The sequence below is a fragment of the Adiantum capillus-veneris genome, chromosome 8 (assembly GCF_014529385.1).
Source record: "Adiantum capillus-veneris isolate H3 chromosome 8, ASM1452938v2, whole genome shotgun sequence".
Lineage (NCBI taxonomy): Eukaryota > Viridiplantae > Streptophyta > Polypodiopsida > Polypodiales > Pteridaceae > Adiantum > Adiantum capillus-veneris.
Window position 1 is genome coordinate 123,715,231 of NC_140938.1, and position 144,179 is coordinate 123,859,409.

Below are 144,179 nucleotides of genomic sequence, written 5' to 3' on the forward strand. Positions count from 1 at the left end.
TGTTGGCATTCAAAGAGGCTTTTTATACAGGATTCTTCACATGGCGGACAAAGATATTGAGACCAGTGATCAACAAATGACATCTGTCTATTCTGCCATAGAGCTTAAAAACAAAGTCACTATTCAATTTTTGCAAGTCCCTCATAAAGAACGACGCATCATATATGAGAAATCTCTACACGCACTTAAAGACCGTCTCGCCATCCATCAACCCAAAGACTATTTTAGTCCATGAAACTTTGCCAAGGAAAAACACAATCAAGGAGGGGGGAAATGTTAGCAGGCAACAAGATAATCCATGTAACATTTTTTGGGAGCTTTATTGTAAAAACACCTATTCTTTTGATAAAACAAAAATATGTAACTCCTATTTTCCAAGTGGATATTATAATCGATGAGCCGGGGATATAAGCTTCCATATTGTATCAATTTATCCTAAGTTAGAGCTCCCAGATCCTTAGCTTTTGACCAAAGAAACCTTAGCTAAGGTATAAAGCCAATTTTTGTAAGTTATTGTTAAGTTTTTTATAATAGAATACACAGCGTGAGCTAACCGCACTCACTTATCTCCTTCTCGCATTTCCTACGCCTTCCTAATTGTCACATTGCAGTGCCGTCTGTTGCGTTGCAGCCGCAGGTAACAGCTCTACGCATTGACGTAAACATATCATGATAGTCCATAGCTTTTGACGTCGCCAACCTGGGGCCTAATTTCATCATAAGTAGGAATTTAAGCTAGGAAATCACAAAGTAAGCATAGGCGGGTATTGGGACATCATTGCTAAGCATTTAGATGCATTCGGGGTCAAAAACAACTAGGTCAAAATCTCACTACTGTTAATAATCGTGTTTTTTTCATCTTATTGAAAGTGATATTTGAGACCATAAGCATGTGTGCTTAGGTCTTATATACATGTCCTCGAAGTTTCGTAACATTCGGGTGTAGTTTGATGCTATAACGGTTATGATTTGTTTACCGATTAGCGATTAGCTTTTAATGACTTAGGTCATTTGAGTGTAGCTTGTGTTAGATGCAAGTTGTTTATTGTTTTCCAAGAGATTGACACCCTCTTGTAGCCTGTATGCACTAGTCAATTCAGCTTCGTCCCATGGATTGACAATTATGTTCGTGGTTCTCCTTATTTCTATAATAAGATAGGAGTGAGTTTAGAAACCCATCCCACATGTTGGGAGTTGAAGACAGGGATAGTAGACTTTGCAAAGCTATTTGGGATAAGAAGAAAAGTGGAGAATCTCGGACTACGGGAAGGATTTCCAAAAGTTCCAGATTTTGCAAATTTATCATGCTCCCCCCCTGCTCGAGTGCTAGAGACAAATTGATTAGAAATAACTATGCTCATTGAAATCTGATCATGAGACTATGATTATCAAGGAAAGGCTTATGGAACATTCACAATGGCTTGGAGCCTCATCCCAAGAGGGATCCCACAACAAATACACCTGCCTTCAAGATGAAGAATATCTCAAATCGTGTGTCGATTGGGATGCATCTAATGCAAAGGCAATGTCGGCAATTGTGGAATATCTTACAAAGGACCTTTGACCATCTATTTAGACTTTAACAATTGTCAAAGATATGTTGTTCAAGCTCGTAGGAATTTCTAATTGGGATTCTATGATGCGACCAATCACCGTTCTTGGACAATTATTTGCAATTGAATTTCCATGAGGAAGTTCCATGAAATTATTTCTTATGAAGGCTAAAGCTATTCATGATCAACTATTGGCTATGAAAAGTGCATTGAGAAGTACTCAATTAGCTGCTTTGATTCTCATGAAGCTGCCTAAGGAGTATAAAAAGGTTTCTACGACACTTTGTATACAAGTCACGAAGGAAAAGCTGAAACTTGATGATATCTTCTCTTTTCTCATTGAGGAGGAAGCAGAGTTGATAACTCAAGTCAAAATTCAGATTTTTGAGATAGATGGGGAAGCACATGGGAAATCCATGGCTACTTTGGACTCTGGAAAGAGGTTATTACAATTGTGGAAAGCGTGGTCATTTCGTCCAAGGATTGTAGAGCTTCTCTGATTCTACAAAGGAAAATGGTAAAAGCAAGCATCAAGAGGAAAACATTGATATTGACTCGGGGAAGAATAGCAAAGCAGTTGCTGGTGTAGTGGAGTCTACATTGGCAAGGGCTCTTGCCTTCTAGTCACATGGAGATCAGTCCCGCCATCATCTTCAACCCGAGAAAGGCTTGTGAGTGGCAGTAAGGGGCAAACAAGGCTCCCTATAATAAATATGGACCCTTGTGTTGGAGTTCAAGTTATCAGTGTTGGAAACCTATAGGTGGGAGTTATGCATTTGGCATGGAGTCAATCAGACGTATCTAGAATACTATTAATGATTGCACCAATCCATGGTTCTCGGTCGATTCGTGGACACGATGTGTCCCATAGTTCATTATCTATGAGTAGTATATTTTAGACGTGATGTGTTCATAGTTCACGAATGGGGATTCTCGGATGTAGTGTGGTTTACAATTCAAAATCTCTACAAAGGCAACAAATGCGCAAGATAGAACTTTAAGGTACAAAATTGAGGGTATCAATTTTGAGGTGTATCCAACATTACTGGTGTTGCTGGGGTGTCCATCGTAGCTTCTTCTTTGACTTGGTTGCACTAGATCATATGTCCACTATGAGATGCAGGGAGGGTGTTAGAGTTTTGGAATCTCAAGTGAACTTCCCAATGTGATCCCATTATTTATTTTGGCTTTTAGGTATTAATTTTACTTATTTGTCTAAGTTTGGCTAGGACAAATTTATTGAGGTTGCAATATAAGCGACCCCTTTCCTCCATTGTATACACATTCAATTATTCATTGCCAAGGTTGATCAATCTGCCTTGCATGGCTATGCATACTCTCTCTCTCTCTCTCTCTCTCTCTCTCTCTCTCTCTCTCTCTCTCTCTCTCTCTCTCTCTCTCTCTCTCTCTCTCTCTCTCTCTCTCTCTCTCTCTCTCTCTCTCGTGTTGATTCTCCTTGGTTTCTATGCTTCCACATTGTCGAATTTGGCATGTTATATGTTCAACTCTTAGAACTTGTATGAAGCTTGCTAAATGATCATATGGATCCCCTAACCCGTTGTATTTATTGAACCATTTCTTTAAATCTACTGTTTTGATGCTGCGATGATATTTTGCACCCGTTCTCCTAGATGGTGTTTCTCCCATTAGGCCTTCAAACCAATAGTTTGTAGTTGTGACTTGTGTGGACGTCTACCTATCCTAGTGTCACTCACTCTTCCCATGTTAAAGGTGGTTTCCACACTTCTACCCTAGCTTCCATCATTCAGATGACTACCTCGGGCCATACTTCCCTACTGATCAGCCATGCTACCAAATGCTCTCTCGTTTGGCCCCAAGTTCTGTTCTGTTTCAAGTATTGTTCCCATAATGAATTTTTGAATTGAGGATGCTTGATATTTGACTATTCAATCTCCTTTGGAGTCATCATAACAAAAAAATTGTTAAAGAAATCCCTAAAGAGGTGCTCAAGAAGTTCAACTAAACCCTTCTCCCTTATCTTGAAAATATACATGATTTTCAAGGATGGCAGTTATGCTAGTTTGGCATGAGCAATCCAAAATCAAGTATGCGACATTATTGTCCTCCCAAACATAGACTCCAAGCCTTGGGTTGTTGTTAAGTATGCACTTTAGAGATTTGGTATCTATTAGATCATATCCTTCTAACTCCAACACTGCCGATCCTTCCTTCACAATCATGTCTAGAATCAAAGTGAACCTCCAATCCTCATCGGTCTACAGTGTCAAGATTTTGTATTTTGACGTATTGCACTTTGTTTTGGTCCATGCAAAAGGTATCTTGCTTTTTCTCTCTAGCCTCCTCTTCAAATTTGATAGTATGGTCATCTACCCTCATGACATATTCCTCGTTAGGATATAGATAAATATGAGCCCCGTGCTTGTTATTCTTATAAAAGGTCAAAATGTGCTTAAACCCGAGGAGGTTCCAGCCCCTGATTGGGTGGAAAAGGAAGAAATTTTGGAACCTAAGTCGAAGTAAGTGTCTAACACTTCTTCCGCTATTGTCTCTAGAGGTATCCCTTTGGCAATTTATTATGTGGATACTCTATTGTTAAGTTTTTTTGTTATATCCTTGATTTACAAAAAAACCACTTGACCTTAGCTACATAAAGACTTGAACTTATGAATGAAAATGTATACCTAGCTTCCCGTACCAATACCATACGTTTCAGATGCAGTCAATTCAGATTGGTATTTTTCCAACTTCTTTATGATCTCCCTGTGGAACCAAAAGTGTATAGGTTAGTTCGAGGATCACATAGAGATACAGGAACTCTTGCTGCAAACTTTTGATTCAATCCTGTCAAAACAGTCAACCATTTCAATCAGCAACCTTCAATTGTATAAAAATTAATGTCAAGTAGCAAACACTGTCCAACTGACTCCAAATTTTTCACACTACTTGTATGATGGGTTTAATAATGTTGGTGACAAAAAAATGTTAAAATTTACTTTTTTTGGCTAGCAGGTTATCTACTCGATCAAAAAAACCAATATTTTCCACCTTTGTTGGCTCTCTTTGGTTAAGTGTATCTGCAATATTCTCTACGTCAAATTTTCACAAATTTGGACAAGTTTAATGTGATTTGCAAAAATAGAGATCACACAATTGCCAATCTTAGTCAATATCAATCCAAATCACTTGAAACTTGACACAAACACTCTACTACTATCAGAGATCAAATTTCATTTGAAAATTTTCCAAAAAGAGGATTTTCAATAGTGAGAAACAATATTTACAATTATTATCTCTGAGGTCAAAATCAAGGATTTGTCCCACTTTTTGAACCTGGACCAAATGTATACCACTTAAACAATTCTTCTGCCAAGTTTCATGAAGTTTGTTTTGGTTTAGTTTGGTCTATTTTTGAACTTCAGTGAAATCTAGGTCTGACCGGCAACTTATAAGGCCAAATGGCTTCAAACTTAAATCGGTGTCACCTTGCACTATGTTCTAGACTCATCTATGGTCAATGGATGAATTTTTTGCACTTTCAAGGTAAAAGATAATAGTCGCGATTATTATCTTCTTGGCCACAATCACAATTCTTTCTGATTTTTGTGACACAAAATTGCAATACAAAAAGCTCTAAAGCTTCTCTAAAGGTCTTGTCAAGTTTGGATTCAGTTTGAGTCACTCACCTATTGATTTTTTGTTGTCGAGGTAGAGATGTTGTCATTATAAAAATTCACACTCAAATGAAATCCAAGTCCTCAGATTCCTTGCAAAAAAATTTTGTCTTTACGTGATAGGATGTTGGTAGAGCTGAAGTAACTTCCTTGGGTCAAAGATAATAATCCCGATTATTATCTACTAGATTGCACATACAACTTTTTTATCTTAATTTTGACATCATTCAGATTTCATTTAGAGTATTTCAAAAGCTTTTGGCTAGAAAAATTTAAATTCATAAGCATTAATCACCAAGGAGATAATAATATATGTTTTGGTCAAACTTTTAAAGCCTCTCATAAAGCTGGTTCTTGGCTCAACAAAGCTTTCCCATAGGCTTCCCCATACTAGCTCTGATTTGAAATGCTGTTTTTTTGGCTTAGCTATAAGGGTTGGGACTTGAAATCTTTGAAATTTCGTTAGATAAATCGAGGATGAAACCTCATGTGGTGAGATAGGTCAAAAACACACCTTGATATCTACTTACCCTACTCCTAGTCAAATCAGCCACAATGGTACTGGAAAGTGTCCACCAACACTAGTTTTTTCTTGCTTTCGTAATAAAATGAGCATCAACCCTTAGAATTTGACATAGCCTAATGCATGAACCACTCGCAGAAACCCTACCCAAAAGTTCCTTGGAGAGCATGACTACTCCCAAGACACCTCTACACATCTAAAGTAGACACACCTCAACAACACGATTTCTAAATGATGGTTTTCTACTCTAGATAAACCTAGAGGAAGCCTCTGGACAATGTTACTAGAACTCTGAGGTTTTCTCTAGTCTAGATTACCTCGTCCCTGGCAATGGCACCAAAATGTTGGGCCCTCTGCTTGCCAAACCTAACTATCTTATTGTAGAGATAGTGAGAACCATGAACACATATGCCATTTTGTGAGGCGAAGTCAATGCCAGTAGTGCGTGAAGGCTACAAGAGATTGTCACTCTGTTGGAAAACATGTTCGATATAAAAAGCATTACCATAAATAAGTCGAGATGGTATGGTAAGTATCGTGATTATATTGGGCTATCACGGTGTTGTCTACTTTACGTACGGCTCATTGATTACTTAGATACCACTTTGTTGATCTAGTTGCTCTAAGAAAATTAGATGGCTTTGGCCACAATTGATGTCCAAAATCAAGGCCATGCTTATAGTAGCACAAGTCCCAAAAAGCTAGGAGCTAAATTTCAGGCCAAAAGGGGGTGCCTAGTTTTGCCTTCGGAAGCATCCCATCTTGCAAAACTTGCTTATGAAGGGCTTTGATACTGAATTTTGGATGTTGAAGGTTGCATAGAATACAATGAAATACTACGTACGTATTATACGGAGGTGGTGGAAGCTCTTCATCGTCGTCTATATAAGAATCATTTTCTCATTTACGAGAAGAACAACAACGGCCATCTCTCTCACTATACTCTCTTCCATTTCATCGTGTATGCGCTCTACATTGTTAGCATGAAAACAAGAAGGAAAATGAGAACAGACATAGCCTTGCACACACCACACCGTCGGAAGGAAACACCATAAAGCTGCAGAAAACACCTAAGTCGAACACCTATAAAGTCGGGTAGGAAATAGCCCTAACCTGAACCATGATTAAAATTGATGAAAACCAAGACCATAAGATGAACCTCGTGTCATGTAGACCTCCGTAGAGTACCCGTATGCTTGATTCCGACAACAAATGAGAGAGTTACAAGCTTTCGAAGTTGGGGTATCTCTTAAAAGCTCGAAAAAAGCTAGTCTCTCTTAGCAAAAAGGCTGTGCACAGAATTGCGTCTATTAAAAAGGGGAAATTTTTTTCTCTTATCCTAAGGAAATTTCTCTCTCCTCTTAGCCGACATGGTTCTCTCTTTGAGCACCTTTTAATTGGTCCAATTTTGGCCTTTTTTGGATGAAAAAAGACATGTCAGTGACCCTTTGACCAAGGAATGGAGTGGGGCAAGTGTCCGGGGACCAAAAAAGAGGCCAGGCGCTTAGGCGGCTAGTGTGGACTAAAAATTTCACCACCCTTCCCCATGAGCCCACGAGCCCCCATAGCCAAGCCTTGAGAGAGCTCCTCTCACCTTTGATACACCATAATGGATTTTCAAAGTGCCCTATGTACCCTCCACTTTCCCCTTTCCTCTTCCCATGTGGGATTACTTCCATGCCACATGGCAACTCTTCCCAAGCTCCCCAACTTCCCCAAAATGCACAGCTTCCCCCAAAGCGTGAGAGGACTTCTTGGAAAATTTTCCTCGAGGCATACCTTGCTGCTCCGGTCACCGAATGACACACCGTTACACACGACTCGAAGCCCATCACCTCGGTTATCTCCATAAATATAAAACTTCAGCATTTCTAATCTTAGACCCCCAAGTTGGCCTATTTTCCCTTCTTGCATGCACCTGCAATCACCTTCTAAGTTGAAACCGCCCGCTTCGGATGTTGATCATAACTCATGATGTACAAGTCCGATTCACAAGCTATAAAGCACGGCTGAAAATACTTATTAAAAACTATATTTTGGAGTTTCGAACAACCCAAAACATCAGCATTCAAGCTTGACAAAATCACACCTTTGTACATGAATTTTTTCAAAGCCACTTCCAAAACTCGTAGGGTTACGTACACATATATACATGAGGATAGTGGACAAGCTTTTTAGCATGAATCAGTGACTTCATGCTTATCCACAGAATGCCTGACAACGTCAACTTTATGCCAGAATCGCTTATGTAGATCTCATCATCGCTCTCTTGTGGCGAAGCACGAAGTCTTTCAATCACTGATAGTCACTTCTTGTTCACGTTAATCATATTATAAACCTTAAATTTTTTCCCATAGCTTTCTCGTCTTAATGAAAGAAGCTTTGAAAGACCAAAATTTTCTTCTTTTTCAGTATTTTCAAGATTTTGGTTCTTTTATTATGATAAAAATATGGTCTAAGAACTAAATGATGAAACTTGAGTTCTTGTTATAACAAGCTTTTTCCTATCCCAAAACCGTGAAATCTATGAAATTCTTTATTTTTTGATGCGAAATTATATTCAATTTATTAAAATTTTGTTAAAACTACGCTAAATTTTTATAAATTTTTTATGTTAAAATTTATGGCCATAATCTTAATATATGATTAATTTTGAAAAAATAAAAATTTGACTATATTTTTCACTTCATAACTGAATTAAATTAAGGCATAAATATGACCTATAATTAAGACAAGATGTTGAAAAAACAAGACACTTTAACGTCTCAAGATACTTGAGTTGAACTAGTGTTAGTGTTAGTGTTAGTGACATTACCTAAATAGGAAGCAAAATAAAAAGTGGGCTACCCTAGAAAAGTGGGAGAAAAGTAATGAATTCTCAAACATTGCGCACGTGTAGTCTCTACAAAACGGTATATTGTATATCGGGAGCTATGCCCCTGCGTTCAATTTATTTTTTAAGTTTAAGAATTTTACTAATTTTTTAAATTTATTTTTTCTTTTTTTAAAAAAAATTAGCAAAGCTCACAATTGTGAGTGAATTTTACTAGTTCTTATGAAGAGCGGATCTGCACACAGCGTTTTTGGAGAGCGGCTATTGTCTAACATTTCGCAGTCAGCCTGCTGTGTATCCTATGTCGTTTAGACCCAGCTCTAAACGTTTATCCGCCATGACAGCTACAGTACGCACCAAGAGATTGTGAAGAATGGGAGAGAACATTGCTTTGATGCTACAAGGCTTGAAAAGCCCGTGTATAAAGAAGACCAATTGATCGGGCGGGAGCCTAGAATCGATACAACTTCTGAGACTTGCAGGCATAAGGGATCTCCCTTTGCTTTATTGCTGATCCGAACTGGAGCACAGCCAAGGTATCTTATCCTATGCCGCTTAGAATATGATACAAAGTGGAGTACTCTACAAATGCTTCCTATTAATTATGAACGCTTCTTCACAAGGCTTGATGCCTCCTGGCATCAAAAAGACCCTTGCAAAATAAGACTCTTAACCAGCACTCTTGATTGTAAGAAATGATGTGTCCTTTGACCACACTGAGCAGCTAGAAGATCAGTCGTCTCACCGGCCACTCATTGGAATAATGGCAAGGCCTCGGTGATTGCTATGACACGATTGTGGACGAGATAGACTGAGTAGGATGGAGGCAATTGCTGGTCGGGGAGGATTTTCATCGATTGCGATTTTGCCCTCGAGGTACAGCACTACCTCGCTCATGTGAGGCCTATTCATGGGATGGTCTTGAATGCACCACAGGGCCACAAATAAAGCTCTTCGAACGTGCTGCCACTCCTCCATGATGTTTGATAGAGGAAGCTTATCGTCAGCTGGCATGGTGATACCCAGTTTAACATCAATAATAGACTGTATATCACCATTGATTGCTGCTTCAAAAGCCTCTTCTGGAAAGCAGGAACCACTCTTAAAATTTTGGTGCCCACTGATCAGCTCCAGTAACACCATACCATAGCTGTACACATCAAACTTTGTACTCATCTGGCCCTCGCCTGCCATCCAAAATTCTGGTGCCATGTAGCCCGGCGTGCCTCTGGCTAAGGTTGCGGCTGGACACTCGTCTCTGGCCATCAGCTTGGCGAGCCCGAAGTCTGCAATCTTGGGACAAAATGGTCATCCAAAAGTATGTTTTGCGGTTTAATGTCACAATGTACGATCCGATGCCTGCATTCCTCGTGCAAGTAGCCTAGTCCCTTTGCGATGCCCAACGCAATGTCGTACCTTTGTTGCCATTGCAAGAACATCAATGGATCATTTTTGTGCTTGAACAGCCAGTTATCAAGAGAGCCATTGTTCACATATTCATAGACCAGAATCCTATGCTGTGCTTCCATGCAAAAGCCGAGCAACCTCACAACATGTACATGATGAATCCTTCCTATTGTAGTCACCTCATTTATAAAATGTTTCTTTCTGTGCTCTGAGGCCACCGCGACAACTTTGACAGCAATGTGCACGCCAGCCGTCAGAGATCCCTTGTATACGACGCCAAAGCCCCCTTCACCCAAAGTATTGATGAAGTTGTCTGTTGCAGATACGAGGGAGGAGTATGACATCTCAATTGGACGCTCTGTGAGATTGTCAAGATCCGGGTAGGGAAATGGATGCTTGGATGTGATAACGTCTTCCGGTTTCTTAAATAATTTTGCCTTGACAATCCAGCAGAGGGTAAGAATGATCAACACAGCAGTCGCTACTGTTAGTCCCACTGCAATCACAAGTCTATTGCACGAAAGCACACCCGAACAACCTACAATTCAGCCAAAAACTTTGAATTGTAATTCAACAAAAAATAGCACACAATTAAAAGATACCGAAATGATGAGTGTGTGCAAGCTGGGTCAGACTCTCTTCAGATATATGTTGTGATATTTGTTGTTGGCCCGTGTGCACAACTAAGAGAGAGTTGGACCAAACTAATTAAGCGTGCCGTTCAAGAGGAAGGCTGCTGATCCTTATGAAGGTGCAGGCGACTTTACACGAAGGGATCAACTCCAACCCCTTATCTTGGGGAGTGATCATACAACTGCTTCAATACTCGGGCCTCTATCTAATGGGGACTTCGCTCGACAAGAAGGAATGAATTAGAGGGCTAGACTTGACAAGAGCAGGAAAAAACATCTCAACATATGCACTACACCAAGTTGCTATCGCAACACAAGTGGCTACTCAAGGAAGGACAAGTTAAGTAGTTAAGGGCTACTTTAGAGCGACAAGGGATCATATGAGATTTTTGGGGCATGCATCTCTTATTTGCGATAAATCACAAGTCCCCCCGTTTCTCGTTCAGTCCAAGCGGCAAACCCCCCCCCCCCCCCCCCCCCCCCCCCCAAAAAAACCAAAAAAATAAAAAAGCATGATTTGGTCTCCTCCTACAAAACTTCTTATCTAAGCAAATTTTTTTGGTTACCTTTTGTTGAACAAAGCAACATCGTTTCTTTTTGAAACAGTGGACTCTTGTTGTGGGATGGGAGACATAGGCTATGCAAGGAAATGTAGGTGTATGAAGGTGAAACGTAGCATAAATCGGAGGGCTAGATCATGAAGGTGTAGAGCAATTGGAATGTGAAGGGCTACATGAAGTTACAATTTTACTGTAGCAGAGCTTGTTTTCGATCGGTAATGTAAAGAAGGGTGCAAAGTGGCAAAACAAAATGTCTCTTTGTAATTCTTTGATGAGGAAGGCAGCAAGCTAGGTGTGTTTGTTGGTAGCGAAGGGTGAGCACAAGTGTAGAAGGGTGAGGGAGGCCTTTGAGCATATTGGCAACATACGGGAGGGTAGTTGTAGCAACCCTCTATGTAGACAACATTCTCTCTCTCTCTCTCTCTCTCTCTCTCTCTCTCTCTCTCTCTCTCTGTGTGTGTGTGTGTGTGTGTGTGTGTGTGTGTGTGTGTGTGCCAAGCATGAACACCAAGTAATTACACCGTTTGTTTTTTCCAGATGATAACTAGAATTTGTATTATGGAATGCCATTGTTGCCCTAGAGGTTCCCTAAGAAAACAACAAAATCAAGAACCAAGCCGGCAAGTGTCCATCTCTTCGATCAATGTGGTGTGCCCAACAAAGAGAGAGTTGGAACAAACTAAGCGTTTAGTTCAAGAGTAAGGATGCCCTTAAAAGCTGAGTCATTCCAGGGAATAGTGGGAGAAGAAGATGCCTATTTTTGGCCAAAAAGAAAAAAATTCTTCAATGTTGAATCGGTGCTAGTGCCTCTGAAAAGATAGGTATTAAGCTATCTTCTTAGGGAGGATGATGTATATATAGAGGGGACCTGGGTGCCATATATAGAGAAGCCATAAATTGAGTAGCTTCACATATAAGCTCAACAGTAATCACCCGCCGATCGTGATTACGTTAATGAAATCCCTGACTCCAAGGATCTTTCCAATAGACAAGTGTATACCAACACCTACTAGCCCTCAACGTTTTAAAACACTGGGTCAATGTGTAGTGATGGGGGAGGAAATCTGTATGCAGTAGGAGTGTTTTCATTTTTTTTTTCTCCTTGTAGATAATAGATTTGAAAATTAGAATCTTTCCAAGCGGCTCCTGAAAACCCAAGTAAGTTTGTAACATTTAATGGTCTAAAAACTTATGTGTAGCGGAAATTAGCATGAACATAGTGGGCATTTCATTAGAATAGATTCCTAATGAGAATTACAAGAGTGCTTGGGTGGAGAGAGCAACAAAAACCATAACACCTAGTTAGATAGCATCAACAATACTTTCAAAAGAGAGAGAAATTAAGCTATTGACAACAATTGAGGACTGGATTTGCATGGAGCCGGTCCCCCCTCCAAAAGGCTTTGTATTATGTTTTCTCCCATCAAGAGAGACATTGTACAATACAATTCTTTGTGTTCCTTCAAGACTAGCTAGTGCAATGAAGATGAAAGCTTCATTCACCAAGCAAAATACTTAGCAAACACAACTTGAATTATCCCCGTTCTCAGACCCAAGACCTCACACACCTTCGAAGATGGTGAGAGCTAGCAGGGTATGAGAGTAGATTGAGAGGAAGAAGGAGTATCTTACGAGAAAGATGTACATCTCCTCACATAATCACTTATATTAGCATAGCTTTACCTTAGTAATTAGCTTGGTAGAGGAGATGAGCAAGCATTGAAGCTTGGCTCTTGGTTGGATTTGCATCCACAAGCCAAGAGTGTGTCGATGTAGGCTTCTATCTCATAAGCTTGGAGTAGGTGATGAGCTCTCCATCAAAGCTTGCGAAGAGATAGTCTTCTCTTTCTTCACACATGAGATTGTGTGTGAGTTTGTGTGTGATAATTCCTTCCAAAAATCATCCCCCTCTCTCTCTTGGGCGAGCCCCCTTGCTATTTGCTCTTGCAGGCTCCTTATTGGACAATGCCAAGCTCAGCCAATGGCTATTAAGCAGCATAAGTGATAGCCTTCTGACATGTTCCCCCTTTCCCCTTTTGTGAGAGCTTAATCAATTAAACCTTATTGATTTAAATGAATTAAATCCCCATTGGACCTTTCCCCATTCTGACCAATAGGAATTAAGTAGCCCATTGGCCTGCTCAATTCCTATTGGACCCCTTCTCAAGCTGTCCAATAATCATCCAGGAGACTTAATTTTCATTGGTTCTTTTTATTAAGTGTTTTAAAATTAATTAGGATAAAATTACTCTAGCCTAATTCTCATTGGTCCACTTCAAGGGTCATCCAATAGGAATTGGGCACACCTTGTGGGCATCTGGGCTAGGGAGCTGACATGTGTCCCTCATTCCCTTTGTGTAAAGGGGGCTTGTGTGTGTGTGTGTGTGTGTGGCTTTCTCTCTCATCCCCTAGAAGAAGAGCTTGCCCCCTCCCATGTAGGGATATGTGTTGACTTTGGAGAGCACACAAAGCATCCAATTCCCCCTAAGCTTTAACCCTTTGGACACAACCTTTGAATTTTGGAACCTTAGCATTTTAGAAGTCTTAATGGGCTGAACCTTAGGGTCTTTTTAGCCCATTGTTGTACATGGATCTTTTGCAGATGGCCCCCCCTTTGGATCCCTATTTTCCCTCCTTTGGATCCCTCCTGTGGCCGGTCTGCTAGCTTAACCAATATTCTAGCTCTTTCACCCCTGGCACTTCCCCACATAAAATGATCAGTTTAATATGAGAAAATCATTTAGTAGAATTAGATATTGATTATTATGACATTACCTCTCTCTTGAAATCATAGTCGTCCTCGACTATGGTGTAGAGAAGATAAAGCATATTCATGAGTCCTTTTCTTAGCGGGTAGAGGATCCCTATGTTACCCTACGCCATCATTCCACAATGGATGACTAGTCCATTTGGTGCTTGAGATCCTGAGGCTGTCGCAAGCATGTCTGCACATTAGTCCTATCAGTCTTCCATAGTAGAGTGACAAGCTCTACTTGGTGTTTGGGAGACATCGTCTCCGCAAACTTGATCTAAGCATGCATACTACTTCATTTTTGTGCACAATAAAGAAAAAGAGAGTCTTATAAGACAAAAAACTTTGTTCATTTTTAACAGATTGTACATTTGCTTACTCTTGGGAAGCATTGTAAGCATTGACAAGGTTTAGGTTATCCTTTAATTGTATGCCTTGCATCCATCTAGCATCTTCAAAATGATAATTCTTGAACTTAATAAGATATCGTTGGATAGTCTTACCGCCTCTTAATACCTTGTATTCATGTCGGAGAATGGACTCGCGGGCTGCAGCACTTCCTCTTGGTCCTCGATCTCCGGTGGGTCTTCAATAGTTGGTTCTTGAGGTGGCTCTCCTTTGTAAGGCTTCAATAGGCTCACATGGAAAGCATTGTGTATGAGCCAATGATTGGGCAACTTGAGTTGATAGGCCATCTCATTGATTGGCCTAAGAATCTGAAAGGGACCATAGTATCTTTTTGCTAGTTTAGCATAGTACTTTTGGTGGCCCGTAGGATTCTTGCCCGTCGTGTGTCTTAATCAAGCCTTGGGAAACTTTAACAAGACCCAATCGTTTTCTTTAAAGGCTTGGGCTCTTCTGTGCTTATCAGCAGCAGCCTTTTGCCTTTGCTGTGAGATAGAGATAGCATCCTTAATCTTTTGGAAAGATTCTTGTAGGTCTCGGCTATACTCATCTGCAGCGAAGATCTTCCCATGTACCTTAAGTAGCAAGGGACTTTTTGATCTTCCCTCAATTACCTCGAAAGGTGATTTTCCCGTGGAAGTATGTACAATGTTATTGTAAGCATACTCCACTAAGGGTAAGTACTTCTCCCATTGGGATCTTTGATCTACTTCCGTTACATAGGCTTTTAGTAGATCGAGAATGGTTAGGTTAGCTATTTCACTTTGGCCATCCGTTTGTGGATGATAGGCCGAAGAGAAGTTTAGCCTTGTCCCTAAATTCTCAAAGAGACCCTTCCAGAAATTACTCGTCATTCTAGGATCTCTATCCGACACTATGGACATTGGCAAGACATGGTACTTAAAAATTTGTGAAATGAAGAGGGTTGCCATTTGATGGGCTTTGATAGTCTTTTTGACAGGTATAAAATGAGCTTGTTTACTGAACTTGTCTACTATCGTCCAAATTCCCGTATTCCCATGGATAGACTTAGGTAATCCAAAGATAAAATCCATGGATATGCTCTCCCATGGCGAATTAGGGATTGGCAAGGGTTGAAGCAATCCAAGTTGCTTCCCTCTATCAAATTTTGTCTTTTGGCACACTACACATTTAGAAACGTACTCTTGTATGTTCACTTTCATGGTAAGCCAATAGAAATATGTTTCAATTCCCTTTAAGGTAGACTGAATCCCTCTATGCCCCGCATATGGTGGAGCATAAGATTCATACATTACTTTCTCACGTAGTGAGTTAGTAACACATAGTCTATTGCCATAGAGAAGATAACCATCTTGTAAAGTAAATGGTTCTTCTTTCTTCCCTAATGCAAGGGCTGAAATCACATCTCTAAAATCGGGATCAATAGCGTACTCATCTATCATTGAAGATAGATCATTGTGAGTGGCTATGGAAACCGCATTCACTCTCGGTCGTCTTGAGAGTGCATCAGCTACTTGATTATGCTTTCCAGCAATGTGAGCAATATGAAAATGAAATTGCGAAAGGAAATTTTCCCACCTCATTTGTTTGTCGGAGAGCTTAGTATGAGTCATGAATTACTTAAGACTTTGGTGATCCGTTCGCAGAATGAAAGGAGTCCCCAATAAATAGTGCTTCCATGAGTCTAAGGCATGTAGAACTGCAAGGAGTTCCTTTTCATATATGCCTAGAGCTTGCTCAACAGGGTCGAGCCTTCCACTCTCATAGCCTATGGCGCGCCCTTCTTGGAGCAAAAGAGCTCCAAGGAAATCACCACAAGCATCACATTGGACCTCAAATGGTTTTGAGAGATCCAGTAGTGTAAGCACAGGTTGAGAGATAAGCTTTTCTTTAAGCTTTTTGAAAGCATTGTTCTCCTTAGCAGACCATGTATACCTAACGATTTTCTTTGTTAGGTCATGTAATGGTCCCGCAATTTGTGAGAACTTTTCTATGAAGCATCTATAGTATGCACACATACCTATAGAGCTTCTTAGTTCATGGAGATTCCTTGGTTTAGGCCATCCTTTTATTACCTCTAATTTTGATGGATCCATTTGAATGCCATCTGGAGAGATAATGTGACCTAAATACTGAATCTCTTGCAAGAAAAATTCACTTTTCTTTCGATTAACATAAAGTTTATTCTCTCTCAAAACTTGAAATATTACTTGGAGGTGTTGCTTGTGTTCCTCCAATGAATTAGAGTAGATGATAATATCATCAAAGAACACTCCAGTGAAGGTTCGATGAGGCCTGAACACTTTCTCCATCAAGCGGTTGAATGTGGCTGGTGCATTGGTCAATCCAAAAGGCATGACAATGTATTCGTAAAGACCAAATGTGGTGCGAAATGCGGTCTTTACAATGTCTCGATCAACTATCCTTATTTGATGATAGCCACTTTTTAGGTCAATCCTATGGAAGTAGGTCGATCCTTTTAGCTTATCAAATAGGTCTTCTACCCGTGGAACGGGAAACCTATTCTTGATAGTGATCCTATTTAGTGCTCTATAGTCGACACACATACGATATGTGCCGTCTTTCTTTTGCACTAATAGCACAGGTGAGAAAAATGGAGATGAGCTTGGCCTAACCATACCCTTCTCAACTAGCTCATGCACTTGCCGCATAATCTCCTCTTGTTGAGCTTGAGAAACTCTATAAGGAGGTTTGTTAGGCGGTGAATTTCCTGGAAGAAGTTCAATTGCATGGTCATCATTACCTCGTTTAGGAGGTAGCTCACAAGGGATGTCGTCAATAAAAACATTTTGAAACCCCTTGAGAAAATTGGATAACTCTAATTCCTTTTGGTTTCTTTTATTTTCTTTTGCTAAAGCATTAGGTTCATTTTGAAAATCTTTAACAGAAATCATGTACACGGAAATAGAGCTCTTTATTGACTTGTTGAAAGCTGGTGTATGTACAATGGGGATAGTGTTACCCATTTCCTTAGCATCTATATACATGTCTTTTTCCCTGAACTTAAAGGAGATTCTCCTTTCAGGAAATTTTACATCGACAGCCAGGCAGTCAACCATGGTGCCCCTAGGATTACATCCTCATGCTTGAGAGGAGAGATAAAGACGTCCTCTTTGTCCACATAGCCTTGGACATGAAGCCTCAATTTCCCAATTAAGGGAGTGATTGAAGCTTCTTGCCCCTTGAAGGCACTGTCTGCGGGTAGGACATCTCCCATCTCGTAGGATTGTATGTCTAGCTTGGTGGCTAACTCCATAGATATAAAATTGTGAGTAGAACCAAGGTCAAACAGAATAAAAGCATCATGTTCTCTTACCTTTACCCAAGCATGGCATAGAGGAGATCCTTTGTGGTGAGTTTGGTGAGTCTCCTACTCTTGGATTTCAACCAAGGAAGCTCTAGGAGGATCTTGGCGGTTGTTCTTTTGGGGACAACCGCGGTACGCATGCCCTTGTTCGCCGCACTTGAAACACTGGTTATCCTTACGATAATGCTCAAGCTCTTTAGGAGAGAGTTTATTATTACCTTTGTAAAGTCCCTTCTCTTTAGCTTTGTTGGAGTTGCCCTAAGGAGACTTTTGGACATTGTCCTTTCTCTTAGGCTCATTGGAACCCTTGTTTTCCGGGGGCTTATTATTTCTTTTAGCCCCCGTTTGGAAATTGATTCGAGAGGCCACCATAGTATGGTGTATTACCGCTGATATGGTACGTGGCCTTTGGGAGTTGACATACTCCACCATTTCTTCGGTTAAGCCCGCACAAAATTGTTGCTTTTGCTCTCCAAAATCCAACTTTTTGAAGATAGTGGCTTTGAGTTGTAGGTCCCAAAACTTGTCTACATATTTGTGGATGGATTTATTGGGAGAGAGCTTTAAGCTTCGCCATTCGGTGGGTACCTTGTCTTTGGCATCGGTGGCCAAAAACTGCTTCATAATGGAAGCTCTTAAAGCTTTCCATGTTCGTGGAGCTTCACCGTTGGCTCGTAGGCTAGACCACCATTGTCTAGTAGACTTTTGAAAGTGCATAGCTACATGGCGTAGCTTAGTGAAGCCCTCATCTCCAAACGCCGCATCGAATTGCTGGATAAAGGCCAAGACTTTGTCCGTAGCACCAAAGGTGCCATCATAGGTAAGGAAAGAGATGCTCTTCCCTCCCTCTTTGAATTTCTTCAGCTTGGATAAACTCTTCCATGCGGCATAGGATTTCCTATGGCCTCTTCTTTTTGATGGTTCAAAGGTTGCACCATCACTTTCTTCAGAAGGTGAAGAATTTGAAGAAGGTGAAGAAGAGGGTAACCCCTTTCTTGCCTTTTTCTTGTATTGATCTTCGTCGTCTCTACCATAGCTTTCATAAGAGGAAGAGGATGAAGAAGATGGAGAAGAGGGTGTCCTCTTTCTCGACTTTTTCTTCTCTTGCTTTTTATCATCCCTCTTTGAATTATGGCGTGGAGAAGAGTGTGATGGTCTTCTCCGCTTTGGTGGTGATGGAGAGCGTTTAGCCCGCCGTCTTCGTGGAGCCATCTCCATCGAGGTGGCGGGAGACTCACTTCTTTCTCGTTCCTTCGGTGGAGGCTCTTGAGTTCTCCTTTGGGAAGGAGATGCATCTTCAAGAAGTAAATTCTTGAGCCCTTCGTATAAATTCTCTTCTTCTTCCCGAATCGGAGAGAGACCTCTTTTGGTAGTCTCACAAGGAGGCTTCCTAGGTGTTCTCTCGTCATGGTGATGAGCTTGGAGAATCCCGTGAGCACGGAGCTGCTGTTGCACTTCACTTTGGAGAGATGGATTTCCCATGGCTTGTTGAAGCCTAGAAACAAGATAGTTAACAAGCATTGAAGCATCATTAGTAGCTTGCTCATAAGCAAAATCAAAGTTATCAACATTAATTTCACTCTCTTTATTATTGTCATCCATTCTAACAACTTTTAGGTGTACTTTGGCACTTCATGCCCTAGTTGCTACTCCTCTTTAACCCTTTAGAAAAAGCACTCAAGCTACTGTACCCACGGCTAGAATACTATTAATTGCAAGGAATAGAAGAGAGGGTCTTTCGACACCAAAACATCACCGGATCCTGGCAAGCTTCTAATAGCTCAATAGTGCTTAAGCCGTAGGCAAGCCCCGTAGGACTCCACTATTAAGACCATAGCTCTCGACGGTGATGCCCCGTTAACTGCACAAAGGCAGGCGCACTGCAAGGCTGAAATATCCCTTTTCTACTTACTCGGGCAATTAATAATACCAACCATTTGTAGCTAGCTTGAGGACCTCCCTTATTGAGCAAGAAAAGAGGAACCTTGTGCTTTGATACCAATGTAACATTTAATGGTCTAAAAACTTGTGTAGCGGAAATTAGCATGAACATAGTGGGCATTTCATTAGAATAGATTCCTAATGAGAATTACAAGATCAAGAGTGCTTGGGTGGAGAGAGCAACAAAAAGCATAACACCTAGTTAGATAGCATCAACAATACTTTCAAAAGAGAGAGAAATTAAGCTATTGACAACAGTTGAGGACCGGATTTTCATGGAGCCAGTCCCCCCTCCAAAAGGCTTTGTATTATGTTTTCTCCCATCAAGAGAGACATTGTACAATACAATTCTTTGTGTTCCTTCAAGACTAGCTAGTGCAATGAAGATGAAAGCTTCATGCACTAAGCAAAACACTTAGCAAACACAACTTGAATTATCCCCATTCTCAAACCCAAGACCCGACACACCTTCGAAGATGGTGAGAGCTAGCAAGGTATGAGAGTAGATTGAGAGGAAGAAGGAGTATCTTACGAGAAAGATGTACATCTCCTCACATAATCACTTATATTAGCATAGCTTTACCTTAGTAATTAGCTTGGTAGAGGAGATGAGCAAGCATTGAAGCTTGGCTCTTGGTTGGATTTGCATCCACAAGCCAAGAGTGTGTCGATGTAGGCTTCTATCTCATAAGCTTGGAGTAGGTGATGAGCTCTCCATCAAAGCTTGGGAAGAGATAGTCTTCTCTTTCTTCACACATGAGATTGTGTGTGAGTTTGTGTGTGATAATTCCTTCCAAAAATCATCCCCCTCTCTCTCTTGGGCGAGCCCCCTTGCTATTTGCTCTTGCAGGCTCCTTATTGGACAATGCCAAGCTCAGCCAATGGCTATTAAGCAGCATAAGTGATAGCCTTCTGACATGTTCCCCCTTTCCCCTTTTGTGAGAGCTTAATCAATTAAACCTTATTGATTTAAATGAATTAAATCCCCATTGGACCTTTCCCCATTCTGACCAATAGGAATTAAGTAGCCCATTGGCCTGCTCAATTCCTATTGGACCCCTTCTCAAGCTGTCCAGTAATCATCCAGGAGACTTAATTTTCATTGGTTCTTTTTATTAAGTGTTTTAAAATTAGTTAGGCTAAATTTACTCTAGCCTAATTCTCATTGGTCCACTTCAAGGGTCATCCAATAGGAATTGGGCACACCTTGTGGGCATCTGGGCTAGGGAGCTGACATGTGTCCCTCATTCCCTTTGTGTAAAGGGGGCTTGTGTGTGTGTGTGTGTGTGTGTGGCTTTCTCTCTCATCCCCTAGAAGAAGGGATCGCCCCCTCCCATGTAGGGATATGTGTTGACTCTGGAGAGCACACAAAGCATCCAATTCCCCCTAAGCTTTAACCCTTTGGACACAACCTTTGAATTTTGGAACCTTAGCATTTTGGAAGTCTTAATGGGCTGAACCTTAGGGTCTTTTTAGCCCATTGTTGCACATGGCTCTTTTGCAGATGGCCCCCCCTTTGGATCCCTATTTTCCCTCCTTTGGTTCCCTATTGTGGCCGTTCTTCTAGCTTAACCAATATTCTAGCTTTTTCACCCCTGGCACTTCCCCACATTAAATGATCAGTTTAATATGAGAAAATAATTTAGGAGAATTAGACATTGATTATTATGGGAAAATAATTTAGGAGAATTAGACATTGATTATTATGAGAAAGTTACTATGTATAAATTGTTTATATCGCGTGCACTCAGGGGGTGCACTATGTATTCATGTTAATGTATAACATGAGTTTGAAAGGAGGGGTTTGAAAATACAAAAAAATGAGGCAATTTGATGGAGTTACATTAAAATAAGGGGTTTTTATATTCAATTTTAGAAACAAATTATAAAATAGATGATCATTTAAATCATTAAAAAATGTTAAAAGAGGGGTTATTTTAATACCCCACGAACACACGTTATATAGGGAGGCACTAAATAAGAACCCCTGGAGCACGTGCATTCTTGGATATTTTTAAAACTTCTTATCTGCGAATTTTGGACAAATAAAATACACTCTTTTCCTAAGTGATCATGACAAAATTTTTGTTAAAACAATCCCTAAAGAGGTGGACACAAAGTTCTACCAAACCCTTCTCCCTTACCTTTAAAATATACATGGTTCTCAAGGATGGCAGTTATCCTGGTTTGGCATGAGAAGTCCAAATCAAGTATGTCACATTGTTGTCCACCCAAAAATAGACTCCAAGCCTCAGGTTGTCGATAGATATGCACTTTAGAGGTTTAGTATCTATTCGATCATATCCTTCTAACTGAACACTGACGATCCTTCCTTCACAGTCATGTTTAGAATCAAAATGAACCTCCAATCCCCATCGGTCTACAATGTCAAGATTTTTTACACTCCGTTTTGGTCCATGCATAAGGTATCTTGCTTGTTCGCTCCAACATGCTCTTCAAATTCGACAGTAATGGTCATCTACCCTCATGACATATTCCTCTTTAGGATCTAGATAAATTTGAGCCTCGTGCTTGTTATTCTTATAAAAGGTAAAAATGTTTTGTAACTTGAGTGAGGTTACAGTCTTTGATTGGGTGGAAGACATTTTGAAACTTGAGTCGGAGTAAGTGCCTGGCAGTTATTTCGTTATTGTTTCTAAAGGTATCCCTTGGTTTGCACTTTATTATGTGGATTCTCTACTCTCAGGTTTTTTGTTATATCCTTGATTCACAACAAAATGGCCTGACCTTAGGTACATAAAAACTTGAACTTTTGATTCAATATGTATACCTGGCTTCCCATACGAATACCAATATGGGCTATCCTCATTTTTGGATGCATGCGGTCCAATGAAAATTCTTGAAATCTGCTTCATTCTTTCCATGAAATTCTCTGCAAATGTACAACCAAGTGCCATCACCTTGGCTTGCACATGAACTTTTACACTTGGGGCTTGTCTAGCCAAGCACCCACAGACCACGATATGTGTGTGTGTGTGTGTGTGTGTATGTCTCCATCTTCAAGTCCAATTAATTTGAACACTAGCTTCTATTTCGTACATTATTAGATTGATAGTTGATGGTGGTGGTTGGGGGGGGGGGGGGGGGGGGGGGTGTATGTTGTGACATTATAGCACCTCATAGTGCAGGAGAAACTCCTAGTCGAAGAGTCATGAGTAACATGTGTGTGCCACTAATAAAGTCAAGAAGTATGTCAACAAGAAGCTTGTGTGCGAGTTTTTCAAAAGCGAATTTGGTGAATACATAATGGAGTTTGTTTCCTTCGTGTAAATCCATACGATGTAGATTTTGGCACTCTCTTGAAATATTTCAGAGAAATTTTCAAAGAGCGTCAATACATTATTAACGTGATTGAACCAAAGTCGTGGTTTTGGCTGGACATCGACGTTATTTATGGGCGAGTTCAACATGAAAACAAGGATTCAAAGTGATTGGAACATTCAAGACATAATCACACCAAAGTTTCGCAGTCAAGACTACTTAGAATGGCTTGCTACCGCACATTGGTTTCTTGAAGGTATTTATTGATTTTTTGTTTTAGCAAACCCTCTATGATGGACCCTGTGTTTTAGTCTTTGGACATGGAGTTGCCCGAGAATCACCGTTCCGATTTTGAGATTTCTTCAAGAGAATTGACTCCTCCTCCCTAGAGTGTATTGGAAACTTTGGATGATACTAGCAATTTCGTGAAGAAAAGGAGTACGTCATGCGACGTGATCTCCAAAATTTGGAAGATCAATTTTACAAGCTAGTCGTTCGAGTTCAATTGCTGGCTACTCAGATCGAACAACTCACAGAGTTGGTCTTCTCATACTTATCACAGGATACAATCACTTCCCAAGGGGGAGAGGTTAAAAAAGTCCCAATCAACGTGGCCAAAATAAGATTTTTCGCTATAGAGTTTAAACGAGCAAAGTTGTCGTAATTATACTTCAATTGCATGGAAAAATATCAGAGCAAGTAGTCTTTCTATGTCGTTTAGTAGGTATATATTTGTTCTGTTTTTTGTATAGGATACAATAGATAGATATATATAGTGTATATAGCTTAGAAACTTTAAGGTGTTTTTTTTCTTTGACTCTTATTAAGGTTGATTGCTATATACTCACGGTGATGTTTCTTCTGTTATTCACATAAATAGCTATGAGCATAATAAATTCTTGCATTACTATTACGAAGCAAGGCTTCCAGGAGCATCGCTCCATATCTATGTGTAGAATTCAATCCATAATTAACAATTCCAGCTTGCTCACATACTGACAAAGAAATATTATACTACCACCTTCACACAAAAAAGTTGCTTTGTTCTAGTAGTGATTCAGAGTACGATGCAATTTCATAAAGTAATATTCCTAAAATATTTATTTCAAGATTGGGTAGTCTAAGGATTCTCAATACGATGTACATTTGGCAAGGCCAATTTTCTTCACGACAGCTCGACAAGGTCAAATCTTTTTTCTTTGACACATGCGTGTCAATAAGCACACCGGTTTTAAATAGGAGCACATGCTTTGAGTACCCAGGCTGTGTTTGTCTCATCTTTTTTATGAACTTAGGAGGAGCAAGGCTTCCCTCCAGGGCAAGATGCTTTCCAAATTTTAGATTATTCTATTAGCGTATGGAATTCGAGAAACTTCGCACTACGTCTAGCCAATTTTCTCTTGGAGGTCGGTATGCCCCAAGCCACAATGGCGTGCAGGGTACATCAGTGATAACCCTACATTTCTCAGGATCTGGTTATGAGCTAAATTTAAGCAATGGACATTCGTCTCAAAGGGGCGATAATGTTAGTAAATTTCAAGTTAAGTTTTTTTTCATAATTTAATCTTCATTTGAAAAAGATTTATCTATGGTGCAATGCAAAGTGCTTTGCCAGACTCCACACAAAGCAAGGCTTCTCTCAAGCTCCAAGCTATTATCCATTGACTTTAGATCAAGGATAATGGCACACATATTTGGAACTAAGTGAATATAAGCTCACAATTTTCGCAGTGATGCACTCTAATGTGGGCTAGGCCCAGGTAATTGTGCAAGGCACGTATAGTAGTAACTCAGAATGTTGAGACTATCATGGAATCCAAGGGCTTATCAATTTATCTTTGTAATATATGTTCATGGAATGCCAATATGATGGGTGTTTTCCACTAAAGTATTTCTTACGCTTCAACGATAGCATCAATTATTCTGTTCATGACAAATTGAGGCTGTTGGGCATGAACTTATGATCGTTGTAAATGTATAATGTGGTGAGTACTTTACATCATTGGCTCTATGCACAAGGTGTAGCCAATCCCAATGAAAAATTCTATGGATAGCAAGTAGGCATGGCCTAGCTATCAGCGTAACTCATGGAAAGCCATGAAAGATTAAGAGAGAGCCCTCCACGCAAGTAATATTTTGTGTTAAATACCTAAGAAAATCTAGTATGACTATTTTTCTTTAGAGGGTTTGAAGATATTCTCGATTCATGGTGGAAGAAGATTCTCTAATGACTTAGTTGTGAATAAGATTCCAACTGCAGAAGCTTTGTTGCTTGGATGCAACATTGACTATGTTTCTAGGGATGGTATTTCCAGGTGTATGGCCCATCTACTACACAATCACTACATAGGTGTTGAGGATCAAAATTTGCTCTCATCACAATTATACTTTGAAGGACTAAGTCCACAATCTACCAAGGGATAGTGGACAAATTCAACTTCTTAAGTTGATTTCCAATATTTTTACACACAGTAGACTGTGTTGGTCACTGTTACTTGCTAGTTGAACAGTTTCTAGGTAGGGTCTTCCTAAGGGGTTTGACTACGTAGATTCTTTCCAAGGGGTTTGGATTGCAAAGGAAACACCCAGGGTTCCTAGTGCAATATAGCTTGATTTTCACTAATCTTTTATTAATGTTACTACACCTTTTCAGGTGAGATAACTGGTCATATGCAATTGACTATAGGTAAGTAGACGTTATGTTCAACCTCTAGGTACACATCTGATTTGGTTTTATTTATTTTTTGCATATGTTTGTGTTTACTATTCAAATTAGGATGCATAAACTTCTACGTTTTCATCCATTCTACTCTTTCAAAGACATGACAAGGTCATGTATGAGCGAGTACCTCACTTGAAGGGTTTATTTGGCACATGTTGTCACATGGGATACAACATGGTCCAGGAACTCAAGGAGTTCAGCTTTTCTAGTGTTGAGCAAGGTTAATGAGGGTCCCTCTCACGCACACTACTACGTGTTTACAGCTACCTCCACACACAAGTACATCTCGTACATGAATGATGTTCTTTTTTTAGCCATCCTTGCTGGAGACATATTCCACATGAGGAGAAAATGAGTATCACGAACTAACACTAGCTCCTGATACTTCAATGATGTGTTGCGACAAAGTCCCTAGGTGCTAGTTAAATCGATCTACCAGACCATTAGGAACAATTTTAGTGGCCATAAAGTGTTGGATACCCAGTGAGACTTGTTAACGTAAAAGTATTGTTAAACAAATTTAATGGATGGTCATGTATATATGTATAAGTGATTGTTCTAGTAATAAACATGTTTCATTGGTACCTAGATGTGATTAATTTTCACATTTTATTTGTTGGGTATTCAAGCCCTGGTCCAGTTAGCGTGTCAAGCCCATGGGAAACTCCTCCTAATGCATGCAGATGAACTCCAATTCTCTTTTAGAAGTTTTCATGGAAAGTATTTGTTTATATGTGAAGGAATTTTTTAATTAATACAACACACATAGCGTTATTTGTTTTTACAATCGACTTTCTCTCTCGTTCTTTGCTTGTTAACGTAAAAGTCTTGTTAAAAAACTCTAGTGGATGGTTGTTTATATATGTTGAAAGTCTTTGTTCTAGTGATAAACATGTTTCATTGGTACGTAGATGTGAGTAATTTTCACATGCTATTTGTTGGGTATTCAAGCCTTGGTCTAGTTAGTCTGTCAAGCCCGTGGAAAACTCCTCCTAATGCATGCATATGAACTCCAATTCTCTTTTAGAAGCTTGCATGGAAAGTCTTCTTTTATACGTGAAGGATATTTTTTATTAATACAACACACATAGTGTTATTTTGTTTTTACAATCGACTTTCTCTCTCATTCTTTGCTTTTTTGCATGCTACACCTTGACATGGCTATCACCCTCCCTAGCACCATCTCCAACATCTGGTATCAGAGCATCAGGCTTTTAGATGACAGGTTTACACGCGGAGAAGAAGGTCATCCAAAGACTGCATCTAATAAGCATGCAGAACCAAGCGTCGTTGTCCTCCTCCTCCTAGGTGTGACTATATGCGTTCTAGAATGGAGAACGTTTTTGGTTGGCATAGAAAAGAAGGCAACACAATACGAAGGCATTTTGAAACACTCTTGTTGAAAATAGGGAAATTTTCGACAAGTTTGGCTAATACTTCTCTCTAGAAATCGTTTCAAAATGTTGTCTATGGTTGGTAGTTTCGATATCAGTCCCATTACGCCCCAAAATGCTACTCGCTGTTCTCACTGAGTTTCACAACACTGGCCCCCAACAATAGCATATCAAAATGCTGTTGTAGCAGATAGTCAACAAGCAAGATTCTCAAATTATCGTATGGTTTGAAGGCTTGGTCATCACCAAGATCTTCTTGAATTCTTCAAAGATGGCATCAAAAGTCAATAAATTTAATGGACCCGACTTCCACACCTGGAAAATCAAAGTGACGAGCTATCTAATGCGCAAGAATCTCTGGAGCATGGTCAAGCCTCTATCAACAGATGAAGCTGGCACATCCGTTGTAGCTATGAGAGTGCTATTTGCCGAGCAACAATGCAAGGACGAGCAAGGTATTATTTTGACATCTCTCAAAGATGACCTTATTCATTATTTGGATGATGTGCAATCTTCGAATGCTGCTTAGATGGAACTAGAAAATGTTTTTGGTCCTAAATCCAAGTACTCCAAAATGAGCTTAAAATGGAGCTCTATTCCCTTTCCATGCATGATGATGAGAATTTTGCAGCTTTAGGTAATAGATTGAAAAGCATCCACACTTAGTTAATTTATGTTGAAGCCCCTGTGCCAGATGAATATCTTATATTTGTTTTCCTTAGTAGCCTCCTGTATATTTTTGCAAAACTATAACTATTTGAAAAGAGAAGGATCCATTGCCTTCTTTGGACGGTATGTTAAGGGATTTCATTAACATGATCACAAAATGCATGAACACGTTAATAATGTTGAGTGATCACATTTCAAAATATGCAATCACATTAAATATTCACATGAATTTCCCTTAGCCCATAAAAATTGTCCAATTTCGGTAAGCCCATTGGGATATTTTCATTTCTTGGTGGGCTTGGTTTAGCATTATTGTAGTTCCTGGGTGGGCCCATCAATAAAAGCATATACCTTGATGGAGTTTAGGGGGGTTGCCACATCACCACTTATCAGAATTTTTTTGATGACGTTAATTGTGATTATGTGAATGTAATAATAAAAATTGTGATCAAAAGAAATTTCACGTGATAATGTGAATATTAAATCCCTATCGTTAATTAATTGCAAGAATAAGAGAAATCAGTACCACGTATTAGTTTTGCTATACCTATTGTATATGTATCTTGTGGTTGCATTTCAAATGCAACTTCAACCAGCACTAGACCTTGTGTAATTTGTGACCACAAAAATCATCAAACGAAGGACTGTTTCAACCAAAATCTTTGTTTCGACTGTGGAAAAACCGGCGAAGCACCGATGTGATGTTTTGTAGTTTTTCTTCCATTTTGTTTTTATGTTGTCTTTTTTATGTCAAGCCATTTGTCAATAAATTGTACGGGTAATAGACACTGCCACACATCAGTGGTAAGACCACCCATTTATGTTTGGTTCTGAGTTCTTGTTGTCTCACACTAATAGTTGTTTGAGGGAAGTGCACACACACATACCTATGTTGTTGTTAAGGGGGGGCTTCTACTCATAGTTTCAAGTGACTGAACTCTACCATGGTCTGTTTTGAGTCCATTGTCAGTGGTTTGGGCTTTGGGGGGGTATTCAAGCCTGGGTCCAATTAGTGTGTCCAGCCCATGGGAAACTCCTCCTAAGGCATGCATATGAACTCCAGTTTTCTTATGGTAGTTTTCATGACAAGTCTTCTTTTATATGTGAAGGAAGTTTCTTATTATTGATACAACATATATAGCGTATTTTTGTTTTTACAATCGAGACTCTTTCTCTTTTTGTCTTGTTCTCTGCTTTTCTGCACGCTACACCTCACAATGGCTACATCTCGCCATCACCCTCCCTAGCCCCATCTCCAACACTATTATGGTCCAATGTCAAGCCAAGGGCCACGATCAATGTGGATACGCTGGAGATCTGTTCTTGTTGAATGCATGCCCACTAGGTGTTATGAGCCCTAGTGTTTAGCAAAGGCTAATTTGGAACAACATACACATTCATGACATAGATCTAACAATCACCAATAGAGGTCATGTATCAATTGTTTGAGTGCTTGTAGATCTTTCAAGCTAACCAAGACGGTTATTCATAACATTGTTGATTTCTCAGCAATGTTATAAGAAACACTGATTTCTATTTACCAGTCATTTTAGAAGACTGTTTGTAAACTATGGGGAAACACACCTCAGTACTGTCAATATCCAGCAGATAGGCAGATTACAAAACCTCAATTTTGTATGTGTTTAAGGGGACGTACAGATTACAAATTGTAATTTTGTGCTAAAGGATATGCGAAGTGCATACATTAGCACCAAGCAATCCAATTAGAAAGCATTTATTACTTTAGTTGGAGTTTTCTATTTTTAAGTTAAAGCATGTTTTGTGACCCTAGGGTTAGTCTCTTCATGTATAAGTCAAGATCTCAATATTGAACACTAGTTATCACGAGGCTGTTTATTGATACAAGAAGATAAAGAGCCAATGAATTAAGTTTGAGTGATGAGTTGCGTCAGCATGTTACTTTCATGGAAAGTGAAAAGAGTTATTCTTTGGAGTAGATCTTTGCGATGATAACTCATTCAGCATGCTCATGTGCGTTCTAAATGGAGTCTACAAACTATGTTGGATATAGGCTGGTCATACAATATGGTTGCAAAGGGACAACAATGTGAAAAATCAAGTTGTTAGTCTTGGTTTCATTGAACCTCCTTCTAAAATGTATTCCGGGTCAAACGAGCAATTGAATCCATGAAGGATCCCACTGCAGAAAACATCAGTCTTCCTAGGAAGGTCTCACAACTTTTGTTTTCATGGACAAAAACGCTTCTCCAAGGAGGAAGTAATGCCAGGCCAAGGTCCAAAGAACTGAATGTCTCAGTGCGGCTAGGAGCTGAGGGCCATGCATAAGTTAAGGATACTACTTGCAAGTACCAAGGGCTATAAGTAGGGAGGTTGGGAGGATAGCAGTACGCCAATCCACCCTTTGGCCTTTCATACTAGCCCACAAACCACTACCTTATGCACATCCCAAGTAAAAATGTAGTAGGAGTACTTGCCATATACTTTGTTGGCACCTGGGTAATAACGTGGTCTTTGCTTTCCAAGAGTAGGCTAAATCCATTGTTATCTATATACTAAAGTTGGTAGTTTTATCTTATATATATGACACTTGTAAAATAAAGTGCAAACATAAACACAAAAAATTTGCAAAATACTAAAGACAAATTGAATGTGAGCATATAACAAACTAAACTGCAAGTTTACAAGAGTGAAAAAGAGACATTTCTTCCTATTTTATTACAAAAGTCATACACTATGGGGGGTTATGGAAGTAAAGTTACAAAACAAGTCATAGGATTCAATAGAATCAAGAAGAGCATCTTGATTTCCCACATTGTTGTCCCTTTGCAACCTTGTGTAACTGACCCATATCCGCCAACATAGCGTACAAACTCCAATTGAACTCACTTGCGTATGCTAAACGAGTTATTACAAGTAAGATGTTTCTAAAAAGAATGCTTCTTTTCACTTTCTATGAAAGTCATTAGGTGAAATTTGGACTCACAAAGGGACCCTTTAAGGAGTTTGACTTTACCCTCTCTCTACCAAAACGGACGCATGGATGAATTCTTGCAAACAAACTCCAAAGTTGGTGGAGGTTTGACAGTTAGAATGTCCTCTTCAAGCTCTATCTACTGATATATAGCATGCCATGAGATTCCTCATATTTTAGAAGATTATTTTTTTGATTCACTTAGATTCTGATAGAGTTGTCACATCATACGTGAATAAAAAAAAGAATCCTCTAAAATATGAGAAAACTCATGGCGTGCTATATATCAGTAGATAGAGCTTGAAGAGGACATTCTAACTGTCAAACCTCGGCCAACTTTGGAGTTTGTTTGCAAAAATTTATCCATGCGTCCGTTTTGGTAGAGAGAGGTAAAGTCAAACTCCTTAAAGGGACCCTTTGTGAGTCCAAATTTCACCTAATGAAATGGCTGACATAACTCATCAACAACGTATAAGGCCTTGAATTAATATCATTATTCATCAGTAAACCACCCTATCATAATCGGTGTTCAAGGTTGAGATGCTAAACTTAGTCGCAACCTGCTTTGTCTCATGATAAGCAAACTCCTATTAGAGAAATAATATTTCTAATTGGGTTGGTTTATGCTAATTTATGCACTCATCATATCCTTTAGCACAAGATCACTACTTATAAAATACCTATCCTCTCTGGATAACTGACAGTACGGAGGTGTGTTTCTCCACCGTTTATAGACAGTCCTCTAAAATGATTGGTAAACGAGAATCATGATTCCTTGCATGATTGTTGCTTAATTAATAATCTTAGGAATAAGCACCTGGGTGAACTATAATGAGTTCATCTACAAAAACCCAAACCAAGACATGATATTTATTGATGATTGATAGATTGATATTAATCTCATAGAGATAATGCACATAGTGTGCGACATGCTTTAGGAGGTGTTAATGTCATTAATGTACATGCCTCTCCAAATCAGCCTTTGCTTAACATTAGGGCCCATAAAACCTAGTGTGCATGCATTTAGCAAAAGCAGATCCAAACCTACATATTCATTACCTTACTTTCCAATTCCTATGGCTAATGTTATGCTCATGGATCTCGAAAGAAGAACTAAATATTTTTGACATGAAAACTCTGCTAACCAATTTGGACCATAATAGAATGTGAAAATCCATCACATCTAGGTGCCAGATAAACTAGTTTATTAATAGAACATAACTTTGCTACATGTCTAAACTACCATCTGCTAAATTTGTTTAACACTACTTGTAACCTTAACAAGTATTACTAAGGATTCATCAACCATTTTTGGCCACATAATTTGTTCCTAATACAATGTGCTCAAAGTGGTCTAATAAACGGATTTGACTAGCATCTGGGGAATTTTTTGCAACACATAATTGAAATAAGAGGATCTAGTTGTCAATCCCAAAGACTTATATTCTTCACATGTGGAATATGTCTCAAGTAAGGATATCTAGAAAAGAACATCCTACAAGCATGAGATGTACTTGTGTGTGGAGGTAACTGTAAACACTTTGCAACATGAGTGAGAGGGAGTCTAGTTATCCTTACTCCACACTGGCTAAATTGAACTCCTTGAGTTCTTAGACCATGTATCCCATGTGACCACCTTTGCCAAATCGAAGCCTACATGTAGGTCCATATCTACATGATGAATAAATGTAATTTGGACACTACGACTCAAAATACTTTGCTCCCACATGACCTTGTCATGTCTCAGAAGAGAAAAATGGATGAAAATATTTAATTGTATACATCCAACTTGGAAAAATAAACCAAAACATATTTGTTGGTTGGAATCTACATTGTAAAACCCCTTGGTTAGACTTTGCATGGAAACGGCTCAAACTAGGATCCAATGGTGACCAACACAATCTACCATGTCTAATAGTGATTGGAATCAACTTTGGAAGTTGAGCTTGTCCACTATCCCTTACGACCTTCCTTCCTTGAAAGAAAAATTTTGATGAGGTCAAGCCATGACATTCAACAATGATGAAGCGATTGTGTATTAGATGGGTCATATATCTAAAAATACCTCTCCTAGAGACATAATCAATGTCACTAAGCAACATCTCTTCTTGAGTTGGAATCTTATTCACAACATAATCATATATCTCCATGGATATAAGAGAATGATTCCTAACATCCCAAATAAGTAGAGAGACTAAATTTTCTTTGTTGCAGTAAAAGATTACCAACTCAGAGGCTCCATTAATCTATTCATCGTGTCTCATGAATTATGTGCTTGATAGCAAGGCCATGCCTACTTGCTACCCATACATAAATTCATTTGTAGTGATAGCATCTTTTACATAGAAATTGATCATCACTATAATCATATACAGCGATCACAAGCAATGATACTAGCCTCAACTCTTTTTAACTAGAGTAGATGATGTTATAGCAGAAGTGTAAACTATGTTTTAGTGGAATGAGTCTACAATATTGGCACTCCATGCATGCATAGCAAAAAACTAATGTGATGAGCCCTTGCCACCAATGAAGGTCTCCACAATGTGAGAAAATACCATATGTGCACCTTGCACGATGTGTATTGACATGGATAAATCATAGTTGGTCATTGCAAACCATAACCATGAGTGTATATTCTCATATTGTCCAGCATGTGTGCCATTAGATCCTTGATCCTAAGTCAATGAATGATATTGTGGCAAGGAATAGAAGTCTTGCTTTATAGTAAGTCTATCAAAGCACTTTATTTTGAATGTCAGATAAATTCTTTTCAAATGAAATGCTAAAGACATAAATACAAGTAGAACTTGAAAATGTCTATGCTTGTTGCCCCTTAAGAGGCAGTTTTCTTTGCTTGAATCGAGATCATAGACATATCTGCTGAGGAATTTAGTGCTATCGGATGTACCCTGCATGACATTGTTGCTTGGTTCATACCAATGTCCAAGAAAATATCAGATAGACATGTCAACAAGATTTCCCAAGATCGTATGCTAATATGATATCTCAATCTTTGAAAGATTACATGCAATATTCCCTGAAGTGAATCCTTGCTCACATAACTTCATCAAAAATGTGAGACAAAACAAGTGAGTGTTGCTTGTATCTATCAAGCTTGCTTGTTGACATGTCACAAATGTCACAGTAAGAGAGCGTCAACATTGTCGATCTTTTATAGAGAAACGGCCTTGATCAATCTTGTAACTATTTGAGGATCATGAAATTTCCCAATATTACAATAGATAGATGTCAAGCTTAGCTATCAAATATCATCAAACTTGAAAAGTTTTCATTAGGGAAAATTTGGACTCTCAAAGGGGCCCTATAAGGAGGTTTGACTTTGCCTCTCTTGTCCAAAGTGGGCAACCAAGTACATTAACGCTTGTCAAAACCCTATCAGCCAACATATCATTGGAAATATCTTAGAAAGTAGGTTCTAAATCCCCAAACTCCAACAAATTTGGAGTTGATTTGTAGAAGTTATAGCCTCCCCACTGAAGCTAAAATGTGGGGAGATTCCATTTATAAGACGGAGTTGTCACATCAAAAAATGGAATCTTCTAGAATATAAGGAATCTGATGGCATGCTATATATCAATGGATAGATCTCGATGAGTACATTTTAAATCCAAAAGACAACTTTTGATTTCATTTGTAAAAATTTTATTGTGCGTCCACTTTGGACACAAGAGACAAAGTCAAAGTCCTTATAGGGCCCATTTGAGAGTCCAAACTTTCCCTAATGCTTAATCAAAGCAACATTTGCTTCCTTGAATGAGAGGTTGAGTTCTTTGCGAGATGGATAGCACTTTGGCTATCACTGTACAAGACACGATTGCCTTTTTTGAATCCAAGCTCTTCTAAGAATCTGTGAAGCATTTCTTTGCTTGCCTCTGTCATTGCTACATACTCTACTTTCGTGGTAGAAAGCGAGACCACTTTTTGTAGCTTTGAAGCCCATCTTACTGCTATGCCTCCAACCGTGAATAGATAGCTAGTATTGCTCCTTCAAGTATCTTTGTCACTTGCCATATCTGCATCACCATACCCTTGCAAAAAAATATTAGTTCCTCCAAAATACAAAGAATTTGTTGTTGTCCCTTGCATATACCTAAGTATCCACTTCAAATCTTGCGAGTTCTCTTTAACTGGGTTGTCTAATGAACCTACATACAAGTCCCACTGCATGTGGAATGTCTGGCCTTATCGAGACCATAATAGCTTCTTCTTCCTACAGCTTGTACACCCATTTGCTCTGGAGTGCCCACTTACCTTTAGGCAACTCAACCAACTCCCATGTTTGGTTGCGATGTAATGACTACATCTTCACTTGCATGCTCTTTATCCATTCTTCTTTGGATTTTTGTTACATAGCTTGCTCGTATGATTCCGACTCTCTAGAATCTAAGATCAAAAGATAATTGAAGGAAATGAACCTTTATGATGTCTACTTGCTCTTGTAGGTCTTTGAGGAATAGGTTGAGGCTCCTCATTTGGTTGACATTGTTGTACATTGTCACCGTTTTCACTCCTTGAGTCTTCACCGTCCTCGAGATCCATGTACTCATCACCTGTTTCTTTTGTTTTTTTTCTTTCCAAATAATCTTTGAACATATTTTTTCATTGAAAATTACATCCCTACTTCTAAAAATTTTACCATCTTTAAGATTCCATAGGCGATACCCAAAGTCACCTTCTCCATAGCCAATGAAGAAACACTTTAGGATTCCATAAGCAATACCCAAAGTCACCTTCTCCATAGCCAACGAAGAAACCCTTCAGGATTCCATAGGCAATACCCAAATTCCCCTTCTCCATAGCCAATGAAAAAACACTTTTTGGACTTTGCATCTAGCTTTGATCTTAGGCTTCTATCTATGTGTATGAAAGTCTCACACCCAAACACTTTGAAAAATGAATAAGTCACCAATTTATCTCTCCATGCCTCCTCTGGAACTCCCCCATCCAATGTCATTGACGGTGATCGATTGATTGGAAATACACAGACATACTTACTACTTCCGCTCAAAGCTTAAACGGTAAGTTTGCATGTAGCCACATGATTCGTCCTCGCATCATGAATGTTCTAATCATCCTTTCAAAATTTCAACTCCATTGTTGGATTTGAGGCATTTAACCTTGGTACCTGCTTCATTGTCCACAAATATTTTCCACCTTTTTAATATGGAAGACACATCGGATTTATTATTCATGACATAAACCCATGTTTTTCTAGCTACATCATTTATGAATGTTACATGATACAATGAGACACCAAGGGATGGTGTACTTGCTGGAACCTAAACACATCGGATTTATTCTTCATGACATAAAACCCATGTTTTTCTAGTTGCATCAATTATGAATGTTACATAGTACAATGAGTCACCAAGGGATGGTGTACTTGAAGAATCAACCAATTCAAGTTTTTTTTAGTTTTTCTTTCATTTCCTGCTTTTAGGAATTTTACTCTCTTTTGTCTACCATAAACACAATCTTCACAGAACTAAGTTCACTCCTTTCAAACCTGGTAGAAGAGTCTTTGATTGAAGCATTTGCATTCCTTTGGCACTCACATGCCCAAGCCAATAGTGTTACACCGCACTATCGACTTTTATAGCTACTGCACAAGTTGAAGATTGCGTGCTGACTGTACATAAGTAAAGTGTACCAACTTTTGTCCCTTGGCAACCACCAAAGATCCCTTTGAGATCTTCCATCTTTTGTTTGGAAATGCAATGTTGTGACCTTCATCGTCCAATTATCCTGTAAAGATCATTTTTTTGCATGGAGAAGGAACATGCCTAACATCTTTGAGCTTCCATTCATTTCTGTTAGCAATTTTGACACAAACTTTACCTTTACCGACAGTTTCACAAGCTTCATCATCTCCCAAGTATACATACCCAAAATTACCTTTAGTGTAATCTTGAAAATGTTGCTTGTATGGTGTCGCATGGCATGAAGCCGTGGAATCTACTATCGAGGAATTAGACACATTGTCTACTGAGAGAATTAGAGCATCTTGCTCTACTTTACTTGCCACATTGACCTTCGATGTTGGCTTGTTGTCTTTAGACTCCAACTCTTTCATCTTCTTGGACCAGCAATCCTTCTTGACTTGGCCCTTCTTGTTGCGATTCCAACATTCATGAATTGAGTTTGTACGTGACTTGCTCTGCCTTGATCAATCATGACGTTTTGGTTTTTGAACCTCTCCTTACGCCTTCCTCTTGTTTCCACTGATAGTGCACCACTTGATGATTCTCCTGTGCCTCTCCTTCACATTTCCTTGCTTAGGAAAACACCCACAACTTCATCAAACTTAAGAGTATTTGTGGCAAAGATAGAATTACTTACAACCATCACAAGGTTGTCCCTACTATTTGGTAGAGATGATAGTATAAGGGAGCTTGCAGTTCATCATCAAAATTGATTTTCATCGATCAAAGTTGACTTATGTTGGTGTTAAATTCATTTAGGTGTTCTGCAATTGAACCATTCTCTACCATTTTCTAGATTGAACAAGCGCTTCATGAGAAATACCTTATTGGATGCCAATGGTTTCTCGTAGAGGCCTTCAATTGACTTCATCAAGTCCTCCATGGTCTTCATCTCCGAAACATTGAAGGCCACCATTAACGCCAAGCTTAGACAGATTGTTCCTAATGCCTTTCAGTTAAGGACAACCCATGCTTCATCTTCCATTGTTGCGGGCTTCTTTGCAAGAGCACCTAGTGCAAATAAAGGTCCTTCTGGTAGACATAGTCTTCAATATGCATCTTCGAGTGTTGGTAGTTCTTGACATTGAACTTCTCTATCTTGAGCTTCCCTTCCTCCTCCATTACTACCACCCAATTTAAGGAATCCTTTCCTTTAGATACTTTAGCTACGTGCAAACCTTGCTCTGATACCGGTTGTTAGGAAATAGGACGTAGCTAAGTAGATAATTGAGTAGTTTAAGTGTCATCGTTAGATACTCAGCTTCTCCATTAGCTCCCCTACTAGGTCTCTTGTAGAACCTGGTCCCCTATTAGAAATTATCTCAAGAGGAGTGCCAAAACGACAACAAATGGTTTCAAATACAAACTTAGTCACTTCCTTAGCTGTAATTTGGGTGGTAGCAATTGCTTTGGCCCACCTAGTCATCAAGTCCACCTATTCATGATTGGATTGTTGGAAAAGTCCCAGTAGCATCAGTTTCCCATTTCCCAAATGGTCCATAAGAGATAATAGCAGTTTGTGGCTCATATGTTAGTCTTCTATCACTAGCCTTCTGACACTCTTTGCATGTTTTGCACCAGTGATGCACATCTCTCTGCAAACTAGGACACACACACCCATCTTGTAGAACCTTTATACATGTGATTTCACGTGCAAAGTTCCCTCCAAAAACACCATCATGGAAACTTGAAATGATTTTGGTGATCTCTCTAGAGAGAGGTACACGCCTAAGAATTTGATCCCTATCCTTGCAGTAGAGGTCATCATTTTGATAAGGCGGTATTTTTTTTTCCTTGTGTAGAAGCCACTGCATTTGGCCCTTAGTAAGATCTTTCGGACACTCTCTTGTGCCCAAGAAACCCATGATGTCAGGCATAGCATCAGAGGAAGGTTCAACTTGATCGCACCCATTGGAACATCTTGTAGTTTCTCTCGAGGTAGAGCATGTGCTTCTTGATTTTATGCTCAAGGGACATCATGTAATTGTAATACTTGAAAATTCCCTACAATTTTCTTAACTTGGTGAGAATGGCCTAGCAATCTATGATTTTTACAAGCCCAAGTTCCTTGTGTTTGTTTTATTAAAAGCATGACATCACCAAATACATTGAACCGTTAAATACCTTCTGTTTCACACACCACTCTAACCGAGTTAAGGTTGCATATTTTTCCTCATTGTTCGAGTGGAAATCCAATGGATAATATCTTTTCCCCTTGCTCGTTGAAGACAGAAATGCCAATTGTAGCTTTGTCCAATGTCCTCTTATCAGCTCCATCAAAGAAAAGAGAGTGAGCCCTCGCTATCTGAGGGACTTCCAACTCAGGTGTTACTTCTTTGTCACTTGTCCTGATCTTCAACTTCTTTTCATACTGGCGATGAGTGAGAATGACTTTCAAACTATCTCTTGTGGAGCTTTCCACTTGCATTGTGTAATCAAACTCTTGCAACCTTGTGAGCCATTTGGAAATCCTAGAAGAAACATCCATGTGTTGCATTACATAAGGAAATACTTCTTCCATGGTTAATATTATGAATGGTCTAGACAATAAATAAGAGCAAAACTTGATAGTAGCAAATATTAATGCAAGTACCATGTGCTCCACTTCCGTGTATCCCTTTTTTTATGGAGTCATCATGAGACTTGAGAAGTAGATAGGACACGTGAAAGAAGTTTGAGGATCCTTTTGCATCAATACCTCCCTAAGTGTGTCATTGCCCACACTAGGGTTTACATAAAATGGCTCATCCCACTTTGGAGGTGCAATTGTGGGAAGTGAGGCTAGAATTTGTTTTACCTCATTCAACGCCTATTCATTTTCTTCACTCCACGTGAAGATCTCTTGATGGGTAACTTGTTGTAAATGGAGAACCATGTGAGAGAGAAGGTGAATGAACCTACTAAAATACCTCACCTTTTGACAAAAGAGACCAATTTCTTTGTTGTGGTGGGAGAGGGAGAAGCCACCATGGCTTGAACCTTGCTTCAGTCAGGTTCAATGACCTTGGTAGAGATCACATGGCCAAGAAGAGTAACCTTGCTTTTACCAATGTGTCATTTCTCCACGTTGAGTTGGGCACCCAAATCTTGCAGCCTAGCTAGACCTTCATAGCCTTTCTCCAAATAAATAGAGTGGAATCTATAGATACAAAAGTCATCAATGAAAACATCGATTAAAATAATGGTTGAGGGAAAAATGTCATATAGCGTTGAAAAGTGGCCGAGGAATTAGTGAGACCAAAAGCCATAACTTTCTAAGCAAAACATCCCCATGGTGTGATAAAGGTTGTCTTCTTTTGATATTATTTAGTGATGCTAATTTGGAAGTAGCCTGAGTAACCATCACATACCGTCTAGCGCTTATGTCCTGCTACCTCAGTGAGAATTTCATCTTGGAAAGAAAAGGAAAATGGTCCCTCTTTGTGGTTGCATTAAGGAGCTTGTAATAAATAGAAACCCTCCACTTACCATTCTTCTTTGGTGTGACTACCATTGGAGAAAACCACTTTGAGTATTCAATAGGATAGATGAAACTTGCGTCTAGCAATTTCCTTTCCTCCTTGAGCAAGGCCTCTTGTTGAGGTACTCCCAGCTGCCTGAGCTTCTACACTACAAGTTTACTTCCCTCCTTGATCTTAATGTGATTTTGAACTACTGTGTGTCATTGGTTTTATTGTATTCACCAATGAACAATGTGGTAAAATTATTTAGCATCAAAATATAATCTTCATGCTCTTTCCCACACAACTCACTAGAGAGCATTTAATGTAGCTTAGTTGCTTCTACTAGAGGTTTTATACATGGTGGCTCCCCTTGGTTTGATGATGATGTGTCACATTGCTCCATCTTCTTAAAGTCCTTGAGAATGACCCCCATCTGCTATTGTCTCTTTCTTCAGTCACTGTTGAATCCTCTTCTAAAGTGGTTGAAGAGGTTTCTAGATCCATGTCACGTTGCCGTCCTATCTTCATGTCATAAATTTATTGGCTTTCTGTTGGCATCCTTCATCTGGATTATGCCGGTATCCTAGTACTTCTTAGCTCTCATATCCATAAGCGAAGGCCTCCCTAGAATGATAGGATAGCCCTCCCCCTTATGTGGCATAACAAAGATATACCACATCCACCTTGGTGTTGAACGCTTTTAATTTACCCTACCTGAATTTATAATACCAACACATTGAAATTTTATATTATTTGCCATTTTGGCTTGGCATGGTGTCCGCCTACTCACCTATAAACCCAAATGGTGCATCATGTTTTCACTCGATCATGACACATATTTGTGTGCGACCATCAATGTAGATATTGGAGATGTGTTGCCCTTTGATGTGAGCATCCATCATCGATGGTAGTATGTCATCTAGATTCCTCCTAGAGATAGCCCCATCTATCTTTTGCTTTGGTCTTCTAGTGCTAACCATCTTTTTCCATTGTTTCCTCACCCTAGGTGCTAGGTGGAGTAGCTGAGGCCAGGTGATTTTTGGGCCCTGCATAGAAACATCTTGAGCAAAATCATACGGGTTAGAACACTCGCCCAAAGAGAAATCTGCAATGTCAATTTTACGTCATGACTTGGATAGATTTTTGCAAGTTTTTCCTTTAGTTTTCATCTTTTATTCCTTTTGGGAAGATTCACCATGCCTAGCGCGCTTTACACCCATGGCATCTACTCCTTCTACCTTGGTCTTACCTTTTGCCACTCCTTTAATATCCTTCTCCACTTTTGTCTCTCCCTTACCTTCAAGGCTGATGACACTTACTGCATGGTTGCGGCTGGTGGTGAGGGTAAGGGTGGAATGAGAGTTTTTTGTGGTGGTGGGTGTGGTTGACCCAATGGATGTAGAATTTTCACGGGTGGTGCTTGTTGGGGTGGTCTGGGTGGTGGTGGTCTTTCTCTTCAGTGATGAAATTTGGTTTTTCCTTGCTCCTCTTTTCAAATCCTACCTCCTTGGGTGTGGACAGTAATACATACCATAGCCATCTTCTCCAAAATTTAGCAGTGGTATTCCTCGTTTTGACTTTATTTTCATCTCCCTTGCTCTTCATTTCAATGTATGAACTTGTTGCACTAAATGAATAGAAAGATTCTCTAGCTGAGTAGTGATGTAGGTCAATAGGTCTTGATGCTCTTCCGATGCCTCTTGTGGTTGGGTCCTCTGAGCGGCTGTTTGTAGTAACTAGGGTTAGTCAGGCACGGATCTTGATTCCTCTGACTCATTGACTCTTTCTTGCATGTGTAGATTCTTGTCTTTAAGGTAGACTACTTCCACTGCCCTCATACGTTTCGCGGAATCTCCCCTTCACCTTCTTTTAAAGCGGCGACTAGAGGCCAACAATGAAATGGTCCTTCTTCAGGAAATTAGGTACTCCGTCACCTTCCTCCAATGAGGCAAACCGTTAGTCCCACAAATCCACAAACTTGAATTTGTAAGTGGGGCATACTCTGTCAAATGTCCCTGCTTTAACTCTGTCAGCAGTTGCCATAACTTTTCCAAGGTTATGCCTCTGCAAAGCCTCTTCACGAATGAAGCACATAGTAAGCCCCATGCATCCTTGGTAGCTTGGGCAAAGAATTGTGCCAAGATTGGGCCTCTACTTTCATCAATAGAGACAATATTTCTAGTCGTGAGACATCATCATCCTTGTTGGAAACCACACAAGCAATACCAAAGGTATTCAAAAAATAAGTGGTGATATTTTGTGAAAAAAGTGACACTTGCCATGGTAGTAAATCAATGAGAAAACAATTATAAATCTTTTATTTTGGGAATAACTTAGTGATTCATACAGTTTTATATAGGGCTGAGAAACTAGAGCTGGGCCAAGAAGAGAACAAGGCTAGAATAGAATAAATATGCTTACATCCAAAGAGTGGTAGCAAACAAGAATGGGCACGATGATGGGACATGGGGATCTAAGGATTTCATCAAGCATATCTCTTCAAATAAGAAAACAATCTTTTGCTGGTAGAATATCTTTCTATCAATATGCATGTGCTGCAAGGAACAAAAAGGAAAGACTTCTGACCTATTGGTATTATCCATTTTGGGAGTAGGGCAAGGCTTCAAAGACTATAATTGCATACCTTAAGTGTTGACAAGGTGACACCTTCACCACAAGACTCTACCTCTTGTTGAATCCCACATTATCCTCCATACTGGGCTCCAAATTGATTGGGTGAGAAGAGTCTACCTCAATCAACTTTCCATTTTGCATGCAGTGGTGACACTTGGGTGGTTGTACTTCACTTAAACTCTCTAGGCATAGACAGAGTGTAGGTCCACGTGCATCCACTCAATGCTTTATACTTTGTGGCTTGGATTTTGTGGTTGATGTAGTTAATGACTCTTCTTCAACAATTGGAGAGAAAACCCTTGGTGCTTCACAAAATCTAACTGATGTGAGAGTGCTGATGCGGTTATCAAAAGTAAAACTCGCCATCTTTTCTTCACCTTCTCTATTGGCACTCATTGACAAAATGCTTTGATTGACAGTAGTGATGACACCCCGTAGCCCTCCCTCTTAATGATCTTGATTTGCGATTAGCACAACCAATGCCACCTAGCTTGGAATGTAGTTAGGAAACATGGTAAGGGGGTCGACACATAACACAAGAATAATTTGAGAGAAGGAAAGAGAGGGAGAAGAAGAGATCATTAGAGCTTCTTTAACATGGGCTTCATAAACATCATACAAACATTCACGAGGGGAATTTCACATAATCAACATCTCACAAACTCGTGTGTGCATGGTAACTCAAACCTCTTGCCCATTAAGAAACATATACACATACACACACCAAAACAAACAACCATAGCCAATAATATGCCGTAGTAGAATTATTTGTGCACAAAGGTGCATACACAAGGATGTACATGTGAGAGAGTGAGTGCTAGAACTTGATTGTGTATGTGTCCATTTACAAAAGAGAAGGCATCCTTTTATAGGCTAAGAGTGTGATTAGGAAAGAGATTATGAGCAAGAGGGGTTATTAGAAACTAACCTAAATCAGCGGAATTTTCCCAATGAGAGAGCTCCATGTACCCTGCTTATTGACCAATTTTGTTATAATCGCCTTGATGATGACAAGCTTTGTCTCCATGCCACCTTCCATAGCTTGAGTCCAAGAGCTTTTTATAATATTTGAGAGAATCTTTATAAAATAAGAGAAAATCCATCAATAATGGAGAGAAACCTATAAGAATTATGTGTGTAGAAATGGATAATCATGACTTCTTCTCCATGTGGACATATAGGCTCTACCATTTTGGCCCTCCCAACTACTATCTCCAAAAATTATAAACAAATAGGGGCAAAAAGATCAACTCAATGCCTACAACTTTGCTGTTGGAAACTTTTTAATTTGAAATGAAAAAAATAGAAAAAAATCCCACAAAAATACATATATGTCTTTTCCTTCTCAAAAGTCTTCCAGGTGGTCCCTCTCGACTCCATGTGCAATCTTTGTGTCCACAAGTGAATTATGATTGCATTTGATAGTATTTTGTTGACTTCAACTCCATAATGCATAAGATTCTCCTCCCTTTCACTATTGACTCTTATTCTTCTCCTGTAGTGAGACGGTCAAGTATAATCGGCATCCAATGATTTTTCCATTCTCATAGGGTTCTCTCCTATCTCTCCTTATTTCCAAGATTTAAGAGTGTCAAAACCATAGCTATGTACAAAATATATACATAAAGTTTTTGTGATTCTCATGCATCAGGTCCCTCCACCCCCGTGAAGCCTTGAAGCCTTGCCATCAAGTGCATACCAAGAGAGAGGTGGATCAAAATAAATTTGAAAAGTGTCAGGCTCACTACATGGAATTATAAAGGGGCTGGTAAATTGGGATTTATTTGCTAAGTGTTTTTAGCATGGTTATGGGACTCAGACAAACATAGTAAATGCCTTTGTATAGCCCGATGACTCCACAACACCCCTATCCCTAGTTAATACTCACACCCAAACCTGATATGAAAGTCAACTACTGCATACGCTCAAACTTAGACAACCCATACTCCTACCATATCTTTGGTATGCACATGTTTTTTTTGAAAGCTTGTAGACTTGCACACACCAACATCCATATAAGGAGCATATACTCACTTAACCCACTAGGGACTCACACATACAAATTACCCACAAGCTTTGCTACCCCTCAAAAATATAATACTCACACACATATATGGAGGCAAGAAAATGGATACGAGAGCAAGAGAGGAAAAATATTCACATGAGCACCGAAAATATAAAGGCTGTGGTAACACTGATGCAATTGGCGTCATTTAGAGAGTGTACAATGATGATGCTCCAAGCAAGCTAAAGGCCTCCCACTTTCTATGCTCGCTCGACTCCATGCTTCCTTCACTCAATATGGCATCGCTCTTTGGCTTTCAAGGGCTAATTATCGTCTTGTCCACGGTGTTCTTTAGTTTCATGGAGCCTGCCTTCATCCTTTTCGTGTACACTCCCCTTATGGATTCATGCTTCCCTTGCTTGAGTTCATGGCAACTACCTTCTGCAGGTAACATCCTCCTTAAATGTACTTGAAATTCCCTTTTTTATTCCAATCAAGCACCCCTAGCTAGCCTCCACCTTCTCCTAGCGTGTAGTGTTTTCTCCATCCCCTGCAATAGTGCTCTCTTGAAGCTCCAAAGTTGTCCACGACCAGCAGTTCCTAGCCTAGTTCTCTCCTTGAACATGCAGGTGTCGCCCTCTTCTACACTCGCATGCTTTGAAGGCCTCTGTAGCGCTATCGTTTCCAACTACGAGTCGCATCCTGACCCGTTGCTCATCCCTCTCTCCCACATAGCTTTGAACGAGCCCTGTAGTCTGTTTTAAGCACTTTAAGCTCCTTCAGGGGTCACCCTTGCAATTGGCGAGCTCCCTGAGCAGCCTTGTGTGGCCCTCGGCCCTCAAATTAGGCCCACTTTCCTCTCTGTAGCTGACCTCTACCATCACCACCCTTGTGCAGTCGTCCACGCCTCCTGCTGACTACCCTTCTCACCCACTGGCGGCCATCCAATCCTCAGGAAACTGTCAATCTCTTCTCACAAGAGAGCTCCTCAGTACGGCCCTCTTCCTACATTTTTCAATCTTGTAGATGGCCGCTTGACTGCCCCTTGATAGTCACCCTTTCCTCTTGATCTCTTGTCCTGATGGTGGCTCCCTTTTACTACTTCTTCCCCAATGTTGTCCCGATTCCTCTTCCTTGCAGCTTCTCATCTCACCTTCTATAGGACAATCCGATACTCCAAATCAATACACCCCTTTGCTTGTGGCTACAAGTTGTTTACGAGGCCTCCTACTCCAACACTTTGAGATCCTCTTCCCTGAGCTAGTTGATGCTCTACCCCCTCCATAGTTCTTTTCTCTTGAGCCAAATCCTTTCATCTCTTTCTTGGTGCTACCCAAACTAGACCACTCCATGGGTTGCTCCTTAGTTTTGCGTAGTCCATTGTGTAATCATGTTAATGTATAACGTGAGTTCAATGGGGGGGGGGGGGGGAATGGGGGGGGTTTAAAATGAAAAAGATTTAGGTGAATAAGAGTTTTTTATATTCAAATTTTTTTAAAAAGGGGTCATTTTATGCATTCAAACATGTTAAAAGAGGGTTTTTTTAATACCTTGCGAATGTATGTTCTATAGGGGAGTACTGGACAGTGAACCACTTTAGTCCTCAGCTTTCTCCATTCTCCTTTGTACCTTGGCCCATCACCCTTCTACAACTCATGACCCATTCTTTTCTGTTTGTCATGGATGCCTTCTTCTCGGCCCTCTTTTTGTTTACTAAAATTCTATCTGGATAGCACCCCCTTCACTCCAACAAGCTCCCTCCTGACATCCCCTTATTAAGCATGCCCCTCTCCTATGTAGCCAGCTCCCCTTTTGATGAAGTTGACACCCTTTTGAATTCCCTACTCCCTTTATGAATCAACTTGGTTGCCCCGAGATGTTTCTCAGCATGTCAACCCATGCTCATCTCTCTCTCTCTCTCTCTCTCTCCCCCCTTCGCCATGGTCGGTAGCTCCACGTAAATCCCATACCCCTCAATCATTGCAAGAGACCAGCTCACTACAAATTGATAATTTCTTTTTTTAGCTCTTTAAATTATTTTAAAGAAGAGCTAATTCCCACCAAAATCCTCAAACAGCCTTTAAGCATTCTCCAATGCTCACTAAGATGCCTCAAATCCACAGTAGTGTGCAATAGCCCCTTGTATCCATCTTCTCATAAATTCCATCCCTGCCTCTTGCTCAACTCCAAATGATTCTTCATATATAAAATGTACAACACTATCCTCTCTTGGTCTTGGCCTTGCCTAATCGGAATGAAGGTCCAATATATGATGACCATCTTATCTGATGGCCTTTATTAGAGAATCATCTTCTCTATCACATGACTAGTCCTCTATTTACCATACACGAACTTTGCTACTTGCCCAAGGATCTACTTGGAAAGTTGTATCGCGCCACCATCTTGAAGGGCGGATTCTCTCTATGATTGCTAAACTATTTTATCTGCTTGATTGTCATCCTTTATATTCAAAGACCTTTCGACATGTAGCTTGTATCCACTCTTAACACTTGCAATGATATATCCCTCATGCTTCACAAAAGTATTTCCTGCATGTGGAGTGCTCTGGTTGAGAGAGATCCAAAATCCATCAACATCTCAAGCTAGAACATAGAGAGAGGAGGCGCTCACAATGTACAAGAGCTTGAAAGTTGATAATGATGTTAATCTTGATTAGAATAATTAATACTTGTTAATAGAACTTGATTACAAAACTAATAGTACAAGACAAAACTTCATAACAAGAAACACAAGACTAGAATTGAAAGAGGGCTTACATTGAGTAATCCTTACAAATGGCATTGGAAAGATTGAGGGGGGCGTGTTGTTGAAGATCTATCTTTATACTAAATCCTAAGGAGGTTGAGAACATTTTAGGTTCTTCCTTCTAGAACCTTCCAGCACTTCTAGAACTTTCTAAGCTCTTTCTTAAGGTTCTAGAATTTTCTAAATCCTTCTAGAATCTTCTTGACATATCTAGACGTTTCTAGAACCTTTTAGATTATAAATGTTTCTATAATGTTCCAAAACCTTTTGCAATCTTCTAGATTCTTCTTCAATTTGCTAGAATTATTATAGTACTATCTAGATTTCTTCTAAGAGCTTGCATATGTGACAATACCCCCTCCTCTAGTGATGAGTTGCACGAGGAGCGGCTAGCCCTCTTGATGTAAGGGTAGAATTCGATGCATTCTGCTGATAAAACTCACAAAATATGGTTGGTATGTGATGGAGGCTAGATACAATTTCCCATGTTTGCTCAACATCATAACCTTTCCACTGTACAAGGTACTAAAATCTTCCACGAGAGATTCTAGAGTCAAGGATATACTCAACTTCATATTATTTACAACCATCAACCTCTATGGGGTGGTGTCTAAGAGCATCTCCCAAGAATCTAGCATTGAAAACTCCAAAAGTGAAACATGGAAGACCGGATGGATCCTCATTTTGTCATGCCTCGGGTAAGACCTTGCAGTCCAATGGTCAGTACAGGCATGTGGTCAAGGGGATCTATGTTTGGACGGCCACAAGCCTATATAGATAGAGAGAGGTTGGGTGGATAATTGCATGGTTCAATCCCCCACGGTCTTAGATTGGTATCAGATCTTAGGTAGGAGGGGAGCTATGGAGGAGGGGAAAATCTGCCTTGCATGGCTATGCATACTCTCTCTCTCTCTCTCTCTCTCTCTCTCTCTCTCTCTCTCTCTCTCTCTCTCTCTCTCTCTCTCTCTCTCTCTCTCTCTCTCTCTCTCTCTCTCTCTCTCTCTCTCTCTCTCTCTCTCTCTCTCTCTCTCTCTCTCTGATCGGAATGATCTCACCCTGCCACAAATAGCACACATGCAAGAGAAGATGTCATAGATCAAGGTAGCCATAGAGAAAGTAAAATTCTATTTTTACAAAGGAGGGAGAGTAGTGATTCTGGAAAAAAGCATCGCATGGTGGTGCCAGACCTATGGGACAAGCCCAAAACTAGCAGCATGGAATTGTAATGGGTCATTGAAGCTACATGTGGGCAGCCTTGAGGATAGATTCAAAGGAAGAGATATTATTTTTTGGTCAAAGACACATGAGACTCCCGGTGGCACATTACCCAGAGTGTCAGGGTATTATTGGGAGACTACTTGTAGATGGGAGGTGAGATCAAAGTATAGAGGACATGGGTGAGAAGGTGTGGTAATTGTATTTAGGGAGGAGTTGGAGTCCCTCATTTGTATTGTGCGTAGAGATGAGCATGCTAGGTATATGTGGGTCAAGGTGAGAGCGGAGACTCGGAAGCCACTTTACATTGCAATATGCTACTTTCCACCAAGCACATCTCACTATGCATCCCCCAAGGGATATTGACACTCAAAGCTATTATTGAGGAGGGAAAATCACATGGTAGGAGGATTTATTGTACTTTTGTGGACTTTCGTAAATCATTTGACATAGTCCCTAGAGTTTGACTGATGCTCAGGTTACAACAGATGGGTTTTCCCACAGAGCTGATTTGGGGGTTCGTGGCTTTGTACAGGACACTCGGGGGTTCACTATGTGTAAACTTATCATGTCACGTGTGTTGTAAAACCCCTTATCTATGAGTGTTTTTAGAAATATAATGTACCCTTTTAAAGTCTGTAAGTTTTTTTTCAAATTTGGAAAAATGATATCCTTCTAAATATAAATTTGAAAATGGTATCCTTTTCAAATTTGGAAAAATGATATCCTTCTAAATATATATTTGTGTATGCTTCAAGAGCTTTAGATACCCTTCTTTGGAACTCACATGATAGGTTACATTTTTCCTTAGTAACCTCCCCAAGAGAGGACATTTGTGGGTCAGGTCCGCACTCCCAAGGGGGTGTCTCAGCTTTTTCACTCCACTATTGGCATAAAACATGGTTGTCCACTCTCTCCTACTTTATTTGGTATTTATGTGAACGAGGTCTTAGATTACATTTAGAGGAGAGGCGACAGAGGAGCATAGTTAGCAGGGACTTGGATCTCATTGTTTGATATTATATGCAGATGATATCATGTTGATCTCACAATCACCAGAGGGAATGCAACAACATTTGGATACATTGCACACATTTGCTCGTGATAGTGGCTTATTTGTGAACCTTGGCAAGACCAAGGTTATGGTGCTCAACACCACACCACAGTGGGTTAGGCGATCTGCACCTACCTTTGCATCATTCCATTTTACTTTAGCTCATTTCAGTTTCAATTTTTCAGTCTTTTTCATAGACATTGTAGTAGATTCATCATTCGTAAACTCTTTTGTCTCATTGGTCACTTTGCCTTTTTGAAGGAATTAATATATCATTTCATCTCTCTCTCTCTCTCTCTCTCTCTCTCTCTCTCTCTCTCTCTCTCTCTCTCGTGGTCAGGCTACAACATGGGAAAGATTCCTTGGGTTGAAGATGAAGGCACCCTTGGAAACAAGGCCCTTGTGCAAACCCACTTAGGAAGAAACTAAGCCAAAATCAAAGTGCATGGATCAAAAAGTTGTTTCCCTCTATGGATTTGCATCGATGAGAGGACCATTTTTTGTTCCTAGAGCATCTTGCACGGAGTAGAGTAGAGTCATCTGCTTACCCTTGCCTTTCGAAGCAGCCATAGATCCTCCATAGCTAGATATATGTTTCTTTTGGTATCTTTAGGGTTCACATGACTTGGCACCTCAAGGAAAGGGGGAGACACCTTTTGTGTTACAAAACTCTCTAAGGGAGTGTGCCCACCCGGCACACCCCCTTACATCTTTCTCCCCTAGCAAGTATGGAGGAGAGAACAAAATTTGGGGTGAAGATAAAGGGAAGAGATCACTACAGCAATAGTGCTACAAAATTTCTAATAGTTTAGAACTTTATCTTCAAAAAATTCAATAATAATTTTACATATTTTCTCCTCCTTTTCTCCACAAGTCTACGAGCCGAGAATCAAGTAGATACTTTTGGAAAATGGTTAGGCAAAGATCTTGAAATCAAGGATGCATTCACTTGGAAATTTTCCAGGGTAAGTCCATGGTTTTTTCCTTGGCAATAAACAACCTCAATGAGTGGGCTTGTGAGACTTGATAAGCAAGCTGAATTTATAGTTTTCCATTAAGAACTCATCAAATCTTGTAGATTCCTCCACAATACCAGCACGACAAGCAAAATATGCTTTTGTTTAGCAAAGTTTTGTGGTCAAGCATGGTCGCAAATAGTCTTGAGATATTTTCTCTCAACATTGGAAAATTAGAGGTATGTTTTATTATGTGATTATACCAATTGATTGCAAGTTCTTTTATGCTTCCTTTATGAGCGCACAACTTGACAAGGTCAATTATTTGTTGATCCTTGACCCAATCAAGCTTGTGTGGCAAGTTTGTATGTACTATGGCTATCATAACTTTCCACTTGAAAGTTTATCTAAGTACGGCAAGCGATTATGTCTGGATTAAGGAACAAGCCTCCAACAAGGATAACCTATAAAAGTCAAGCAGACTTGGGAGTAAAAGCAAGTCACGCACGGCTGGTGACTTGTAAGATAAAGGTATTTGGCAAGGCCCCAACCAATTATTTCAATTCAAGAAGTAAAAGGGTAGCTTTCTCTCTACTTCAGAGTTTTAGATTTGCAAGGGCATGGCTCCTAGGCAAGATATCTCACCTTAATGAAGTCAGAAACGGTCATGTTCAACCCACTGTTAGCAAGAAAAATATAATAGGATTTGAAGAGTAAATGCCAACAGTATTGGTCAACCTAGATACACTTTGTTTCTACAATTACTCTAGATGCTTCTAAGGTTCTCGTTTGATATATAACTTGACAAGGTTGACAATCATCAGGGTTACTCTTCTTTTGTTTATACCACGGATGACAATGTTATAAGATGTATCATGGGAGCAAGGCTCCATCTAAAGGTAATAAATTGGCTTGTGTGTTATGTCAACCGGTATCTCTTTAACGTTGTTAGCATGAAAAGGAGAGGGAAAATGAATGCCTCTATAGCCTTGCACAAGCCACACCGTCGAAAGAAAGAACTATTACACGGTCAAAAACACCTGTGGTAAACACCTATAGAGATTTATGAAAATCCTTCAAGCATGGAACACACTCAAAATTAAGAGAAACACAAGACATCATGACGAAGCTCATCTCTTGGGGATGTCCATAGAGTATCCATGGGAAAAAAAAACAGATCAAGGATGAAAGAGTTTTGGCCGCTCGAAGTCGGGGGTGCTCTCTTTCTTGCTAAAAAATGAGCTCTCTAGAAGTTGTGCAGGTGTTGCAGCTATAAAACGGGGGGCTTTCTTATCTTTTATCCCCAAGGATTTTATCTCTCTTCTTAGCCAAGAAGTCCTCTCTTAAGGCATCTACTAATTGTCTCCTTTTAGGCCTTTCTTGGGCAAAAAATGAGCTGTCCGTGACCATTTGACCAAGGAATGGGGTGGGGGAAAGTGACCGGGGACCAATAAAAAGTGGCCAGGCACCTGGGCAATTGTGTGGACTAAAAAATGCCCCATCCCCTTCCCCATGAGTCCCATGAGCCCCCATAGCTAAGCCTTGAGAGAGTTCCTCTCACCTTTGATACACCTTATTGGGCACCCAATGTGCCCTATATACCCCCCACTTTCCCTTTTCCTCTTCTCATGTGGGATTACTCCCATGCCACATGGAAACTTCCTCAAGCTTCCAAAGTTCCCCAAAAATTTCTAGCTTCTCCCTCAAGCAAGAGGACTTCTAGAACAATATTCCCCGAGGCATAACTTGTTGCTTCAGCACCGAATGATGCACTGTAACACACGGCTCGAAGCCCATCACCTCGAATATCTCCAAAACTATAAAACTTCAGCAGTTCTAATCTTAGACCCCCAAGTTGGCTCAATTGCCCTTGTCGCATGCACCCGCAATCACCTTCTAAGTTGAGACCACCTGCTTTGGATGCTCATAACTCATGATGTACAAGTCCGATTCACGAGCTATAAAGCACGACCTAGTGACTTTATGTTCATCCAAAAAATGTCTGACATAGCTTGCCATCTCCTCCTAGCCTGCTTGATCATTCAAGACAAGTAGAGGTTCCTAGGGTGAATAACTGATGTATCTCATCCCCAGAAACCTCATCTACATTCTCAAATGTTTCCACATTGTCTCCCTCTATTGATAGCATCTCATTTGTCACAATGTCACCAAACACGACATTTACGTTGTGCACCGTTGAAATCTGCCAACTGATATGTGCCATTATCAATTTTATTCACAACAATAAAAGGACCTTCCCATTTGATTTGAAATTTTTTTTGAAAGGTATTGTCCAACTTATTATTGTATCACAACACCAAATCATCTTTTTCAATTTTCTTATCCTCCACGCATTCATTGGCTTTTAGTGAGCCTTCTTTGACATTTCCTCATAATAGCTCAAAGCTAAAACTCTGTCCAATTGCAAACATTGTAAATCCAATAATATTTTCTTCCAAGAATTTGTTTGCTCTTCATCTCCCAAAGACAATAATTTGAGTGTAGAAATCTCCACTTCAGTTGGCAATAAAGCTTCCTTGCCATAAATCAAGTGGGGAGGAGAAAATATTGTGCTCGTTTTAATAGCAATCCTGTAGGCCCATAATGCACAAGGCAACTCTGAATCTCAAGTTTTCCCATCTGTCTGGGTCATCTTTGTCAAGATCTTTATCAACTCTCCATTAAACCCTCTCATTGAGACCATTGCATTGTGGATAATAAGGAGAGTTGTACCTATGCTGTATATTGAGTTTATTGCATAAGAAATCAAATAGCTCCCCTCTAAATCCTGGCCTCCTATTAGAAAGTAGCTCTAGGGACACACCAAATTTGCAGCATATATGCTCATAATTTTTTTTTCTCATCTCCTTACTGGTAATCTGTTTAATAGCCTTGGCTTCTGCCCATCGTGACAAATAATCCACTGTTGTCAAAATGTAAGCATTTCTTTTGTTAGTCATAAGTAAGGGTCCAATAGCATCAAGACTGCATTTTTCAAACACATCAAAAGCTAGAATTGTTTTTCACAATTCAAGCTTAAAAATTCTTTTTCCTATCTTCTTGCAAGGCAAACACGGCTTGCACCAATGATTAATATCCCGCTGAATGCTTGGCCATACATAGCCTTCTTGCAAAATTTTATGCAACATGATCTTCATGGCAAAATGGCCTCCACAAGATCCCTCCTGATTTTCTTCCAAGATCTTGTAGTTGTTTTCTTTCCAGGGCACACAAAGCAAAACCAAATCACTTCCTTTCATGTAAAGCACATTATTAAGCATTTTGTATTTCTTGGCTCTTCTTATAAACGCATACTTTTTGGAGGATGGTAACTCTTCAGGTAGGACACCTGTCAACAGAAAATCTATTTCCTTTGATAACACTTCCCTCCCATGATATAAAGGGGCATTTCACTTTATCACAAACACACAAGTGATCATTCTTGGGTAGCATCATGAGCTTCTTCATTTTGAGACCTCTCAATAGGCTTCAAACTTTTTGAGTAATGATTTCACTTTGAAGCATAAATTCTTCAGTTTAGGATTCTTATTTTTCCATACTTCCAACACTTGCTTCACGACCAACAAGGCATCTCCTTTGATTTGCAAGCGTCTAATTCTCAATTGTAAGAAAATGAAAACCACCTTCAAGAGCCATATACTCTGCTTCATAGTTACTTTTTGCATCAAGTTTCAACCCTTGCTTTCTTATAAGCTTCCCTTGTGCATCATAAACCACAATGCCTCCTGAAGCAGCATCATGACTTCTTTGATAAGAACCATCAAAGTACAACATTGAAGCATTAGAGATGGCAATAGTCTCGACCTTCTTCTTTCGCACCACCTCTTCTTTAACCAAAACAAGAGTGTCTTTATAAGTGATTAAATCTGCTACGGTAGCTTAAGTACTCTCTTCCACCAAAAAGTAAACTGAAACTCCTGAAGTTCAATAACCCATCTCATCACTGTTTTTGATATATTTGAATTATCGAACAGTTGGGGAAGGAATGAATAACTGGTGAGAAAGGTGAATGAATTTTGCAGCAAGTAGTGTTTGAATCATCTGCAAGAATAAACCATACTGGTAATCACCAATTCAATTTCAAAAAAATATCTTCCATGAGGAGTCTTTACCCTGCTACATAATGAGCAGGCTTCATATAGTGAGATTCCTTCCCCTTTTGCAACAACATGGATCCAATGGCATCATCTCTCAGTGATGGGTTAACATAAAACTCCTTGTCCCAGTCAGAAGCTTGCATAATGGGTAGTGTACTCAAAACATCTTTGACTCTATCAAAAGCATCGTCACAATCATGAGACCACTCCAAGGGATCATTCTTAATTGTTTGTTGTAATGGATATAGTAGTTGTGATGCCAAAGGTAGGAAATGAGATAGATATTTAATTTTTTATATGAAAGTGGCCAACTTTCTGGTATCTTTTTGAGATGACAGCAACAACAAAGTCTCCACTTTCTTTGGATCCACTTCAATCTCATTTTTTGAAATCACATGTCCATGAAGCTTCACCTGTGGCTGCGCCAAATGAAATTTTTTAGGGTTCAACTGACCCCCGCATTCATTATACCTTGCAAAAATCATTTCAAGCTTCTCAACATGCTCTTTTCTTGAATTGCATACACATAAATCATCTATGAATCCTTTGACAAACTTCCCAAGGAATGGGGTAAGGATCCAATCCACTTTTATTTCAAAAGCTGTAGGCCCATTTGTTAACCCAAAAGGAGGGCAGCAAAAGCAGAAACAACCCCAAGGCGTGATAAAAGTAGTCTTTTTCCGGTCTTCAAGAGAAAGGATAAGCTAAAAATATAATGAATAACCATCACAGGCACTATATTTTTCAAAACCAGCCACTGCATCTAAAAGTTGATCAATGAAAGGTAGATGGTAAGGATCTTTCTTGGTCACTGCATTTAATGGCTTGTAATCAACACAAACTCTCCAATGCCCATCTTTCTTTGGAGTGACCACTACAGGGCTCACCCATTTAGCATTATCCACTGGCACAATGAACTTTGCATCCAAAAGCTTATCTACTTCTTCCTTTAAAGCATTCATTTGCTCCTTACCCATCCTTGTTAATTTGTATCTTATTGGCTTTGCCCCTTCAACTAGATCGATCTTTACAGGATCCCCGACAAAACCCCTTATTTCTTGGTATGAAATGATAAAAAGATTTGGAAACCTGTCCAACATTGCTATACTCCCTTCTTTCTCCTTGTGTCAAATCAGTACTCATTATATTTTGAATCAACTCTTTCTTCACTGGTAATTCCTGTTTAGGTTGCATCAACTCTTCAAGTTGCTCTAAATGGCTTGAAGCATTTATATTCCCGGATATTTGCAACACTTCACTAACTTCTCTCTTTTCCTTGTCCAGCAACAAGAATAATACTTCACCCTCATCACTGGAACTCAAAGAAGTGATACTTTCTGAGTCTTTAGAACTATCTTCACTAATAACTTCGGATTCATCATTCTCATTCACATCTTCTAGTGCCATAGGTTGCTTGGTAGTTATATCAAACACCCTCTTTTCACGCTTTCTACCATACAAAGAGATTGTGCCCTTGCCCCAATCTTGTACAGCACCAATAGCTCTCAACCAAGGTCGTTCCAAAATGAGAGGAAAAACTCCCAAGCCAGCTGGCATAACATGAAAGTTTACTATAACCTTCACATTAAAGACTTCAACTTCCAAATTCTTAATCATCCCCGAACACTTCACTTTGACATGGTTTGCTAGGCAAATCCAAAACCCAAATATCCCGCATGTAATGAGACCCAGTCTCTTGACACATGACTATGTGATCACACAAACTTGAGCATCTTGATCAATGTAGGCCTCTCCCATGCCCATACGTTTGTTTCAAGGGTTCACCACATGAAAAATGTCCGGTAACTCTCCCAGAGTGAACACTCTGACTTGTCCATGCTTTGGCTCCTTTTTTGGATTCAGTAATGACTTCCACTACCTTTTAAGTTTGGGCACCATATTCATCAAATGTCCAAAATTACATTTTACTTTTCTGCCAATCAGGTCTTCCTTTAAACTGTAAGCTATTTGGCCTTCTCCCAAAAGTAAATCTACCACTTCAAATCTTCTACGACATCTTCTCTTCCTCTTGGCTTCCGCATCTTCACTCTCTTTCTCTTTCCCTTTCTTTTTTCTAGGTCTTGGCGTGTCTTAGCCTTCCCTCTCTCTTTTTCATACGAGCAGTACATCTACTTCTTTCTTTTCAACCCGCATAATATCCACATGACCACTAGAGGGTGAGGCCTGATTTTCAAGTTCAGTACCTTGATCTCCCTGTATATCCGATGCATAATCATTAGCCTTGTTAGGAATCTGTTGGAGAAGTGAAAACATATCACCTCCCATCCTTGCTCGCTTTGAACAATAAGTGCTAATATGACCAAGTTCATGACAATTATAATAGGTAGGGATGAACCTCCTCTGCGGCTCAAAACCACCTTGTCCACGACCCGCATTTGCATTAGGTTTAGTTTCAAATGCCTAGGGCATTCCTCTACCACATTCACGATCACGACCGCCTCCAGCTCCAAGAACACTAAATTGCAATTCCTGCATCATGGTCATCATGTCTTGGATATTTCGTTGTAGCTATTCAATATTAGTAGCCCGTTGAACAGGTAGGCCTCCATCTTCTACCCAATCCTCCTCCTTTTGGCCACCATTATTTTGCATAGGGACCACTTTCCCATACTCATTAAGTCTTTGAGCCTTCTATTCTTTCTCTGTGACGATAGCGACTGCCTCCTCGAAGGTGGCAGGCCTTTTTAATTCAACTTTGAATTTCAAACTTTCTTTTAAATTTTCCACAAAATGGTCCTTCTTTAACATGGATGGAGGGATCTCATTTCCCAAAGCCCGGGCCCATTTATTCCGTAAACAGATCAACTGCATGACAAAATCATCAACACTTTGATTAGCCTTCTGAGTGTACCCCAAAATTTGAAATCTTGCTTCACATGATTGTAGTCCAAAACCATCCCTGGAGTTTGTGCATGCACCAGATCCTCATAATTGTGTAACTAGACTTTTGGCTCATCCTGTAAATTGTATTGCAGTAGCCGCAACAATATAGCTTGGTCTAGTATATTTTGCAGTAAGAAATTGACTTCCAAATTTTCAATAAAAGTCTCTGCATTTTCATTAGGCAATCCATGAAACTGTGGGAACTCGTCTGCCATGTTTGATTCCCATAAAAAACTTACATATGACGTCGAAAGATCAAAGGATGTCGATGGATCGCTCCAGTACCTAATCCACCTCACACTAAGAAACCCGGTCCTGAGTGCTTGGCTTCACAAAACCTCAGGACCCTCCAAAGGCTGCAATCCAATCATATGACCGCCTCAAGTGTTGTCCACAATTTTCACTTACATAGGCGGTCGTCCATAAGGACCCACATCCCTTTTACATTCTCTACCTGCATAATAAACATATTTCACACGAATTGGAGCATGGGAGCAGTTGCTCCTCAATGGGAACACCAAAACAATGTTAGCATGCAAACGATAAGGAAAATGAATTCCTATATAGCCTTGCATGAGCCACACCGTCGGAAGGAAGAACTATTTCACGGTCGAAAACACCTGTAGAGATTTATGAAAAACCCTTCAAGAATGTAACACACTTAAAACTAGGAGAAACAGGAAACATCACGAAAAATCTCGTCTCGTGGAGATGTCCGTAGAGTATCCATAGACAAAAAAACAGATGAAGGATGAAAGAGTTATGGCTGCTCGAAGTCAGGGATGTTGGAGCTATATATGGCTCACTCTACTCAACTTGGTCTCACCTATATATTTGTATCTTGTCCTCAATATGACTCAGTCTTTGGGAGCGTATATGGTGTGTCTCTTGTCTCTCCTCTCTCTCTTTCTCCCTACATCTCAACATGGTTTTAGAGCGGTAACGATCACGCGCCGATTCAATTCATGGTAACAAAACAATATGTGTATGCGATTCGCATGTAAGATTCAAAATTGCTACAAACTTTATTTTTGAGCGTTGATTCTTGTTAACTGTGGTTGTTTTCTGTTAAGAAGAATATGATTAGTGTTTTGTGGGGTGTTTATTGCTAATCAATCTAATCGTTGATTACGTTTTCTTGTTGATGACACCCTGAACTTCGTCTCAATTTTTTAGAGTCTTCTGCTCAAAATTTGGAGAAACGGAAATTTGCAGTGTAGCGCAATGGCACTTTTCATCCAACACTTGTTTGTCTCCTCAAGCTCTTTGATTTGAGTTCCAGGTTTGCGTCAATCGGTGTTCGCAGCAGAAAGTTATGTTGTTTTTACTGCAAATTGAGCTTGACGCAGCTTTCTTCATCGTGCGTCTTCATGAAGCATCCGCGATCGTTTTTCTAATTTGGCATTAACTTTTTTGAGCAAATTTAGCTTTATTGTGGCCGTCAATCTTGTATCTCACGTCACTCTATTTTGACGACTCTTTTATTATTGACGTCTCCTTTTCCCTGCTTTTTTGAATGACGTCTCTCACATCTTTGCACGTGTATTGAGCATCCTTCTTGCGTCTATCGTTGATAGAACATAGTCATTATATTTCTCTCGTTCTCAATTGCAGCCTTCACCATATATGGTGTGAAGATTCTGCGAACTTATCTTATACGTCTTCTCGCAACCAGATATGGCTATGACTATTCTCGTCAACGGCTTTCCTTCTGGCCAGCATTCTTTTCCTCCTTTCCAAGGCCAAGGATTTCCAGGGTGGAAAGCAAAGATGTTGTTAATTCTTGAAGGCGATGAACTCTCTGATGTTGTCCTTGGAAATCGTGTTTGTCCGCCTTAGCCTATTGATATGGATCATGATAACATGCTTATCACTGAAGGACCTATATTTGAAGATTGGAATGTTGCGTATACGGATTGGCAACGACGTGATAAAGTAGCTCGTCGATATATTCTTTCTGCTCTTAGTGATTCTCTTTTGATTGATATGTATGAACTGCTTACTTCCCACGACGTATAGAAGTACCTTATTGCAAACTTTTAGAAGAAATCTATGACAGAAATACTTTATTTGAGACGGTTGCTTAATAAACCATAATATGAAGTTGGTACTTCCATAACGGGACATATTGAGTCTTTCAAATCTATTATTAATCAACTTGTTGTTTCCAGTGATCCTATTGCACAAAAGAAACTGATTACACTTCTTCTTGATATGGTGAAGGACTCCTCTTATGATAACATTGTTACTATTCTCTCTAATAAATATGGTCTTGATTTCGACCAAGCCTGCATGTCTTTAATTGAATACTCTCAACATCAAGAACAACGTAATGCTGGTCATGATACATCTATGATTTCACAAGAGGAGACTGAGTCACAATAGATGGAACATGTTTTTTATGCTCGAAGGCGTCCATTTCAAAGAGGAAACCGCAGAGGTGGCGGTCGTGGTAATTTTTTCTCTCGTCTCAAATTTCCTAGTAAGCAATGTTCTTAACGCAACAAAAATGGCCATACTGAAGATGATTGTTGGGCATGTCAATATGATGAAGAACATAATATTACCACGAAACAACCACGTTTATCTAGAGACTTTGCTTCTCCTTCTTGTGAATATTGTGGACGATCTGATCATCCCACTCATATGTGCTATAAGCATCGATTCGACACAAATCGTAATAGAGCATATGCCACTGAACATCGAAACAACATTGTACCAGAAACAAGCTGCATCCTCAGTTGCTCCAGATAGAATACTTCATGTACGTGATTGTTCACTTTTTATTGTTGATTCTGGTGCTACAGGAAATATGACATATCAGTCTAAGTGGCTCCATAACTATCATCCACTACCAGCTCAACGTGTTGTTTATCTTGTTGATGATACGACTTGTCAAGTAAAGGGTATTGGAGATTTATATCTTGGTACCTTATCTTCTTCCACTCGAATTTTGCGAGGAGTATAACATATACCAGATCTTCAATGTAATCTTCTTTCAGTTGCTAGACTTGTTGATCTTGGTCTCTTTGTTGGATTTGATCATACTGAATGCCGAATTGAGAAAGATGGATAGACTATAGCTACTGCTCCTCGAAACGGTAATTTGTTTGAACTCTCTCCCAATGATGCTGTAGCAAATGTTGCTACTGCTCCAGGTGATCATGATTGCAAAGTATGGCATCACCGTTTTGTTCATGCTGATTTCTCAAAACTCCTTGATCTTCAGCGTCGTGATCTCGTTCATGGCATGGATCTTAAAGCTCATCCCCATATGGAAATTTGTGAGTTTTGTGCTCTTGGGAATCATAATCGTAAACCCTTTCCTCTTTCAAATACAACTCATTCTCATGACATATTGGATCTTGTTCATACTAATATATGTGGACCTCTACCTTCTTCGAGATCACAATATCCCTACTTCATTACTTTCATTGATGATTTCTCACGGTATTCGACTGTATTTTTACTTAGACAAAAATATGAGGCCTTATCTATTTTCAAACAATTCCACAAGGCTGCGGAACTTCAAACTGGTCGTCGCCTTAAGAAGCTTCGTAGTGACAACGGAGGTGAATATGTTTCTCGAGAGTTTGTGAATTACTGTGTTGACAGGGGAATTCATCATGAAAACACTATTGCATATTCACCTCAATAGAACGGCATTGTTGAACAAAAGAATCGAACTATTCTCAATGTTGTAAGATGTATGCTGATTCATTCTGGTTTATCTCGTGTTTTCTGGGTTGAAGCTACTTTGACAGCAGTATTTATTCAAAATCATCTTCCTACTACGGCACCCTCTAGTAAGATACTCATCAAAACATGGATAGGTGACATTCCTTCTGTATCTCATTTCAGAACCTTTGGATGTATTGCATATATTCATGTTCCCAAAGAAACACAAACAAAGCTTGATGCTCCTGGTCTTAAAGTTATTTTTATTGGATCTGGCACTTCCAAAGGCTACAAATTCTATGACCCTTCCTCCAAGAAATTAATTGTGAATCGTGATGCTACTTTTAACGAACAGCTTATGGGAGGCTCATGGTCCATGGATGATTCTGATGATACTAAGTCATTGCTTCAGGTTTGTCCATTTCTTTCAGATGATAAAACTCTTCCTATAGAGAAATTATCCTCTTCACAACCATCCATTTTGAATGCTGTCAATGATGATATTGATATTTTGTTGATCTGCCTATTGATTTTGAACATGGCTCATGTCATGTTTATGATGATGATATTGTTGATAATGCTTTTTCTACTTTTGAAGATCCCGTTACTTATGATGAAGCTATCTCTTCACCACAAAAGGATCAAGGGAAAGAGACTATGGAAGCAGAGTATGATTCTCTTATCTCTAAAGGTACATGGATACTAACTGAATTACCTCCTGGTCGTACAGCTATTAAGTGTAAGTGGGTGTATAAGACAAAAGTAAAAGCAGATGGATCTTTTGACAAGTTCAAGGCACGTATAGTTGCAAAATGGTACTCCCAAGTAGCTGGTGTTGATTATCAAGAGACCTTTTCACCAGTTGTTCGCATTACAAGTGTTCGAGTTTTATTGACATTTGCTGTTCAATTTGATTTAGAAGCTCATCAAATGGATGTGCGAACTGCTTTTCTTAACGGTGACTTGGAAGAGGAAATTTACATGGAACAAACAGAAGGGTTTGCTATTCTAGGTAAAGAAGACCTTGGAGAGATTCACTCGTGTCTTGGCATTCAAATCCAACGGAATCGTACAAAAGGTATTTTATTCCTTCGATAGTCAAAGTTTATTGCAGATACTATTCAAAAGTTTGGTATGGAATCTGCACATTCAACCAACACACCTTGTCTTGCGAGATCTATGTAGAACACTTCTGACAATGGCGATCAACTTGTCACAAATCAGCCTTATGCTAACCTGATTGGATGTCTTCAGTTTGTTGGCATGAACAATCGTCCTGATATTCTCTTTGTTGCTAATTATCTTGGACAACATCTTGCACGTCCTTCTCTTAAGCATTGGTCTGTAGCAAAGCGTGTGTTGAAATACTTGAAAGGCACTACAGATTTAGGTTTGGTCTATCGACGACAACTCACATCGGATTCTATACAATCTCTTTCTCTTTTGGGTTACACTGATGCAGACTGGGCAAGCTCACATTTATCTATGCGATATACTAGTGGAAACTGCTTCTTTATAAATGGTGGTCTTGTTTCTTGAACCAGCAAGAAACAACGTTGTGTTGCAATTTCTACGACTGAGTCAGAATATGTTGCGGAATCACTTACAGCTCGTGAGTTGATATGGCTTCGACAAATGCTATTTGATATTGGTCACTCTCCTCTTTCTAGCACACCCTTGCGGTGTGACAACCAAAGTGCTATTAGTCTTGCAAAAGACTATGCTCAACATAATAAGTCAAAGCACATTGCTGTCCATTATCATTATGTCATGTATGAAGTACACAAAGGAACCATTATGGTTGAACATTGTCCAAGTGACCAGATGATTGCAGACATTCTGACCAAAGGCCTCAATGAGTCACATTTCATCTTCTTGCGCTCAGAGCTTGGAGTTGCTTCGGCCTCACTCTTTCTAGATTAGAATCTTTGCTATTGTAATAGCTTTGTACATATGACATTGTAATCCTATAGGTACCATGTACTATGCACACTCCACATCTGCACATTGTGATGTTTGAGTCACTTGTATATTTGTACATAGATGCACAATTCACTTTCACATCATCATCACTGGTTCATATTTTCACATTGTACAAGGGCTTGGGTTTTTCCATTGAACTCTCCCCAAGGGTTTTTTCATCCAAAGCTAGAGACCTTTGTTTGAGTGGGGGTGTTGGAGCTATATATGGCTCACTCTACGCAACTTGGTCTCACCTATATATTTGTATCGTGTGCTCAATATGAATCAGTCTTTGGGAGCATATATGGTGTGTCTCTTGTCTTGTCTCTCTCTCTCTCTCTCTCTTTCTCCCTACATCTCAATAGGGATACACTCTTTCTTGCTAAAAAATGAGCTCTCTCGAAGTTGTGCAGGTGTTGCAGCTATAAAAATGGGGAATTTCTTATCTTTTATCCCCAAGAATTTTCTCTCTTCTTAGCCGACAAGACCCTCATCTTTTAGTTCGCTCCTTTTAGGCCTCTTCTGGGCAAAGAATAAGTTGTTAGTGACCTTTTGACCAAGGAATGGGATGGGGGCAAGTGATCAGGGACCAAAAAAAAATGGCGAGGCACCTGGGCAGCTAAGTGTGGATTGAAGAATGTGCCATCTCCTTCTCCATGAGCCCACGAGCCCCCATAGCCAAGCCTGGAGACAGCTCCTCTCACCTTTGATACACCTTAGTGGGCACCCAATGTGCCCTATATAACCCCCACTTTACCTTTTCCTCTTCTCATGGGAAATTACTCCCATGCCACATGGCAACTTCCTCAAGCATCCCAACTTCCCCAAAAATTTTCAGCTTCTCCTCGAGGCATAATTTGCTGCTCCAATCACGGAATGACGCACCGTAACACACGGCTCAAAGCCCATCACCTCGGCTATCTCTAGAAATGTAAAACTTCAGCATTTATAATCTTAGACCCCCAAGTTGACCCAGTTGTCCTTGTCACATGCACCCGCAATCACCTTCTATGTTTAGAGCGCGCGCTTCAGATGCTCATAACTCATGATGTACAAGTGCGATCACGAGATATAAAGCACGATTGAAAAAATTTGGAGTCTCTAACAACCCAAAACATCAGCATTCAATCTTGGAAAAATCACATCTTGTACATGAATTTTTACAAAGCCAATTTCAAAGCTTGCAGGGCTATGTACACATATATACACGAGGCTAGTGGGCAAGCTTCCTGGCATGACCTAGTGACATTATGATCATCCAAAAAATACATGACAACGTATCCTCCTTGTTCTATCAAGCGGAAGGGAAAAGAAATGTCTTTAGGAGTACAACTCCCTACCTATATTTATGCATTGGGGGCATGGTTACTCGAAAGCATTGAAAGCTTGCTAGAGTGTAGGCAAGATAAGTACATGAAGTACATGGAAATCACATCCATACCATAGCATGCTCTGACTTCTAATGCTACTAACAGTGGTTAGAAAAATTGATAAGTACCTTAAAAATAAGTTTCAATTTTGAACTTTTTGTTTTTGTCGGACTGTGTTAAGTATGGAGCCCGATTTACCCCTTGTAATTTTCTATATTAAAAATGCACATTTGTAAGGCCCCCATTATGAGGAGAAGCCATCATGCATGAAGAAAAATCATTTTCTCGAAAACCAAAATTTTCACGGTCAGCCTCGATCTTTTCACTAGAATATGTACTAGAAAATTATGGCCGACCGGACGGCTGAAAAGTGATCAGAAACAACCAGTCGATTGGCCAATGTCTGGTAGTGAATGGCCGGTGGACGGTGGCCGAATTCAATGGCCAGTGTGGCTGATTTCAAGATGGAATTGTCATCTCAAGGGCGTCCATACATGAGCACATTGGAGAGTCCAAGTCGGACTTGTCAACACAAGGGCGGCTACACACGAGTGCCTCTCATGAGAGAGGGCAGTCCTTTTGGCCTATAAAAGAAGGACTCTTCTACACACAAAAATGAATTGTGAAGCACTGTGAAGTTGATGTGAGGTGGTGAGAGTGATGCAAGGCAGAAGCTCCAAAAGGGTATAATCCCTTTGTAATCTACTTCTTGTTTTGAAGTACTAAAGCCATTGAGTGGCTGCTTTCCCATGGACGTAGCCCACATTGGGTGAACCACGTATATCGTGTGTTCTCTCTCTATCTCTCTACTCTATAATCTCTCATGTGTGAAAATTATCTCTCTCCATTAAGCTCAACTCCCTACTACCCACAATACAATGGTTTCGTGGAGAAGGTAAATGGTATGATGTGCAAGATCATCAGTAAACAAATCAACATTCACAAAGGTGATTGGGATGATCACCTTGCGGCTGCACTTTGGGCTTATTGCACTTCATTTGCACATCTCTTGGATTCACCCCATATCACTTGGTGTATAGTAAAGAGGCCATTTTACCTATCAAAGTTCGTTTAGCTAGTCTCAGAGTGCTAGCTAGGAAGATGGAATTCCCTAATACTCATCTTCACAACCACATTCTTGATCTAGAGAGGCTTTAACTAGACAGAGAAGATGCTATCAATTATTATGCAGCACAGATAGAGCAACGTCGACTTACCTTCACCAAGCAACTTAAGGCAAAAGATCTCAAGAAAGGTATGTTAGTCCTAAGGTGTGATAGCATGTTTGACACAAGGAAGGATAAGAAGTTCTCACCCCGATGGGAGAATCCATTCATCATTAGAAAGTGATATAGAAATGGTAGTTATTGATTGATAGATGCAAATGGTAAGCTCCACAGAACACGTGTCAAGGGGTGGAGGCTGAAGCAATACTTTTTGAGGTTTGATCAAGAATATATGATGGATATTCCTGATAAGGGAGACTCCTCCACCTCAACAGAAGAAGAATCAAGTGCACACTACATACATATATGCCTCTAGCTTTAGGGGGAGGGAAAATAAGGGCCGCTTTTCAAATTTTGGTCCACCTCTCTTAATAAGGCTTCAAGGCTTCCCACAGGAGGAGGAACCTGATACATGAAAATCAAAGAAAATGTATGTTTATATTTTGTACATAGATATGGTTTTGACACATTTGGATCTTGAAAATAAGGAGAGGTAGAAACAAACCCTATGAGAACGGAAAAAGTTGCCCGATGTTGAATCTACTTGACTGTCTCACTATAGGTGAAGAATAAGAGTCAATAGTGAAAGGGAGGAGAATTTTATGCATTATGGAGTTGAATTCAATAAATTATTATCAAATGCAATAATAATTCACTTGTGGACAAAAATCTTGCACATGGAGTCAAGAGGGGACCACTTAGAAGACTTTCAGAAACAAAACGACAGATACATATTTTTGTGGATTTTTTCATTCTAATTTTTAAAAAGTTTTTAATAGCAAAATTGTAGGCATTGAGTTGACCTTTTTGCCCCTATTTGTTTTATAATTTTTGGAGCTACGGTTTGGGAGATCTCGCCAAAATGGTGGAGCCTATCTGCCCGCATGGAGAAGAAGGCATGATTATCTAACTCCACACACATAATTTCTTATAGATTTCTCTCCATTATTGCTGGATTTTCTCTTATTTTCTCAAGATTCTCTCAAATATTATAAGGAAACTCTTGGAGTCAAGCTATGGAAGGTGGCATGGAGACAAAGCTCGTCATGATGAAGGCGATTATGAAAAAATTGGTCAATAAGCAGGGTAAATGGAGCTCTCTCAGTGAGGGGATTCCTTTAATTGAGGTTACTTTGTAATAACCCCTCTTGCTCATAATCTCTTTCCTAATCAGTCTCTTAGTCTATAAAAGAAGGCCTTCTCTACAGACACACACACAATCAAGTTCTAGCACTTGCTCTCTCACATGTATATCCTTGTGTATGCACCTCTACGCACAAATAATTCTACTACGGCATAGTATTGGATATGGTTGATTATTTTGGTGTTTGTATGTGTATATATTTTTTAATGGACAAGAGATTTGAGTTACCATGTACACATGAGTTTGTGAGATGTTGATTATGTGAAATTCTCATCGTGAATATTTGTATGGTGTTATCAAGCCCATGTTAATGAAGCTCTACTCATCTCTTCCTCTCCCTCTCTTTCCTTCTCTCAAATTCTTATTGTGTTATGTGCCAGCCCTTACCATGCGTCCTAGGTGCATTCCAAATTCTTCTTGTGTTATGTGTCGATCCCTTAGCATGTGTCCTAGATGCATTCCAAGCTAGATGATGAAGGGGATCGGGGAGCACCATAGACGGAGAGTGAGAGAGAGAGAAGGAGACACACACACGATGTGGGTGGGGAGACTCCAAAGAGTGAGCAGCCCCCTATACACTTATGCTATGTATAAGGTATACAAGTCAGTGGGCGCCCAGACTCTGAGCGGCCGGGCAAGGCACAGACGCCTATACCCCAACAACCTCCCACTTAAAGGCGACTGTGCCTTTAAGCAAGGGAACCTAGTCTAAAGACTAAAAAAGGTGAGAGAAAACCGCTCTCAACCGATGCCCACTGGCTGGCTGTGATCGTGTGCATCCGGCTGTCCTGCTCCCGTGTAAGTCCATACACCACCAGACGTACCGCACACGTACTGCAAGTATGTACGCAATACCTGCAAACCTCCCCTATGCTCTATGCCGAGATCAATCATTGAACGACTGATCAACCCTGCTGCAAATGCTCCCACTGCAGCTGCTATGTCGGGCCTCGAGATCAGCATCTCGTACATAAGGACACCGAACGTTGATGCAACCCTGGCAACCTCTGCCACCTCCAACTCAGAACTCAACACATGGCAATCCTGTCCCCTATCATAGAGACCATGGCACTCTGACTCCGAGCTCTGGAGTGACTCCTCGTGCCCACCACATATCACATGTGTACCAAGTGTATCCATATGTCCTGAATCTGCATCAAGCTCTGGCATAAGCATATCAAGAAATGACTCCACAATAGTCGACATCTCAACATCCATGTGAGTCATCTCTGTCATCACCTCTGATGACTCATCCTGCTGTGACTCAGTAGAGCTGTCCCGCTCTACCTGTGCATCCGTAGATGCAACCTGCACAACAAGGTCACTGCTCTGTACTCCATGCAAAGCATCCTGCAACCCACAAGCAAAAGAGACTCGCCTGCTCTCTCGCTCTCTACCTGGCTGCATGATCACAGAGACAACACCGTCTCTCGCGTGATCCACATGCAATGGGAAACCTGTACCACTCCTGGCACCTCTCGCAATCACTAGCGAACCCAAATGCATCACAAAATCTCGCTCTCGTAGCGAAATCTGACATCCACAATCTCTAAGCTGACCAATCGAGATCAAACTCACTGTCAAATCTGGTACATAGCGCACATGTCGTAACAAGTAAGATGCACCACTCGGTAATGACAGTCTCACATCTCCTGCACCTGCTATCGCATGCACCGATCCATCGGTCAAACGTACACTGCCAAGCATCCCGCTAGAATAGCTACAAAACCATGCACGATGCGACGTGACATGAAACATAGCATCTGCGTCTAGCAACCACTGCGAAGGGAGTGCACTATCCACATGTATAGCATCTCGTGCATAGCTCGAGGTAAAAGTGACATCCCCGTCACTAGTATACTCCGACACTACATGTGCCTCAACTGTCAAAGCAACTGAGTCCATGGCATCACTACATACATCTCTGAGACTGCCATGTCTCCTACGATGTCGCATACGACGAAAACAGCGCCGTCTACCGTGTCTAGAATGACCACAATACCAACATATCACCTGTCGGCGTACTCGTGAATGTACATGTCTCACACGAGTCCGTGATGACTCAGATCTATCATACCTATCATGTAATCTGCGCCAAAGTGCTCTCGAAGTAGTCTCTACATAACAAGAGCATATACAGATTCCGCAAGGTGTAAAGAGAGCGTAGATAGTGCCATCTCCTCTAGCTCCTGCCACTGATCGTCAGACATGTTTGAAGGTCTACCTACAACACCACTCAATGGTCGATGCAACCCTCGCTGTGTCAATGCATCAAGCATACACTCTCTCCATGCCGCAAAGTCTGACCCATCAAACACGCGCATCTGTGAGAGGTCACAATCTGATCGATCACCTGTCTTTGCCATGAGCACAATGTAGCAAACTAGAAAGCAAAACCACCTCACCAACAACACCTGAAAACTGTCTACCAATATGGCCAGAAACACAATGTAAAACTTGTGAGACACACTCCAAAATAGAGCTCCCGCAATGTCAATACAAGCCTCGCCTGCTCTAGTATCACACTGCAATCTGTGAGCTAATCACCAAGCCCACACTATGCGGTATCGATGCATACACACGCACAAATCTCCCACCTGCAGAGAACACCGCACACAAATGCTGAGTGCAACCCGCAATCTCTACCTAGATCGCATAAATGATGCGCATAAAACTCCTGGGAAAATTTCGCCAGAGTTTCGTCAGTAAAACGGCCACAAAACCAGTAACCAAACTGACTGCACGCTCAAAACCATGAGCAACCAAAGCACGTCAAATCACACTCCAAATGCATGCACCAATCTCCACATTTTGCATACATCATTGCAAACACCTGCAAATCTAGTACACAAATATCTGCTCTACCTGTGACTGCCAAAAAACATGCTCGAGGCATACATTGCCGAGCTCAAAATGCAATCACATTAGTCTCCCTGAGCATCAAACCACATAAGGCATACATCGTATCCTCCCACCTGTGAGGAAACTTGCAGCAAATATCACTCTCACATCTGAGAGCGAACCTTGTGTGGAATCCTCGACACACAATAAACAACTGCTGCTGCAGAAAATTCAGCGTTCAGAATTTTAAAATTCTGATATGACGAGCGCGTCCGGAGCGTGCCAAAACCCCAAGGTAGACTCCTGGATCATATGTATCCGAGTCCGGGTGTGAAAGCTATGCCAAAAACAATGTTTTTGGGACCCGAGAGTGCACAAATAAACTTGCTGCTGTACCTGCTGTAATTCAAAACATAATTTCAGCAAATAGACATCACCATCGCGTCCGGAGCGTGCCAAAACCTTGACCTAGACTCCTGGATCATGTAGACCTGACTCTGTATGACGGAGCTACGCAAAAAACTGCGTTTTAGAGCCCGAAAATGGCAAAAACGAGCTGCACACAGTCTTGAACCTGCTCCTGCTCCACTCTGAGTGATGCAATGTCCTCTCAATGCAAGCTCCAACACAAGAGCTCTGCCACAACAGCATCCAAGCACTCGAATGTCAAGCTCTCCTCCGCCGAGCACTTCTCTAACGAGCTCCACTGAGCTCAAAAGCTCCTCTCACCAAGGAAGCCGCAACCGCCTCCTCGACCAAGCTTGACCACACCAAACTCCTAAGCTCCAAAGACAATGCTCCTCAAGCTAAAATCGCTCTCCGTGAAACTCCGCAATCGAACTCCACCGTCGAGAGCGAGCGAGCTATCGCCTCGAAGCTCTCAAAGCCGTTGTGCTCTCCGCGGTCACCATAGCTCTGATACCAATTGAAGGGGATCGGGGAGCACCATAGACGGAGAGTGAGAGAGAGAGAAGGAGACACACACACGATGTGGGTGGGGAGACTCCAAAGAGTGAGCAGCCCCCTATACACTTATGCTATGTATAAGGTATACAAGTCAGTGGGCGCCCAGACTCTGGGCGGCCGGGCAAGGCACAGACGCCTATACCCCAACAGATGATGCCCCTATTGTGTACCTCCCATGATGAGGCATTGTGCATAGTATTGGTGTAGAGGCCACTGGGTCTATTTTGCATCTCCAACTCTCAGTAGAAACTCCCTCACGAAAACTTTTGATAACTCCATCCCATAATCGCTAGAAGGTCCGTGGTAAATAGCCATGAAGGATGTGTAGATCCTGGGCTACGAATCTTACCTCACAACCCTACATTTGACTTTGTTTCTCCTTCTTGGAACCTCCTCAAAACACTTTCCAGTTCATTATCACTAATGTATAGCTTGCACAATGTCCGTGCATCCACACTTGAACCAGAAAGGTCACGCACTTCATGTCCCTATACCTTTATCATGGAATTCTGATTTTCCTTCAAATGACACATGCAAATCTTAAGGATATCAATACGTCTTCCATTCAACATAAATTAATCATGCTGAGGTCATCACAAACACAATAAACCATCACATGCATGAAAGTTTCAGGAGCATGGGACCTGCATGATGTGTATAATTTGGACATGACTTTTCAATATATATAGGCCTAGAGTATGTGAGAACTAGAGTTATACTTCTCAAATGCATGAATATACATAGATTCAAGGAATGCATGGGCATGCAGCTTCATGATGACTACCCCACCTATGGAAGGTAAACATCTGTAGTTGCACTACCTTGTGAAACGATGAAAGAATGAGAATACCTCCACAATATAATCAGAATCAATAGGTTAAAGACATGGAGAAACTCCTAGCATGGGTTTGAAATCTTGAAAACAGATACAGTCACTAGAAATATTCACAAACAAGCCAACCTTTGTGCTAGGAGTGACATTTGATTCTACCTACATTTCAGGCTTCTTGTTTCATGTGCTTGAGGGAGTGAATTTATGTGCGAGAAAAGAATGCTCTTTTGTAGCCCGTTTGGGCTTTGTTGAATCTAATAAAGAAGAAGAGGTAGCTGTCTTTATGTGAGGTTTCCTAGCTTGGGATGCCTCTCAAGAGGCCTTACTGATCAAGAGAGTGCACACCAAAGACCCTGAAGAACTGGGAGAGGAAGATGGCACGTAGGCACTTGACTATGCCATGTTCTGGAGGTTGTAGTCTTGTTGGGAGACCTCTCCCTCAATTGTCTTGCCTTTCGTCACTACTACCCTCTTATTTCTAGTATGTTTCCCTTGCCATCTGGATAGCTTCCATACCAAAGGGGGCCCCTTGTTGGAATCGACGGGAGGGTTTAATATAATTGAGGGTGGTGTAGGATGGCCCCCGAAGTACTCTTAAGAATTATACTTTGAGTTTCCTTGCTTACCCTTGAATTGATTGACCCTTTATTGAAAAGAATTCAAGTATTTGTAAAGTAGGTACCTTTGTAATGTGTGAGAGTTGTCCTAGAGTCACTAGAGTATGAGTCAAGGAGAGAAAAGGTGGAATTTTCCCACATGTAGTGGTGCAAGGCTCTAGAGATACTTAAAGTTCCTTCCATGAATAAACAATCAATCCAAGTTTTCATTACATCTCTCTTTTTTATGGTGAGCTTGTGATGGGCTAGGAACTACTCAAGATCGTGTCTATGAGTCCTAGTTAATCTATCTTGGAACCTAATTCGCTTGAGTGATAATCTAGCCTACACACACTCACTTGTGTGCACGATGTTTGTCTTTCATCCACCCTATCTAGCAAGATCCCATTCCCATCAAGTGGTATAAGAGCTTATAGCATGATTAGCACATTCTAATAAGCTCTAAGATCCTTGATTATTAGTACCCTCTCTCGCTCTCTCCCATGCTCTCCCTAGGCCTAATTAGAGCTCTAATGGTTATCTTGAACATGTTCTTGAGTCTTGGAACTCTTGGGCCACTAATGTTTGATAGTTAGTAGCCTAATTAGTGCTCAGCTTTGTTCATGCTCAATTAAGACCCTTAATCAACTTTTTTTGCATCAATAAAGCTCAATTTTGAGCCAATTTAGGTACATTAGAAGTGTGTCATCTTCATCATCATCTTGCATATTTATTCCTCCAAGATTGATATATTTTAGCCTATGCATTTCATGCATTGTGAGTATATGGAGAAGCCTTCATGACAATCTTCCATTAGAGACACTCAACTCTGCATTTCGATATCGGAACCCCTTAAAGTCCACCCCCAATTTCTCACTAAAAATGGTGTGTGTTTGTTTTTTGTGGGTGCACCTCCCTGCAAAGCCGAGAACAAAAGTTTATTTTTTGAGGCCCTACCACAAGGAAAGTGCAAGGCCACTTGGTTAGGAGAGTTAACTCTTAAAATGAGTCTGGCGGGTTGTATGGTTTGTGGGTCAACAAGCAAGGACTCACGCGGAATGGCCGTCCTATAGTATTAAATCCAACCTTATTTTGCACCATCGGCTCTCCAAGCGGGAGTTCCCATGCCACAAGTCTCTATCATGTGCACCAACTGTCTGGGTCTCCGGCTCAAAATAACCCCGCCTGCTCAAAATTCGCCTGACTACCCGTCCAAGTTTCCCACTCTGCCTGGTTTTCTAGGGACACCTTCCCACGGGGAGCTTCAAAACCTACAAACTCTTACCTAAGGGGCTCTCCCCTCAACCACACCTGCAGAGCTTTTAGCCCGCCAGCAGAAGACTCAAAGAGGACAACATTCAAATCTTTACAAAGCTTCAAAGGCCTTCAAACTCAAACCAAAAGGGAAGAACTTGAAGTGCTCTTTTCGTCAAAGCTTCAAGCTACTCTACAAGCATTCACCAAAGCTTCAACGCAATGGGCACTCCTCCTCTATTGTGAAGAGGAGCTTCACAAGCTTCAAAATCTTCTCCATCGAGCTTTAAAGAAAAATCTTCCTGCCCTTGTAATTAAAAGATAAAATTCCTGCAACCAAGCTCTATTTTCAAATGTGTGATTTTATATCTATCACCAAGGATATGTGCAATTATAAGGAGCTTAGACACTGGCCTTGGAACAATTTCCAAGAGCAATGACCACTCCAAAGCACTCCAAGGCATTGGGAATTGAAAAAATGCACTTAAAGGGGATGCAATTTAAGCATGTTTTCATCTTTTATCATCTTATGATTTGCCCTTGTTTTCAATAAAATCTCCATTAGGGCCCTAAAAATATTCTCCCTAAAAAATACCATGAAGACCTTACCCAAACTATTCCACATAAGTACTCATTGGATAGAGCTCATCAAGCGCCACCCATGGACCATTTGAGCACTAAATTTGGAGTTCATATGCAAAAGTTATGGCTAAAATAGTGCAATATATTCCAAAACCAAGTGAAGGAGACTTGACACGTGTACAAAAGTGCCATACTTTTGGAAATGTGGCTCCTCATTGACCCTTAGATCAAGAATAGAGAAATTCTAAACAACCCTTATTTCATCCAAATTGGCCCTAATGCAAGACAAAGCTATGGCAACATTGACATCATTGGAACCAGCAAGGTGCAGCTAGAAGACAAAGACCATGAAGCAGTTGAAGACGAAGCATTGAAGAAGATGAAGGTGCTCTTGGATTAGAGTGAATCAGACAGTTTTTAGGATTTTGCTCTTGGATTAGAGCGTCGTTCTTGCTCCATGATTGGAGTATGGCTCCTAGATTGGAGTGCTATGATGTTTGTCTCCAGGCTTGGGGATGTATGTTGTATGTGCTCCTAGATTGAAGTGTTGTCTTTCTTCATCAAGTTGTAGCCCAAAGCCCAAGTGAAGATTATCTGTCATCCTTACTCGATATGTATTGACATCCTGTGTGGATACTATGTGTCATCCTTAGTGGATAAAGAATCTTCAACGTATTGTTCTAGGCCAAACATCAAGGAGAGTTGTAGTAAGGTGTGAGCTTTGTCCTAGATACTAGAGTATGAGTCAAGGAGAGAAAAGTATGGATACATTTCTCATGTTTATGGTGAGCTTGTGATGGGTAAACAACTACTCAATATCGTGTTTACGAGTCCAAGTTAAACTATCTTGGAACCTAATTTGCTTGAGTGATAATCTAGCCTACACACTCACTTGTGTGCAAGATGTTTGTCTTTCATCCACCCTAGCTAACATGATCCCATTTCCATCCACTTATCCTATTTTATTGGACTTTACAAACATGCTATCTCCCTACTACCAACTGAGCCAATTGCTACCACCTCCAAAATTGGCTAGCTATGGATAGTTCCCAATCTCTCTCTCTCTCTCTCTCTCTCTCTCTCTCTCTCTCTCTCACACGCACACACACACACACACACACACACACGGTTAGGTTTTCACCCCTTGCACATGAGGCTTGCACAAACTCTAGCTAGAGTCTCCTCACAACCACACACACGTTCACACACTTTAGAACATTACTCATTAAACATGAATTTTCTTATGGCAAGCCATCCTCAATTTTATTTGACAAGGGGTTATATGCATGAGATAAATAGTCCTTATGAGATAGTTTCCCTATCACTTGATTTCGTGGGTAGATCTTGAATATCAATCTCAAAATCTCAAGGCTAGTTTTTATCTCGAAATTAGCATTTTTAGATTTATAACTCCAAGGGCACATTGAAAACAAGAAGATGCACGCAAATGTAATGGTTATGACATCGGGGTCTCACCGTAGTGGCAAGGGTTCAAATCTCTGGTGTGAGGGAGTGGCGCATCCTATGATTAGTTGTTGCATCCTGAAATCAGTTTTTAGTTTTTATCGAACAATGTTGGAGATACTCTAAGCCCGCCAATTTCAACCTCCATTGTTGATTTCACACACCCCATAGCGTGTTAACACTAGGTTGGTAACCTAACAGGACATAAAAGTGTCCTTTCAGGGTTTTGAAAAAAACCTCCAAAACCATAGTAGATCCACTCATTTTGCGAAATCCTTTCATGAGGTTATAGTTCAAGACCTACTACACATGGAAAAAATAAGAAACTTGTAAAATTTCTCATCTTTTGGTCACACCAAGCCTCCAAAGTTGATGGACAAGTACATTTTCATCAAAACAGTCATTTCTTACGTTTTGTTGCATAAAAATAAGATTAGGGATTTTTGAAGGACTTGAGATAAATTCCCTAGTTAACTTCAATGGGTTGGTGATCAGAACATATGATTGCTTCTCACTCACTATTTTTTGTTTTGCCAAAATAAATAGGTACAAAAAAGTTGAATTTTTACCATTCTGCAAACCTATCATCAAAGTTTCTATAGCCACGCTCAATACAAATAATATATGCATGTTTTCTTAGTTCCCTATTGTCCTTTAGGTTCATAAGAAGCCATGGAGCATGTCAAAAGAATAATACATCTCTTACCAAGGGGAATCTTGGAGACAAAGATGAAGTGCTAAATACAGCAAACATGAAAAAACTGGGTTCAACATTATGAGTTGTAGAATCCCATAGAAACTATTCAATATCTAGCCAAATTTGATCCTTATGACTAGATATAGTTACTACCTACAAAATGCATGTAGTTGTCACAAGAAGCTAACAATATTGAAAAAGCTATAGTTGATATACTAGAGTGTTTCGTTTTCTTCTATAATTGAAAAAATCAACCATCGTTGTCTACTATGAAAAATAGTGTATTAGGTGCCCCAAAACTCAAGGAATATTAGCTTTATGTTACAATATGCGACATGGAAAATCAAAACTGCATTTGGATATCATGAAAGCCACCAAAAAAATCATAGAAGAGCTAAAATTGGCTAAAAAACAGGATTTGACCATTTTTGTAATTTGGTCATAACTTAACACTTTAACATTTATTTCTCCCTAGAAGCATCAGGACATGTTGAGGGCTACTAAAGATAGTTCTCTAGCATTATAGACCTCACAAACATGAATTCTAGAGTGGTGTAGTTGCAAAAAGTTGAAAAAACCCAAAAACAGGACCCGTTTTTTCACACAGTTTAGGTTGTGAAATGTTGTGCAAGGACAAGGTTAAAGATGGAATTGATATTCCAAAAAAATGTCGAGTTTTTTTCAGCTCATGAGACAACTTTCTAGACAGATAGCACCTCAAAATCTATTTTGAAACTCTTGACATAATTCAAGGAAAATGGTCACTTCACAGAACATAAAAGTGTCCCAGGACATAAAAGTGTCCCATTACCAACCTAGTGTTAAATAACGTTGAGGGAAAGCCAATTTTAAATTCTTTAACTTGTTTTTATTCGTCAATATAAAATGGGATTCCAGTTCCTCTTTGATAATAGATGTTGAGTTCAAGGTGCATCAAAGATGTTTGAAGTCTCTTGGGGTAGTCTTCTACCCCCCAACACTAAATCACACGAAATAATGCATACGAAGATGGAGAAGATAAAGGGGTCTTAATCACGCCCGAGCGGTGGGATCAACGATCATTGGCCAAGCGTGGGAATCTAGATGTGGGTGAATGAACAAAAAAGAGTTTGCGATCAACCCTTGTGAGGTCACAATCGAATCTAAAACCTATCCATTTACAAACCGATGTCCTAACCACATGGATGCATACCTTTTGATGGCATTCAAGAAAAAGCATCCCATTACATGATGAACACAAACAAGAAAAAGTAAACTCGGCCAACGAAAGTAAACTTAGATAGTCTACTTACCCATCATCGATCCCACGGCTTAGTCTTCATTCAAATCCTGCGGTCTTTAGTGCCCCCGCCCCCCCCCTCCTCTCTCTCTCTCTCTCTCTCTCTCTCTCTCTCACACACACACACACACACACACACGTGCGCGCTCGCTAGAGAGAGAGAGAGAGAGCCCTTGTGAGTTTCTAACAAGTTGTTAACCTTGTTGACTATATATAGTAGTGCAGATGAATTACCGCTTTTGACAGACGTCTTGTAATTACAGTCGGTGCTGGATATGTCATTTGCCCCACAGATGCACTGCTCGAAGTTGCGGGTCTCGTTGTTGAAGTAGCACCAATAATGAGCTGCATCGTTGCAGTACGCCACAAAGGGACATACATATTCGTCAAAGTGCCTGTGGCTAGAATCATAAAATGGGTGCAGGATAGCTTATCCAAGGTTGAGTGAAGGGCGAGCTCCTGGAATGGTTTCAACAGCACGCACGGCAAATCAATTTCACACTGGTCTTTGTAAGCCGCACAAAAGGTGTTGTCCACTACCAGATTGGCGACGTCGGCGAGATTGCCATCACAACCAAAGAGCACGAAATAGTTGTAGGGAGAGAACTGGAAAGACCCATTTGCAAAGGTGGCCAAGTTGATCAAATCAGGTAGTATCAGATCAACTCCCTGAGACAAGAGGGGTTTTACGCACTTGCCCTCATCCGTGGTCTCGATATCCGGTGCCCATGTGAGGTTGATGTAGGTGTTGGAGTTTACCTTATTGATACCTATCAACTTGGGGGCGCTCAGCTTGACAAGAGTGTCAGCGTCATAATGAACAGCCTCTTCAAAGGCCTCCCAAGATGCTTGCCCAAATGAGCAGTTGGAGATGACAAAGCTCTTCGAAGCCGCGCATTCGGAGTCGCCCCAGAATGGAGCACTTATGTTGCCCAGATTAGCGCACTTGAATACATCGTTGCTTTCGCAGAGCGCATACGCTTTTGCCTCATCTGAGGAGGAGATGTGCGCTAGTAGAAGGTACGCGAGGCAGACGAGGATCATGTGCAAGGAGTAGAAGCGTTGCATCGCTCAAGAGACCTGTGCGAGAGAGAGAGAGAGAGAGAGAGAGAGAGAGAGAGGGGGGGGGGGGGGGCAATTGGGTGATCAGACAACCATAGTGGGATGCCACATCCAACCATAGTGGGATGCCACATCCTTGAGAGTCCAATATTTAGTGAGAGCGTGGGTGTGTAAGGTTAGAGCATCAATCGAGAGACACACAGAGAAAGGAACGAACAGCCTGCCTCTGAAGATGCTTGCGCAAATGAGCAGTTGGAAATGACGATGCTTTTGGAAGCTCAAATGAGCAGGATCAGAGAGCAGAGGCGTTACATTATTGCAGCGATGAACTTTGAAAGTATACGGCTCTCTCTCTCTCTCTCTCCCCCCCGACTCCCGAGTCTCTCGCCATTGCACCCGAGATACAATTGACTTAGCTAACTTAGCTCTAGAGTGTAGCACCTAGCTGTCATGCTTGGTTGACTTCAAACTTTGGGCCCTTGCATTTGGGCGAGGGTTTACATGTCACTGATTGATAGGAGGGATCAACATTCCACGATTGAACTGCGCTAGACTTTTAACTTTCGGCAGTGTTTACAAGTCAATGGGATAAACATTTCAACATCGACAGCTTGTTGGTGGATTGTCCACGGAATGCAAAAGTTTTTCATATTTGAGACTTGTACCCACTCCCTCTTTCGCCATAGGAATTAACTCTAATTGTTAAGCTATTGCGTACTTGTTGAAAGGTGTGTGTGTTAAGTTTATAGATCACGTCATCACGGATAAGTTCACATATAGTTCACATTAGATTAGATTTGGTGCGACGTACATACCTCCCAAGTTCACACCAAGCTCACATTTAGTTCACATTCACTACCTTCATTCCAAATTTGGTGTTGTGCACATACATCTCAAATTCACACTTAGCTCACACCTAGTTCAAAAAGCAGTCGAACGGCTGGGATTGCACCCACCTTGCGACACTTAATGTGAGCCATTGATTCCACCTCCCTACAAATGTGCCAACTATTGACAAGGGGAGTGTCTGACTTTAGTTGAAACTAGTAAGGAAAATAAGGTTGCAATAAAAAGAGATAAGATTCCGGAAGTGGAGATATATCTACAAATGTGCCCATAAACATCCTAAATAATCCACAGCTAGGGGTGGCTCTAACTACAAAAGGACAATTATCTGCATGGACTTGCTTCCATCATAGCAAGAGATAATTCACACAAAATTTGAAACGATAACACCCCTCGCAAACGTATAAGGGCATGCCAAGAAACAAAATTTTGGATCACATGTGTACTATTCCTTTCGACATGGAATCACATATGCTTTCCAAAACAGACTTGAGGTTATATACAATAATGACTACATCTAGAGTCATGAATACTTGGCTACGTCTTGCTGAACATATTTTCTTAGAAGTATATTCTAAGTAACTACAATAAGGGAGAAACCCTCACTACACACTATTTAAAAATAGCCATAGCCATTTCATCCCCTTATCTAAGTAGAGGCCAAGGCTATCTCACCCATATTTTGTTGCATGTAGGTCCAACCTTACCATTATCTAGGGAGTTTACTGTCCTTGTTAGAAATATCAATGATAGCATTGCCAAGTACAATGCCTTTTCTAAGAACACTACTAACAATCTAGTTCTTGGCTAGCTCCTACCATGAATATCCTCCTCCACACGGATTTCAAGAAAAATTGTCACTTCACGCTTCCTTGAAACAACCCTCCTTAGTTCTCACTATCTTGAACCCTCATCTCAAGGACTTGAGCGGTTGACTTGATTAATCCAACCTTATTATTGTCTAGTCGCAACAGTTGTGGCGAATTGTGTCTATTTGTTGAGTATTTCCTTGTGTGACTAAAGGAAGAAGAGAGTACTCTCCCTATTTCTTTATAGTAACTAGTTCGACAGTGCTATGTGGAACAAATTTCTTAGCTATTTGTATAAAGGTGCCACCTTAAATTCTCTCTCTCTCTCTCTCTCTCTCTCTCTCTCTCTCTCTCTCTCTCTCTCTCTCTCTCTCTCTCTCTCTCTGGATCTAGATCTCTTGCTCAAGGCATTATTGTAGCTTCATATGAATGCTAAAATATTTATAGATAGATAAATATAGATTGATACAGAGGAGAAAATAAAACATTGAAAAGAGCTAGTAAAATGCCTTGAGACACGCATAGACACACCCACACACACACATATACAGAGAGAGAGAGATCGCCGCCAACAACCACAACTTCTTGCCACCAAGTTTTTTGTATTTCAATTTTCTATTGTCTATTTAGACCTCTTATCTCTCTCTTATTCACTATCTTTCCTTTTAGCATTTTCTCTCTAAGTATTGATTTATTCGCTCTCTCTATAATTCTTGTCTATCTCTCTACTCTCATAGGTAAGGCATCTCTCTCTCTCTCTCTCTCTCTCTCTCTCTCTCTCTCTCTCTCTCTCTCTCTCTCTCTCTCTCTCTCTCTCTCTCTCTCTCTCTCTCTCTCTAAAAAAACCATTTGCGTTGACTTGCTTCTCGAATCATCCTAATTTGGTGGGTCCACATCATCTAAGCCCTCTTGGCCGTCCAAGTCTCCAAGACAAGGCCACCAAGGGGAATCGCAATTGCGAAGGTGCGCCACAGGATGAAGAGAGTTGTATGCCCACCACAAAGGCCTTCCATATCTCACAAACCACTCGGGCTTCACAATGTTCTAAAACACTCTTGTAGGCTTGAAGAACTTCTATCAATCGGTCTATGAAGTATATTGCGCAAAAGATGCCTATATTGGTAGGGCTAGGTTGAGGGCGCCTGCGGCCACCCTGTCAAACGGGTCATCCCACGTCCTATATGTAGAATTACTTACTTGCAATGATGTATCAATGAACAAAAACATATATACACCATATATTGACATTGCTAGCGTAGAATATCGCCTGATCATAGGGATGAATGAATTCAAATGGGGGTTATCAGTATGCTTGTCAAGCAAGTGCATGGCTTCATCGAAAACACTAACTAAACCAAAAAACACTATCTTTCCTCCTTGAAATCAGTTATAGCCTTGCTAATAAGGGGTGATGCATCATTTGCCCACTTTGTATATGCATCAGAGGGTTGATCTTAGCTACAATGATTGGTGATTCGTCGAAGAAGTTTCCATCATTTTTTGTTGCACATGATCCCAAAACTGCTTGGCATCTTCGAGGCCTATGGACAACATGGTAAAAAATTCTTGTTTTGTGAGCCATTGCATGAAGGCCTTCCTAAGGTATTCACTGATGAAAGATTCTCTGGGATATCTAGTGCCACACATTGTCCTGCTCTTCCTCCTTCCACTTAAGTGAAAGATGACTATTGCTTGTGCATAAGACTCATTGGTGGCACATATGGATGAGAGTACATTATGAAGCGTGCTAATGGTGTGGTGGAGAGAGAGAGAGAGAGAGAGAGAGAGAGAGAGAGAGAGAGAGAGAGAGAGAGAGAGAGAGAGAGAGAGAGAGAGAGAGAGAGAGAGAGAGAGAGAGAGAGTAATAAAGAGAGAGGTTCTCATCTCACACAGAAATCCCACAACCTCCTCCACATGCTACGCATGTTGTGCATAACCGTTGTAGGAGCTTTTGCATGGACTAGGAATAACAACTCATCGCTCTCAAGCTTTGAGTCTACATTTTATGCAACCTGGTAGCACAACTCTGATCTATGGGAAGGTTGACTTTGTTTGGACGTCCTTCCAGTTAAGCATAGATTTGATAGGTTATTGGGAAGGTCGCGTGTAGCTCATGGCAAGGCCTAGCATTTCGCACTCAAGGAAGTGCCCATTATCCTCATGGTTCCCCACAATTCAAGGTAGCCCATGCCATCGTTGCAAGTACATATCTAGAATTGTTCATAGTCCACTTGTGGATAGCCCACAGTTCAAGGCAAGGCTTGGAATACCGCATTCAAAGCAGCACTGATCACCCCCATCTCAAGGAGTTCACAACACACGCCACCATTGCAAGCATCCCACACTGGCAAAGCTAGAACTGTTCGTAGCCCACATTGGTAGAGGAAGCGCACCGTTCGATAGAACACAAAGAAATTAAAAGCCAAGGGCATCTGTGGCTTCAAGAATTAAGGGATGTCTTTTTATTATGAAACACTAGTATGGCCGGCCGCCTTCAGTGGACTCTCTCTCCCTCTTTATCGCATGCACATGGGCTTCTCTCTGTTTTGGAGTTTAGCCTTCATGTCACGGATTTCGAAAAGTGTAAAGGACTTGTTAAGTATGGAGCCTGATTTACCCTTGTAATTTTCTATGGTACAAGCGCACATTTGTAAGGCCCCCATTATGAGGAGAAGCCATCGTGCATGAAGGTAAATCACTCACCGGAAAACCAAAATTTTCACAGTCAAAAACCAGGGGCAACTTTAGGGGCCTCGAGGGCGGAAGCCCCCGAGACATTTTTTTTCCTCGCCGGAATATTCCTTTTCACCGAAATATTATGGCCGGAGGGCGACCGGAAACTGGTCGGAAAACAACCTTCGGTTGGCCGGTGGCTGGTAGTCAATGGCCGATGGCCGGTGGTCGGAAGTCAATGGCCGGTGGCCGGTGGCTGAATTCAAAAGCGGACTTGTCTTCTCAAGGGTGGCCACAGATGGGCGGATTGGAGGGTCCGATTTGGACTTATTCACACAAGGGCGGCTACACATGGCTGCCTCTCATAAGAGAGGGCAACCCTTTTGGCCTATAAAAGGAGGCCATTTCTACAAACATTTCATAGTATGTGAAGTTGATGCAACAAGGTATAATCCCTTTGTAAACTACTTCTTGTTTTGAAGTACTAAAGCCATTGAGTGGCTGCTTTCCCGTGGACGTAGCCCACATTGGGTGAACCACGTATATCGTGTGTACTCTCTCTCTCTCTCTACTCTATAATCTCGTGTATCTAAATCTGTCTCTCTCCATTAAGTAATCTACTCAATTATCTATTTAGCTACGTCTTATTTCCTAACAACTGGTATCAGAGCAAGGTTTGCTCGTAGCTAAATTATCTCAAGGAAAGTATTCCTTAAATTGAGTGGGAGTAATGGCGGAGGAAGGGAAGCTCAAGATTGAGAAGTTCAACGGAAAAAACTACCAACATTGGAAGATGCAGATTGAAGACTATCTCTACCAGAAGGACCTCTATTTTCCACTGGGCGGTCTTGCGAAGAAGCCCGCAACAATGGCAGATGAAGCATGGATTTTCCTTGATCGAAAGGCACTGGGAACAATCTGGTTAAGCTTGGCGTCAACGGTGGCCTTCAATGTTTCAGAGATGAAGACCACGGAGGACTTGATGAATTCACTTGACGACTTCTACGAGAAACCATCGGCATCCAATAAGGTATTTCTTATGAAGCGCTTGTTCAATCTAAAGATGACAGAGAATGGTTCAGTTGCAGAACACCTAAATGACTTTAACACAAACATAAGTCAACTTCAATCAGTGAAAATCAATTTCGATGACGAAGTGCAAGCTCTCCTTATACTATCATCTCTACCGGATAGTTGGGACAGCCTTGTGATGGCTGTAAGTAATTCTATCTCTGGTACAAATACTCTTACGTTTGATGATGTTGTGGGTGTTCTCCTAAGCGAGGAAATACGAAGGAAAAGCACAAGAGAATCAACAAGTGCTGCATTGTCAGTGGAAACAAGAGGAAGGCCTAAGGAGAGGTTCAAAAACCAAAAGGGTCGTGATCGCTCAAGACGGAGCAAGTCACGCACAAAGTCAGTTCTTGAATGTTGAAACTGCGGCAAGAAGGATTGCTGGTCCAAGAAGAAGAAGGAGACTGAGTATCAAGACAACAAGCCAACATCGGAGGCCAATGTGGAAGATAAAGTAGAGCAAGATGCTCTAATTCTCTCATTAGACAATGTGTCCAATTCCTGGATAGTAGATTCCGGGGCTTCATTCCATGCGACACCACACAAGCAACATTTCCAAGACTACACCAAAGGTAATTTTGGGTATGTATACTTGGGAGATGATGAAGCTTGTGAGATTGTCGGCAAAGGTACAGTTTCTGTCAAAACTGCTAACAGAAATGAATGGAAGCTTAAAGATGTTAGGCATGTTCCTTCTCTTCGCAAAAATTTGATCTCTACAGGACAATTGGATGATGAAGGTCACAACATTGCATTCGGAAACAAACGGTGGAAGATCTCAAAGGGATCTTTGGTGGTTGCCAAGGGAGAAAAGGTCGGTACACTTTACTTGTGTACTGTTAGCACGCAACCTTCAACTTGTGCAACAACTACAGAAGTTGACAGTGCAGTGTGGCACTACCGACTTGGGCATATGAGTGCCAAAGGAATGCAAATCCTTCAAACAAAGAAGCTTCTACCAGGTTTAAAAGAAGTGGACTTAGAGTTCTGTGAAGATTGTGTTTATGGTAAACAAAAGAGGGTGAAATTTCAAAATTCAGGAAATGAAAGAAAAAATAAAAAACTTGAGTTGGTTCATTCTGACGTTTGGGGTCCTGCAAGTACACCATCACTTGGTGGCTCATTGTACTATGTAACATTCATAGATGATGCGACTAGAAAAACATGGGTTTATGTCATGAAGAATAAGTCCGATGTATTTTCCATATTTCAAAGGCGGAAAGCCTTTGTGGAGAATAAAACAGGTACCAAGGTTAAATGCCTCAGATCCGACAATGGAGGTGAATATTGCAGCCAAGCTTTTGAAAGCTTTTGTGCTAGCAATGGTATTCGGAGGCAAAGGACAACCCCAAGAACACCTCAACAAAATGGGATTTCGGAAAGGATGAACAGGACAATCATGGAGCGAGCATGAAGCATGCGGCTACATACAGGCCTACCGCTTGAGCTTTGGGTGGAAGCTGTAAGTACGTCTGTGTACTTAATCAATCGGTCACCCTCAACGGCATTAGATGGGGGAGTTCCAGAAGAGGCATGGACAGGTAAACCAGTGAATTATGCATTTCTCAAAGTGTTTGGGTGTGAGGCTTTCATGCACATAGATAGAAGCCTAAGATCAAAGCTAGATGCAAAGTCCAAAAAGTGTTTCTTCATTGACTATGGAGAAGGTGACTTTGGGTATCGCCTATGGAATCCTGAAGATGGTAAAATCTTAAGGAGTAGGGATGTAATTTTTAACGAACAAAATATGTACAAAGATTACTTGGAAAGAAATCAAATAAATGAAACAGGTGATGAGTACATGGAGCTTGAGGATTGTGAAGACTCAAGGACTGCAAACGGTGACAATGTGCAACAACGTCAACCAAATGAGGAGCCTCACTCTATTCCCCGAAGATCTACAAGAGTAAGTAGACCTCTAGAAAGATTTGTTCCTTCCTTCAACCATCTCTTGATCTCAGATTCTAGAGAGCCGGAATCATACGAAGAAGCTATGTAACATGAATCCAAAGAAGAATGGACGAAGAGCATGCAAGTGGAGATGGACTCACTACATCGCAACCAAACATGGGAGTTGGTTGAGTTGCCTAAAGGTAAGCGGGTACTTCAAAACAAATGGGTGTACAAGGTGAAGGAAGAAGAAGGTGGGAAGAAAAGGTACAAGTCTAGGCTTCTAGTAAAAGGGTTTTCTCAAAAGAAAGGTATTGACTTCAATGAAATATTTTCTCCTGTTGTAAAAATGAACTCAATTAGTCTTGTCTTAAGCCTTGTGGCTGCTCATGATCTAAATCTCGAGCAAATGGATGTAAATACGACATTCCCTCATGGTGACTTAGAGGAGGAAATCTACATGCTTCAACCAAAGGGGTATGAAGTAAAAGGTAAGGCGAAAATGGTTTGCAAATTAAAGAAAAGCTTGTATGGTTTAAAACAAGCATCAAGACAATGGTACTTGAGGTTTGATTGATGGATGTTGGATCATGGATTCACAAGATGCAACTCGGATCACTGCGTCTACACGAAGAATTTGGGAGATGGGAAATTCATCATCCTAATGTTGTATGTTGTTGACATATTGATTGCAAGTGCTAACATGCAGGACATCAAAGACCTAAAAGAGGAGCTGTCTAAATCTTTTTCAATGAAAGATTTAGGTGCTGCAAAGAGGATACTTGGTATGAAAATATCAAGGGACAGGACGAAGAAGACAATAAAGCTATCTCAAGCAGATTACATCAAGAAGGTACTAGAAAGGTTTGCAATGCAAAATGCAAAACCAGTTTCTACACCTTTGGCTAGTCATTTTAAACTAATGAAGGATATGTGTCCAAAGACACAAGAGGAGATAGCCTATATGTCTAAATTTCCATATGCTACAGCGGTAGGTTCTCTAATGTATGCTATGGAATGGACAAGGCCAGACATTGCACATGCAGTGGGAGTTGTGAGTAGATTCATGGACAACCCAGGTAAAGAGCATTGGAAAGCTGTGAAGTGGATACTTAGGTATCTAAAAGGGACAACAACAAATGCTTTGTATTTTGGAGGAACTGATATTTTTCTAGAAGGGTATGCTGATGCAGATATGGCGGGTGACAAAGATACTCGAAGGAGCACTACTGGCTATGTGTTCACGATTGGAGGCATAGCAGTAAGCTGGGCTTCAAAGCTGCAGAAAGTGGTCTCACTTTCTACCACGGAAGCAGAGTATGTAGCAATGACGGAGGCAAGCAAAGAAATTATGTGGCTTCACAGATTCTTAGAAGAGCTTGGATTCAAACAAGACAATTGTGTCTTGTACAGTGATAGCCAAAGAGTTATCCATCTTGCGAAGAACTCAGCTTTTCATTCAAGGACAAAGCACATTGAGGTGAGATATCACTTCATACGCACTCTTTTGGAAGAGGGACAACAAAAGCTAGGAAAGGTGCATACAAGTGAAAATCCTGCAGACATGTTTACAAAGGTGGTCAACAAGGAGAAGTTGAGCTTTTGCTCATCTTCAATCGGCATTCAAGGATAAGAAGCCAGGATGGAAAGAAGTCACACAAGTTTGGTTTGGAGATCAGTCTCCAAGTGGGAGATTGTTAAGTATGGAGCCTGATTTACCCTTGTAATTTTCTGTGGTAAAAGCGCACATTTGTAAGGCCCCCATTATCAGTAGAAGCCATCGTGCGTGAAGGTAAATCACTCACCGGAAACCAAAATTTTCACAGTCAAAAACTAGGGGCAACTTTAGGGGCCTCGGGGGCGGAAGCCCCCGAGACTTCTTTATTCCTTTTCGCCGGAATATAAGGCCGGACAGCGGCCGGAAAGTGGTCGGAAAACAACCTTCGGTTGGCTGGTGGCTGGTAGTCAATAGCCGGTGGCCGGTGGCCGAATTCAATGGCCAGTGGCCGAATTCAAAAGCGGACTTGTCTTCTCAAGGGCAGCCACACATGGGCGGATTGGAGGGTCCGATTTGGACTTATTCACACAAGGGCGGCTACACATGGCTGCCTCTCATAAGAGAGGGCAGCCCTTTTGGCCTACAAAAGGAGGCCATTTCTACACACATTTCATAGTGTGTGAAGTTGATGCAACAAGGTGAATGTGAGGTGGTGAGAGTGAAGCAAGGCGGGAGCTCCATTATGGGTATAATCCCTTTGTAAACTACTTCTTGTTTTGAAGTACTAAAGCCATTGAGTGGCTGCTTTCCCGTGGACGTAGCCCACATTGGGTGAACCACGTATATCCTATGTACTCTCTTTCTCTCTCTCTACTCTATAATCTCGTGTATGTAAATATGTCTCTCTCCATTAAGTAATCTACTCAATTATCTATTTAGCTACGTCTTATTTCCTAACAGGACTACCCCTTCCGCCGTATTATGTTAGGTTTAGATAGATGAGTTGGGTGATGAAGCAAGTCTAAACATTCTAATTTGGTGTAGGAAAAGAAACGAACTCCTGTTTAATGACAGAATTGTGGGCTCTTTTGAGGTTAAAAGTTCTATTAAGCAAGGATGTCCCCTGGCCCCCTTGCTTTTCGCCATCGGGTCGCATCCTCTCAGTACGATGCTCGAAGCCAGTGCTACGCGGGGAGAGATTCAACGTCTGACATTACCAGGCAATGACTAGCTTCTGGCCAAAATTTTTGCAGATGATTCGTTCATATTCTTGAAGGCATGCCCTCAAGTTGTCAGAAGAGCTCTGGAGATTGTGCAAACATTTGTCGTGGCCTCGGGATCCAAGTGCAATATAGAGAAGTCAAGACTAATCTCCTTGTTGGAGATTAGTCGTTCTCCTTGTTGGAGAACGACTCTTTTGACCCTGCAGTTTGGACAGGAGAGATTATCTCAAAGGGAGTGTATTCAGACACCTGGGAGCCCCCGTAGGGGTGGACGTAACCCACAGTCAAAAATTGCAATGGGTCCTTGAAAAAATCTGCTCAAAAATGAGAAGATGGGAATTTGTTCTCCTCCCCTTCCAAAGCCGGATTAGAGTAATTAATGCTTTTATGATCCCGTATATTGCTTTCCTCAGCCCCGTGCTCAAGATGGCTAAGTGTAACTGGAAAGAATTCTTAAAACCAGTGAAAAGCTTTCGTTGGAAGAACGACACAAAAACCTCCTGACCATGGCAGTGGGCTAAATGGGAGGTAGTTGCTCGCCTGGTAGACCAAGGAGGGCTCGGCATTCTTAACCTTGTATCCCATGCTGAGGCCCTTTTGTGCCAAATTTATGGTCTCATTGGCTAAACAGTACCAAGCTTGGGCTATCATGACCAAGGAAATGCTTGATGCACTAAAATTGGGATCGGAAGGGGGAACGTGGAAGGGGGTTGTGATGCATGACAAACTTCTTGAACCAAAGTGGTCTTATCTTAGATCTGGTGGACTCTTAGGGGAGTTGATGAGGAAGTGAAAAAGTGCAGATGAGGTTTTGGAATGGGGGAAGTAACTAGATACTTCAAGAACTCCATTTTGCATTGTTCCCCTTGGCTCTCTAAAATATTGGTGCCACCGCAAAGCCCCTATTGGATAGAAATGGCCAGGAATGTGAATAATAAGGGGCTCGTTCGACTAGAGAAATTGTGGGATGGCAACAGGAAGTGCTGGAAAACTGTTGACTCTTTAGCCATCCAATTTCAACTGAATGGCTTTGAGATCTTACTAGTTTACAGGGTGATAAAAGAGCTTGATAAGGTGGTGATGCCAATTTGTTAATCCAACGTTGAATGGGATGCTTGGAGATGGCCCGGGAGTATCGTCTTTTGGTAAAGGCATTTACAATGCATTAATGCACAAGGCTAATTGGCGTAGCCCCCTCAACAAGTTATGGAAGAGGCACTGGACGGAAAAATGGTGGGAGAAAATCATGGAGAACATCTGGAAGCCAAGGTGACCTCAGTATATGAAGATATTTGTGCGGAAAGTGATGTGGGGTGCTCTGCCAATAGGTGTAAAGATACAAGAAAGAGGCATCGGGTCCGACCGTTGCTCGGGGTGCAGAATAGCTAGTGAAGACCTAGCCCACCTTTTCATGGGATGCCAGGCAATTAGTGGCATGGCTAGGAAAATATGCAAGTGGATTCAAAGAACATGGCAAATTAAGTTCTTCAAGAATGATCTGTCCTTCTGTAATAACAGGTTGGGAAGTCATGCTCTCCTTGTCTGCCCTCAAATAATCTGCTACCACTTCTTTCACCATATTTGGTAAGTAAGGAACCGACGCGTGTTTGAGGGGGATCTGGCTATGGCAAGATTTTGTGAAATCATACAAGAGAGCATAGTAATGATCCACATGATCGGAGGCAAACAAGCCTCACAGAAGTGGTCTAGAACAATAACATCTTGTAATAAGTAAAGCCTAGGAGTAGTAGTGGTTTCTTTGTCAAGCGAAAACTTGTAATACGTTGACCCTTAAGGCTCGGTCTGAGCTCGAGGTTGGTGTATATTTCTGATGTTTTTAATACTATCCACTCACAATTGTGAGTTTTGCCACAAAAAAAAAGGGAAAGAAATGAACCTAAAAAACTAGGCATTCACTTTTCAGTATTGTGTTTCTGTATAAGCAAAGAAGTAGGGGACACTACTAATGAAAAACTTAAAGCAAAAGTTGTTGTAGCTAAAAGCTTTAGCACTGCCAAACTGGGCCTATCTTTTGAGATGCGTGTAACTTTCAAAGGATTGGGGAAGCATTGCAATCACTACATACCATTGGTAGTGCATTTACTCATGTGAGCTAGCTTTGTGCTATACGCTCCTTGATCTCTCCTTCATGCAGTTGAGGCCATCTAGGGGATCTTTCCCTTTGAGGGCTCAAGTTGCATTTGTAGCCAGTGAGGATCTTAAATTTTAATTTGACTTCTAGATTTCCAATTTAAAGGTGAGAAAACCTAAAAGAAATTGGAGGAATTCAATGCAAAAACGCTGGTCCTATTCAATTGGGACTCCAAGATACGATGCACAGAGAGAGAGAGAGAGAGAGAGAGAGAGAGAGAGAGAGAGAGAGAGAGAGAGAGAGAGAGAGAGAGAGAGAGAGGGAGGGAGAGAGGTTTGCCTTGGTGATATATCCATACATAGAGAATAATGAGAAGCTTGAGCTAGAAGCTTCCATAGGATGCATTAAGTGGCATCCCTAAGGCTCTATCCAATCCGAATCAATAGCTTGGTGACATATCCATACATACAGAATATTGAGAATCTTGAGGAAGAGACCTCCATAGGATGCATTAAGTGGCATCCCTAAGGCTCTATCCAATCCAAATCAATAGAGTAAGAGGGTTACACAATTGTCCCTCTTGCAATTTTGTCAAAGAGGAGACAAAAATTGTAGGAACAATCCTTGCACATGTGCGTGTGCACGCATGCACACACATATACACACACACAGCTAACTCAGCCTCCTACCTGGCACTGCTATCTTCATATTCATGCACCTCACTATGTTGCCATTGTGTGGTGCCTTCTGCAAGGCTTTGCCACTATACAACCTTGCCAATCAAATTGATCAGTTGGCAACAAATGCCAACTCACACATGATTGAACATCCTGAATTGCGGGTTGGGGGGGGGGGGGGGGGGAGCGGGGGGATGATGGGTAGAGGAAAAATTGAATATACATCAAATACAAACATATGTAAACCTCACTTGACATGCATCCCAACCACGGGATTATTGAAATATTTTCCCTGCTCAAGTAACCCACCTTTCGTATATGTATCCATGTATGTGGCTTCGAGATGCAAGAATAGGTGGTCCCATTTGGACTCTGGAGAGATGCCCTCACTATACATCCGAAGAAGACAACTTACGAGCTAAATCTTCCTCTCCCAATCATGATGTTTTTGTTAAGGACCCCTCACTAACAATCTCATCATGAATTTTTTCTCCTCTTTTAACTTCTTGCATAAATGATGATATCTTCAAAATGCGAGCATAGGTAATTGCATCCAAATAGAAAATCATCGCACTACTTTGTGGCCTTACCTCCGTTGGGAATAGCATACAATCCATTCACTCCCAGCGACAAAATTCTAACATGAAGCTTGTGAACCACTTTTTGTACTTTTTTTGAGTAGATATGTCTTTTTTGTGCATCCATGGCATATATGCTAACCATGAAATTGCCAAGCACAACATTTCCTTTTGAGCATCATTTTTTTTTCCCCCATGGCACATGCCTTTGAATTGTAAGCATAAGTGGTTAGGCCCGGCACCATTTCACATCCAATAACAACTGATGTTTTCTCTGTTGTCTTGTCCTTCTTGGGCACACAATGCCGTTAATATACTCTAAGAGACAACATTATGGATAGAAGTTTGTCAAACACTTTCTATGCTTTAATGAATAGACAAAATTAGCATACATGTCTACCAACATAATGCTATATGCATTAGTGATTTTAATCAAAGAAGCCATCACTCCACACTCGTTGAAATCAACGAGTTTCTTCTTAGCTCTGACATAGTGAGTGTATTTAGAGAGTGCCTGCCAATTTTTCACTCGAGGAAAACAACCATAGATAGTGGCCATGCATTCCTTCCCTCGTGTCACGTTCTTGCATAATACCACATGCCCTTGAAGATGGAAACGCATGTCCCCACATGTTAAGAGAGCATGTGAGCTCAATGGTTGCCAAGCGTCTCTATCTTATTGTAAGGGTAGCGAGAACCACGTAAACGAATGTCATACCGTGGGACGTAGTCAACACGACTAGTGCATGGAGGCTCTAAGGGGTTGTTAGGCTCTTGGAAAACAAATTCAATCCTTATCTACTCAAAGCTCCACTCAACCACATGTCCAGTAGCAAAAGCTAATCCAAATATCCGTAAAAAATCCTCAGCGATTCACGAAGCATATGAAGTCCAAACTGATAGGCCGATAACTAAAGACGCATGCACATGGCCTCAAATCCCCCTTTTGACCACGTGCCAAATTCGCACTTATTATCTACATGGCATATTTGAGCTAGCTACTTTTGGTTTAGGATGCACTCTATGGTTTAACAATGCTATCCTAATACCCTTCCTATGCATAAAATGTGATTTGGATTTGTAAACCTTAGGTTATGAGCAGATCAAAAAGAGGATTAGCTACAAGAACATCATGAAACTTTTGCAAGAAACTTATAAAGTTGCATAGAGCTTCCACCTTCAGCAAACCCAATGGGACAGGCCCAAATAGACCATTCATGAAGGAGTTAAGAGCTGGAGAAGAAAGAGGAGAATACACAATTCTCAGAGACTGTATGTGTGCGTTTTACCCATAAAAACTCTTTCTAGATTCTAGGGTTTTTTAAACAGATTTTGGCTTTTATACCTTAGCCAAAGGTTTTAAAATGTGAAATGAGCTCAAATCTAGGTAGGTCGAGGCTAGAGATAACACAAAATTACAAGCTGGAAGCTCTTAGTCTCGACTATCAACTTTACATTCTTGTAAGAATAATCAAAACCACAGAATATAGACATGTGCTTTTATATATATCTCAAAACGGGACCAAAGGGAGAGAAGGCTACATCTCATTGAGGGTCCAAAAAGGAGAAGGTCTATCAAAGAGCAATGAGAAGTTAATGGAGCTTAAAAGACCTTAGGGTTAGCTTCATTAAAAACCTCCAAAGGTTAGTGTTAAAAGTCCTTAGACAAAGGACTTTTAGGTACTTTAGGCCCTAGGCAAGCTAGGCTTGTGCTTGAGCTGGTGCTTGTTGTGCTTGAGCTGACTAAGGTGATTGAGATGCTTCATGACTAAGGTTCTTGAGGTGCTTGAGTGGCTTGATGACCAAGGTGCTTGAGGTGCTTGAAATTCAACAAGGATCCTATAAAGGAGGGGTTGATCCCTAGAAGTAGGGGATGAGAGAGAGAACACACTTACACTCACTCAAGAAGTAGGGGATGAGAGAGAGAACACTTACACTCACTCAAGAGGCACCCTCTCCACAAGAGGCATACATGACACATGTCAAGCCGCTAGCTAGGTTTCTCTCACAATGTGCCTAAAGCCTGTTAGATGACCTTTAGGGAGGTCCAATGAGATTTTAGATGCATGTAAATAATGAATTCATCTCTCTTTCTCAAAGGGGGAAAGGAGGACACTTGTACAAATGCTACCCCTATTGCTTGATATGACCATAGTTTGTGATCGACCAAGCTTGGAAATGACAAGCTAGAGTAAAAGGAGAGAGGGGTCGACCGAGACAAGGGGAGCCTTCCTTTTTTCACATACTCACACATTCTCTCATGTGCTGAGATCAAGACTTCCATCTCCTTCTCCAAGACTGAGAAGTAGAGAGCCTACACCAAGGCCTCTTCGCTATGAAATGAAAGGCTGCTTGAGAGCTAATTTCAAACATTAAGAAGAGTAGAAACTAAAGTTTTAAGGTTGCCAAAGCACAAAGTAGCATATATATAAATTTAGTTAGCATGGTTGACAATAATATAGAGAGTAGAGTGCATAATAATGACTTTGATTTTGCACATGAAGGTGCTACTAATGATGTCCATGTGTTTGTGAACTATCATGTCACTAGGTTGCAACAAGCCATGGGCAATCGTGCTTTACAAGCCGAAGTTGCCCAACAACTTCACACCCATGGGATTATCCAAACTTCCCAAGAAGAGAGAGAGAGAGAGAGCTTAGGAAGCCTCTTATAGAGACTTCTCAAAGAAGACTCTCTTCGGTGAGAGAAGAGGAGGAATCCTATGAAAGAGAAAGAAGTGAATCTCCTCTTTTTTGAAAGACGTGGCTTTGTGAAGACGACATTCTTGACAATCCCCAACTCCTTCCAAGAGGAAAAGAGGAATCAAAAGAAAAAAAAGGTGAGAAACAGGTCACCCCCTTCTCCATCTTCATCATCTTTATCCTCTTTCGATGAAAGCAATGGTTTTTCTCATAGAGATTACAAGGGGGGAGGACATTGCAAATTCTATGCTGCTTGGAAAAGGTCCTACAAGCTTAAGAAGTTCAAGGAGGGAGAAAGAAGAATCTCTTTTCTCGCCTATGATGGCACCTTCGATTCTACTGACAAATTTTTGGCCTTCATCCAACAATTTGATGCGGTCTTTGGAGATGAGGGCTTCATGGAGCTCTCCAAGATATTTCATGTCCCTATGCATTTTCAGAAGTTTTCCTGGCAGTGGTGGGCTAGTCTATGAGGTAATGGTGAAGCTCCAAAGATATGGAAAACTCCACGAGTTTCAGTAATGAAGCAGTTTCTTACAAGAGATTCCAAAGACAAAGTGCTTACCAAATGGCGAAGTTTGAAGCTATCTCCCAATGAGTCTAACCAAAAGTATGTGGAAAAGTTTTAGGATCTACATCTCAAAGCTACAGTCTACCAAAAGATAGACTTCACTGAACAAGAGTAACAAGTTTGTGCAGGACTACCTGAAGATATGGTCGAGTATGTCAACTCTCAAAGGCCTAGCACCATCAATGGAGTGATTCACCATACTATGGCCGCTTTGCGAATCAATTTTCAATAAGGGGCTAAAAGGTATTTAAAGCCCCTGGAAACTAGAGATCAAAATGAACCTAGGGGGAGAACAATGCTCAAAATGTTTCCCAAGGAAATTCTACAACAACAACAACAACAACAAGACCACGGAGAAAGGAGTTTACAAAGGTAAAAATAAACTCTCTCCCAAAGATTTAGAGGCTTTTCACAAAGACCATAAATTTTTCAAGTGTGGGGAGCAAGGACATGGATATCATTCCTGCCCCAAAAGAAGTTCACGCAATGAGACTCCTAGAGCTTCCATGGTCTAAGCTCTAAAAGAGGATACTCATTGCAAAGGATCATCCCCTTTCCTATTCCTAGGGAAAAGAGAGGGAGCATGATGCCTTTATCCTTTTTGACCCTCGCTCTACTGACAACTTCATATCAATGGATTTGGCCAGTAAGTTAGGCATACAAGCTGATGAGACAGAGGACACTAGTATGGTCGATGGAGCTTTCAAGGGACAAGAATCTGCAGTTATTCCCTTGATTGGGATATTGAGGCTTCATGCCAAGACTATGTCGACAAAGAATACTTTTTCATCTCCAATCTCAAGCATGAGGATGTTATCCTAGGGGCACCATGGTTCAACCGCATGGTTGTCAATTTGAAGTTCCCTGAAAGGAGAATGTATTTCAACTATAGGGCAAAGAACATGTACATAGATGCTAATGAGTCAGTTCTTACTATACCTCTTGTAAACACACTTTCTTTTGATAAGTCAATGAGAAGCTCAATTTTTGCGTACGTGATTTTTTGTCAAAGAGCCCATAAATGATCCTAATGTCTTATCCAAAGAGTTACCTCCCAAATGAGGGGATGATGACCATAGAATAGAGCTTCTAGCTGGGAGCTCACCGCCTTATAAACCTCCTTATTGAGTTTCTCAAGCTCAACAAGAGAAGATTATGAGGCAAGTACATGAGCGGGTGGATGAGGGGATGGTGAAACCTAGCTCCTCTCCTATTTGTTCACCAATCCTTTTAGTGCAAAAGAAAAATGACACATACCGTATGTGTGTTGACTATAGAGCACTAAATAGGATCATTAAAAAAAGGGAGAGGATAGATCATTGTGAATTACTATACACAGTGCAATTATAGAAGGTAGATCATTGTGAATTACTATACACACTGCAATTACTCTTGATGGTCAAGATAGTGCATTGGCCACTTGATTGTGCTTGCCAGCAATATGAGAAATATTGAAAATTAAATTGCAAAAAATAAAATAAAATTAAAAATATGAAAATTAAATTGCAAAAAATAATTTACTCACCTCATTTGATTGTCGGAAAGCTTGGTTTGTGTCATGAAGTACTTATGAGTCTGGTGATCCTCTCATAGGATGAATGGAGTCCCGAAAAGCTAATGCTTACACGTGTCAAGGGGATGTAGAAGTAGCTCCTTTTTGTATATGCCCAATACTCACTCATTGTAATTGAATCTTCAACTCTCGTATGCTATGGCAAGACCTTCTTTAAGAAAGCCCGCTGCACGGAAAGCTCCACAAGCATCACATTGGACCTCAAATGGTTTTGAGAGATCCGGTAGTGTAAGCACATGTTTGAGAGGTAAGATTCTCTTTGAGCTTCTCAAAAGCATTTTGCACCTTTGTAGTCCATGTATACTTAACGTTATCTTTTGCTAAGTCATGTAATGGTCCTGCTATTTGTGAAAATGTTTCTATGAAGCATCTATAGTATGCACACATCCCAATAAAGCTTTGAGGCTCATGTAGATTCCTTGGATTAGGCCATCATTTTACTACCTCTAACTTTGTTGGATCCATATGAATACCATCTTGAGAGACAATATGACCTAAGTATTGAATATCTTGAAGGAAAAATTCACTCTTCTTTTGATCAATAAAAGGTTATTCTCCCTCAAACCTTGAAAGATTCATCCTCAGCTAAAGAAGATAATAACTCGTACCATACCACACTATCCACCTATTATTCTTCCATAATCAAGGTTACTTTATCCCTCCTATCAAAATTCTCTACCTGTTGCACCACCCTAGCACACTCAATTACAATCTTCACAATCATGGCCCTTAGCATGGCACCGCACATTGTTTTCACCTCCATATCATCACTTGTAGGCATGGACTCCTCCACTTGGTCTTTATCAAGAATGTCGGCTTGCACTTCACCCTACTCCTCACATGCATTCACCACATCTCTATCCACGTAAAAGAGATCAAATTCTTTGTACCTTGATTGAGGGTGCTTCCACTTATCGAGCAACAAAAAGCGAGCGAGGGACTTGAATCGAGCACTGGAATACGAACGAAGAACATGATATTCACTTAAGGCAATCTCTGCTTAGAACTAGTAAGACCTTAAAGTCATAAGTGAATTACTTGTCCATGTCATCAAAATTAACAACAACTCACCTTGTTTAAATCAAATAATAAGCATGAAATACTACAAAGTTGCCTAATATAAAAACCGAAGTAAAATCCACTACAAAATTACCAAAATCATATGTCAAGTTAATCTTCTTTACCTTTATAAAATGTTGGAATTAGGGTTGCAGAGAAAGGCACACATCTTGGAGAAGACGAAGGACGCTCAAGGCACACAATAGAGAGTGTGTTACTTAGTATGCAATGGAAAGATGGATAGCCCTAAAGTGATGGGCGTATATACAATGCTCGGGGGGAAAAACCTCCTAAAGAGAGAAAAAATGGCCCGGCGGTCCTAGTGTGTTCACACACATCACTACCACATGTATGTGGTAAAAAATCCCCCTGGAGTGATGCGGTGACTGAGAGCTAGCACATGAGTAAAGGGAAGTGCCGTGCCTTGAGGAAATGATCAGTCCACAAAGGGGAGTGAGCCCAAAGCTTTGCGGAAAGCTTCAAGCTTCTCATGAGACAATGCCTTTGTGAAAAGATCTGCAAGGTTGTCTTGTGTTGGCATATAAGCCAAGCTGATCTCTCCTGCTGAGAGCCTCTCCCTGACATAGTGGTAATGCACCTCAATGTGCTTTGTGGGAGCATGAAAAACTAGGTTCCTCGCAACTGCCAATGCACTCTGAGTGTCAGTGTAGATAGTGTTGCCAGTGTCCTGTCCAACACGCAAATCATCCATAAGGCGTCTGAGCCATACACACTCAACCGTAGCTGTGAAGACTACCATGTACTCAGCCTCACAACTCGAAGTGGCCACAGTAGGTTGCTTCTTGCTCAACCATGATATACATGAACTACCAAGCATGAAACAAAAACACTTGTGGACACTCGCATGTCAAAACAACCAGCCCAATTTAAGTCTGAAAAAGCATGTAAGTCTAGCGGCAATGATCCCCCCTTGGGATAAAACAATCCAAGATGTAAAGTGCCACTAAGGTAGCGGAAAATCCTCTTGACAGCATGCCAATGCTTAGACCCTGGGCTATGCATAAATCTGCTAACCTATGAGACTGCAAAATGAATATCTGGCCTTGTGTTGCATACATAAATGAGGCAGCCAACAACAATTTGGTAAAGAGTGACATGAGTAGGATCGACAACATCATGTAGACTCAAATTCAAACCTGTTTCCATGGGAGTGGCAATAGGTTTGAAATCCTCAGGTCCAAACTTACATAGCAATGTCTCTATGTAACTTTTCTGACACAAGGCAATACCACCATCACACTGCTTAAACTGTATTCCCAAGTAATGTTGCAACAACCCAAAATCATTCATCTTGAAAGTACCATTGAAATCAGCCTTAAATTCAACAATATGTCTCTCATTTGATCTAGTGATCAGCAAATCATCGACATAAAGAACCACAATGATAAGTACATCACCCTCACGCTTTACATAAAATGTGCTTTCTGTTGGACTATTACGAAAGCCTCGTTTAACCAAATGAGTGTCAGCTTTCTCATACCAAGCACGAGGAGATTACTTGAACCCATACAAAGCCTTCTTACATCTGCACATTTTGTCCTCTTGTCCTTTTATGACAAAACCGCGAGGCTACGTTACATAAACTTCCTCAAATATGTCACCATTCAAGAAAGGAGTAACAATGTCTAATTGATGTACATCCCAACCAAAATGAGATGCCAATGCACATAGAAAACGCACAGTAGTCATACGACAAGTGGGAGCAAAAGTCTCTTCATAATCTATGCCTTTTTGCTGTGCATAATCCTTTACGACAAGTCGAGCCTTATGGCGATGCGATCGATCTCACCATCCGGCTTGTGTTTTAACTTGTAAACCCACTTCGTACCAATGGCCTTTTTTCCAGGAGGAAAATCAAATAAAGTCTATGTGTCATTTTCTATAAGTGCATCATATTCTGATTGCATGGTAGCCATCCAATTTTTTGAATTCTGTGCTTCATCAAAAGACAGAGGCTCCTCATCATCATGTAAGCTAGACACAGCCAAAGCATAACAATCTAATGCATAAGATGCATGGCAATAGCCTGATTGAGTACGACTAGACAAAGGTGCATCCAATTTACTGTCACGCAAAGTGTACACCATCCATTTTGGCATACCTCTAGCTTGCTCATTTTCAACCTTTTCCTCATCAAGTACATCATGTACATATGCATTAGTAATAGGAAGATCTGTAACATTTTAAGAAACCCCCATAGGCTGTACATTTTCCTCATTGGAAATTACATTCATATTTCCACCACTGAAAAGAGGCAACAAAGTGTCATAAATGTCCTGTGAGCTTACATTACTGTCTCTAGTACATGATAGCAAGGGCTGAATAGAATCTTCCACAAACACTACATACTGAGAAACCAGAATACACTTCGTTTGCGGATGATACAACCTGTAACCTTTGCTTTCAGCACTATAACCAAAAGAAATACATTTGACAGCCTTATCATCCAATTTTCTACACTGTGTTTGTGGCACCAAAGAATATGCCAAACAGCCAAAAACACGCATGTGCTCAATAGAAGGCTTTCTATCATGCCATGCTTCATATGGAGTAATAGATTGCAAAGATTTCATAGGACACCTGTTAAGTACATAAGTGGCCCACATGATGGCCTGAAGCCAAAAAGAATGCGGCAAAGCTTGACTTTTGACCATACATCGTGCCATTTTCATCAGTGACCTGTTTTTCCTCTCTGCAACACCATTTTGTTGAGGTGTATAAGGCACTTTACATTGGTGTTTTATCCCATGACTAGCGAAAAATGCATTAAATTCATGAGACATATACTCCCCCCCTCGATCGGAATGGAGGGTGTCCATAATACATTTCGAGACATTTTCAGCCATAGCCAGAAATCATTTGAAGCACATAAAAACTTCGGACTTTGCTTTAAGCAAAAATACCCATGCATGCCTGGAGTAATCATCAATGAAAGTCACAAAGTAAATGTAATTGCCCAAGGACAGAGTTTGCATGGGCCCACAAACATCACTATATTGCACAAGCTGCAACCTGCATGTGGCCTGAACTGAACAATCCTTTGGAAACTTAGAGCGCTGCATCTTGCCCAAAATACAGCCTTCACAAACATGTTTGACAGGTGATTCAAGAGGTGGCAAAGAAGCAACCATATCAGATTTTTGCAAACGTAGCAAACTGGCAAAATTCAGATGACCAAACCGTGCATGCCAAAATTTTGCATCTGAAATAGTCCTTGAATCTGCAACTGCTTTTGCAAAATTTTGTCCACACTTGCATACAAAAGTGAGCTTATACAGCCCACGACACAAAAGGCCAAATGTAACAATTTCATCACCAAAACTGAGATCATGAACTATACAGCTGTCATCCACAAATTTGACTACAAGTCCAAGTCTAGCAAGTGCGGATATAGACAAGAGATTCTTCTTGATCCCAGGTACATAAAGTGCATCAACAAGTATGAAGAAACTGCCATTTGCAGCAGTAAGCACAATCTTTCCAACTCCTTGAACTGGATAAGAGGCATTGTTGGCACAAGTGACTTAATTCCCATGAGGGACAGACTTGAGAGAGGTAAACAATTCACGATGTGAGGTAATGTGCTTTGTAGCACCACTATCGAAATACCACACATGTGAATCTACAGTAACTGACAAGCATGCATCATGGACAACAGGATTGTAAGTGCACTCTGTGCTAAAAGCCCATTTTGCAAAAGACTCAACAATGGTTGCATTTGTAGTGGAACCAGCGTTTGCAGTGGAACCACCCTCTTTCTTCTTAGCCTCTTTGGACTTCAACTTAGGACGCGACTTGATCAAGTGATCATTAGCTTTACAATAATGGCAACACATCTTCTTTTTTCCCTTATCACCAGAATTTCCAGAAGAATTGCTGCCAATAGAAGCATTAGGAACAGAAGTTTTGCCACTCGCAGCAGAACCATAAGAAGTGGCGCATTGCTGTTGCCACCCTTTCTTTGAGAAGCAATCAAAGCGTGTTCAACTGCACGCTGCGTAGTTCTGTTTTTTTTAAAAAGTGACTCTTGCAACTGCAATGTGCATAATACATCAAGCTTGACAACTTTAGGATTTCCTTGGGTTATAAGTCTCCAAGTACTAGCAAAAGTCTGGTAGGAATCTGGTAAAGCATCAAGACCAATCTGCACAAGGGAACTGTTTGAAATGACTTCACTTGCAGAAATAAGTTACTCATTGATATCCTTGATACCAGCAAGGAAAGTGTCCATATCATCTTCCTCATGCATAATCTTCGACTTCAGCTCTTTACGCAGCAAAGGAATTTTAGCCTCATTGCGGCTTGGATAAAGACCTGCTAGAATATCCCAAGCCTGTTTTGCAGATTTTGTTGAACGAATGTGAGGAGCAATGGTGAGACAACGCAATCAATGCATGAGCCTGCACATCATTTACATCCCAATGATCTTGTTCTGTCGTAGGCAAAACAACTCTAATAGCACCAATCCTTGCAACAAGACCTGCAACATCCTCAATATCACCTACATCCTCAGAACCAGGATGTACATCAATGCCCTGAACAATGTTCTAGATGCCCTTTGACACAAGAACATGTTGCATCATATAAGCCCACATAGGGTAATTGTCCCCATCCAACCTGTCCTCAGCAGCAAACATCTTGAAGACATCTGTGTTGTTGTGAGCCATTAATTGTAAATGTTGCACCTGATGTGAGAACTGCCCAAAAATAGGAGAAACGGAGCAGGAACAACACGTGTTATATAGCACAAACCGTAGAAGACCATGAGGCACCTGTTATACAAAAAATGGCACTGATAGAAATTCTGCACAAAATGACGAAATTGCCTGTGCAGACCTGCCTGTACTGGAAACGGAGGCCGAAACGAGCCCAAATCAAAAATCTGAGCAGACTGAGCTCTTTGAGTTCTCCCGAAATTTTTGCCGACCTGCGAATGGTTGCCAAAGCTCACTGAAATCGGAGAAAGTGAGCAGGCATATGCTGGAGCAGCTGGCGACTAAGCCTGGGAGGGCGCAAACTGCTCTGATATCAATTGTTGGAATTAGGGTTGAAGAGAAACGCACACAACTTGGAGAAGACAAAGGAAGCTCAAGGCACACAATAGAGAGTGTGTTACTTAGTATGCAATGGAAAGATGGATAGCCCTAGAGTGATGGGTGTATATACAATGCGCAGGGAAAAAACCTTCTAAAGAGGGAAACAATGCTCCAGCGGTCCTAGTGTGTTCACACACATCACTACCACATGTATATGGTAACATACAAAACTACGAAACAATGAATGATCATTCACCCTCCTCACACTAGTCATCTATAAATCACATTTCTTTCATTTATTTCTTGGGATGACCTCAAAATCATTATCGCACTGGTGGAGCATGACTCATGCTCCACCAGTGCTTGCAACCAAACAAAGTTTCCTACTATATTTAGCTTAGTAAGTATTTTGTTGACAAAAGGACTTGAAGCCATAATTGCATGAGAATATTATGAAAAATAACAATGCATCTCTCCATGTTTGGTCGAAAGAACAAGCATAAATCACCTTGCATGAACTCTTATAATACCTCTTTTTTTTAAATGATAAAAAAGAAACCTAATTAAGTAGCCAAACCAAAATTCTCTACTAGAGAAAAAGGAAACTCAATAAAGCATCCAAACTAAAGAACTGATACCAAGCACTTATGTTTCTATTAGCAATAATACCATCTTTGGAGATTTATTCCATAGAATGTTTTCGACTAGTGAGATTGCAAGATCCCTCTAATCTAAACCTCACATAAACATTTACATGTGAAAAGATTTTTGAACTTAGCTCACTAGTGTATTTTGTTCACAAAAGAACTTAAAGTCATGAGTGAATTACTTGTCTATTTCATGAAAAGTAACAACAACTCACCTCCAATTATTCAAATCATGTTAGGAAACTTTATATAAAACTACCAAACAACAAATGATCAATCACCCTCCTCACACTCGTCATTTCTAAAATGACATTTCTTTCGTTTATTTCTTGGGATGACCTCAAAATCATTGTCACATGACTCATGCTCCACCATTGCTTGAGCCTCCAATTCTGCATAACAAGGAAGCATACTAAAAGTATGCTCCCAAAAAAAAAAGTTATTCAAAGATTAGTGATAACATAAATAGTTCTTTTAGACAAAGTGATAGTAGATCATCAAAACTAGACATCATAATCACTTGACATGAAAATCAAGAGAGCACAAAAAGCTTAAATCTAAGGGTCATCTCATGCAAGTCATAGTTCATAGAGATGTGATTATAGGCTACTAATGTCCAAAGAGAAAAACTTACTAGTCATCCTCCCTAAAAGAATTTCTAAGTGGCTTGAATACAAACTCTTGTGCCCCTCCCCGTTGCTCTATAGCTTTTGTCCACTTGGTCTCTTCTCTCTAGATAATATAGCAAGCTCCACCACATCTTTAATGATAGTTTTATCATTGTCAAAGGAAAAGCATGTATATCCTAAAATCATTGCAGCATGTGACATTGGAGCTGTGCCACACCCCACCTCGATCACCAATCCACCTGGATCACAACAAGTGTGAAGTATGCATCCCATGAAGCCCATGCTCTTTTCAATGGCACCACGAATCAAGTAAGAAGAGTGCGGATGTTGGGTCTTCTTACTCTCTGGCATATAATGAGCCCAAAAATCTTCTTTATTTTTCAATAAGAGAGCTTTGAATAGATCTTTGCTATTCTCAATAAACAAAGATGGAGAGAAGCCCACTCTATGGACAAACAAGAGAATGTTGCAACGCACCTACAATACAAATTCAAACAAAACATATTGATCCATAGCCATTCAACATACTCATTTGAGCTTTTCACACACAAAGCTACTACAAACACTCACATTGTGGATGTTCTCCATTTGTATGTAGCCTTCATAAGGAATCTTGCTTCCAATCACCACTCTCCTTGCAACCATTAGACCTTGAGAGTATGCATGCTTCTCTATCCAAGAAAGACATGGATCTACAAACACACCAAACATAAGAAAAAAAGCATACACACATTAAAGAGAGATTATGCAAAGTGAGTACCTTGCAATGGGCTGATCATAACAAGCCATCCAATATCTTCAAGACTAGCGGCTGCGATAGAGAACCCATAGCGAACATGCTCCTTCGTCAACACATCCCAACTAGGAAGATCCTCTCCAACATTTATCCCCACGATGCCTATAGGAAAGTCTATAAAGACAAGTCCTGCAGCCCACTTGACAGCTCTTCCTTCATGATGGTAATCATGATCCACACTGGCATGCAAAAAAAAAAACTCATGCAACTTTCCATAAGCTTCATTTCTTTGTCCTTTCTCAAAGTCTCTACCCATCTCGATGTAGTCAATGACACAACATCCAAAAATCGAAGAAACACCTGTCACCTTATGAGGCTCTATTTTGGAAGGTCCACCATGAATGTATGTCACCACCTCTTGTGCAATGCTTATGTCACCTGCAAATTATTCAGATTACAACACAATTATGTGTATGTGTAAGTAGCACCTATTTATGTAACCACCTCTTTAACAAGACTTGTGTCCTGCAAATTATGCATATCAAGATTTCACATATTATGATATTACCTTATATGAACAAAAATATTAACAAATAAAATAATTTCAAATGCAACTTACCACATGTATCCTCCTCTTGAATCTTTTGTAAACTCTCTACAGCCTTACCTTTCTCATTGTTCTCTACATGAATACGTAAAGAAAATCAAAAAAGTTCATAACAGAAGCCAATAGCATATCACGATAAATACATATGTTTTCTAGATATCGAGCGATTAAAAACAAACCTATTGAAGAGCTATTCGTATCGCACTTAGATCCTCTTTTTGTAGACTCTTTTTGCACTTCATGAGTCAAACCCATGACTTTCTTAGTGGCATGTAAATTATACAGCTTCATTTCTTCCTCCAAATGGTGATGGGATACATACAAGAGAAGAATCACCCACTTTACACCATGCTTTGCAAGCGGAGGATATTTCAAGAAGCAACTTTTTAGACACAAGGTATTTGAAGTACCTAAAAGAAGGGTATATCACTCTATAAGAAGATGAGATCTGCACAAACTCCAAAAATACAATAATGATATTTTGACAAAATTACCTGAAAACAATTCTTTGACCTACCTTTTCAAGATCCATAGACTTGGTCTCCTTTGGGTCTCCATGGAGAGCACTACCTTTGATAGACTTGATATCTCCCTTTGCGTCCCTACTTCTTAAAACCTGAAACATATGCTTGCGAGCTTCCAACTTCACTCCTTCCAAATACTTTTGCAATGTAGGATCATTAGGCATTACTAGTGGTTCCTCCATACTCTCAAGCAAAGACTCTAACAAAGATGATTCCATGCTTTCAACCTTATCCAAAAATATTTCTCTCGTCAACCAACTGTAAAAAAGAACATTGGGTTGTGTAAAGCTTAAGAACAAAATATAGTACTCTTACACAATCACCAAGATACTAAAATTATGAAATGCAATTACCCTTTAAAATTAGCTTCTCTTGTAGGTGTCAAATATTGCTCCCTTGTGATTCTAGGAGCCTCTAGTAGCTTTAGAAATTTCACTCTCTTTTCAACTTGTATCTCTACTGTTGCAAGCATTCTAAGCTTCTCCAATGTGATATAAGAATCTTTACCCTCAAATTGAAGATCAAACAAAGTTTTCTTCCATTGCTCACCCAATTTGGGACGCAAACAAAGCAAAACCTGTGCCATGTATTCTATTACCATGTAACTAATAACAAGAAAAATCAAATCTTACCAATCTAATGATAAAAGTTGACATACCTTGCCAATCCTATCTGAAACTCGCTTCTGAATCTTTGAATTCTCTTTTCTTATTTCATCTAGCCTTTGTGGTTCTGGCATAGTCCTCTCAATTGTTTCCATAGATGATGCTATATCCTTGTTATATTCAACCTTTAAAAAAAGAACAAATTTTTGAAGATCAATTATTGTATGCTTCATTATTTACAAAAGAAAACGATATAAAATAATTGATACACAAGCCTTGCGAAGTATCCTCTTCAAAATGGAAACCAAGACTCCTTGTTTCTCCCACTTGTCATTAGTTCTGTCTCCTCTGCCTTTAGAGAATCAATATATTGCTTTGCATCACTATCACAAATATTGCTAGTGTTTATAAGCACATCCCTAAGCAATGGTTTGATTACTGCGTGCTCATTCAACCTAAAGAAAAATTAAAGAGAAATTAAAAAAACATATTTATAATCAACTCAAAAGAGCATTCAAAAAAGAGATACTTACACATTCATTCGTTGTAGACAAGCAAGAAGTGCTATCTCAAGAACCTTTTTGGGATCTCTGAGAGTGCACATCACCCTGACATGCCTTCCTTTTTCCTCTTTAAAGAGTTCAGTTATGACCTCCATTAAGCTTTTGTCCGATGATCCCCTTCCCATACATAGAACATTTTCTTTCATAAACTTGAGTTCTTTTTTAGATGAAACTTCCTTCTCAAACTCTATATCAACCTCAAGACACATTGGATCCCACAAAGACCGTACATCATCTGTGACATAGGTTTCTTATCCATTACAAAGGTGAGTAGAGACTATAAATGTTCCTTTCTCCCGCATATAATTTTCACTTGAGAATGCAGTTTTCAGTGATGTGACATCTTTTCGAAGGCCGGTCCCTCACTTTGGCATAAGGCATAAACTTACAAAGGGGCATACGAGGGCATTTGTCTGTCGCCAATACCCTACAATGGTCAATGACATCACCACCAACAACTAGCTGAATATCACTTGATACAAGTACATTGTTTCCACCATCATCTTCATCTTCTATGGTTCCAAGAGTCTCCTCTCGGGGTAATTCTTTCTCCAAAGATGAAGAGGGAATAATGTCGACCTCTCTCACATCTATCACTTTACTTGTAGTGGCTTGCCTCTTCTTATCATTTTTGTGAGGACTCTCTTCTGTTGTTGAAGGCTTAGTGGTTTTACGCTTACCACTTCTACCCATTGATCTCTGCTATTCAAAGACATAAAATAAGACCACGTTTTTTAAACATATACATTCATGATACACTATTGACAGCTTTTGGAAACCCTATCATAACCATAATCGTGAGGAATACTTACTCACCGTTGTATTTTAAATAGATTTTCAAAACGCTATAAAAACCATAGCGGTGAAGACCGCATCCTCTTTGCTATGTTTCTCACAGCTTTTGGAAATGCTAGTGCAACCAAAGTTGGTCGAAGCTAGGAGATGGTCTATGCCAGGCAGAGGCAACAGTCGAGTGTAGTGCAAAAGTCTAGGGCAGGTGCCAAGGACCTGGGCAGCCAAAGGGTAGTAGGAAAGTATGTTTGAAATGGCTTTTTAGGCCCAAAGTGATACAGGATGGTCCAAATGGGATGGCAAATCAAGCTATCCAAAATGCCAAGTTAGTGTCCTAGAATGTAGTGTTTAGTGTGCTCTAGACGTCGATCCAGACGACCCGTTAAACGGAGCCCCGGTGAGTGAGATACTCAAGTTTAAAGCTAGAGTGTGTAGCAAATCCCCGACGGACAGGGCAGCTGGGGACAGCTGGCCCGAGGTGATGTTAGTATATATATGGGTAGTGCTCGAGTTGTGAAGCATGCTGGTCTTCTCGGATTGCGAATCAGAGCTCTGGATAGCAAGTTGAGGTCAATTAAATTTTTTTCGGGGGCTAGGTCTGAGCCCACTTGGCGGCATTGGAGGATGCACCATCTGGAATCGTTTCAGCCTTGCCAAAGTTCTTGGTATAAGTGTGCATCATGTGGAGCTAGCACAAATGGCGGTCCATCAATTGGATACCCGGTCAACTAGATGCGGCAAGACGAAGTCAGGGGGTAATGCCAAGAGGAAAGTGGCAGATGTTTTTTGGCTTGTTTTGCGGCCTCGAATGACAGTCCTTAAAAACTCAAAAGGTGGCAAGAGGCAGGTGCTTTGACAAAGGGAAATGAGAAGTTTTATCAGGTCTTTACTGCTTGGAGATTGGGTCAGTAAGCAGAATGGAAACTTTGCCCAAGGGGGACCAAGAAAATTGACTTAAAATGGGGTTTTCTTTACAATTCTCTTATGGAAAAGGAGGTCCTTGGATGCAACCCATGGGCAGCTACCACGTGGCACTAAATGAACCCGTAGGTGGTGCCCATGCTTAGCGCGCAAGTCTATAAGGCCTGGAAGGTGGCACCCCAAAGGGAATCCAAAGGTGGAGCGAGAGCTCCGTGGCTATGGCGCAAGGCATGGGCGCTGAGTTGGCCTGTGGTGGCCCTGCAGAGCATTTTGCGGTGGTTTTGGCCAAGGATGAGGTGGCGTGCTTGCGGAGTTGGTCATTTGGCATTGATGACATGGCGGCCTTGGAGCAGTTAATCCCGCGGCCCTTGGGGCCCCAAAATGTTGAGAAAGAGAGGGAGGGAAATAGCGACCTCGCTATTACCTCCCCCCCTCATGAAAGAGGGTGGTCCCCCAACAGTGAGGAGAAGGCCCAAAGGTAGCTGGGAAGTTGAGTGCAAAGGGAGGGTCCCACAGTGTGGGCAATGAGCAAAGAAGAGAAAGAGAACTCAAGGACGGTCAAATGGGCCAAACTAAAAGCAAAAGGTCCAGGCAAAGCAAAGGCCAAGGCAAAAAAAGGAGGACCATTCCAAGGCCATACAAGCAAAGAGCAGAAGCTAAATGAAAGGGAAAAAATGAAGGCCAAGGCCAAGAGGGAGCAAAGGAGGAGTCGGATAGAGAGAAAGAGAAAGTCAAAGTTAGACCATAGAGCAGTGCCCATAAAGGGGTAAAAAATGAAAGATAAAAATTAAAATAAAAAGCCAAGGGGCAATAGCGACATTGCTAATGTCCCCCCCCCCCCCCCCCCCCCCCCCCCCCCCCCCCCCCCTCCAAGTGCAAAAGAGAGAAGAAGAGAGCAGATAGATCAAGGCGGTGCCCCCTTTCACAAAAATAGCAATTCAAGGTGCCAAGTGGACCAATTAAAATGTAAATTCCCAAATTCAAGGCCCCCCCCTATAAAAGTCAAAATTGAATCAAATTAAGGGATTTTTTCCTTGCCTTTTGGGGGCCGTTTGAAGCCTGCAAAGTGGAGCTCTCTGACAGAGGGGTGTGCCTGTCAAAGCCCTTTGTAACTTTCGCTTGAAAATAGTCATGGTGATGGCAGTGGAAGCCGGTGTACATGTTTTTTGAAGTGCAATCAAGCCACAGTTGCCTCCCTTGATGTTGTTTCCCCTTCCTCCCTTCTCTTTCTTCTACTTTCATGTTTTTCCTCGGTGCCGGCTGTGTGGATGTGTTTCCCCCGCCGGACCGACGGTGATTTGTGTAAGAGAGTGAGATTGAGTGGCTGTGTGTGTGTGTAAAAGGGTGGATACAGCCGTGGTAGCAGGTGTGCCTTGTGTGGTGATTTGTAGAGTGTGTGAGCAGTGGAAAATGATCAGGCGGTGGTCTGCTAGTATAAAGCGTTTTTTTGACGGTGTTTTCTTAGAGGATAGAGGTGTTGTGAATACCCTGAGCTATAGTGAGGCCCTTGTGTTTGTGCCGGGTATATTCCCCCATTCCCCTTCTCTATCTTCAGGTGCCCCCACGGAGGAGTATTCCGATGCTCCTAGTTGAAGTCAAAGCGGTGATTTATGTGATGCCAAAGGTGCGGCCTTTGAAGAGCAAGTGTTGTTAGTGATGGCTTGGGCGAGATTTCCTAGTTTTGCTGGGGTTGAAGATGCATAAACATGGCTTCAAGACTATGGGTTTTTCGTGTTGGAAAGCGGTTTGTCAAGAGAAGACAGTGCGGTACAGGTGTTCTCGCTCTTGGTTCGTGGTAAATGGAGGCTATGGTTCAATAGCCTTGATGATGACGAAAAAGCAGATTGTGAAGCCCTGGAGGTGGCGTTTCGAAGCAGATTCGTAGTGGATGCGCAGCTAGATGAGGTAAAGCAGAAGCTAGACAATTTAAAGCAAAGCTTGGAGGGATATTTTCAAGCATTCGAGTGGGAATTGAAAGCCCTATGGGGGAAGTTAATCAAGGTAACTGCTGCAGAAAATGCCAATTTTTTGAAATTGTGTAAATTCATGGATTGCCTGCATGAAGAAGTGCGAGACAAAGTGGCGGTACATGACCCAGTTTCGTATGAAGAGGCGGTAGCTCTAGCGAGAGGGCTGACCAAGAAAATTTTGAAGAAGCGCGAGGCTAGGTATGGTTTGCCAAGGGCGGTGAAGCCAAGGCAGTGTGATGCGGTGGTAGCAGAGCCACAGGTGATGCAAAGTCAAGTGCAGGTGCAAGAAGAACCAAGGGTTCTTTGGCTACAAAGAGACAGGATGGTTCCTATGCCAAAGATGCCGGCTAGAGCAGTTCCAATTGTGGAGGAAGTGCAAGTGGTTCCAGAGGGTACAAAGGGTGTGATACCGAGTTTGTGTGTGGCTGTTAAAGCTCCATTGAAGTGCGGTAAAGAGCAAGGAGTGCGGTTTGCAGATGAGGTCAAAGCGGTGAAGCTAGAGAAGATTCTGGAGCTCAAAACCAAAGAGGAGACTGGGTCGAGTGACAACAGCTCTATGGACGCGGGTACGAGTGGGGAGATCGAGTCATTCCAATCCAGGTATGGTTCTTTGGCTACAAAGAGACAGGATGGTTCCTATGTCAAAGATGCCGGCTAGAGCAGTTCCAATTGTGGAGGAAGTGCAGGTGGTTCCAGAGGGGACAAAGGGTGTGATACCGAGTTCATGTGCGGCTGTTGAAGCTCCATTGAAGTGCGGTAAAGAGCAAGGAGTGCGGTTTGCAGATGAGGTCCAAGCGGTGAAGCTAGAGAAGATTCCCGAGCTCAAAACCAAAGAGGAGATTGGGTCGAGTGACAATAGCTCTATGGACGTGGGTACGAGTTGGGAGACCGAGTCATCCCAATCCAAGTATGGTTCTTTGGCTACAAAGAGACAAGATGGTTCCTATGCCGAAGATGACGGCTAGAGCAGTTCCAATTGTAGAGGAAGTGCAGGTGGTTCCAGAGGGGACAAAGGGTGTGATACCGAGTTCGTGTGCGGCTGTTGAAGCTCCATTGAAGTGCGGTAAAGAGCAAGGAGTGCGGTTTGCAGATGAGGTCAAAGAGGTGAAGCTAGAGAAGATTCCCGAGCTCAAAACCAAAGAGGAGTTTGGGTCGAGTGACAATAGCTCTATGGACGTGGGTACGAGCTGGGAGACCGAGTCATCCCAATCCAGGTATGATGAGTTTTACCTCTTACATGTGAGTGGAGAAGCAGTAAATGGGTGCGAGGAGCAGCATGAAGTGCAAGCAGAAATGATTAGTGAAGACAAAGGAATCTCAAGGCACACAATAGAGAGTATATTACTTAGTGTGAAATAAAAAGATAGATAGCCCTAGAGTGATGGGCGTATATACAATGCATGGGGGAAAAAACCTCCTAAAGAGTGAAAAAATGCCCCGGCGGTCCTAATGTGTTCACACACATCACTACCACATGTATATGGTAACAAGTCCCCGCTGGAGTGATGCGGTGAACGAGAGCTGGCACATGAGTAAAGGGACGTGCCATGCCCTGAGGACATAATCAGTCCACAAAGGGGAGTAAGCCCAAAGCTTTGCGAAAAGCTTCAAGATTCTCACAAGACAATTCCTTTGTGAAAAGATCTGCAAGGTTGTCCTGTGTTGGCATATAAGCCAAGCTGATCTCTCCTGCTGAGAGCCTCTCTCTGACATAGTGGTAATGCACCTCAATGTGCTTTGTGCGAGCATGAAAAACTGGGTTCCTCGCAACTACCAATGCGCTTTGGCTGTCAGTGAAGATAGTGTTGGTAGTGTCTTGTCCACACCCAAATCATCCATAAGGCGTCTGAGCGATACACACAACTGTATCTGTGAAGACTGCCTTGTACTCAGCCTCATTACTCAGAGTGGCCACACTAGGTTGCTTCTTTCTCAACCATGATATACATGAACTGCCAAGCATAAAACAATAACCACTTGTGGCACTCGCGTGTCAAAACAACCAGCCCAATCTGAGTCCGAAAAAGCATGTAAGTCTGGCGGCAATGATTCCCTTTTGGGATAATAAAAGCCAAGATGTAAAGTGCTACTAAGGTAGCGGAAAATCCTCTTGATAGCTTGCCAATACTTAGACCCTGGGCTATGCATAAATCTGCTGATGTGTGAGACTGAAAACTAAATATCTGGCATTGTGTTGCATACATAAATGAGGCAGCCAACATCACTTTGGTAAAGAGTGACATCAGCGCCAGCATCAAATAGACTCAACTTCAAACCTGTTTCCATGGGAGTGGCAATAGGTTTGCAATCCTCAAGTCCAAACTTACGTAGTAATGTTTGTATGTAACTTTTCTGACACAAAGCAATACCATCATCACACTGCTTAAACCATATACCCAAGTAATGATGCAACAGTCCCAAATCTTTCATCTTGAAAGTAGCATTCAAATCAGCCTTAAATTCAGCAATATGTCTCTCATTTGGTCCAGTGATCAGCAAATCATCGACATAAAGAACCACAATGAGAAGTACATCATCCTCACGCTTTACATACAATGTGCTTTCTGCTGGACTGTTACGAAAGCCTCGTTTCACCAATGAGTGTCAGCCTTCTCATACCAAGAACGAGGAGATTGCTTCAACCCATACAAAGCCTTCTTACATCTGCACACTTTGTCCTCTTGTCCTTTTATGACAAAACCGCGAGGCTGCGTTACATAAACTTCCTCAAATATGTCACCATTCAAGAAAGTAGTAACAATGTCTAATTGATGTACATCAGAACCAAAATGAGCTGCCAATGCACATAGAGAACACACAGTAGTCATACGACAAGTGGGAGCAAAAGTCTCTTCATAATCAATCCTTTTTTGCTGTGCATAAGCCTCTGCAACAAGTCGAGCCTTATGGCGATCAATCTCACCATCCGGCTTGCGTTTCAACTTGTAAACCCACTTTGTACCAATGGACTTTTTGCCAGGAGGCAAATCACATGAAGTCCATGTGTCATTTTCTATAAGTGCATCATATTTTGATTGCATGGCAGCCATCCAATTTTCTGAATTATGTGCTTCATCAAAAGACAGAGGCTCGTCAACATCATGTAAGCAAGACATAGCCAAAGCATAACAATTTGATGCATAAGATGCATGGCGAGAGCCTGAACGAGTACGACTAGAAAAAGGTACATCCAATTTACTGTCACGCAAAGTGTGCACCAGCCATTTTGGCATACCTCTAGCCTACTCATTTTCAACCCTTTCCTCATCACGTACATCATGTAGATCTGCATTAGTAATAGGTTGATCTAGAACATTTTTAGAAACCCCCATAGGCTATACATTTGCCTCATTGGAAATTACATTCGTATTTCCACCACTGAAAAGAGGCAACAAAGTGTCATAAATGTCCTGTGAGCTTACATTACTTTCTCTAGTACATGACAACAAGGGCTGAACAGAATCTTCCACAAACACTGCATCCCGAGAAACCAGAATACGTTTTTTTTGTGCATGATACAACCTGTAACCTTTTTTTTCAACACTATAACCAACAAAAATACATTTGACAGCCTTATCATCCAATTTTTTGCGTTGCACTTGTGGCACCAAAGCATATGCCAAACAGCCAAAAACACGCATGTGCTCAATAGAAGGCTTTCTATCATGCCATGCTTTATATGGAGTAATAGACTACAAAGCTTTTGTAGGACACCCGTTAAGTACATAAGTGGCACACATGATAGCCTCAAGCCAAAAAGAATGCGGCAAAGATTGACTTTTGACCATACAACGTGCCATTTCCGTTAGTGACCTGTTTTTCCTCTCAACAACACCATTTTGTTGAGGTGTATAAGGCACTGCACATTGGTGTTTTATCCCACGACTAGCTAGAAATGCATTAAATTCATGAGACATAGACTCCCCCCCTCGATCGGAACCGAGGGTGCCCATAGTACATTTGGAGACATTTTCAGCCATAGCCAGAAATTGTTTGAAGCACATAAAAACTTCGGACTTCACTGTAAGCGAAAATACCCATGCATGCCTCGAGTAATCATCAATGAAAGTCACGAAGTAGAGGTAATTGCCCAAGGACGGCGGAGTCTGCATGGGCCCACAAACATCACTATGCACAAGCTGCAACCTGCATGTGGCCCGAACTGAACCATCCTTTGGAAACTTAGAACGCTGCATCTTACCCAAAATACAACCTTCACAAACATGTTTGATAGGTGCTTTAAGAGGTGGCAAAGAAGCAACCATATCAGATTTCTGCAAACGCAGCAAACTGGAAAAATTCAGATGACCAAAATGTGCATCCCATAGTTTTGCATCTGAAATAGCCCTTGAATCTGCAACAACATTCACAAAATGTTGTCCACACTTGTCATACAAAGTGAGCTTATACAACGCATGGCACAAAAGGCCAGATGCAACAATTTCATCACCAAAACTGAGATCATGAACTATACATCTGTCATCCACAAATTTGACTACAAGTCCAAGTCTAGCAAGTACGGATACAGAAAAGAGATTCTTCTTGCTCCCAGGTACATAAAGTGCATCAACAAGTGTGAAGCAACTGCCATTAGCAGCAGTGAGCACAATATTTCCAACTCCCTCAACTAGATAAGAGGCGTTGTTAGCACAAGTGACTGAATTCCCACGAGGGACAGACTCGAGAGGGGTAAACAATTCACGATGTGAGGTAATGTGCTTTGTAGCACCACTATCGAAATACCACACATGTGAATCTGCAACAACTCACAAGCATGCATCATGGACAACAAGATTGTAAGTGCACTTTACGCTAAAATCCCATTCTGCATCAACATCAGCAACACAGTATCCTTTCATAGAAGACTCAACAATGGCTGCATTTGTAGTGGAGCCAACATTTGCAATGGAACCACCCTCTTCCTTCTTAGGACACAACTTGATCAAGTGATCATTGGCTTTACAATAATCGCAATGCATCTTCTTTCTGCCCTTATCACCAAAATTTCAGACGAATTGCTGATACCAGAAGCATTAGGAACTGAATTTTTGCCACTTGCAACAGAACCATAAGAAGTGGTTGCATTGCTGTTACCACCCTTTCTTTGAGAAGCAATAAAAGCCTGTTCAACTGCACGCTGTCTAGTCCTGTTTTTTCTGGAAAGTGACTCTTGCAACAGCAATGTGCATAATGCATCAAACTTGAAAACTTCTGGATTTCCTTAGGTCATAAGTCTCCAAGTACTAGCAAAAGTCTGGTAAGAATCTGGTAATGCATCAAGAACAATCTGCACAAGGGAACTGTCTGAAATAACTTTACCTGTAGAAATAAGTTGCTCATTGATATCCTTGACACTTGCAAGGAAAGCGTCCATATCATATTTCTCATGCATAATCTTTGACTCCAGCTCCTTTACGCATCAAAGCAATTTTAGCCTCATTGCGGCTTGCATAAAGACCTGCTAGAATATCCGAAGCCTGTTTTGCAAATTTTGGTGAACGGATGTGAAGAACAATGGTGCACTTCACGGACAATGCAATCAATGTATGAGCCTGCGCATCCTTAACATCCCAACGGGCTTGTTCTGCCGTAGGCAAAAAAACTCTAACAGCTGCAATCCTTGCAGCAAGATCTGCAACATCCTCAACATCGCCTACATCCTCAGAACCACGACGTACATCAATGACCTGCAACATCCTCAATATCGCCTACATCCTCAGAACCAGGATGTACATCAATGCCCTGCACAATGTTCCAGACACCCTTTGACACAAGAACATGTTGCATCATATAAGCCTACATAGGACAGTTGTCCCCATCCAACCTGTCCTGAGCAGCAAACATCTTGAACGCATCTGTGCTGTTGTTGTCAGCCATGGTAAATGTGGCACCTGATGTGAAAACTGCCCAAAAATAGGAGAAATGGAGAGGGAACAACCTGTGCTATATAGCGAAAACCGTAGAAGACTATAAGGTACCTGTTATGCAAAAAACGGCACTGATAGAAATTATGCACAAAATGACGAAATAGCCTGTGCAGTACTACTTGTAGTGGAAGCAGAGGCCAAAATGAGCCATTGAAATCGGAGATAGTGAGCAGGCGAGTACTGGAGCAGCTAGCGATTAAGCCCGGGAGGACGTAACCTGCTCTGATACCAATTGTTGGAATTAGGGTTGCAGAGAAACGCACACAGCTTGGAGAAGACGAAGGAAGCTCAAGGCACAGAATAGAGAGTATATTACTTAGTGTGCAATGGAAAGATAGATATCCTTAGAGTGATGGGCGTATATACAATGCACGGGGGAAAAAACCTCCTAAAGAGGGAAAAAATGCCCCGACGATCCTAATGTGTTCACACACGTCACTACCACATGTATATGGTAACATGTGGCACTATGCAAAGTTGTTACAGGTGGACAAAAAAGACCAATGCACATTGGTGACAAGTAAAGCAGGGGGTTGGGCAACCCGCATAAGCAAAGGTAGCGGCTAGCAGATGCCAGCTTTGTACATATACTAAGTGGTTTTGTGATGTACAAAAAATTTATTTTTGGAATGTAGCATTTAAGTGCAATAAGCCTATGTGTGGTCCAACATAAATGTTCGACGAGGGGACTGGGCAATGATGGTGCAGCCAAAGTTGGTCGAAGCTAGGAGATGGTCTATGACGGGCAAAGGCAGTAGTCGAGTGCAGCGCAGAAGGCTAGGGCAGGTGCCGAGGACCTAGGCAGCCAAAGGGTAGCGAAAAAGTATCTCTGAAGCGGCTTTTTAGGTCCAAAGTGATGCGGGATGGTCCAGATGGGATGGAAAATCAAGGTGTCCGAAATGCCAAGTTAGTGTCCTAGAATGTAGTGTTCAACGTGCTCTAGAAGCCGATCCAGAAGGCCCATCAAACAAAGCCCCGCTGTCGAGAAATTTGCGGTCTTGCCAGGAAAGCACCGGGCTTATGGCTGTGAGAGTTTGTGAGAGAACTCAACAAAAACTATATGAAGGAGTTAAACCATAGATGCCATGAAGACTAGGGTTTGGAAAGAAGTGCAATCAAAGAAGACTCACTCTTTCTCTCTTGCATTCACACAAACAAAGAAAGAACGCAAAAGAGAATGTCAAAACAATACGAAGATGAAAACATCAAGGCTATGGTCATATCGTATCATGGGTAATATGAAAGGGTTAATGGATGAGTTAATGGCATTCAATCTTGGCTGACCAAATAGGCTACGAATTGTTCTTTGGAATTGTAGTTTTGTGCTTACCATAATATACATATTTTGTCTAGTGATTGGGATTAATTGTGTGTACAAATCCTCTTGGTTCATAGCAAGATAACTACGCTTACATCAAAAGAAAAATTATAGTCTATGAGAGGTAGTATGATGGGATCCGGTGATAGAAGTATTTCATTGAGCCTTTTAGGGCCAAAGAGAAACACTATACGTTGTTGAAAGTGTATTTTACGGCTAATCCATACGTTAATTCTAATAGATTGTACAGAGTGAAAGCGATAGAAATGATCATCATGTAGGTTATTCATCTATGATAGTATGTGAGAAATGTAGATATGAGAGAAGTCAAGAGATGGGAATTTTCCCTCCCAAGCCCTATTCTTGCCCGTAGACAATAAGGATACTGCGGGGAGAGATATACCTGTAGCAAAGAGAACCTAAAATTTATAGAGAGGATGAATTACTAAGAGTGAGAGATAGATTTGGTTAAGGAGATGAGATTAGATATATATATATATATCGGATTAGAGATGAAAAAGAAAACAATAAGAAATCAAGAAAACATCAATGTAGAACACATCTTACTTGACAAACCCTTCGGCACCATTATTGATGGAGAGAGAAGAAGAGAGGAGCACTCCACTTTGATTGATACGCCCAAGTACAACACCTTCTTTGATTAGAGTTGATCTTCCAAGGATAGCGTACAAGAATGACTAGTCTTCCTCTAGGAGAAAGTGTAGGCTTGGGCTTATGTTAATGGGGCTAAGTACAATTAGGCATTACTACTCACTCCCTCAAGAATTCCTCTCATCAATGGCTTGAATGCTTGAGCTCCTTTTCAAGGAAGAAGAGGTCCCCTTTTATAGGTGAAGGGAACCCCCAAGGGTTTACACAAGAAGAGAGGAGCCAATGTGAACAGGAATTGGAAAAGTTGAAAATGAGCTGCCCCTGCATAATGTGGACAGACTCGGGTCCAGTATTTTGATCATATCTCCTCAACCGTGGCTCCAAATAAAAAAGTAAAAATATGGGCAAAAACTTCAGCTCATTAGCTACGATTTTCATTTTAAAACCGTTTTCCAATTCGGATTGGAACCTTGCGTAAAAAATTCATCAAAATAGGGTCTATTTATGGCAGCAAAAGTTTTCATGTGGTCTCCTTAGCCTAAACTTTCATTTAATTCCAAAGGACACCTCATGCCATATGAAAGCATGATATTGCTCCTTGACAAAGTTTTGTAATCATGCTTGCAATAATGCATTAAAATAAGTGTATCTTTGAAATCATGACACCTAGTGTCCCACTAGGATTTGATTCTCTCCTAGTAGCTTTTTAAAAAGAAATATAAGAAAAGTATAAAAAATACATAGAATATATATATATATTGGAGTTTACCCTAGATATAGGATCTAGCTAGGGTGTGAGATGATAATGAAATAGTAGAAATAAAGAATTAATGCTTTTTGCCCTAAGTTAAAGAGGCGGAGCTATTGATGCTTTTTCCATAGTATTTTCTGATGGTAAAGTAAGGATATGTTACCCTTGAGAAAAATAACAGGATGAGATAGAAGGCTTATTATTATACTTAAATATGCATATGTACACCATAGGAAATATAATTATGTATCTAAAAAAATACAAGATAGATCTTGTAGTATGTATTCCCACTATGTACGTGTCACAGTACGACATCCACCCCCTCTAAACCTGCACATCCTCCGGTATGTGCCACATTGTCTCTTTGTAAGATTAGACCTCTTGTACATCTTCCTTGTCTTCTTCTTCACTGGATGATTCTAGAGCTTCATGTTCACTTTGATCTTCACCTGTGTTTTTCTCTTCTTCCTCATCCATATCTTCTAGATCATTGTCTCCTCTTCTCTTAAACATTTTAATTCTTTTTCCTGCAATGGGAATCTTTACTTCTGTACCATCTAGTTCAGACAAGCTGTAAGTAGCATTTTCATGCACATGCTTTACAACATACGGTCCAAACCATCTTTTTGAGAACTTACGCATGACTGTGTGCTGGTTATCAAGGCTACTATCATACACTAAAACCCAGTCACCTTTGTCAATTGCTTTGCTCCTGAGTCGATGTCGCTTATCAAAATAGTCCTTGTTTTTCAACCTTGCATTTTTGAGTCGTTCTTTTGCAGCTTCAATGTCTCCAGGTCTTCTCTCTAGCTGCCTTATACGCAGTGCAAGGAGATCTTCCCTACTAAGCCTCTCTTGCCAAGGTAGTACATTCCATGTGGGAATTGTATCCTCAATCGGCATCACTGGCTTTTGACCATGCATTAGCTCCGCAGGCATGTAGCCAGTTACTGAGCTATGTGTTGTACGATCAGCCCATAAAGCATATGGTAACAATTTTGGCCACTCACCAACTCTTCCTTCGCAAGCCTTGGCCAAAGCTTTGATGATAGGAGGATCCCCTCTTTCACTCTTTCCATTGCCTTCAGGGTTGTAAGCTGTAGTAAGAGAAAGCTTGATCCCTAATCTAAAAAAGAACTCCCTTGCTTCTTCGGCATCCAGTTCACCTCGATCTGCAGTGATTTTTCCCACACAACCATAATGGCAAATCACCTCATCAAGAAGGAATTTGCACACAGCTTCTGTGGTCTGAGCTCTTAATGCTCTTCCTTCAACCTGGTTAGTTAGGTCCTCTCGTGCAAGAACCAAGTATCTCATCTGCCAGAGTCCTAAAGGCATCGTGACTAGATCCACAACCCATTTATAGTGCATGGGTAGTGGATATGTAGGGTGCAATCCATCACGATGTCGAACATTTGAATACATTTGACAAGTTACACATGACTCTACAAACTGAGATACATCTTTATACATACCCTTCCACCAGTATTTTTCTTTCAACTTGGAGAAGGTTGCCCACACACCCCTGTGTCCAGCCCATAGACTCTCATGAAACTCTTGCATGAGCTTTACTTGAGTTTCTTTTTTACATATAACCCGTTGTGCTGTAGTACCCTTTTGTTTAGGATGCTTCCACAAGTAACCATCCCTTAAAAAGTACCCATATGCTTTCCTGCGTATCCTCTTGAATTCTTGTTCAGACCAATCATCCTGTTTTGTTAGAGTACTCAAGTACCTTCCAATAGAAAGCCAATCACCTTCATAAAGATCTTTCAAGAACAATTCAAGTGAATTAGTCATGCAGACATTGTTACCTTTGACATGAGAGATAGAATAGAATTTTGTGCCTACATCATCTCCCTCATCAATCATTTGTGACTCATCTCCATACCTTGCCCTTGATAGCATATCTGCCACTGTATTGTCTTTACCTGCAATGTGCTTAAACTCGGGATTTAAGGACTTAATGTAGGCAATCCACCGCAACATAGCAATGTCTGGTGTTGAGCAGCTTGTAATCATCCCAAGAAGTGGTAGACAATCTGTTTCTACAACCACACATGCACCAATTAGGTACTCTTTCCCACTTTTCAAGGCTGTAACCATACCCCATAACTATCTCTTTATCTGTGGATAGTTTCTTTGGCGAGCACTTAGTACCTTTGCTCCAAATCTTACCACATACCTGTGTCCTTCTTTGTCATCTTGCCCTATTGCCCATCCAATCCCTGTAGGACTGGTATCTACTGTCACAATCACTGGCCTTTGACACTCATAGTCTACCTTTCTCAAAGTCGTTGCTGACTGGAGTAACTCCTTTAGCTTTTTCATGGATTTTACATGTGCTTCTGTCCATTTAAACTTTTGATTCTTTCTAAGCAGCTGATAAAGATGATCAGCTACATGTGCATAATGTGGAATCCAAATAACATAGAAGACACATGCTCCCAGAAACCTTCTAACCTCAGTGATGCTAGTGCATGTTTCTTTCATTCTTTGGATGGCATCTACCTTTGATGGACAAGGTTTCCTACCATATGGCCCACACATGTGCCCCACAATGAGCACTTCTTTGACACCAAACATAGACTTTTTCCCTGACAATGTAAGATTCACTTCTTTCAACCTAGACAAAATTTTATCACAATTATTTATGTGATTTACCACAAACCTGCGACATCCCTTGAGATCCAAAGCTTCATCTTTGTCACTTTCTTCACATCCTTTGATAGGCAAATCATCAATGAAAGGCATTGTGATTTAAGGAATAAAGTCACGTAAGACCTTATTCATCCCATTCATCATATGTGCAACCGAGTTGGTTGCTCCCTGTGGCAAGGTACACATCCTTACCAAACCCAAAGATGTCCTCATGGTTGTCAAGTCTCTGCTTTCGATTGCAAGCTGAAATTGATCATACCCAGAGTAGAGATCCCCCATTGAGTAGATTGCCCTCCCTACAAACGCCTCTACAAATTCATCCACAATTGGACCTGCTCCTACATCTCTAATTGTCACCTTGTTCACTGGTTGCATATCTTGGATGAAGCGTAGAGAACCATTCTTCTTTGGAACTGTGAACCACCTGTTTGAGTATGGAGCACAAGAAGGCTCCAAGGTTCCCATTTTGATTTTCTCATTCAGTAGCTCTACTAACTTTGGCAAATGAGCCTTTGGAACCGGAATAAGCCGCAGATTCCAAAGCACATGAGGTATCGTGAAAATTACCATAGGAGCTACAATATAAGGATCAACACATCCTATCTCATGTGGCTCAAATGCAAAAGCCTTACCATGCTTTGAAAGCATTTCTTTGAAGCACTTTGTCTCCTCCTGTGTTAGAAACTCCTCGCAACCAATCTGCAACTCTTGAAAGGACTCCTTTGTGAAGGTATGCCCGATCTTTTTAGGATTTCGCAAACTTGGTTGTAAAGAAGCATGTTCAATCTTTTCCTTGTTGTTGGGTGGTAAGGATGAAGCTACTGGTTTCACCTTCTTTGCTACACTCTTGTATTTAGTTTCAACATGGACTTCTGGGCCAACTGTTTGGCTTTCTTTAAAGGCTTCTATTACTTGATACATTTCCATAGAGCAAACTTCCACAACTTCATTTTCAAGATGCAAACTAGACCTCATTATAGCATCAAGCTCACCCATAGTATCTACAAAAGAAACTTGTTCACACAAACCCAAAACATTTTCAGTAGGCTTTAGCAACCCACTCTTTTTCATGCCTATTTGTACATTATGCACATATTGCCTCTCATATCTCTTCAAATCTTCAAGTTTTGTAAAACATACTGATCCATTCCTTGTTACCAAGGAGCTCATCAAGAAAGTTTCACCTATTTTTGGATCAAGCGAAACCCTTTTTCTTTCTGTACCACTGCAATCCCGCTTTACAATGGTACTTGGCCAAAACCCATCATTTCTCTATGATCATGAAACTCTTTGCTTACCTTTGGTAGAGGATGTTCTCTGAGGTTGTCACGATTTCTTTCTTGGTTTACACAGACTATGAGAAATTGGACAGCTCGTTTACCATCTTTGCTACGTATTCTAGCATATGCTGAACCATCGTTCATTACCTTTGTTTCCATTCGAACTCCCACAATGTAGGGTTGTCCAAGGATGAGATGATATGAAGATGTATCCTGTACAAAGAAGTTTTGGTCAATCTTTACATCACCTATTGTTACCTTCACACCTGGACATGCTGCATACAATTCACCGGATGAATTGTTTGCCACTTTTACCATCCAGCCATGATCTGTGTCCATCAGCCATTTACACTTGTTGTAGAGACTCTTTGACATTATGTTTATTTCTGAATCATTGTTAATCAAGGCAACAAATGGCTCTTCAAGATCACCTACCTTGACCAAAGTTTCTGTAGTAGTCCTTGCCCAATGACTTCGTGAATAGTAACTCCTAGGAATATCTTCAACTTCTTCATCATCATTTGAGAAATACACTTGCTTCACTCTCCCACTAGATTGGTAGCATCCTACCACAGCTCCATCATTCTCCTTATTTTGCAGTTGCATCCCTTGTGTCTTTGAGGTTTCCCCTTCAACCTGTGGACGAGAAACTTCAGCAGGTTTGCCTCTTTCTCTTGATGATGTCAATGATCTCCTCATGGAATTCACGCTTTGCAATGCCAAGAACTTCTCCCAGAGTAAACTCAATCTTGCTATTCAAGATCCTTTCCTCCAAGACTTTCTTTAAATCTGTAGCAACCTCAATATCAGATTGTAGTTTATAAGTTGGGCCTTTTGTCTTACTTTTCGTTGGCTCTTTCTTCTTTCCTATTGTAGACTCCTCCATGAGTACTTCAAGTGGAGATGCTCCTTGTGTTGAGGGTGTTTGAGAAGGCATTGAGTCGCTTCTTCCCCCACTTCTAGAAGCTCTTTTTGATGGTCCTTCATCAGCATTCTCACGTCTGCGCTTCTCTTCTACAATTGCCTCATTTTATTGGTATTTTGTAATGTAAGCATGCACGGACAATGAGTCCACTGGATCATTCCATCCTGTTTCTAGACGTATGCAATCACCTGCTTCATGTAGAATCTCTTTTGTAAGCTTTCCCTTTTTAGCTAATTGCATGACATTTGGCCAAATTTGACCATGATGGTCACTCACCTCTTCATCACAAAAATGTTCAATTTTTACTCCATAAGTAGCTGCCTCAACTGAAGAGGTGGCATGCTTGGTTGCCATATCTTCAACTAAGGTTTGCATTCCCACCTTCCCAAAGTTAGTTCTCAAGGGTAGACCTGTCTCTCTTAAGTGGATTTTACCATCCTTAAAAAAGACAACATCTTTTGACAAAGCATCACTAAAATCATCACAATCCCTTCTTACATGGTCTGTACTATCACACCAAATACATCTATTAACAAACCCTTCTCTGGGCTGTTGTCTTTGCCTAGGAAGTGGCCCTGATGGTTGGCCTTTTTCTTCAAGCTTTGCAAACTTCACCTTCAAGTCACGCATTCCCTTCACAAGCTCATCTAGCATGGATTCATCAAACTTAGGAGCGATAAAAGTAGGCTTTACCATTTTGTCAAAAGTTGAGGTGGAAGGACTTGTAGTGTTTACTACCATTTTGTCCCTTCTTCTTTGTCGTTTGGCAAGCAGTGAGACAGCCCCTTCAACCTCATTCCAGTCAGTCTTTAGTCCTTGCTCAGCATCTTTATCTTCAAGAAGAAGCTACAAATTTTCTTGAAACTCTTTACCTGCAGCTTGTAAGAAAAGATCTGTCTTCTCTGCATCTAGTGTGGCCCTTTCTGTCCTAGTGAGTTGTGCATAGCGCCGCTCAAATTCCCTAAGTAACTCTATTATTGATAGTCCTTCCTTTGGCTTGACTACCCATTCTAAGAATGTCCTTTTGGTCACTCTCTCCGAGTCCTCCATGAAATATTCCTCCTTTAAAGCTACTTTGAGTTCTTCCCAATTTCTCCCATGCCCATCTTTAATTGCCCTAACATGCTCCCTAATTTCTGGAGCAACAACTAGCTCAAAGCTTTGAATCATATCACCTTCTGACACGCGATGTAGCTCCATCTCCTTCACATACTCGCGTAAGTACTTGGTTACATCTTTGCCATTGAACTGATCCATTCTGTTGACGACCGCTTGTATGGCCTTCGTTGCTGAAATATCCCTTCTTTCAGTACCATGTTGTTGTTGCATGAATATTGCAAATGCTTGAAACATTTGCATTGTTGCTGGGTCCAAATGCATACCCTGTTGCTCAACATCATCACCCATGGTTACCCACAAACTCTCACCCTAGCAGATTCGCGTCGGGTTCACCAAAAATATGTCGAGAAATTTGCGGTCTTGCCAGGAAAGCACCGAGCTTATGGTTGTGAGAGTTTGTGAGAGAACTCAACAAAAACTATATGAAGGAGTTAAACCATAAATGCCATGAAGATTAGGGTTTGGAAAGAAGTGCAATCAAAGAAGACTCACTCTTTCTCTCTTGCATTTACACACACAAAGAAAGAACGCAAAAGAGAATGTCAAAACAATACGAAGATGAAAACATCAAGGCTATGGTCATATCGTATCATGGGTAATATGAAAGGGTTAATGGATGAGTTAATGGCATTCAATCTTGGCTGACCAAATAGGCTACGAATTGTTCTTTGGAATTGTAGTTTTGTGCTTACCATAATATACATATTTTGTCTAGTGATTGGGATTAATTGTGTGTACAAATCCTCTTGGTTCATAGCAAGATAACTACGCTTACATCAAAAGAAAAATTATAGTCTATGAGAGGTAGTATGATGGGATCCGGTGATAGAAGTATTTCATTGAGCCTTTTAGGGCCAAAGAGAAACACTATACGTTGTTGAAAGTGTATTTTACGGCTAATCCATACGTTAATTCTAATAGATTGTACAGAGTGAAAGCGATAGAAATGATCATCATGTAGGTTATTCATCTATGATAGTATGTGAGAAATGTAGATATGAGAGAAGTGAAGAGATGAGAATTTTCCCTCCCAAGCCCTATTCTTGCCCGTAGACAATAAGGATACTGCGGGGAGAGATGTACCTGTAGCAAAGAGAACCTAAAATTTGTAGAGAGGATGAATTACTAAGAGTGAGAGAGATAGATTTGGTTAAGGAGATGAGATAAGATATATATATATATATCGGATTAGAGATGAAAAAGAAAACAATAAGAAATCAAGAAAACATCAATGTAGAACACATCTTACTTGACAAACCCTTCGGCACCATTATTGATGGAGAGAGAAGAAGAGAGGAGCACTCCACTTTGATTGATACGCCCAAGTACAACACCTTCTTTGATTAGAGTTGATCTTCCAAGGATAGCGTACAAGAATGACTAGTCTTCCTCTAGGAGAAAGTGTAGGCTTGGGCTTATGTTAATGGGACTAAGTACAATTAGGCATTACTACTCACTCCCTCAAGAATTCCTCTCATCAATAGCTTGAATGCTTGAGTTCCTTTTCAAGGAAGAAGAGGTCTCCTTTTATAGGTGAAGGGAACCCCCAAGGGTTTACACAAGAAGAGAGGAGCCAGTGTGAACAGGAATTGGAAAAGTTGAAAATGAGCTGCCCCTCCATGATGTGGGCAGACTGGGGTCCAGTATTTTGATCATATCTCCTCAACCGTGGCTCCAAATAAAAAAGTAAAAATATGGACAAAAACTTCAGCTCATTAGCTACGATTTTCATTTTAAAATCGTTTTCCAATTCGGATTGGAACCTTGCGTAAAAAATTCATCAAAATAGGGTCCATTTATGGCAGCAAAAGTCTTCATGTGGTCTCCTTAGCCTAAACTTTCATTTAATTCCAAAGGACACCTCATGCCATATGAAAGCATGATATTGCTCCTTGACAAAGTTTTGTAATCATGCTTGCAATAATGCATTAAAATAAGTGTATCTTTGAAATCATGTCACCTAGTGTCCCACTAGGATTTGATTCTCTCCTAGTAGCTTTTTAAAAAGATTTATAATAAAAGTATAAAAAATACATAGAATATATATATATTGGAGTTTACCCTAGATATAGGATCTAGCTAGGGTGTGAGATGATAATGAAATAGTAGAAATAAAGAATCAATGCTTTTTGCCCTAAGTTAAAGAGGCGGAGCTATTGATGCTTTTCCCATAGTATTTTCTGATGGTAAAGTAAAGATATGTTACCCTTGAGAAAAATAATAGGATGAGATAGAAGGCTTATTATTATACTTAAATATGCATATGTACACTATAGGAAATATAAGTATGTATCTAAAAAAATACAAGATAGATCTTGTAGCATGTGTTCCCACTATGTACGTGTCACAGCACGACACCGCTGAGTGAGATACTAAAGTTTAAAGCTGGAGTGCGCAGCATATCCCCGACGGATAGGCTGGATAGCAAGTTAAGGTGAGTTGAATTTTTTTCGGGGGTCGGGTCTGAGCTCACTTGGCCACATTGGAGGATGCACCATCTGGCATTGTTTTGGCCTCGCCAAGGTTCTTGGTGGAAGTGTAGAAGTCGGGGGGTAATGCCAAGAGAAAAGTTGCAGATGTTTTCTGGCTTTTTTTGCGGCCTCGAATGATAGTCCTAAAGAACTCAAAAGGTGTCAAGAGGCGGTGTTTTGACAAAGGGAAATGAGAAGTTTTATCGGGTCTTTACTGCTTGGAGATCGGGTCCGTAAGCAACATGGAAACTTGGCCCAAGGGGGACCAAGAAAATTGACTTAAAATGGGGTTTTCTTTACAATTATCTTATGGAAAAGGAGGTCCTTGGATGCAACCCACGGGCAGCTACAACGTGGCACTAAATGAACCCGTAGGTGGTGCCCATGCTTCGCGCACAAGTCTATAAGGCCTGGAAGGCGGCACTTCAAAGGGCATCCAAAGGTGGAGCGAGCGCTCCTTGGCTATGGCGCAAGGCAGGGGGCGCTGTGTTGGCCTGTGGAGGCCCTGCAGGGCATTTCACGGTGGTTTTGGCCAGGGATGATGTGGTGCGCTAGTGGAGGCAGCCATTTGGCGTTGATGACGTGGTGGCCTTGGAGCAGTTGATCCCGGGGCCCTTGTGGCCCCAACATTTTCAGAAAGAGAGGGAGGGCAATAGCGACCTCGCTATTGCCCCCCCCCCCCCCCCCCCCCCCCCCCCCTCATGAAAGAGGGTGGTCCCGCGACAGTGAGGAGAAGGCCCGAAGGCAGCTGGGAAGTTGAGTGCAAAGGGAGGGTCCCACGGTGTGGACAATGAGCAAAGACGAAAAAGAGAACTCAAGGGTGGTCAAATGTGCCAACCTAAAAGCAAAAGTTCCGGGCAAAGCAAAGGCCAAGGAAAAAAAAGAAGGACCATTCCAAGGCCATCCAAGCAAAGAGCAGAAGCCAAATGAAAGGGTAAAAATGAAGGCCAAGGCCAAGAGGGTGCAAAGGAGGAGTCGGATAGAGAGAAAGAGAAAGTCAAAGTTAGACCATAGAGGAGTGCCCATAAAGGGATAAAAAATAAAATAAAAATAAAAAGCCAAGGTGCAATAGCGACATCGGTCATGCCGCCCCCCAAGTGCAAAAGAGAGAAGAGAGCATATAGATCAAGGCGGTGCCCCCTTTACAAAAAATGCCAATTCAAGGTGCCAAGTGGACCAATTAAAATGTAAATTCCCAAATTCAAGGCCCCCCCTATAAAAGCCAAAATTGGATCAAATTAAGAGCTTTTTTCTCGGCCTGGCCTTTTGGAGGTCATTTGAAGCCTGCAAAGTGGAGCTCTCTGACAGAGGGGTGTGCCTGTCAAAGCCCTTTGTAACTTTTTCTTCAAAATAGCCATGGTGATGGCAGTGGAAGCTGGTGTATATGTTTTTCAAAGTGCAATCAAGCCAGAGTTGCCTCCCTTGCTATTGTTTCCCCTTCCCCCCTTCTCTTTCTCCTGCTTTCATGTTTCTCCTCGGTGTCGACTGTGTGGATGTGGGTTCCCCCCCCGGACCGATAGTGATTTGTGTAAGAGAGTGAGATTGAGTGGCTGTGTATGTGTGTAAGGGTGGAGACAGGCCGTGGTAGCAGATGTGCCTTGTGTGGTGCTTTGTGGAGTGTGTGAACAGTGGCAATTGAGTAGGTGGTGGTCTGATAGTGTAAAGTGTTTCTTTGAAGGTGTTTTCCGAGAGGATAGGGGTGTTGTGAATACCTTGGGCTATAGAGAGGCCCTTGTGTTTGTGCCGGGTGTGTTCCCACATTCCCCCTCTCCAACACTATAAAAAACATAATGGTGAAGTATTGACATTTATGATCATTGCCCATTCAAATCCCATGCAAAGTTAATTATTTATTTAAATTGAGGTAAATAACGCACTTTCATATCACAACTAAAGCAATAGCTGAGAGTTCACTCCATAAAATAATTGAATAACCACAAAGTAGGAACAAGTATTTCTCCTTGCTGTCAACTTAAAAATCTGGCAACTTCCAGCCATACCCCCTCCTCACCGGGGTGCCTTCTGAATCATTTGGAAACACTGTGAAAAATATCTCGGTGACCTCTTACCAGGCCCCCTCCTCACCGGGGTGTTTTTTGAAGCGTTAGGAAACGCTGTGGAAAATAGCTTGGTGAGCTACAGCCAGGCCCCCTCCTCAACGAGGTGTTTTCTGAAGCATTTAGAAACGCTATGGAAAATAGCTTGGTGACCTACAACCAAGCCCCCTCCTCACCAAGGTGTTTTTTGAAGCGTTTGGAAATGCTGTGGAAAATAGCTTGGTGACCTACAGCCAGGTCCCCCTCCTCACCAAGGTGTTTTAAGAAGCGTTTGGAAACGCTGTGGAAAATAGCTTGGTGACCTGCAACCAAGCCCCCTTCTCACCGGGGTGTTTCTGAAGCGTTTGTAAAGATTGTGGAAAATAACCTGGTGACCTGCAACCAGGCCCTGTCCTCACCACATTGTTTTCTGAAGCGTTTGGACAAGCTGTAGAAAATAGCTTGGTGAGGTGCTCTAAAATGCCTTAGTGTGCAAAGATGAATTAGTGTGCTTGGGATAAGTGTGCATAAAGTTAAATTTGTATGTGAGTGCATCCATCATTCCCAAACCAGACAAAGAAACTGTTGGAATTAGGGTTGCAGAGAAACACACACAGCTTGGAGAAGACGAAGGAAGCTCAAGGCACACTATAGAGAGTGTGTTACTTAGTGTGAAATGGAAAGATAGATAACCCTAGAGTGATGGGCGTATATACAATGCACGGGGGGAAAAACCTCCTAAAGAGGGAAAAAATGCCTTGGCTGTCCTAGTGTGTTCACACACATCACTACCACATGTATATGGTAGCAAATCCCCCCTGGAGTGATGCGGTGAACGAGAGCTGGCACATGAGTAAAGGGAAGTGCCATGCCCTGAGGACAGGATCAGTCCACAAAGGGGAGTAAGCCCAAAGCTTTGTGGAAAGCTTCAAGCTTCTCACGAGACAATGCCTTTGTGAAAAGATCTGCAAGGTTGTCCTGTGTTGGCACATAAGCCAAGCTGATCTCTCCTGCTGAGAGCCTCTCCCTGACATAGTGGTAATGCACCTCAATGTGCTTTGTGCGAGCATGAAAAATTGGGTTCCTCGCAACTGCCAATGCGCTCTGACTGTCAGTGTAGATAGTGTTGGCAGTGTCCTGTCCAACACTCAAATCAGCCATAAGGCGTCTGAGCCATACACACTCAACCGTAGCTGTGAAGACTCCCTTGTACTCAGCCTCACAACTCGAAGTGGCCACAGTAGGTTTCTTCTTGCTCAACCATGATATACATGAACTGCCAAGCATGAAACAAAAACCACTTGTGGACACTCGCGTATCAAAACAACCAGCCCAATCTGAGTCCAAAAAAGCATGTAAGTCTGGCGGCAATGATCCCCCCTTGGGATAAAACAATCGAAGATGTAAAGTGCCACTAAGGTAGCGGAAAATCCTCTTGCCAGCCTGCCAATGCTTAGACCCTGGGCTATGTATAAATCTGCTGAGCTGTGAGACTGCAAACTGAATATCCGGCCTTGTGTTGCATACATAAATGAGGCAGCCAACATCAGTTTGGTAAAGAGTGACATCAGCAGGATCACCACCATCATGTAGACTCAACTTCAAACCTGTTTCCATGGGAGTGGCAATAGGTTTGCAATCCTCAAGTCCAAACTTATATAGCAATGTCTCTATGTAACTTTTCTGACACAAGGCAATACCACCATCACACTGCTTAAACTGTATACCCAAGAAATGATGCAACACCCCAAATCTTTCATCTTGAAAGTAGCATTCAAATCAGCCTTAAATTCAGCAATATGTCTCTCTATTGATCCAGTGATCAGCAAATCATCAACATAAAGAACCACGATGAGAAATATATCACTCTCACGCTTTACATACAATGTGCTTTCTGTTGGACTCTTACAAAAGCCTTGTTTGACCAAATGAGTCTCAGCTTTCTCATACCAAAAACGAGGAAATTGCTTCAACCCATACAAAGCCTTGTTACATTTGCACACTTTGTCCTTTTGTCCTTTTATGACAAAACCGCGAGGCTGCGTTACATAAACTTCCTCAAATATGTCACCATTCAAGAAAGCGTAACAATGTCTTATTGATGTACATCCCAACCAAAATAAGCTGCCAATGCACATAGAAAACGCACAGTAATCATACGACAACTGGGAGCAAAAGTCTCTTCATAATCTATGCCTTTTTGCTGTGCATAACCTTTTGCAACAAGTCGAGCCTTATGGCGATCAATCTCACCATCCGGCTTGCGTTTCAACTTGTAAACCCACTTCGTACCAATGGCCTTTTTGCCAGGAGGCAAATCACATAAAGTCCATGTGTCATTTTCTATAAGTGCATCATATTTAGATTGCATAGCAGCCATCCAATTTTCTGAATTCTGTGCTTCATCAAAATACAGAGGCTCCTCAACATCATGTAAGCTAGACACAGCCAAAGCATAACAATCTAATGCATAAGATGCATGGCGAGAGCGTGAACGAGTACGACTAGAAAAAGGTGCATCCAATTTACTGTCACGCAAAGTGTGCACCAGCCATTTTGGCATACCTCTAGCCTGCTTATTTTCAACCCTTTCCTCATCAAGTACATCATGTACATCTGCATCAGTAACATGCTGATCTAAAACATTTTCAGAAACCCCCATAGGCTATACATTTGTCTCTAGTACATGACAGCAAGGGCTGAACAGAATCTTCCACAAACACTACATCCCGAGAAACCAGAATACGTTTTGTTTGCGGATGATACAACCTGTAACCTTTGCTTTCAGCACTATAACCAACAAAAATACATTTGACAGCCTTATCATCCAATTTTCTGCGCTGCACTTGTGGCACCAAAGCATATGCGAAACAGCCAAAAACACACATGTGGTCAATAGAAGGCTTTCTATCATGCCATGCTTCATATGGAGTAATAGACTACTAAGCTTTCGTAGGACACCTATTAAGTAAATAAGTGGCACACATGATGGCCTCAAGCTAAAAAGAATGCGGTAAAGCTTGACTTTTGACCATACATTGTGTCATTTTCGTAAGTGACCTGTTTTTTCGAGGTGTATAAGGCACTGTACATTGGTGTTTTATCCCACGACTAGCCAGAAATGCATTAAATTAATGAGACATATACTCCCCTCCTCGATCGGAACGGAGGGTGTCCATAGTACATTTCAAGACATTTTCAGCCATATCCAGAAATTGTTTGAAGCACATAAAAACTTCGAACTTCGCTTTAAGCAGAAATACCCATGCATGCTGGGAGTAATCATCAATGAAAGTCACAAAGTACAGGTAATTGCCTAAGGACAGAGTTTGCATGGGCCCACAAACATCACTATGCACAAGCTGCAACCTGCATGTGGCCCGAACTGAACCATCCTTTGGAAACTTAGAACGCTGCATCTTACCCAAAATACAACCTTCACAAACATATTTGATAGGTGCTTCAAGAGGTGGCAAAGAAGCAACCATGTTAGATTTCTGCAAACGCAGCAAACTGGAAAAATTCAGATGACCAAAACGTGCATGCCAAAATTTTGCATCTGAAATAGCCCTTGAATCTGCAACAGCATTTGCAAAGTTTTGTCCACACTTGTCATACAAAGTGAGCTTATACAGCCCACGACACAAAAGCCCAGACGCAACAATTTCATCATCAAAACTGAGATCATGAACTGTACATATGTCATCCACAAATTTGACTACAAGTCCAAGTCTAGCAAGTGCGGATACAGATAAGAGATTCTTCTTAATCCTAGGTACATAAAGTGCATTAACAAGTGTGAAAGAACTTCCATTAGCAGCAGTAAGCACAATCTTTCCAACTCCCTGAACTGGATAAGAGGCATTGTTGACACAAGTGGATGAATTTCCATGAGGGACAGACTCGAGAGAGGTAAACAATTCACGATGTGAGATAATGTGCTTTGTAGCACCACTGTCGGAATACCACACATGTGAATCTGCAACAACTCACAAGGATGCATCATGGAAAGCAGGATTGTAAGTGCACTCTACGCTAAAAGCCCATTCTGCATTAACATTAGCAACACAGTCTCCTTTCACAGAAGACTCAACAATGGCTGCATTTGTAGTGGAACCAGCATTTGCAGTGGAACCACCCTCTTTCTTCTTAGCCTCTTTGGCCTTCAACTTAGGACACGACTTTATCAAGTGATCATTGGCTTTACAATAATGACAATGCATCTTCTTTTTGCCCTTATCACTAGAATTACCAGACGAAGTACTGCCAGCAGAAGCATTAGGAACATAATTTTTGACACTCGCAACAGAATCATAAGAAGTGGTTGCATTACTGTTACCACCCTTTCTTTGAGAAGCAATAAAAGCCTATTCAACTGCACGCTGGTTAGTCCTGTTTTTTCTGGAAAGTGACTCTTGCAACAGCAATGTGCATAATGCATCAAACTTGACAACTTCAGAATATCCTTGGGTCATCAGTCTCCAAGTACTAGCAAAAGTCTGGTAGGAATATGGTAAGGCATCACGAACAGTCTGCACAAGGGAACTGTTTGACCTGCAGAAATAAGCTGCTCATTGATATCCTTGACACTAGCAAGGAAAGTGTCCATATCATCTTCCTCATGCATAATCTTTCACTCCAGCTCTTTACGCAGCAAAGCAATTTTAGCCTCAATGCGGCTTGCATAAAGACCTGCTAAAATATCCCAGGCTTGTTTTGCAGATTTTGCTGAACGGATATGAGGAACAATGGTGCGCTTCACAGAGAACGCAATCAATGCATAAGCCTGCGCATCCTTAACATCCCAACGAGCTTGTTCTGTCGTAGGCAAAAAAACTCTAACAGCTGCAATCCTTGCAGCAAGATCTGCAACATCCTCAACATCGCCTACATCCTCAGAACCAGGACATACATCAATACCCTGCACAATGTTCCAGACAGCCTTTGACACAAGAACATGTTGCATCATATAAGCCCACATAAGGTAGTTGTCCCCATCCAACCTGTCCTCAACAGCAAACATCTTGAACACATCTGTGTTGTTGTTGTCAGCCATGGTAAATACTGACCTGATGTGAAAACTGTCCAAAAATAGGAGAAATGTAGCGGGAACAACCTGTGCTATATAGCACAAACCGTAGTTATGCAAAAAATGGCACGGACAAAAATTTTGCACAAAATGACGAAATAGCGTATGCAATACTGTCTGTAGTGAAAACGGAGGTCGAAATGAGCCCAAATCAAAATTCTGAGCGGACCGAACTCTTTGAGCGATCCCAAAAATTTTGTCGACCTGCGAATGCTCGCCAAAACTCACTGAAATCGGAGAAAGTGAGCAGGCGTGTGCTGGAACAATTGGCGACTAAACCCGGGAGGACGTGACCTGCTCTGATACCAATTGTTGGAATTAGGGTTGCAGAGAAACACACACAGCTTGGAGAAGACGAAAGAAACTCAAGGCACACTATAGAGAGTGTGTTACTTAGTGTGCAATGGAAAGATAGATAGCCTTAAAATGATGGACATATATACAATGCACGGAGAAAAAAAACCTCTTAAAGAGAAAAAAAATGCCCCGACGGTCATAGTGTGTTCACACACATCACTACCACATGTATATGATAACAGAAACTTGCACAAAAAGATCAATATACTTTTGTTATCCTATCCTATCCTATGTGAAGTATAATTTTGAGTTAATAAGTAACAAAATAAACCAAATAAACTAGGAAAACCACTAAAATAACACATATATAGCCATACCCAGCATTCACATTGTCTAATCAGAAATAAAAAATCAACAGCTTACTTGTTTTATGAAGCTGAAATTGCTGCAAAACGCTCCAAAGTTGCTTTGAAAATTCTCTGAAAGACTCTCCAAAGGTACCCTGAAAACATGATTATTTTCATTTAACTTCTCTTGCATGATTAAGCCTTTCATTTAACCTCTCTCTCTCTCTCTCTCTCTCTCTCTCTCTCCCCCCGCGCACTAAAAACATTATAGAGCTTACACCTTTTAGTCAATCCTTGTCAATCCAATTGAATCCAAAATGGGAAGCTTTTATCAGCGCATTCAGTAGGACATCAGTAGCGTTTTCAATAGGGAATTCAACAAACACATCTACATTAACAAATATACATTCAAGTCCTATGTTACTTTCACATACAAATATACATTCAAATGTACATTCACATTCTGTTCGTCAGCTTAAACCTCGTTTTTTGTAGAGTATCAGTAGCACGTTCAACAGTAGCGTTTTTAGCAGCAAACATTCAACAGCGCATTCAACAAGGGTATCAGTAGAAGAGAAGCATTCAACAAGGGTATCATCATTCAACAGTGCATTCAATAGCGTTTTCAGCAGCGTTTCCAGCAGTGTACATCAGCGCCTTCAGCAACTTCATGGCAGAAGAGCATTCAGCAGGGTATTCAGCGTTGTTAGCAACTGCATGCAGGAGCGCAGTCTCTCTCTCTCTCTCTCTCTTTCTCTCTCATCAAGTTAGTGCATCAAGGCATCAATGTAGTCCCTCTCTCTCTCTCTCTCGCTCTCTCGGTTAGTGCATCAAGGCATGCTTAGGAACTTTCGCTTCAGAGCCTCACCTGACCTAGACTAGTTGTGTTTGGAAAAGCAAACCTAGAGGTGTCCGTGGTGAGGTGTCAGACTTCAATGCTTAATTGTCCGTTTCATGAATTTGGCTCTTCAATAACCAATGCTGTCCCACTATTTTGACAACTAAAAAATCTGGCTCAAGATACTTCACGAAGAAGGAAGATTCATATCACTTAACTTTCATTAAGGTTTTCATAAACTATAAATATGCAAGTATTTAACAGTGTCTTTTTCTTTTCTGCTCGTCTTTCTGCACAATGCCTTGTTCCATTGTCATCAGCTTCAATGAGAGAATTCTTCCCATTCGATATGACACTAAGTTTTTTGAGGTTTCCTTGACTGCTTTAAGAGACTATTTTCAATTGAATGATCAACAAGTGGTTCTTTTAGAGTTGACATCCTCTAATGACTTGGTTGTGTCTCAACCATTGGTTCGACTTGAGGATGGAACTGATGGGTTCCGCCTTCAAGACCATAATGGTGGTTATTATAAAATATGCATCTTGGAAGCTCCTAAAGAAGAGATGGAGGTCAGTATCCTTACAAGAAACACTACCAGATGTGTCATCCACATGGGATTTCATAATCATCATATTGCTAAGGGATCATCTCGAAAGATGGAGGAGGATGTAAAAGAGAAAGTGGCCTTACGGGCAAGCATTGATCCTTCTACCTCTTGCAAGCAGATTGAAGTGTCAGTTGCAAGAGACATCATCATGGATCTATTAGTGAAGAATCAGAACAAGTCTAGCACAACTCTCACAGAGACTGACTTGCATGAAGTATTGGAGCAAGTAACCCCCCTTTCTTAAAAAGCACAAGTGAGAAGGTCAATTCAAGCTGCAAGAAAGGATTTTGTGCAAGGGGATTGTGGCTTGAATGCAATTATAAGACTAAAACAAAGATGTCTTTATCTAGTGTTCTATTTCCCCATCAACTTGATGATGGTAGTCAACCACAGGTGTTTAAGATGTCTACCAAATGTCTAGGCTCTGGGGTGGACCTTGTTAATCGAATGCGACCAGGTGGCTCATTGGAGGGTCACTGGGTACATTTGGATCATATACATAGAGTCAAAGGATGGTGCACAATGGGAGCTCATGTGTATGATCCAAGCATCCGTGAGTTGCTCACAATAGCCACTTGTGAGTTTAAAGTGCAAGACCAACACGCTCAAGTTCAATTTTGGAGAATGTTGAATGACCAAATGAAGCAAAATGGATTTCCACCTCCTGAATTTACAGGATTTATGTCTGATAAAGCTCAGTCAAACTGGATAGCAATTCACACAATATACTTTGGTGGGCCACAGAATAAGGTGGAGGAGAAAGAGAGGTCGTGCAAGTTTCATTGGGAAATGAATATGGTGGAGCATACCAGAAGATGTACAAAACCTGCCTTCCAAGAAGAGCACAAGTATTTGTGTAGAGAGTGGAAAACAGCCTCTACTGAGATAGAAAGGGAACGATGCCAGCAAGCCATACAAACCTATTGGACACACAATCATGTGATTGAGGGATGACTACAAAGTTTGCAGCTATGGCTGGCATGGTGGGGTGCACAAGCATCACATTGGGATGATTAGTTCCTCACTCAACATGTTGATCTAGGGTTTGTTCCCTCAAGCAATCTATCTGAATCCAAGCATGCAAGCTTGAGGCTGGCACATGGAGCAAAGAAGTATGTTTCTTTATATGAGGCCACTGCAGTAGACCTATGCTTAGCTATGCAACAAAGTGAAAAGTACAAGTCATTTATGGAAGGAAGATATCAGAGAACCTTTACAACCACTAGGTCCGTTCCTCAATGGCCAGGATTCAAATCTCTTGAATTGAATGAGTCTGAAGTGGCAGATTTCAATTGGGCTATACGGAGAACATCTTCCAAATCCAAAGTGAGTTGCTTTGGGTGATTCCAGAGACAGGTAATACAAAGGCTTTCAAGGTTTAAATTGATGAGGTAAATGATAACGATAAACTAATTTGTTGCGATTGTACGTGAGAGATGTGGACTTGAGATTAATGTGCAAGGACGAGCTACATTGTCTGGTGTTCCAGCACCTTGTTTCAAGGGTAGAAGTAAATTTCCAGGTGGTACACATGAACAATTTATATGGTTTTGCAATTCCAACGTACAAGATTCTTGGAATGTACATTGATCTATTGTTTCTCCTCCCGGTCCTTCACCTGGAGTCTGGCCCATCACCTTAGGGACATCTCTTTCTATTGAAGAGCCATCTTCCCTTCGAAGGGCAGGTTTTGTGCTAGGTGATAACTCACAATATGGTTCAATTGAGCAAAGATCTCATATCCAACCTCCCCCAAGTGCAGCAAGACCGCAAAAGAGGATGGTCAAATGGTGAAATGGAGAAGCAAACTCACTAAACATTTCAAGGAGAATATAAACTTGGCAAACACAATGCAGGCAATGGTCCTTCGAGAGAGCATAATACTCCCAAATGAAGTGCATGTTTTCTTCTTGGTGACAGAGGGGTCTAAGGTACAAGGAATCTCATACTCTGTTACTATCAACCAGTTTCCACGATGCACCTGTGAGGACTTTGTCAAACGGGATACAAAGGCTTGCGTTTACATACCTTGCAAGCACATGTACTACATTTTTTTGAGAACTCTTGGTTTAGATGCAAGTGTTCATCAATTTATGTATCAGGCTCCACTATCAAACATGGAGCTATTTCAAGCCTTGCATGGAAGACCCGTTATAGCTCCTTGAGATTTTCTCTTTTTGTATTTATGATCGTGTAGTGCTTCTGACATGTCTATCTACTTAGTTTTTGGAGGAAGATCAATTTGTAAGTTTATTTGGCGGACTAGAATCTTATACTTAGCATTGGAATCTTTTGTAGATCCTTGACTTTTTATATCAACGAGAATACAATGTTGTGTACATGGGTACATCTCTCTCTCTCTCTCTCTCTCTCTCTCTCTCTCTCTCTCTCTCTCTCTCTCTCTCCCCCCCCCCCCCCCCCCCCCCCGGAAAAAAAAAGATTAGATAGAGTGAAAACAACAGGCACTGAAGTAACAAGCTTTTGTTTATAACAATCACCACATTTGAAGGATCATTTGGAGGACTAGATTCTTAAAGTCAGCATCAGAATCTGCTAAGGGTGATTGCCTTTTTATATCAGCGAGACTACAATGTTGTGTATACGTGCACGTCTCTCTCTCTCCCCCCAAAAAATTACACAGGATGAATAGGAAAAACATTGAGATAGCAAGATTTTGCTTATAAAAATCATTACTTCTAGACTTACTCAATAGTGAGAAGTGGCTCTCTCAGCTAGGGTGTTCCAAGGACAAAATCCATTATATTGAGATAGCAAGATTTTTCTTATAAAAATCATTACTTCTAGACTTACTCAATAGTGAGAAGTGGCTCTCTCAGCTAGGGTGTTCCAAGGACAAAATCCATTATATTGAGATAGCAAGATTTTGCTTATAAAAATCATTACTTCTAGACTTACTCAATAGTCAGAAGTGGCTCTCTCAGCTAGGGTGTTCCAAGGACAAAATCCATTATATATTTCAATTTCACTTTGATTTGTGCCATCGCTCAATTTCTATTCCTCATGCATTGCTTGTTAAACAATAGCCCCCCTTGGAGATGGCCCAGTTTCCTAACTCATATCTGCATTCTTAGAACTGCTATACCTCATCTCTAGCTCTTTCTCTAGCTCAAGATCTAGAATCTCCTCTAAGCTTTACCACTTTGACTTCATTTTCAAACCACTCTGACACACTTCAATGGAGCTTGACCATTCACACCTTCACTTGGTTGTGTGTCTTCTACTTGATTTGGAACCATCTTTACTTCCTCCATGGCTAGTACCTCTCTAATTGGTATCCTTGGCAATCAAACTGCTTTATCTCTTTACAACCATAAGACCCTTGGTTCCTCTCATACTGGCACATCTCTTTGCACCACTTTTGACTCGCGTAGCATCATATCAACCTGCTTGTGCATCACAACACTTGGAAAACCCTACCTTGCGTGTCGTTTCTTCAAAATCTTCTTGGTCCACCCTTTTGCTAGAGCCACTGCTTTCTCATGTGGCATCGGGCCATCTATCTCCACTTTGTCTTGCAACTCCTCATGCAAGAAATCCATAAACTTGGTCAATTTAAGAAAACCAACATTCTCAACCGCAGTTACCTTGATTATCTTTCCCCAAAGGGATTTGAATTCCCACTCGAATGCTTGAAAATCCCCTTCCAAGACTTTGTTTCACCCATCTAGCTTCCGCTTCACTTCATCTAGTTGCACATCCGCCACAAATCTTCTTTGAAAATCCAGTTCCAAGACCTCAAATCAAATTTTTCTTATTCTGGTAGACCACCATACCATCTTCTTGCTTTTTCACAAACCACAAGCGAGAAAACCTGCATCGTTCCTTCTTCCCTTGATACATTACTTTCCAATAGAAACAAGCCATAATCTTGGAGCTAGGTTTTTGCATCTTCAACCTGAGTCAAAATGGGGAAAAATGGACCATGTCTTCTCTAGCAGCACCTGATCTTTAAAACTTGCACATTTGGGCATAAAAAAATCACCACTTTAACTTCAACTAAGATCAATGAGACACTCCTCCATGGGGGCACCAAAAGATGGAGAGGTGGAATGGGAGAACACACCCAACACACAACACAATGCCTATCTATATATTAGGGCATTCACAACATCCTTATCCTCTCAAAAAGCACCTTCAAAACTTACAATTCCAAACCACTGCCTACACAGACACGAACGTACAAATAATCTCACCATGACTTTCTACACACAGTTCACATCTCAGTTCAAACCACACATCATTCATGAGCACAAAACCACTCTTTCACTTACATTCCACACACATAGATACTTGGGAGCACACCTACTCACACAGACTAGCACCTCATACAAAGAAAAATAAGTAGAGAAGGGGGAAAGGGGAAATGAAAAGTAAAAGACCACCAAGGAAGCTTCACCATACTCAAAAAACACCATATACAACACACTTAAAACAAACAATGCACCCACTCGTAAAACAAACAATGCACCCACTCGGTCATCGGGCAACATATGCACACATTGTGGGCTTTGTAGGCACACACTTGTGCACAAAGAAGCCCCTCCAAAAACTGACACACTCACCATGGCCCTCCTATGAACGATAGGCCAAAAGAATTGGAAATGATTTAAAAAATGACATATGTAGGGGTCTTTGTCCACTTTGGAAAGGGGCCTCTAATTGGCCCATTTGGCATCTCTTTTGGGAAATTTTGGAAGGGAGCTAACTACCTTTGCTTGGACTTATTTGCTATCTCTTGAGGGTGGATGCACTAGAAACATTGCTTGTGTCCGTATAATTTTCAAGTTTTTATTTTATTTATTTCCTCCTATCTCTCTCTCTCCACCTTGGGAACCCTCCTTCTGACCGGCTTTTAGCTACTTTTGAATGGCCCTTGACCGCACTTTGGACCGCCTTGATTAGATTCTTTGGAGCTTAATTTGGAGCCATCACAACTCTCTCTCTCTCTCTCTCTCTCTCTCTCTCTCTCTCTCTCTCTCTCTCTCTCTCTCTCGCTTGCTCGTGCACGCACACACACACACACACACACACACACACATGCTCGCTTACCTCTCCTCGAGCACAGCAATGTCCCTTGTGGGTTGGGGTTGTGCGGGGGGGGGGGGTTCTACTCCTTTGTTTCAAAATGAATGTGCCATAATGGAATGCGGGATCGAGCCCTAGTGAGGGCATCCACATCATCACTTTGTTTGGTTTTCGTCTGATGGGAGAACTCAAGATCGCCTTGACGCACCGCCACCTCCTCCAGAAGAAGCCCAACTACACTGAACGCAGCGCCCAAAGGGCCACCATATATCAACACCACAACCAAATGCGTAAGTGATTGCATCTCTCTCCACTTATGCACTAAGTAAGGGGTTTGCTCCAACCTTTATACACTTCCATCCGGGACCCTAGCTTTGTATGTAGGTTGAACATAATGCCACATGGCGGTCCTTAGGGGAGTAGCCCTTTGAACCCTCTGAAACCTATCAAGAAATCCCCTTCAACTACCCTTCTTTAACCTTCTACAATTTTTTGCTCAAGAATCTAGTGCTCAAGCCATGACATCCCATTGAAAGTGCACCCCACTAACTTTGAGCCATACAAACCCTCTAGGTTTTCTCCTGATCATGGCCTCAAATGAGGCATCTGAAAACTAGAAAAACCACCTTCACCTGTCTTTTTGGTACCAACTCCCAAATTCAACTAGACATATCTCGTTGATTGGGAATCCGATTGATGAGCTTTAGAATCCCACAAGGTCCACACATTATATAGTACCTTCTCAAACATTTTCAAGGCCAAAAAACCACTAAATGGCATGCCTCCCAATGCAGTCAAGTCACCACATTGAGAATTTCAACAGACAATATCTTTCCCACTAAGCTGCGGTTGATGATCCGAAAGGACCTACATGCACCACAACTAGAACACTTTGCATCTATCCATTGAATCTCACTCTAGCCACATATCGCCACTTGCCCTCTCCGTTTGGGATCTGCAAGTCACCCCATCTTTGAACCACCAAAACTTGTTGACTAGGGCTCTGTTTGAGAAGCCTTCTAGACCAGCTCGTAGAGAATCTTGAATACCACATTCAAGAGCACCAACTCAGAAATTTGGACACCTGGACCTTCCATGTCAATTGGACCCCTTGAAGTCTTTTGGCCTAAAGAGCCACATCAAACTTGCATTTTCAATATCACTTACTTGCCCAGGTCTTCCACATACTTTAGCCCTTTGACCTACACATGTATACACTCACAGCCTTGCGTAGCACACTTTCTAGATCTTACCAAATTTGGATGTACCATTGTATTCCTACTCAAGATTCCACCTTCATCCCTGATGAGCTTTCTCTGGAAAGAGAGAGAGAGAGAGAGAGAGAGAGAGAGAGAGAGAGAGAGAGAGAGAGAGAGAGAGAGATCTCATGTCCATGCATGCTCCACACCTCTTCCATGCTTCTCCCTTCCTCCCTTGTTGCCTTGAGCTTTCATACCAGTGTAAGAGACTCTCAAGAGGCTGGGGGCTAGTACATGCACTTTTCCATCCAATCATTCTATACATAAGCACTTGGCCTACTATATATAGACTCCTTAGCCACATGTGAGTTTTGGCCCTTGACGGAGCCCTTGAATCTCTCAAGAAGTAACACATAGCCTACAAGACCAGGAACTACTTGTCCATTTGATGCTATACCATGGGAAACCCAATATATTAATAATTCCCTATAATAGAATATGGCTAATAGCACTGATTGTAGCAGGATTAAAGTAACAAAGGTGAGCATTTCCTTAAGAGGATTCTTAATGAGCATAAGAAGAGTACTTGATTGAAGGTAGAAAAATAGACATTATACCTAGTTATCTTGGCATGAATAATACTTGCAAGAGAGTGAGAGAGAATTAGAGAAATTGACAACAATTGATGACCGGATTTACTTGGAGCTGGTCACCGCTCCAAAAGGCTTTTGTATTTTAGATTTTCCCTTGAAGAGAGACTTGGTACGATACATGCTTTGAGTTACTTGAGACCTTGTTGATGCAATGAAGATGGTAAGATTCATGAACCAATATTATGCTTATAACTAACTTGCAAAAATATTAACTTCTCCCCGGCCTCAATCCCAAGACCTCAAACACCTTCAAAGGTGGAAAGATCTATCAGGGAGTGAGGGAAGGGAAGGGGAATAAGATGTAACATACAAGAGATAAGTAC

At 41.0% G+C, this 144,179-nt stretch overlaps 2 protein-coding genes and 1 pseudogene across 2 annotated transcripts; all 3 read right to left on the bottom strand.

The window, feature by feature from the left end:
* Nucleotides 1-8,747: 8,747 nt before the first annotated feature.
* LOC147452890 (rust resistance kinase Lr10-like) lies at nt 8,748-10,017 on the bottom strand. Its single transcript, XM_086519035.1, has one exon. The coding sequence runs from the start codon at nt 9,826-9,828 to the stop codon at nt 9,304-9,306; it is 525 nt and encodes a 174-aa protein (XP_086375161.1). The 5' UTR covers nt 9,829-10,017; the 3' UTR covers nt 8,748-9,303.
* Nucleotides 10,018-10,328: 311 nt separating this feature from the next.
* LOC147452891 (uncharacterized) lies at nt 10,329-78,694 on the bottom strand. Its single transcript, XM_086519034.1, has 2 exons — nt 77,536-78,694; nt 10,329-10,507 (listed from the first exon to the last, which is right to left on the bottom strand). Exons 1-2 carry the CDS (start codon nt 78,367-78,369, stop codon nt 10,472-10,474), a joined length of 870 nt encoding a protein of 289 aa, XP_086375160.1. The 5' UTR covers nt 78,370-78,694; the 3' UTR covers nt 10,329-10,471.
* Nucleotides 78,695-104,033: 25,339 nt separating this feature from the next.
* Nucleotides 104,034-106,974, bottom strand: LOC147452892 (uncharacterized; annotated as a pseudogene).
* Between the last annotated feature and the right edge of the window lie 37,205 nt (nt 106,975-144,179).

Coding starts and splice junctions, on each gene's coding strand:
- LOC147452891 (XM_086519034.1), bottom strand. CDS start 78,369: ATGCAACGCTTCTACTCCTTGCACATGATCCTCGTCTGCCTCGCGTAC. Junction 10,508..77,535: donor CAAGACGTCTGTCAAAAGCG/GTAATTCATCTG, acceptor GCTGAATTGTAG/GTTGTTCGGGTGTGCTTTCG.
- LOC147452890 (XM_086519035.1), bottom strand. CDS start 9,828: ATGGCCAGAGACGAGTGTCCAGCCGCAACCTTAGCCAGAGGCACGCCG.